This window comes from Artemia sp. Qi Xiang Cuo, chromosome 11 (assembly GCF_049724085.1).
Source record: "Artemia sp. Qi Xiang Cuo chromosome 11, ASM4972408v1, whole genome shotgun sequence".
In the NCBI taxonomy this organism is placed as follows: Eukaryota; Metazoa; Arthropoda; class Branchiopoda; order Anostraca; family Artemiidae; genus Artemia; species Artemia sp. Qi Xiang Cuo.
In genome coordinates, this window is record NC_142804.1 from 66795759 (window position 1) to 66935216 (window position 139458).

Genomic DNA, 139458 nt, shown 5'->3' on the forward strand with positions numbered 1-139458 from the left:
TTCATAGCTCTAATATAAAGCTACGACATTCATTATTTATCTAGTAGGGTTTCAGACAAGGTAGTTCTAATGATGTACTTTTGTTTTGATCTTACTCTATTTTTAGGAGTTTTGTTATATTTCTTAGCATGGGACTGATCGTCTCTTACTAGGTTGCTAGCTACTGCTGCAACCCAAATTCACATATATATTTATTTATTAGAGGCAGCCTGGCCGAGTGGTCCAAGACACTGGTGTTAGCCACCAGTCTCTTCGGAGGAGTGGGTTCAAATCTTACCGCTGGTATACGATTATGTTTGAAAGACTGCAGTGTGAAAAGACATCAAAAATGCAGTTTTTGGTGGAAAAATTTATTCTCTTTTAGAAATAATTTATTTTAGTTACAAAAGGTTTTTAACCCAATTAATTTCCTTTAAAATGAGCTATTGAACAACCCTCTACGATGTTCCAGTGCCAAGCTATCTGTGGAAAAGAAAAAGATAAAAGAAAAAAAGAAAACAATATCCCGTTTGGGGAGAATAACGTGGTTAAAGTCAATTTTCTTGATTTTCATGCCAATATATTTCCCTTGCTGTTCAAGCCAAGGGACAGAAAGTTTCTTATACAGGGGTTTCGGACAAGGCGGTTCTAATGGTGTACTTTTTAATTTGATCTGACTCCTCTGTTAGGAACTATGGGTTTTTATATTTCTTAACATTTGACGTGATCGTCTCTTACTAGGTTGCTAGCTACCGCTGCAACCCGGATTTAGTTACTATAGATTTTTAACCCAATTAATTTCCTTTAAAATGAGCTATTGAACAACCCTCTACGATGTTCCAGTGCCAAGCTATGTGGAAAAGAAAAAGAAAAAAAAAGAAAAAAATATCCCGTTTGGGGAGAATAACGTGGTTAAAGTCAATTTTCTTGATTTTCAAACCAATATATTTCCCTTGCTGTTCAAGCCAAGGGACAGAAAGTTTCCTATACAGGGGTTTCGGACAAGACGGTTCTAATGGTGTACTTTTTGTTTTGATCTGACTCCTTTTTTTAGGAGCTATGGGTTTTTATATTTCTTAACATTGGACGTGATCGTCTCTTACTAGGTTGCTAGCTACCGCTGCAACCCGGATTGCTAGCTACCGCTGCAACCCGGATCCAGTGCAAAGCTATCTCTGGATAACAAGAAAGAAAAAATATCCCGTTTAGGCAGAATGTTGTAGCAGCTGCCACTTTTCTTGATTTTCAAGCCAAGAGATTTCCCTTGCTGTTCAAGCCAAATGACAGAAATTTTCCTATACAGGTGTTTCGGACAAGGCGGTTCTAATGGTGTACTTTTGTTTTTGATCTGACTCCTTTTTTAGGAACTATGGGTTTTTACATTTTTTAACATTGGACTTGATCGTCTCTTACTAGGTTGCTAGCTACCGCTGCAACCCGGATGACATTCAATATTGATCTAGTAGGGTTTCAGACAAGGTAGTTCTAATGATGTACTTTTATTACTATATACTATATATTACCTATACTATAGTTAAATGGCCTATAAAATTTAGTATAGGCAAAAGGTCGTTCTTTATTATATCACTTAACAGGCTCGGGTTCGATTCCCGGTGTGGGAAAATTTTTAACTCTATAATCTTCGAACATTTGAACCTTTTATAATTTATAATGATGTATAATATAAATACTGTAATCTTAACTATAGTGAAGTTGCGTATGCAAGTTAGTATAGGGAAGAGTTCGATCTTTATTATACCCTTCTCGAGACCCCTGATACGTAAGATAACTCTGTTTTGCTCTGTCATATTTAATTTTCTGAAAACCTGGATCACACGACATCTTAGTAGCAATCCTTACGCGTGCTCGCGCTGTGGTGCGGTTAGTGGCATACTTATATCTTTTAAATAAACTTTTCTGATATTTCAGGATGTTAGCTTTTTTTTTGTTTATTTAAGTATTTTATTATTAGAAATTTTGATTGCTATATTTTTATATTGTTTTTTTTTATTCTTTATTTTTTTAAACTCGCGTGAGACCATATTTTTTCAAGGTTTAAATTATTAAGTACACAAAATCCCGTGTCGAGTATATAAAACCTATCATTAAACAAAACTAATTTTAAAATTTTCAGGTATTTATCTTGTTTGAATTACAAAATTAGTATTATTGGTTAGACACCATAAATATTTTTGCAGTTTACATAATAATTTTAGCGATTCTGTAATTAAAAATAAAATAATTGAAATTATGAGAATATAATATATATATTTTTAATGTACTTGTTAAAAAAAAAAACATTTTTGGTTACATTATAAAATAATCATAGTGAACTGATATGAAAGAAATTTTCTACCAGGAGACAAAAAGCATAACTCCAAAAAAGATTAAGCCAAAAAAGAAAATTTTGGTTCCAGGAGTTTCGGTTACTATTGAGACAAGTAGCTCTTATTACTATAGAGTTCATTACCATGGACTGTTTTATTGCTTCAAAATTCAAATATCTTTGAAAAGACTGAAGCATGAAATTACATCAATAATGCAATTTTTTTGACAAAATTGATTCTACTTTAAAAATTATTTTATTTTTAAGTAAAAAAGTGACTAGATTTTGCAATTTTCTTTAAAATGAGCTATTATACAGCTCTCTCTGATTTTCCAGTGCCCAGCTAGTCAAGCAGTAAAAAAAAGCGGAAAGAAAAAAATATCCTGTTTGTGGAAAATATCTTTGTAAAAGTCAATTTTCTTAATTTTAAAGCCACTATATTTTCTTTGTTATTCAAGCCAAAGGGCGGTAAGTTTCTTTTATAGAGGATTCGGACAAGGCTGTTCTAATGGTGTACTTTTTGTTATGATCTGACTCTTTTTTTAGGAGTTGTGGGGTTTTATATTTCTTAACATTGGAGGTGATCGTCTCTTACTAGTTTGCTAGCTATCGCTGCAACATGGAACAGTTCAAAACAAAGTTAGAAATGCTAGCGACTGCTGCACCACGGATTTGATTATCAAGACGATATATTACCCTTGCTGTTCATGCCAAATGACCTAAAGTTTCCTATACAGGGGTTTGGACAAGGTGGTTCTAATGGCGCACTTTCTTTTTGATCTGACTCCTTTTTTTAGGAACTATGGGTTTTTATATTTCTTAACATTGGACGTAATCGTCTCTTACTAGGTTGCTATCTAACGCTGCAACTCGGATTCAGTTAACATGTTATAGTTTTAGTTATTTATAACTGTAAAATCATATACACTAGTTAATTTGCCTATATAATTTATCAGAGGCACAAGGTCGTTCTGTATTATAAAGTATTATATTAAAAATTTCAGTTAGTATAGGCTTAACTTGATGATTTTAAAAACTTGGTGAAGATTATATATAATAAAAATCCTATTTTTTATGTATCTATTGGTATCAAAATTCCATTTTTTAGAGTTTCGGTTACTATTGAGCCGGGTCGCCTCTTACTTACAGTTCTTAACCGTAAACTGTTTTATTCCTTATAACACTTCAGTTACTATTGACTACAGTTTGTTCTTTAATGTAAAAAACTAAAATTATAATAACAATTCATTTTTCAATTTTTAAGTCACGTCACTCATTACGTCATATATGGTTATTAGTACACAATATTTGTTAGATGTTACGTCATGTCACTTATTACGGCATATATGGTTATTAGTAGACAATCGGTAGAATATTCGTTCTTTATTATAATTGCTTCAAAATTCAAATATCTTTGAAAAGACTGCAGCATGCAAATACATCAAAAATGCAGTTTTTTGTACAAAATTGATTCTACTTAAGAACTATTTTATTTTTAATTTGCAAAAGTGACTAGATGTAGTAATTTCCTTTAAAATGAGCCATTATACAGCTCTCTATAATTTTGCATTGTCCATCTAGCTGAGGAGTAAAAAAAAGCGAAAAGAAAAAAAGATGCTGTTTGTGGAGGATATCGTGGTTAAAGTCAATTTTCTTGATTTTCAATCCAATATAATTTCTTAGTTATTCAAGCCAAAGGACGGGAAGTTTTTTATATAGAAGTTTTGGTAAAGGCGGTTCTAAAAGTGTACTTTTTGTTTTGATCTGAATCTTTTTTCAGGAGTTATCGGTTACATTAGTTTCTAATATGGGGCGTGATCGTCTCTTACTAGTTTGCTAGCTACCGTTGCAACCCAGATGATGGTGCTAGCTACCGCTGCAACCTGGACTTTACTAACCTATACTACAGTTAAGTGGCCTATAAAGTTTAATATAGGCAAGAGGTCGTTCTATATTATACTAGCTACCGCTGCAACCCAGATGGTGGTGCTAGCTACCGCTGCAACCTGGACTTTAATAACCTATACTACAGTTAAGTGGCCTTTTCAAGATACTATCTCTGTTGTCTGTGTAGTACTGTTTTTTTAACTTGCGTGCAGCTTGCTTTGATCTAACCATTATGTAATACTTGTAGCTACCCCTGGCGCCACTGTATATCAGTTACTATTGGCGAGAGATCGTTCTTTACTGTAAAATTTTTCCCTTTGTCCTTATGCGTTCTTCGGTACAACCTCGCAGATAATTTAATTTTTTCATTATAGCTTTTGTCACCCCAGTAACGCTCCTTGATGTTTTGTTTGGCTGTCTCAATTTTTACTTCTCGATACACCTGGTCGGTTGAATATCTTTGCTTTTCTTTTTTCTTATATTTGATTCGGTAATCTGCATCATTGTGATAACTGCTTTGATCTAACCAGTATGTAATTCACGAATGAGACCATTTACATCTTTGTCGTTCTTAAGTAGTAATTATGACGTCACGGCGTAATGATTTTATTTCATGACGTCATGGCGCAATGATATTATTTCATGACGTCTTCAGAAACCACAAAATAATATCGTTTTTTTCTATTCACATCATAGCTCTAATATAAAACTATGACGACATTCATGATTTATCTAGTAAGGTTTCAGACAAGACAAGGCGTGGGTTCAAATCTTACCGCTGGTATAGGATTATGTTTGAAAGACTGCAGTGTGAAAAGACATCAAAAATACAGTTTTTGGTGGAAAAATTTATCCTGTTTTAAAATAATTTATTTTAGTTACTATAGATTTTTAACCCAATTAATTTCCTTTAAAATGAGCTATTGAACAACCCTCTACGATGTTCCAGTGCCAAGTTATCTGTGGAAAAGAAGAAAAAAGAAAAAATATCCTGTTTAGGCAAAATGTTGTAGTAGCTGCCACTTTTCTTGATTTTCAAGCCAATATATTTCCCTTGCTGTTCAAGCCAAGGGACTGAAAGTTTCCTATACAGGAGTTTAGGACAAGGCGGTTCTAATGGTGTACTTTTTGTTTTGATCTGAGTCCTTTGTTAGGAACTATGGGTTTTTATATTTCTTAACATTGGACGTGATCGTCTCTTACTAGGTTGCTAGCTACCGCTGCAACCCGGATTCCTTTAAAATAAGTCATTACTCAGGTCTTTATTATGACCATGAACTGTTTGATTTAATACTTCAGTTACTATTGGTTACAGTTCGTTCCTTATTGTAAATTACTATGGTCTAGAGTTCGTTCTTTATTGTAATTTCCTTTAAAATGAGATATTGAACAACCCTCTACGATGTTCCAGTGCCAAGCTATCTCTGGATACAAAAAAAAGAAAAGAGAAAAAAATATCCCGTTTGGGGAGATTAACGTGGTTAAAGTCAATTTTCTTGATTTTCAAGCCAATATATTTCCCTTGCTGTTCAAGCCAAGGGACAGAAAGTTTCCTATACAGGGGTTTCGGACAAGGCGGTTCTAATGGTGTACTTTCTGTTTTGATGTGACTCCTTTTTTAGGAACTACGGGTTTTTATATTTATTAACATTGGACGTGATCGTCTCTTACTAGGTTGCTAGCTACCGCTGCAACCCGGATATGCAAGTTAGTATAGGGAAGAGTTCGATCTTTATTGTAATGTGTAGTAAAGTTTTCTATTAGTAGAAATTTGGATTGTTCTATTTTGATATTGTTTTTGGTTATTCTTTCTCTTTTTCCACTCGCGTGAGACCATATTTTTTCAAGATTTAAAATTATTAAGCACACAAAATCCCGTGTCGAGTATCTAAAACCTAGCATAAAACAAAACTAATTTTAAAATTTTCAGGTATTTATCTTGTTTGAATTACAAAATTAGTATTATTGGTTAGACACCATAAATATTTTTGCAGTTTAAATAATAAGTTTAGTGATTCTGGACTGAAAACTAAAATAATTGCAATTATGAGACAATAATATGGAGATATGTACTTTACGGGTTACAGGATACAATAATAAATTTGAACTGAGATGAAAAAAAAATTTCTTCCAGGAGACAAAAAGCAAAACTAATTTTAGAATTTTCATGTATTTTTGTTGTTTAAATTAAAAAATTACTATTACTGATTAGGCATCATAAATATTTTTGCAGTTTACATAATAATTTTAGCGATTAAGCCAAAAAAGAAAATTTTGGTTCCAGGAGTTTCGGTTACTATTGAGACAAGTAGCTATTATTACTATAGAGTTCATTACATGGACTGTTTTATTGCTTCAAAATTCAAATATCTTTGAAAAGACTGCAGTATGAAAATACATCAAAAATGCAATTTTTTTGACAAAATTGATTCTACTTTAAAAAGTATTTTATTTTTAAATACAAAAGTGACTAGATGTTGCAATTTCCTTTAAAATGAGCTATTATACAGCTCTCTATGATTTTCCAGTGCCCAGCTAGCTGAGCAGAAAGAAAAAGCGGAAAGAAAAAAATATCCCGTTTGTGGAGAATAACGTGGTAAAAGTCAATTTTCTTGATTTTCAAGCCAATATATTTTCCTTGTTATTCAAGCCAAAGGACAGATAAGTTTCCTTTATAGGGGAGTTTCGGACAAGGTGGTTCTAATGGTGAAACTTTTTGTTTTGATCTGAGTCTTTTTTTAGGAGTTGGGGGGTTTTATATTTTTTAACATTGGAGGTGATCATCTCTTACTAGGTTGCTAGCTACCGCTGCAACCTGGATGACATTCAATATTGATCTAGTAGGGTTTCAGACAAGGTAGTTCTAATGATGTACTTTTATTACTATATACTATATATTACCTATACTATAGTTAAATGGCCTATAAAATTTAGTATAGGCAAAAGGTCGTTCTTTATTATAAATCTCTGAAAGAATGGATTTTGTTGAAAAGTCAGCTAGAGATGCTTTCGCAAAACTTCATAGTAAAAAGAAATGTTGCATGTTTAGTGAAAAGCTTCCAAGGTATGAACCGGCAACTGTGGAACAGTTTATAGATGTAATGGGAAATTTTATAGATCACTGTGAATATATGGAGGCATAATTGTTCTTTACTTAGTTTCAGCTTTAATTCGATGATCTAGACTTTATTTACTAACTACATCCAAAGACTATGACGTCATTGTTTAATATTGTATATAAAAAATAAAGTTTTTCGTAAAAAAATTAATTAAAAAAAAAAATTAAGTACAAATATCGCTAGATCTAGAGATTTCATTTAAAATGAGCCATTGAACAACTCTCTACGATGTTCCAGTGCTAAGCTATCTGCGGAAAAGAAAGAAAAAAATATCCCGTTTGTGGAGAATAACGTGGTTAAAGTCAATTTTCTTGATTATCAAGCCAATATATTTTCTTTGTTATTCAAGCCGCAGGGCGGTAAGTTTCCTTTATAGGGGTTTCGGACAAGGCGGTTCTAATGGTGTACTTTTTGTTTTGATCTGACTCTGTTTTTAGGAGTTAGGGGTTTTTATATTTCTTAACATTGGACGTGATCGTCTCTTACTAGGTTGCTAGCTACCGCTGCAACCCGGATTTACTCAGGCAGTGCTAGCGCGCTGCCTATGATAATAAACTGATTAAACACAGAAAAAAGCCCATGGCCTTTTCTTCTTTGAAATAGTAAGAGACGAGTCTCAAATAATCAAGTAGCTAGCAAATTCCAATGTATGCAATTCTTTGTTATTCCAATGATCGTCGTTTATTGTAACTAGGTTTCAGCCATCTCTACAGTAATGATACTGATGGAAATTACATAGTCCCTAGTTATGTTTCAGTTAACATGGGCGTCGTTTAACGTTAACAAGGTGTCGTTCTTTATTGTGAACATATATATTTATTTATGAGAGGCAGCCTGGCCGAGTGGTCCAAGGCACTGGTGTTAGCCACCAGTCTCTTCAGAGGCGTGGGTTCAATTCTTACCGCGGGTATACGATTATGTTTGAAAGACTGCAGTGTGAAAAGACATCAAAAATGCAGTTTTTGGTGGAAAAATTTATTCTCTTTTAGAAATAATTTATTTTAGTTACTATATATTTTTAACCCAATTAATTTCCTTTAAAATGCGCTATTGAACAACCCTTTACGATGTTCCAGTGCCAAGCTATCTGCGGAAAAGAAAAAATAAAAAAAAAAGAAAAAAAAAAGAAAAAAATTTCCCGTTTAGGCAGAATGTTGTAGTAGCTGCCACTTTTCTTGATTTTCAAGCCCATATATTTCCCTTGCTGTTCAAGCCAAGGGACAGAAATTTTACAATGCAGGGGTTTCGGACAAGGCGGTTCTAATGGTGTACTTTTTGTTTTGATCTGACTCTTTTTTTTAAGAACTATGGGTTTTTATATTTCTTAACATTGGACGTGATCGTCTCTTACTAGGTTGCTAGCTACCGCTGCAACCCGGATATGGACTAAGGTTCGTTCTTTCATGTAAAACTAGCAAAACATTTTTTAAGCCTGATGAAGATTTAACTAATGTGTCAAAAGTAAGGTTGCAAGTCGACGATTTTGTTTTGGCCTTATTATAATTGGTATGGTGAAATAATAATACGCATATGGCTCTAAAATCATACTTCTTTATGGTTCAATATGGTCTAGTGGCTAGGATAATTAACTTTCACTTAACAGGCTCGGGTTCGATTCCCGAGGTGGGAAAATTTTTAACTCTATAATCTTCGAACATTTGAACCTTTTATAATTTATAATGATGCATAATATAAATACTGTAATCTTATCTATAGTGAAGTTGCGTATGCAAGTTAATATAGGGAAGAGTTCGATCTTTATTAAGACATCAAAAATGCAGTTTTTGGTGGAAAAATTTATTCTCTTTTAGAAATAATTTATTTTAGTTACTATAGATTTTTAACCCAATTAATTTCCTTTAAAATGAGCTATTGAACAACCCTCTACGATGTTCCAGTGCCAAGCTATCTGTGGAAAAGAAAAAAAAAGAAAAAAATATCCCGTTTGGGGAGAAAAACGTGGTTAAAGTCAATTTTCTTGATTTTCAAGCCAATATATTTCCCTTGCTGTTCAAGCCAAGGGACAGAAAGTTTCCTATACAGGGGTTTCGGACAAGGCGGTTCTAATGGTGTACTTTTTGTTTTGATCTGACTCCTTTGTTAGGAACTATGGGTTTTTATATTTCTTAACATTGGACGTGATCGTCTCTTACTAGGTTGCTAGCTACCGCTGCAACCCGGATATGGGCTGGAAGTTTGTTCTTTACTGTAATTTCTTTAGGAACATAATTAAAATTTCTTAATGTAATAAAAATAATTTGTTTTAATTACAAAAGGTTTTTAACCCCATTAATTTCCTTTAAAATGAGTCATTGAACAACTCTCTACAATGTTCCAGTGCCATGCTATCTGTTGAATTACTAACCTATACTATAATAATTAGGTGGCGTATAAAATTTAGTATAGGCAAGATGTCGTTCTTTATTATAAATTTCAGTGATCGTCTTTTAATGTAAAAAAAAATATAAATACTGTAATCTTAACTATAGTAAAGTTGCGTATGCAAGTTAGTATAGGGAAGAGTTTGATCTTTATTATACTGGAAACAAAGAAAAGGGAAAAAAAATATCCCGTTTAGGCAGAATGTTGTAGCAGCTGCCACTTTTCTTGATTTTTTAGTGCTGATTTTTTAACTTGCGTGCAGCTTGCTTTGATCTAACCATTATGTATTCATGAATGAGACCATTTGCAGTTTTGACGTTTCTTATATAGTAATTATGACGTCACTGCAGCAAAAATACAGTTTTTATTGGAAAAATTTATTCTCTTTTAAAAATAATTTATTTTAGTTACTATAGATTTTTAACCCAATTAATTTCCTTTAAAATGAGCTATTGAACAACCCTCTACGATGTTCCAGTGCCAAGCTATCTGTGGAAAAGAAAAAAGAAAAAAATATCCCGTTTGGGGAGAATAACGTGGTAAAAGTCTATTTTCTTGATTTTCAAGCCAATATATTTTCTTTGTTATTCAAGCCAAAGGGCGGTAAGTTTCCTTTATGGAGGATTTGGACAAGGCGGTTCTAATGGTGTACTTTTTGTTTTGATCTGACTCTTTTTTTAGGAGCTACGGGTTTTTATATTTCTTAACATTGGAGGTGATCGTCTCTTACTAGGTTGCTAGCTACCGCTGCAACCCGGATTATGACGTCACAGCGTAATGATTTTATTGACGTCAAGGCGCAATGATATTATTTCATGACGTCATCAGAAACAACAATATAATTTCGTGTTTTTCTATTCACTTCATAGCTCTAATATAAAGCTACGAAATTCATTATTTATCTAGTAGGGTTTCAGACAAGGTAGTTCTAATGATGTACTTTTGTTTTGATCTTACTCTATTTTTAGGAGTTTTGTTATATTTCTTAGCATGGGACTGATCGTCTCTTACTAGGTTGCTAGCTACTGCTGCAACCCAAATTCACATATATATTTATTTATGAGAGGCAGCCTGGCCGAGTGGTCCAAGACACTGGTGTTAGCCACCAGTCTCTTCGGAGGAGTGGGTTCAAATCTTACCGCTGGTATACGATTATGTTTGAAAGACTGCAGTGTGAAAAGACATCAAAAATGCAGTTTTTGGTGGAAAAATTTATTCTCTTTTAGAAATAATTTATTTTAGTTACAAAAGGTTTTTAACCCAATTAATTTCCTTTAAAATGAGCTATTGAACAACCCTCTACGATGTTCCAGTGCCAAGCTATCTGTGGAAAAGAAAAAGATAAAAGAAAAAGAAAAAAATATCCCGTTTGGGGAGAATAACGTGGTTAAAGTCAATTTTCTTGATTTTCATGCCAATATATTTCCCTTGCTGTTCAAGCCAAGGGACAGAAAGTTTCTTATACAGGGGTTTCGGACAAGGCGGTTCTAATGGTGTACTTTTTAATTTGATCTGACTCCTCTGTTAGGAACTATGGGTTTTTATATTTCTTAACATTGGACGTGATCGTCTCTTACTAGGTTGCTAGCTACCGCTGCAACCCGGATTTAGTTACTATAGATTTTTAACCCAATTAATTTCCTTTAAAATGAGCTATTGAACAACCCTCTACGATGTTCCAGTGCCAAGCTATCTGTGGAAAAGAAAAAGAAAAAAAAAGAAAAAAATATCCCGTTTGGGGAGAATAACGTGGTTAAAGTCAATTTTATTGATTTTCATACCAAAATATTTCCCTTGCTGTTCAAGCCAAGGGACAGAAAATTTCCTATACAGGGGTTTCGGACAAGACGGTTCTAATGGTGTACTTTTTGTTTTGATCTGACACCTTTTTTTAGGAGCTATGGGTTTTTATATTTTTTAAAATTGGACGTGATCGTCTCTTACTAGGTTGCTAGCTACCGCTGCAACCCGGATTGCTAGCGACCGCTGCAACCCGGATCCAGTGCAAAGCTATCTCTGGATAACAAGAAAGAAAAAAATATCCCGTTTAGGCAGAATGTTGTAGCAGCTGCCACTTTTCTTGATTTTCAATCCAAGATATTTCCCTTGCTGTTCAAGCCAAATGACAGAAAGTTTTCTATACAGGAGTTTCGGACAAGGCGGTTCTAATGGTGTACTTTTGTTTTTGATCTGACTCCTTTTTTAGGAACTATGGGTTTTTACATTTTTTAACATTGGACTTGATCGTCTCTTACTAGGTTGCTAGCTACCGCTGCAACCCGGATGACATTCAATATTGATCTAGTAGGGTTTCAGACAAGGTAGTTCTAATGATGTACTTTTATTACTATATACTATATATTACCTATACTATAGTTAAATGGCCTATAAAATTTAGTATAGGCAAAAGGTCGTTCTTTATTATAAATCTCTGAAAGAATGGATTTTGTTGAAAAGTCAGCTAGAGATGCTTTCGCAAAACTTCATAGTAATATCCAAAAGAAATGTTGCATGTTTAGTGAAAAGCTTCCAAGGTATGAACCGGCAACTGTGGAACAGTTTATAGATGTAATGGGAAATTTTATAGATCACTGTGAATATATGGAGGCATAATTGTTCTTTACTTAGTTTCAGCTTTAATTCGATGATCCAGACTTTATGTACTAACTACATCCAAAGACTATGACGTCATTGTTTAATATTGTATATAAAAAATTAAGTTTTTCGTAAAAAAAATTAATTAAAAAACAAAATTAAGTAAAAAAAGCGCTAGATCTAGAGATTTCCTTCAAAATGAGCCATTGAACAACTCTCTACGATGTTCCAGTGCCAAGCTATCTGTGGAAAAGAACGAAAAAAATATCCCCTTTGTGGAGAATAACGTGGTTAAAGTCAATTTTCTTGATTATCAAGCCAATATATTTTCTTTGTTCTTCAAGACGCAGGGCGGGAAGTTTCCTTTATAGGGGTTTCTGACAAGGCGGTTCTAATGGTGTACTTTTTGTTTTGATCTGACTCTGTTTTTAGGAGTTAGGGGTTTTTATATTTCTTAACATTGGACGTGATCGTCTCTTACTAGGTTGCTAGCTACCGCTGCAACCCGGATTTACTCAGGCAGTGCTAGCGCGCTGCCTATGATAATAAACTGATTAAACACAGAAAAAAGCCCATGGCCTTTTCTTCTTTGAAATAGTAAGAGACGAGTCTCAAATAATCAAGTAGCTAGCAAATTCCAATGTATGCAATTCTTTGTTATTCCAATGATCGTCGTTTATTGTAACTAGGTTTCAGCCATCTCTACAGTAATGATACTGATGGAAATTACATAGTCCCTAGTTATGTTTCAGTTAACATGGGCGTCGTTTAACGTTAACAAGGTGTCGTTCTTTATTGTGAACATATATATTTATTTATGAGAGGCAGCCTGGCCGAGTGGTCCAAGGCACTGGTGTTAGCCACCAGTCTCTTCAGAGGCGTGGGTTCAATTCTTACCGCTGGTATACGATTATGTTTGAAAGACTGCAGTGTGAAAAGACATCAAAAATGCAGTTTTTGGTGGAAAAATTTATTCTCTTTTAGAAATAATTTATTTTAGTTACTATAGATTTTTAACCCAATTAATTTCCTTTAAAATGCGCTATTGAACAACCCTTTACGATGTTCCAGTGCCAAGCTATCTGCGGAAAAGAAAAAAGAAAAAAAAAAGAAAAAAAAAGAAAAAAATATCCCGTTTAGGCAGAATGTTGTAGTAGCTGCCACTTTTTTTGATTTTCAAGCCAATATATTTCCCTTGCTGTTCAAGCCAAGGGACAGAAATTTTACTATGCAGGGGTTTCGGACAAGGCGGTTCTAATGGTGTACTTTTTGTTTTGATCTGACTCTTTTTGTTTTGACTCTTTTTTTAGGAGCTACGGGTTTTTATATTTCTTAACATTGGAGGTGATCGTCTCTTACTAGGTTGCTAGCTACCGCTGCAACCCGGATTAACCCATTAATTTCCTTTAAAATGAGCCATTGAACAACTCTCTACGATGTTCCAGAGCCAAGCTATCTGTGGAATTACTAACCTATACTATACTTAAGTGGCGTATAAAATTTAGTATAGGCAAGAGGTCGTTCTTTATTATAAATGAAAACAAAATTTCTTCCAGGAGACAAAAAGCAAAACTAATTTTAGAATTTTCATGTATTTTTGTTGTTTAAATTAAAAAATTACTATTACTGATTAGGCATCATAAATATTTTTGCAGTTTACGTAATAATTTTAGCGATTAAGCCAAAAAAGAAAATTTTGGTTCCAGGAGTTTCGGTTACTATTGAGACAAGTAGCTATTATTACTATAGAGTTCATTACAATGAAATGTTTTATTGCTTCAAAATTCAAATATCTTTGAAAAGACTGAAGTATGAAAATACATCAAAAATGCAATTTTTTTGACAAAATTGATTCTACTTCAAAAAGTATTTTATTTTTAATTACAAAAGGCACTAGATGTAGTAATTTCCTTTAAAATGAGCTATTATACAGCTCTCTATAATTTTCCAGTGCCCAGCTAGCTGAGAAGAAAGATCAAGCGGAAAGAAAAAATATCCCGTTTGTGGAGAATAACGTGGTTAAAGTCAATTTTCTAGATTTTCAAGCCAATATATTTTCTTTGTTATTCAAGCCAAAGGGCGGTACGTTTCCTTTATAGGGGTTTCGGACAAGGCGGTTCTAATGGTGTTCTTTTTGTTTTGATCTGACTCTTTTTTTTAGGAGTTGGGGGGTTTTATATTTCTTAACATTGGAGGTGATCGTCTCTTACTAGGTTGCTAGCTACCGCTGCAACCCGGATGAAAGAAAAAAATGTGCCGTTTAGGCAGAATTTTTGCAGTAGCTGACACTTTTCTTGATTTTCAAGCCAATATATTTCCCTTGCTGTTCAACCCAAATAACAGAAAGTTTACTATACAGGGGTTTCGGACAAGGCGGTTCTAACGGTGTACTTTTTGTTTTGATCTGGCTATTTTTTTAGGAGCTATGGGTTTTTATATTTTTTAACATTGGACGTGATCGTCTCTTACTAGGTTGCTAGCTACCGCTGCAACCCAGATCTCTTGACTGACATCGATCTTTTATGTATTGTTCTTTACTAGGTTTCAGCCATCTCTACAGCCATGATACTGATGGAAATTACATAATCCCTATTTATGTTACATTTAACATGGGCTAGGTGTTGTTCTTTATTGTAAACCTAGCATAAAAAAAACTAATTTTAAAATTTTCAGGTATTTATCTTGTTTGAATTACAAAATTAGTATTATTGGTTAGACACCATAAATATTTTTGCAGTTTACATAATAAGTTTAGCGATTCTGAACTGAAAACTAAAATAATTGGAATTATAAGACAATAATATGGAGATACGTACTTTACGTTTTACAAACCACAAAAAGTTTGGTTCCAATATACAATAATAACTTTGAACTGAGATGAAAAAAAATTTTCTTCCAGGAGACAAAAAGCAAAACTAATTTTAGAATTTTCATGTATTTTTGTTGTTTAAATTAAAAAATTACTATTACTGATTAGGCATCATAAATATTTTTGCAGTTTACGTAATAATTTTAGCGATTAAGCCAAAAAAGAAAATTTTGGTTCCAGGAGTGTCGGTTACTATTGAGACAAGGATCTATTATTACTATAGATTTAATTACCATGAACTGTTTGATTACTTCAAAATTCAAATATCTTTGAAAAGACTGCAACATCAAAATACATCAAAAATAGAGTTTTTAGACAAAATTGATTCTACTTTAAGATGTGTTTTATATCTAATTACAAAAAGCACTAGATGTTGTAATGTTCTTTAAAATGAGCTATTATACAGCTCTCTATGAATTTTCAGCGCCCAGCTAGCTGAGGAGAAAGATCAAGCGGAAAGAAAAAAATATTCCGTTTGTGGAGAATAACGTGGTTAAAGTCAATTTTCTTGATTTTCAAGCCAACATATTTTTTTTGTTATTCAAGCCAAAGGGCGGTAAGTTTTCTTTATAAGGGTTTTGGAAAAGGCAGTTCTAATGGTGTACTTTTTGTTTTGATCTGACTCTTTTTTTAGGAGTTGGGGGGTTTTATATTTCTTAACATTGGAGGTGATCGTCTCTTACTAGGTTGCTAGCTACCGCTGCAACCCGGATAAGTACAAAAATCAAATATCTTTGAAAAGACTGCAGCATGAAATGACATCAAAAATGCAGTTTTTGGTGGAAAAATTTATTCTCTTTTAGAAATAATTTATTTTAGTTACTAAAGGTTTTTAACCCAATTAATTTCCTTTAAAATGAGCCATTGAACAACTCTCTACGATGTTTCAGTGCCAAGCTATCTTTGGAAACAAAAGAAAGAAAAAAAAAATATCCCGTTTGTGGAGAATAACGTGGTTAAAGTCAATTTTCTTGATTTTCAAGCCAATATATTTCCCTTGCTGTTCAAGCCAAATGACAGTAAGTTTCCTATACAGGGGTTTTGGACAAGGCGGTTCTAATGGTGTACTTTTTGTTTTGATCTGACTGCTTTTTTAGGAGCTATGAGTTTTTTTTATTTCTTAACATTGGACGTGATCGTCTCTTACTAGGTTGCTAGCTACCGCTGCAACCCGGATAATTTGAAAAGACATAGGTTACTAAGGGCAATATTTTGCTCCTTACTATATGACGTCATAATCAGAAGTTACAACCATCATGGCTGCAGGGGTAGGTGCAACCTAGTAAAGGACGAACCACAGCCCTTAGTAAGATTTCTAGTTACTATGCCATGGTTTGTTCTTTACTAGATTTCAGCTATCTCTACAGCCATTATACCTATGAAACTTATACAATTCCCAGTTTTAAAGAACTAAATCGAGCTTTTATGTAAATTATGATGAACTATAGCGGTCCTTTATGTAAATCATTGATCAATATTGTACATACAAAATGAAATTTTTCGTAGCAAATTGATTCTATTTAAAAAAAATTAATTACAAATGACACTAGATCTAGAGATTTCCTTTAAAATGAGCCATTCAACAACTCTCTACGATGCTGCAGTGCCAAGCTATTGGTGGAAAAGTAAAAAAGAAAAAAAGATGTTTTTTGGGCAGAATGCTGTAGTAGCTGTCATTTCTCTTGATTTTCAAGCCAATATGTTTCCCTTGCTGTTAAAGTGAAATGACAGAATGTTTCCAATATAGGGGTTTTGAACAAGGCAGTTCTAATGGTATAAGTTTTTTTTTGATCTGACTTTTTTTTAAGGAGTTATGTTATATTTTTATATTTGTTCTTTACTGTAATTACTATGAGGCGTGATCGTCTCTTACTAGGTTGCTAGCTACCTTCGCAACCCGGATTCCAGTAACTATGGGCTATAGTTCGTCCTTTATTGTTAAAATCAAAATGCAGTTTTTGTGGAAAAATTTATTCTCTCTTAGAAAAAATTTAATTACAGTTACAAAAGATTTTTAATCCAATATATTTACTTTAAAATGATCCATTGAAAAACTCTCTACGATGTTCCGGTGCCAAGCTATCTGTGGAAAAGAAAGAAGAAAAGAGAAAGAAAAAAGATGCCGTTTAGGCAGAATGCTGTAGTAGCTGCCCCTTTTCTTGATTTTCAAGGCAGTATATTTCCCTTGCTATTCAAGCCTAATAACAGAAATTTTCCTATACAGGGGTGCCGGACATGGCAGTTCTAATGGTGCACTTTTTGTTTTGATCGGACTTTTTTATTTAGCCGTTATGGTTTTTTATATTTCTTATCATTGGACGTCATCGTCTCTTAGTAGGATGTTTTTAATGTAATTTTTAAAAATAATTTGATTTAAATACAAAAGGTTTTTAAACCCATTAATTTCCTTTAAAATGAGCAATTGAACAACTCTCTACGATGTTCCAGTGCCAAGCTATCTGTGGAAGGGAAAAAGAGAAAAAACAGATGCCGTTTAGGTAGAATGCTGCAGTAGCTGTCACTTTTCTCTATTTTGAAGCCAAAATATTTCCCTTGCTGTTCAATCCAAGGAACATAAATTTTTCTATATAGGGGGTTCGGACAAGGCAGTTCTAATGTTGTACTTTTGTTTTGATCTGACTTTTTTTTAGGAGTTATGGGTTTTTCTATTTCTTAACATTGGACGTGATCATCTTTTACTAGGTTGCTAGCTACCGCTGCAACCCGGATAATCAACCAGACTGATTCCTTATATACTTTTTATAAGTTTAAGTGTATTAACGAATTTATTATCATGTTTTATACATAATGTATTTTTCATGAGTCTCCGATAGTACAATGGCAAGCAATCCTGCTTGTTACGCGGGTGACCGGGGTTTGAATCCAAATTAGAAGGAATTTCTAATATATTGACTCCAAATATAACTGTATAAGACTATACTATTGGTCTACACAAGTTAGTATAGGCAAGAGTTGGTTCTTTATCATAACAACCCGGAAAAAATTGAATATAAACAGGAAAAAGCCTACGGCTTTTTCTTCTTTGGAATAGTAAGAGACGAACCTCAAAGAATCTGGCAGGTAACTAAGTCAAATATATGCAATGGTGTGTTCTTGTAATGATCGTCTTTTAGTAAAACATATTCAAAGAGTTCGTTACCACGAACTATCTGATTACTATAGGCAACATATCCTTCTTTAATATAAGTTTTAACCCCATTGGTATTAAAATAGAAAAATTACAAACAGGAAAAAAGCTATGGCTTTTTCTTAATGGGAATAGTAAGAGACGACCTGGCTACATTCTACGATTATGACGTCATTGATCAATCTTTAACATGAAATATGCAGTTTTTCGTAAAAAATTGTTTCTATCTTTAAAATAATTTGATTGAAATATAAAAGGTTCTTCACCTTATTAATGTCCTTTAAAATGAGCCATTGAACAACTCTCTACAATGTTCCAGTGCCAAGCTATCTGTGGAAGAAAAAAAAGAAAAAAAGATGCCGTTTAGGCAGAATGCTTTAGTAGCTGTCACTTTTCCTTATTTTCAAGCCAAAAAATATCCCTTGCTGTTCAAGCCAAGGAACAGAAAGTTTCCTATATATGGATTTCGGACAAGGCGGTTCTAATGGTGTACTTTTTGTTTTGATCTGACTTTTTCTTAGGAGTTATGGGTTTTTATATTTCTTAACATTGGACGTGATGGTCCCTTACTAGGTTGTAGCTACCGCTGCAACCCATATAATTAACCAGACCGATTCCTTATATAATTTCTATAAGTTTTAGTGTATAAACGAACTTATTATCATGTTTACTTTACATATAAAGTATTTTTCATAAGTCTCAAATAGTACAATGGCAAGCAATCCCGCTTGTTACTTGGGTTACCTGGGTTCGAATCCCAGTTAGAAGGTATTTTTAATAGGAATAGTAAGAGACGAACCTCAAAGAATCAGCCAGTTAACTAAGTCGAATATATGCAATGGTGTATTCTTGTAATGATCGTCTTTTAGTGTAACATATTCAAACAGTTCGTTACCAGTTCGTGGTAACGAACTGTTTGATTACTATAGGCAGCAGATCGTTCTTTAATATAAATGCTGCAGACCGGATTCACATATATAGTTATGAGAGGCAGCGTGGCCGAGTGGTCCAAGTTGCTGGTTTAGCCACCAGTCTCTTCGGAGGCGTGGGTTCAAATCCAATCACTGGTATACGATTATGATTTATGTACACAAATCAAATATCTTTGAAAAGATTGCAGTATGAAAAGACATCAAAATGCAGTTTTAAAAAAATGCCATTTAGGCAGAATGCTGTAGTAGCTGCCAGTTTTCTTAATTTTCAAGCCAATATATTTTCCTCGCTGTTCAAGCCAAGGGACATAAAGTTTCTCAAACAGGGGTTTCGGACGAGGCGGTTCTAATGGTTAACTTTTTGTTTTGATATGACTCTTTTTTTTAGGAGTTATAGGTTTTTATATTTCTTAACATTGGACGTGATCGTCTCATCCTAGGCTGCTAGCTACCGCTGCAACCCAGATATGTGGAGAATATCGTAGTTAAAGTGAATTTTCTTGATTTTCAAGCCAATATATTTTCCTTGTTATTCAAGCCAAGGAACGGTAAGTTCGCAATATAGAGGTTTTGAACAAGGCGTTTCTAATAGTGTACTTCTTGTTTTGATCAGAATCATTCTTTAGGAGTTATGGGTTACTTTAGTTTCCGGGTTGCAGCGGTAGCTAGCAACCTATTAAGAGACGATCACTTCTAATGTTAAGGAATATAAAAACCCTTAACTCCTAAAAAAAAAAATGTCAGATCAAAACAAAAAGTACACCATTAGAACCGCCTTGTCCGAAACCCCTGTATAGGAAACCTTCTGTCCCTTGGCTTGAATATGAAGGGAAATATATTGGCTTGAAAATAGAAAAAAGTGTTGGATACTACAGCATTCTGCCTAAACAGCATATTTTTTTTCTTTCTTCTTTCTTTCTTTTGTTCATAAAGCTTGGCACTCGAAAACCGTAGAGAGTTGTACAATGGCTCATTTTAAAGGAAATTAATTGAACTAAAAATCTTTTTTGCTAATATAAATTATTCCTAAAAGTGAATGAATCTTTCCACTAAAAACTGTATTTGTGGCGTCTTTTCATACTGCAGTCTTTTCAAAGATATTCCATTTTTGTAGATAAATCATAATCGTATACCAGCGGTAAGATTAGAACCCACGCCTCCGAAGAGACTGGTGGTTAACACCATTGCCTTGGACCACTCAGACACGCTGTCTGTCATAACTATATATTTGAATCTGAGTTGCAGCAGTAGCTAGCAACCTAGTATGAGATAATCAGTCCAATGCTAAGAAATATAAAAACCCAGAGCTCCTAAAAATAGAGTCAGATCAAAACAAAAGTACATCATTATAACCACCTTGTCTGAAACCCTACTAGATAAATAATGAATGTCGTCATAGTTTTATTAGAGCTAAGACGTGAATAGAAAAACACGACATTATGTTGTTATTTCTGAAGACGTCATGAAACAATATCATTACGCCATGACGTCATGAAATAAAATAATTACACCATAACGTCATGATTACTATATAAAAGGCCAAAGAGAAACAATGATCTCATTCATGGTTACATAATGGTTAAATCCAAGCAAGCTACACGTAAGTTAAAAAAACAGTACTACAAAAAAAACAGAGATAGCATCTTGAAAAGAAAAAAAGCAAAGGTATTCAACCGACCAGGCGTATCGAGAAGTAAAAACTGAGAGAGGAAAACAAAACAGCAAGTAGTGTTATCACAATGATGAAGTTTATAGACATGCAAAAATTAAGAGAGCAAAACAAAACAGCAAGGAGTGTTATCACAATGATGAAGATTATAGACATGCAAAAATTGATAGTGACAAACAGCGTTATTATAATGATGACGTTTATAGACATGCAAAAATTGAGATAGCCAAACAAAAGAGCAAGGAACGGTATGATGATGATAAAGATTACCGAAACAACCATAAGACAAAAATTGCTACCAGAATAATGGGTAGATACTGGGATGACAAAAGCTATAATGAAAAAATTAAATTCTCTGCGAGGTTGTACCGAAGAACTCATAAGGACAAAGGGAAAAATTAAATTCAGAAATAGAAGAAGTTGGCAAAAATGCAGGCTGATCTTCGTAAATTGAGAAACATTTTACATATGTTTAACCAGGATCACGAAAAGAATTCAAAATTACAGATTAGATTTCTCTTTGAAAGAGTGGATGCTGTTGAAAAGTCGGCTAGAAATGCTCTGGCAAAACTTCATAGTAATATCCAAAAGAAATTTTGTCAGTTTAATGAAAAGCTTCCAAGGTATGGATTGGCAACTGCCGAACAGTTTATAGATGCAATGGAAAATATTCGACAACACAGTGAATATACGGAGGCGTACTTCTTAGAAAATTCGTATATTAATTTTGTAAGGAGCAATTGCAGTTTATGTAGCAGTAATAAAAATATATCTACAAGCATACCTATCAACAGCGAAGGAAAAACAATATTTTTCAATTATGGCGAAAATGAACCTGTTAGGTTTATTAGTATATTTCTTTTTTACAGTAAGGATCGAAGTCTATCTCATAGAAACTGATGCAACAGGGAAAAGAAAATATCCGGGTTGCAGCGGTAGTTATAATGAGGGCCAAGTTGCCCTTTTTGCTCAAATTATTGTTGAAATAAAGAGTTTTCTAGGTCTTACCGGGTTGCAGCGGAAGCTAGCAGCCTAGTAAGAGACAATCATATCCAATGTTAAGAAATTTAAAAACCCATTGTTGTACAAACGACGCATCATTTTCAACCTTTTATATAGAGCACGACGTCATTACAATACTATTATGAATTTTTCGCTATTAAAATGCCTATGATTGTGAAATCATTCACATAAAAAATATATTTCCAAAATTAAGGTTTTAAACGAATTTTCCCAAATTCGTGAAGTATCTAGATCATTTTTTTTTTCAGACCAGAGAATGTTTTTGTGCCATTTTTTTAGAAAAAACCGAGGAAATATACCCAATTATTGCTCATTTAAAGAAGTTACATTAAAGAACGAACTTTAGTCCATAGTAACTGAAGTTATATTAAAAGACGATCATTAGGATATCATACATAAGGCATTATCCAGGTTGCAGCGGTAGCTAGCAACCTAGTAAGAGACGATCACGTCCAATCTTATTACATAAAGGACCGATATAGCTCATCATAAATGGTGTTTGTCAATTATTACATTAAAACACGATCACTGGAATAAAAAATTATTGCATACATTGGACTTAGTTAGCTACTTGATCGTTTGAGGTTCGTCTCTTACTATTTCAAAGAAGAAAAAGCCCGTAGGATTTTTCTGGTTTGTAATATTTTCGTGTTTGTTATCAGGGTTGCAGCGGTATTACATAAAGGACCGATATAGCTCATCATAAATGGTGTTTTTCAATTATTATTACAGTAAAGAAAATTATAATAAAGAACGAATATATAGCTATTATAATCACATTGATAAGGTTACTGTTTACAACTTGTTGAAAATAAACAAAGGGATTAATTTTTTTATACATCAATATATGACGTAATAAGTGAATAAAATACTTATCCACGTTTATCTTTCGACAAGATCTGGGTTGCAGCAGTAGCTAGCAACCTAGTAAGAGACGATCACATCCAACGTTAAGAAATATAAAAACCCATTACTCCTAAAAAAAAGTCAGATCAAAACAAAAAGTATACCATTAGAACTGCCTTGCCAAAACCCCTATACAGGAAACTTTCTGTCATTTGACTTTAACAGCAAGGGAAATATATTGGCTTGAAAATCAGGAAAAGTGACAGCTACTACAGCATTCTGCCCAAACGGCAGCTGTTTTTCTTTCTCTTTACTTTTCCACAGATAGCTTGGCAATGGAACATCGTAGAGAGTTGTCCAACGGCTCATTTTAAAGGAAATTACTTGGGTTAAAAACTTTTGCAACTAAAACAAATTATTTGTAAAACAGAATACATTTTTCCACTAAAAACTTCATTTTTGATGTCTTTTTGTACTGCAGTCTTTTCAAAGATATTTGATTTTGAAGCAATCAAACAGTTCGTGGTAAATCTATGTTAAAGCTGGGTATTCCATTGATAACTTAGTACGGAAAAATTGTAGAGAATCTTTCAATGGCTCATTTTAAAGGAAATTAATGGGGTTAAAAACATTTCGTAATTATTTTACTATGGGGCTTGATCGTCTCTTACTAGGTTACTAGCTACCACTGCAACCCGGATTTCTCAGGCTAATAGCTTTTGATGGATATGAGTAAACATGATGAAACTTATATATTTAAAGTCAGCATAAAAATGCAATTCTTTTGATGTATCTATTGATATTAATATTCCGTTTTTTAAAGTTTCGGTTACTATTGAGACGAGTCGCTCTTACAATACAGTTTGTTACCACAAACTGTTTTATTTATGTAATTAAATTTAAAGTTTCAAAAATAAACTTAGTTCAGCTACCTCCTTGCTAATAATTACCACGAACTGTTTGATTTAAATAAATTTTGTTTTTTGTTCGATTTATTCAACGAAAGTTTCATCTCATCGCTCACTTCAAAGTTATAATTGTCTCCTGGAACCAAACTTTTTTTTTTGCTCAACTCCTAAAGTGCGTATCTCTATAACGTTGTGCTATATTTTCGTAAAAGAGAAATTCATTTTTTTTTATTTTAATTTTCAGTTCAGAATCGCTAAAGCTATTATGTAAACTACAAAAATGTTTATGGTCTCTGAGCAATAATTTTCATTTTGAATTCAAACTAGAAAAATACCTGAAAATTTTTTAATAAGTTTGGTTTTTTGTTAGATTCTTACTACTCGTCGTGTGATTTTATGGGTAAAACTTTAAATGTTGAAAAGATCCGGGTTGCAACCTACCGAGTATGTATGAGTATGTGTGTAAGTATGTGTATGCTGCAACCCGGACTAAAATTAATTATTATTTCAGTCCCTTTGAGCTAGCATTCGTTCTTTATTATAAAAAGATTAAAATTATTGCTTAGACACCAAAAATAGTTTTGTAGTTTGCCGTTAAATAAATTATTTTATTTAAAATATTCAGCAATTATTCTAGTTTCTGTTAACAAATAAATTTTTTGTTAAAACTCCCAAAAAATACTGCATTTTATATAATAGTGGATAATTATATAAAAAAAACGTATTGACAAACACCATACCATTTATGATAAACTATATCGGTGCTTTATGGAAAACCCGGATTACAAACAGGAAAAAGTCTATGGCTGTTTCTTAGTTGGAATATTAAGACGCGATCTGTTTAGATTGTTCTAAACGAAAAGATTCCCCCCCCCCCGAACCTATGTTAGGTCCATCCTGAAAACTGTAATTTTCTTTTGGTTGTTTCAAAATTATCAAACAGTTCGTGGTAACGAACTATAAGTAAGGAGCAACCCGGCTCAATAGTAACCGAAATTCTAAAAAGGAATTTTAATCGAAACGGAATTTTGATATCAATAGATACATCAAAAGAATCAGATTTTGTGCTGATTTCAAATATATAAGTTTCATCAAGTTTTATCAAGTCTTACCCATCAAAGTTACGCACCTGAAAAAAAATTGCCTTATTTTTGAAAAAGGGGGAAAAACCACCTAAAAGTCATGGAACTTTAATGAAAATCACACCCTCAGATTCAGCTTCTATAAAAGTTTTAAAACTTCTATATAAGTTTTAAGCTCCTATCTGCAAAAATGTGGAACTTTGTATTTTTTGCCAGAAGAAAGATCACGTTTGCGTGTTTATTTGATTTTTTTTCCCAAGGGTAATTGTATCGACCCAGTGGCTCTAGGAAATTGCGGTAGGGCTCATACGAACGGCAATTAAAAGTTCTAGTGACCTTTTTAAGTGACCAAGAAAAATGGAGGACAACTAGGCCCCCTCGCACGCTAATTTTTTTCCATATTCACCTGATCAAAATTTTGAGATAGCCATTTGGTTCAGCATGATTGAAAAATATAATAACTGTGTCTTTAAGGATGACTTAATCCCCCACAGTCCCCGAGGGAAGGTCTCCAAGTTATGAACTTCGCCCAATGTTTATATATTGTATTGGCCATTGGGAAGTATACAGAAGTTTCCGGGGGGGGGGGGGTTCCAGTAGTTGGGGGATAGTGGGTCGGTGGTTACGTGGGGCGACCTTTCCACGGAGGAAGGGACATTGCTATGAAGGGGCGCCGGATTTCCCAGTATTATTTAAAAAAACAATCAGAAATTAAATAAAAAAACAAATTTTTTCAACTGAAAGTAAGGAGCAACATCAAAACTTAAAACTTTTTTTTTTAATTCCAATATTCACGGCACCAGGTACTTCAAAGTTAGCGCCGCCATATACGTACATTACGTATATGATTGGGTTTTTCCCCTAGTCATTACCTCGCTCTTTACGCTAAAGTTTTTTTTGTACTTTCATCGGAGATATTTATTCTAATTAACGACCTTTGTGATTAAGGGGTCATCAAACAGTTCATGAACTGTCAGTAAGGAGCGACCCGGCTCAATAGTAAGTGAAACTCTAAAAAACGGAATTTTGATACCAATAGATACATTAAAAGAATAAGATTTTTATGCTGATTTCAAACATATAAGTTTCATCAAGTTTGGTCTTACCCATTAAAAGTAAGGCGCCTGAGAAAATTTGCCTTATTTTCGAAAAAAGGGGGAAACACCCTCTAAAAATCATAGAACCTTATGAAAATCACACCATCAGATTCAGCGTATCAGAGAACCCTACTATTAAAGTTTCAAACTCCTATCTGCAAAAATGTGGAATTTCGTGTTTTTTGTCAGATGAAAGATCACGGATGCGTGTTTATTTGTAAAAGGAAGGCGGAGGCAACCCCCTTCATATACGGAATAATTTCTGTTCATTTTAATTTTAAATGTCACTCCATACTTTCTACTAAAAAAAACTTTTTTTTTAATAAAGTATGAAAAGCAGCACTACGTTGTCGTTAGTGTTGAGAGGCTGAACCGTAAAGTAAATAAGCAAAACTAATTACTTAAAATTGAAAAAACCTGCCTTCCATAAGAAAGTAACATTGAAAACTTGATTTTCAAAGTTATATTCACCTTCAAAGGAAAGCTACATCCTCTTAAGTTGTGAGTACAATACATTTTTAGCTAAATTAGGGTGATTCTTCACCCACGTTCCTGCTTTTCTAAATTTAACAGCCTCTACTATAAAAATGATATAACCCCATAAAGTGCTCTTTTTCACCAAAAACTGGATTCCTGATTTTTCATAATTTTAAAAGATATATATGGTTGTTTCAGTTTTCTCTTAACGGATTCAGACAATCATACTTCATTTTTACTGCCTTTGGTACTTTAATGTTTTTTAATACCTGTACATCAGCTGTACAGCTGTACATGATCAGCTGAATCAGCTGTACATGTTGATTCAGTCATTGTCTGCCAGTATTCAAAGCGGTGTAATTGTTTTCTTTTTACGCTCTGAAATAATCTTAAGGTTTCTCTAGTTATTATTCCCCTCCCCCCCCCCCCCCGATATTTTTCAACAGTTTGATTTCTCACGCATTGATATTTAAATGAGGAGGAGGATTGAAAAACACAGGAAACATGTTGGAAATATAAGAAATTATCTACTGAAGATTTTAGGATGATTAAGGCTTTATGAATGAGAGAGGAGTCAAACCCAGTTTAAGAATCCTTTGAAGTACGTGATTATGCATATCGTGAAAAGACCAGGAAAAATTTTTGAAAAATTTTGAAATATTTTTGAATTTTGAAAAATTCTGGAAAATATTTGAAAAGACCAGGGAAACATTTTATTTTTATGTTTCTACATCCCTGACCTGTAAACTTTTTCGGATCAAAATTAGAATATCACTCTCCTAGAATGCTTTTATTATTTTCCAAGAAGAAATTATTCTCGATTCTAGAGATAATGGATATTGCATTTGACATCAAATGCTTTAAACATTAACAGAATGTCAGGCCTAGTTCCTGTTACTTAGAAATACATTATTTCGTACATGATGCTTTGGATATTGTCTTTGGTTATGTTATATCCTAGAAAGTACGAAATGGTCTCAAATTCACTTTAGGGCTATCTAGGTAACGTCCGCTGTCTCATATTGCTTATCAAATACTGTAGCTTTAAAAAAAAAATATTTAACAAAATAAGAAAATTCAAGAGTAACAAAAAATCAAAATACGTAGACTCTTTAGTTTTAAATCATGAACCATGAGAGTATATAATATTTTAACCATTTTCAGGTTTTACCATTTCTTACCAGAGGTAAAGAGGAACACCCTTAAGATAATTTCTTATGAGACAAAGGTTTACTATCTATCAAATAGTCAAACTTTGAATTCGATAATTACTCAGACGCATGTTCCTGTTAACTCAAATACCTATTTGATAATCTTACCTAAGTAGCTGTCGTCTCTTATCACTGCTTCGCAGCCCCCCTACATTCTGGTGCTTTAACAATGTTCCAAGCTTGTATCTATCCTCTTTCCTTTAATTAAATGAACAAATTGATTCTTCTGATTCAAAGTGCGTTTTTTCCCCTTTAATCCTTTCCATTTTCCTCGCAAAGAAAATACATCTATCTGTAAAACGCAGTACGGCACAAATCCGACATTAGTTTACTTTCTAAGATTAGCAAATACAACTATAAAGGTTGGATATAGAAAAATATATTAAACAAATGGAAGACTATTTGTAGGCTTTTATCAACATTATGGTTCGTTCAGATCAAGGGCACACGCTGGGAAGTGTTAAGGGATTTTTTTTTTTTTTTTTTTTTTTTTTTTTTTTTTTTTTTTTTTTACTATGGTTCCGATTGTTTTTTTCAAACACGCCCTTTAAAAAAAAGAGAAACGCTTCAAGAAAAAGAATAAGCACTAAATAGAAAAAATTTGTGCAAATTAACAAACCAACTGAAAATAGGCTATTAGAAGGCTATTTGACCAACACTAGTAAAAAATGCATGTACATACTCTCTGTAAACAAAAAGAAAAATAACCTAAAGAATTTCCTAATAATATTACTAATATGTATGTTAGAAATGCAACTAGCAATGCTTCTTCTTTGTCATTTTACTCTTTTGCTCGTTTTGTATAGTTGATGAATTGTATGACTTGACCACTCAGATCTTTGTCAATCGCGTTGCCCTGGACTTTTGACGGCCACAAATGTGACAGAACCTGACAAAAATAAGATTCCGGAAATTTCTAATCTAAGGGGAAGTACATTAATAACTTACAAAAGTGTAACTTGTCAGTTACAAAACTAGCGCTAGTGTCACCGAAAAATCACTATGTCATCTAACGTTTGACGTTTCATGTTATTTTTACAAGCTTTTTAATAGTGTTTTTTTTTTTTTTTAACTGAGATCAGGCACTTACTTCTAAACTAATTTTGCCAAATAAACTTATTTTGCCTTGCTAATACATTCATAAAATGCCTAGACACACCAAACGCTAGAAGGTGTTGGCCACTTTCGTTTTGTCGGCACTAGCTCCAGTTTCAACCCTTGTAAGTAACCCAACTCTTTGGTTTAAATAATAAAAAGCCGTTGAACAACACATATTTTACAAATATATCTATTATTCTGCTTGACGAGAGAAGCCACAAATTCTAAGCCTAAGTCTAAAAGTCACAAGTCACAAAGTCTAAAATCACAAATTTAGCAACATAAAAGTAGCGTACATTGTATAACTTTAGTACTTTAGTACATTGTATACAACTAAAGTGGAGCTTCCAATGTTAAAAGTCCTAGTTTTAACTAATAATCAATGAATAGATTCAGACAGTACCATTTGTGTTAATGTATTCTTAAGCTAAATTTATACGATTCTTATTTTAAACATTGTAATGTTTATGATGTCAAAACCTGTTTATTTTACTCCAAAATGCGTATGGGCTTTTGATGGTCCATTAGAAGTTATCTTATCGTGTCTCATTTATCGTACATAGTCGTGGCATATACTGAAAATATTTTTAAAAACATTTTAGACCACTTGAAGTATTCGATGACTAGTTTTGACAGAGCGAGGCAACATGGGCAGAAACCACCGTTAGCCAATAATTAATTGAAAATTAGGAAAGCCAAGATTAAAGCTGAACCAGCCACTGACCGGAGTTATGGGGCTTCAACTACTAAAGAACTATCAACAGATTATTGTAAAATCGTTCTTTATTCGGTATTATACCATGTTGGAATACTATAAACACATTAGCATGAGAAATGACATGAAATCACAGCGCTACACATATTTTGAGGAAACTAAATGGAATAGGAATCTGTTCCCGTTGACAATGCACCCTCCTTAAGCCTCTCTATAAGAAACGATACAGCATTCCTCGGAACCAGAGTGCCTAAAACAGAAAAAGAACATGGTTAACTTGTCGCCGAACTTTCTAAAATTGTTAGGCATGGCATAACTTACAGACCAAGGACATTATATCACATTAATGGGGTTCGATAGAGAGATGGGAAAGGAAAAAAGAGAGAAAAAAGGAATGAAAGAAACAAAAAAAGAGATAGAGATAGAGAGAGAAATAAAGAGAGAAGAAAAAAAAAAGATAAATAAAAAACAACAGGCAAAAATCATTAGATGAATTAACATATGTAATACAATGGGAAGGTGGAGTCAAAGTTCGAGAAGGATAAGAACACTATCTGTAGCTTAGCGAGATTATTTTGTACTAAATTTGTTCTAACCAATTAAACCAAAAACAGCAAGTGTTTTTGGGACAAATTTAAGATCTTATATTACTCGGTTCCAACTGTCGGGGAAATTAAATTTGACAAGGCGAGAAAAGTTAAGACTTCAGGGAAACGTCAAGTAAAACAAAAAGATCTGGAAAGTTTGAGAGAAAGAGAAAACGGATGAGGAGGATAATAGTCAACACAATAGCTTCATAAGACCTAATATTACCTTAACAAGATCGATATTTATCTATTTATCTAGAAAAAACGGAGCAAACCACAGCTTTGAGCTTACTACGTATTATTTTTTTCTTCCCATGAGTCATCATATAGAATGGATGGTCGTTAGAAAGCCAAAGACTGGCTCAATCCATAAAAAATTCAGAGGTCTGATTCCTCTTTCCAGGACAAAAACCAAGCAGAGGACAGCCTGACTCCCCCCCCCCATGTACCCCCTCCCGTCCTTTACATTAAAGTTTTAAGACAGCCAATTTACTAAAAACAATCAAAAGTTCCAATAATATGACCCTGAGGTAACATAATAAGTAAATCCCCAAAGAAAAGGTCCACAAATAATACAAACAATCAAACAGAAGCTTCATTGATACACTTCAGCAGAAATAGGTGAATATTTTTTACCCTGTTTAAATCAGTCCTATAACAACTTGCAACCTGTATGATCAATAAGCACCAAGCAGGTCCCCTGGGCCCGTTTCCCAGATCCCACTTCAAACCCCTCCGCTTTTTCTGCACAAGAGAACATTTTGTATGTTTTTGCAATCAGAATCATAGGAAGGTTTTCAATTTCTATGGCAGAAGGAACCAAAGATCAGCGCCTCCTCTAGCCTTCCTGCCCCATATTCGATCCACCAGATACGCTTTTTAAAAGTTTCTAAGGTAGCTGATTACACGTCTGAGGCTAATTTTGTAACGAAGATGCAAAAAATCAGAACAAGTTCATTTTACATTCCCCGAATTATTTTTTATTTCCATCAAAATTGGTTTATAAGTATTTCTGATCTTGCTAATCACAAGTCTGAGGCCAATATCGCAATAAAACTAACCAAAATCAAAACACTCCTAGTTTGCGCTGCAGAGGGAGTACATTGTTAGCACCTCTTATGTATTATAAGTGTTTTAGGAGCTAAATGTATTGTTATCTGCCATTTTTCCCACTATTGCAGTACACAATATGGTACATTTATAGAAATCAAGCACTCACTTATTAGCAACTAGGAGGTGGGAGATTTGCAAGCCTGTTATAGGCTTATTTAAAACTGGCTCTTGTCTCGAAATCCATTGTAGAAAACCATTAATTCATAACTTGACATCTTAAGTGTCACACTTACTGAGCTTGAACCAGACTACACACATAGCCAATGGGACTCTTAGCCTTAATAAACAGTCTCATCGACCCCCTCTAAGTAGAATAAAAATAAAAAAGTATGCTTTTCTTGAATGATATATTTTGAAAAAATCCAGCTTTATAATTTCTAGTCCACCCTAGCTCGGTGTCAAGATCCCCCCCCCCCCAAGAGGCTGTTTTGACATGCAACGAAATCCACAATTTCAAACTTTTGGCATATACACCTTTCTCAATTATATGTGTCATTAACATTAGACTTTGCCATTTAAGAATACCCTTCAAAAAGTTTTGACTAAAGATACCTACCAACAACTTTTTGAGTTTTTGTCTTCATTCGAACTACTTGAAGCAACTGACTCTGCTGGGTGGCTTGTGCTATAGACTCTAACTTCGGCCAAACAGCCATAATACTCCCTGTAAGCATCCAATAGTTACAACGACGCTTGCCCAAAGTGCAATCACCCGTAATAAGCTTCTTTCGACATCGACCAGTCCAATAGACATGAATGCAATTTTCCTGAGAATGCTCGTAGTGTTTCTCCCAGTGTTCTCTAGCTTCATCGGCATGAACCTGACGATATCGTCGTTTCAAATCGGCTAGTGGCACTGTTTTACTCTGAAATAAACGTCAGTGAATAGAAAAAATTACAAGAAAAATAAAATGTGCATTTCCGATACTAAATATCGGGAGTTTTGTTAACTTTATTTTTTTTTTTTTTTTCACGGACTTTCTATGTGGATGTGGGGATTGTCTGTTGAACGTAACGCGTCCGCCTGGGAGGGGGTCTTTTTATAGATAGCACTTAGATGCTACTCCTCGTAACGTTTATCTCAGTATTATTTCGCATCATCGGCACGAGCCTGTCGATACCGGTGTTGTAAATCGGTTATACTCTCAAACAAATTATATGCAAGTAAAAAAAAGCACTGTCGAGTGAAGTGAAGGTGGAAAATTTTGTTTTTGGACAACACTTTTTTTTAATTTTCCAAAGATCTTTTAGATAAAATCTTAGGCACGGTTTTACTAAAAAAAAAAGGAAGAAAATTAGCAGTCAGTCAACAAGTTTGATTGCCATTGACATAAAGAAGAAATAACCACATTCAAAACTGTCTGGACTCAAAACACATTTTTCTGATAACAACTAAATTTGGAAAAAAAAAACTTGCTTGCATTGACTATCTTACAATCACTAATTAACTACCTCAATTTGGTAGCGATAATAATGATTAGACAACAATCAAAAGTAAGTTTTTCTCTCCTAAATTTCTTTTCTTCCTACGGTCCTCTGAAAAAGACATTTGAAAGAAATACAACTTTCGTCAGTTTTGTCAGTGTTTCGTCAGTGTTGTCACACAAAACATAGTTATTGACAGATAAAACAATAGGGCAGCAAGTTTAGTGTCTTTTGGAGCACCACATTTATTTCTACCCTCTTTTGTCTAGCCATTCATTCCCTAGTCAAGGGTTGGGTCGTTACTTTAATTTCTTTGCTTTTGGAAAGTTGGCTTTGCCTCCCAAAAATTAAAAAGTAGTCATATTTTTGTAATGGACCTAGTGAACGTGTTGTAGGTACTGTTTTTCTTTTAGGAACGAAACCTTTTTCAAAGCTTAGCCCTTCACAATTGTAACATTATTTCGCAGTGAGAAATAAAAATGCTACCAATCATAGCGTTCTTCAAATCTGCATTAAAGTAACAGTCAATCCACACGATTAATGAAGAAGAAAAAGAAGAAGAGATAACTCGTATGGCTTAGAAAAAAGAATAAACCATTTTAGGTTCTAATTGTTCATGATTCCACTCAACATTTTTAAAAGTGACTATTAATTTTACAGGCTATAATAAAGAAATAAAAATATACTGATTCAAGACAAAAACATTTGTTGCCAATCAGTAAGTGGTACAACAAACAATGTGTCAGACTAACCCCAATTAAAGAAGTAACAGTACTTTTTACAACTGTTAGGTTTTCTTTTCATCAAAATAGCAAAAAAAACTATTAAGTAATAAAAAATTTGGGTTCGCCAAATAATTCCCCTCTCATCCAACTTTAAACAATAAAACAAGTGCCTTAAGCCAATTGAACATGAGAATCAAGATTTTCAAAGGAGCACACTCCTTCTCCAACCTTTAAACGAAATCCCGCGATCCCCTTGTAACTCATGGGGCAAGGACTATGAGATTTTCCCGCGTCCCCATAATCACAGTTTATCTTAATTTTAAGCCAAGCTCAAAATACCCATGGAAAATGATTTGTCTTCCAATAATAATATGTGTTATTTCCAGCCTTTCTCTCATTATTGCCCTCAATGCAAAACAACCGTATAAATACTTACGCATTCTACTGTGCAATTCCTCTTATAACCCTTAGAAAAGTTTCACCCGCATACATTCTATAACAGGTGTAGGTTTAGTCTATTTAAGTGTCAGCGAATTTTACCTTCAAATTGAAAGTCTTTTTTATTATTATTTTTTGTTCATGCCTTCCTCAGTGTGTTCGAATTGAAGTTCCTTCAAAATTATTCTAAAATATTTGCGCCTGGAATTATTTTTATCTTGCTGACGGATAAACGGCATCACCAATTGCATCACCCATTAACTTGATTCCTACTTAAATCATTTATTAGTCTACGTTTTGTTGTACATTTCCTTTTTTGATTCTTACCCTGACAAGATTAAAAAAAAACGGTGCCAATCACAAGACCAAAAAACAAGGAACTTGGCAATTTACAATGATGTTATAGGCTTTGGATTAGATGTCCGACCCTCAATTCTTCTCCAACGGGCCAACTAAGGAATTTTGCCTAAAGAAATCTTACAAATCAGAAATAGATAAACAAACCTGGTATCCAGTGCTAGGTCTTATGATAACAAACGATGCATCAACACTCTGCTTTCTTGTGGAGCTCCTGGTTGCCAGAATTGGCCCATATCGACTACCCTGACGAGGCTCTTTCAGTATATAAAATCCTTCATGATTGTCACTCATTATCTCGTACCTACAAATAAGTATTATCAAGTGAAGGCTCTGAGAAAAAATGAAGAGGTATTAACAGCGGGGTACAAATTTGAACTTGGTTGTTTCCCAAGGTTCACTAAACTATCTTGCATGGTATTCCATATGTTTTTTTTTTGCCGTGCGTTCATGCGTTAAGACGGTTTGCAACAGTCGAGCAGGCAAAAATTACATCTATTTTTAATTTCGATAGAGAAAAAATAGAACTTTAAGGAGAAACTAATTTTAAATGGGAGAAGCTACCGATGTTGTAATCTCTGTGAGAGCTATCAATAGAGCAAATAAAACAAATTGACTCCTCAGTTTACATTTGATGGAAACAATTCAGTTTATGCTGCATCGGTCACACGCGAGTTGTTTTGTGCATAAAAGACAGATCAAACGAAAGTAAGAATTAGAGAAGAAAAAAACAAACACAAAAAAATGGAAAGTTATGGGACCTATAGTTAAAATCTGAATACGTAAAATGTACCCGACAATTTAAATCACTAAGCAATACATTCAAGTTATGCTGCATCCCTCATGAGTGAGTTGTATTGTATCAGAAAGAAAAGAAAAGAAAGAAGAAGAAAGAAAGAAATAAAAATAAATAAATAGAAATGGAACGTATGGTTAAGACTCTAAAAACAAATTGATAATGTAAATTCCAAAGCAATATTTTACTTGAAACAGTGACAAAATTAAACAAAGGTACCTTCTAACTTAAAGACCCATCATCTTAGCAACTGATCAAACTTAACAGCTGTCCAACTTTAAAAGTGATTATTTAGTACATGTTGTTACTCTTCAACTCATTGAATTCCGACGAATTAAGAAAAAAAACGGAAATATATTTACAACAATATATGCACTTTCACTTTGTTGCTCATGCATTTGAATATGGAGAACGCAGTAAAATTGTACAATGCTCAATAGCTCAAGTACATGCTCAAATATATAAGCAACGATATACTGTTCATATATTTAGGCATGGATAATCAGAACGGATTTATAAATATACAGGATTTCACAAAGTTCATCAAAATTCTGCATCAGTGTTTACAATTTTATATGTTACTTATGTTTTTAAATATGGAAAATCAACTGAAATTGTACATAGATTAATAGCTTAAATACATGCTAAATATATAAGCAACGGTAGATTTTTAATATATTTGATCCTGAGCAATAAGAACAGATTGATAAACAAATCCACAGACTTGATCAAATTCTGCATCTACAACAGTTTATATACTTTCAATTTGTTGCTCATACATTTCAGCATGGAGAATGCACTAAAACTGAATATTGCTCAAAAACTAAAATAAATACTCAAATACATAAGCAAATGTGTACTTCTCATACATCCAAGTATGTAGAATAAGATAAACATAAGCAAATCCACAAACTTAATCAAAATTTTGCATCTACAACAATTTATATACTTTTAGTTTGTTGCTCATTTAATTGAGCATGGAGAATGCACTAAACTTGCTTAGTGCTCCAAAACTGAAATATGTACTCAAATACACGAGCAACTGAGTACTTTTAATACATCCAAGAATGTAGAATAAGGTAAGCAAAACAAAATCAACAAACTTAATCATAATTCTGCATTTACAACAGTTTATATACTTATAGTTTGTTGCTCATTTAATTAAGCATGGAAAATGCACTAAAATTGTTTATTGCTCAAAAACGGAAATACATACTCAAATAAATGAACAACTGTGTACTTCTCATACATCCAAGTAAGTAGAATGAGATAAACATAAGCATATCGACAAATTTAACCAAAATTCTGCGTCTAAAAAATTCTTAATCTACAACGTCTACAGCAGTTTATATGCTTTCAGTTTGTTGCTCGATTTATATAATTTCAGTTTGTTGCTCATTTAATTGAGCATTGAGAATGCACTGAAGTTGTTTATAGCTCAAAAACTAAAATACATATTCAAATACATAAGCAAATGTGTACTTCTCATACATCCAAGTATGTAGAATAAGATAAACATAAGCAAATCCACAAACTTAATCAAAATTTTGCATCTACAACAATTTATATACTTTTAGTTTGTTGCTCATTTAATTGAGCAAGGAGAATGCACTAAACTTGCTTAGTGCTCCAAAACTGAAATATGTACTCAAATACACGAGCAACTGAGTACTTTTAATACATCCAAGAATGTAGAATAAGGTAAGCAAAACAAAATCAACAAACTTAATCATAATTCTGCATTTACAACAGTTTATATACTTATAGTTTGTTGCTCATTTAACTAAGCATGGAAAATGCACTAAAATTGTTTATTGCTCAAAAACGGAAATACATACTCAAATAAATGAACAACTGTGTACTTCTCATACATCCAAGTAAGTAGAATGAGATAAACATAAGCATATCGACAAATTTAACCAAAATTCTGCGTCTAAAAAATTCTTAATCTACAACGTCTACAGCAGTTTATATGCTTTCAGTTTGTTGCTCGATTTATATAATTTCAGTTTGTTGCTCATTTAATTGAGCATTGAGAATGCACTGAAGTTGTTTATAGCTCAAAAACTAAAATACATATTCAAATACATAAGCAACTGTGTACTTTTCATACATCCAAGTATGTAGAATAAGGCAAGCATAAGCAAATCAACAAACTTAATGAAAATTGTGTATTTACAACAGTTTATATACTTTTAGTTTGTTGCTTATATATTTGAGCATGGAGAATGCACTAAAATTGTTTATTGCTCAAAAATTGAAATATATACTCAAATATATGAACAACTGTGTACTTCTCATACATCCAAGTATGTAGAATAAGATAACCAAAAGCAAATCCACACACTTGATCAAAATTCTGCATCTACAACAGTTTATATACTTTTAATTTTTTGCTAATTTATTTGAGCATGGAAAATGCACTAAAATTGTTTATTGTTCAAAATCAGAAATAGATACTCAAATACATGAGCAACTGTGTACTTCTCATACATCCAAATATGTAGAAAGATAACCAAAAGCAAATCCACACACTTAATCAAAATTCTGCATCTACAACAGTTTATATACTTTAAATTTTTTGCTAATTTATTTGAGAATGGAAAATGCACTAAAATTGTTTATGGGTCAAAATCTGAAATAGATACTCAAATACATGAGCAACTGTGTACTTCTCATACATCCAAATATGTAGAAAAAGATAACCAAAAGCAAATCCACACACTTAATCAAAATTCTGCATCTACAACAGTTTATATACTTTAAATTTTTTGCTAATTTATTTGAGAATGGAAAATGCACTAAAATTGTTTATTACTCAAAAACTGAAATACATACTCAAATACATGAGCAACTGTGCATTTTTCATACATCCAAGTATGTAGAACGAGATAAACATAAGCAAATCCACAAACTTAATCAAAATTCTGCATCTACAGCAGTTTATATACTTTTAGTTTGTTGCTTATATAATTGAGCATGGAAAATGCACTAAAATTGTTTATTGCTCAAAAATGAAATACATACTCAAATACACAAGCAATCCATATCAAACATATGCAAATCCACAAACTTAATCGAAATTTTGCATTTACAACAGTTTATATACTTTTAGTTTGTTGCTTATATATTTGAGCATGGAGAATGCACTAAAATTGTTTATGACTCAAAAACCAAAATACATGAGCAACTGTGTACTTCTCATACATCTAAGTATGTAGAATGGAATAAACATAAGCAAACCCACAAACTTATTCAAAATTTTGCGTCTACAACAATTTTTATACTTTCAGTTTTTTGCTTATATATTTGAGCATGGAGAATTCCCTAAAATTCTTTATTACTCAAAAACTGAAATACATACTCAAATACATGAGCAATTGTGTACTTCTCATACATCTAAGTATGTAGAATGAGATAAACATAAGCACATCCCCAAATTAAAAAAAAATTCTGCGTCTACAAAAGAATATATTTTCTCCGTTTCGTCCCAGACAGATGGCCAAAAAGGACAATCTAAAGCAATCCATCCCATGGGCAAGCCAAACTTTCTTTCATCATAGCCTTAGAAAATGGGATTGAACCGCATTTTTCGTACAGCTTATTGTTTGATACGGTGAGTTAGAGGATTATCTAAAACCATCCTTAGACAATTACCGTGGAAACCATTTATCATTACTTCCTCCGCCTTTAGAAGTGCCCATGTTTCAGAGCCACAAATGGACAGTATCGGAATTTTGACCTCCAATATTCAAATTTGAAATGGCAGACTATTGGAGGTGTAAGATACGGGGGGAAAGTACGGGGGTACCAGGGGCCACTTTTAAGGCCAAGGGTTACCGGTAATATTTCTAACTATCTCTCTAGACTCGAGCTAGGCTGAAAAGTCAAAGATTATATAGTGTAAAAATTCTTACTGTATTCAAGACACGCTACAAAAGGAACTCTAAACGGAACTATTTCCTCCAGCCCGCTCCGCAAGCCGCGTGTCTGCGACGGGGTAACAGGGTGGTAATGAATTTTTCCAGCCAATGCGAGGGCTTACTAAGTTACTGGTCAACCTCCCTAACTGCGTAATTTAATACCTCGTGGTCTATTAACCAACTACGCAATTAGGAGGACATAAAATGGCGCCACAAAATAAAAGGAAAATTAATAATTATTACTCGGGGAAGGAAAATAATTAAGGGGCCAAAAGAAACGAATCTGGGACGGACATTTATCTGAACAAACTGGGACCAAGGGTTCCAACACAGACTATTGCGTGACATGCGCAATTACTTAGATGCATGCTCAAATACATGAGAAAGTTATAATTCTCATATGTTGTGTACACAGGGGGGGGCTCAGGGAATTCACACTCCTTGAAATTCTAAATTTACCGAACCTCTTGTTCAAATTCTTGTTCGTCAAACAATTATTTTAAATATCTGGAAATTTGGTTCTGGAAAACTTGGCATAGTACTCCAGGTGCAGATTTAAGAGATAGAGACTAAGGTCCCTTCCTTCTTGTTGCAAATACTTCTGGATTTGAAAAACGATAGCAAAGTAAACTCCCCTTACTTAACTATTGCTTATTTCTATTCTCTCTCACTCTTCTTCTTCCTTTCCATCTCTATCGTGCTCTCTAAGCATAAGTATATTTTAATCACCTTCTTAGGAATTTTGACTGAATTTTACCAGAGTTGACAAGGCCAGCTTCACCCAAGATTATCACAATTCTATCTATTTACTTTTTGAGTACTATGCTATGTAGAAAACAAAATGGCCACTCCTACTTGTTGTAAATATCTCTGGATTTGAAAAAAAAAGTGAGTAAACTTACTTTACTTTAATATTACTTATTCTCTCTGTCTCTCTTTCTCTCTCTCACTACTCTTCTCCCTCCTCTAACTTTAAACTGCTCTATAAGCATAAGAATGCCTTAACCACCTTCTTAGAAAATTTGACTCTGAGTCTATCCAGAGTCGACAAGGCCAGGTCAACACATGGTTGTCCCAATCCCATGTATTTCCTTTTTCAGCACTATGCAATGTAGGCACAAAACGGTTGCTCCTTATTGCAAAAACTCTGGATTGGAGAAAGAATGTGACTTGAAAAAATAAAACAATGGTAGAGTAAATTTACTTTACCGTTGTTTGCTCTCTCTCTTTCCTTAACCTCCCTCCATCTCTCTCATACTCTATAAGAATAAGTAAGCTTTGATCTTTTTCTGAGGAAATTTGGCAATAAGTCTAACCAGAGATGACGAGGCCAGGTATACTGGTGGTTCTCAATTGCGCCTACTGACTATTATTTTGATAAATCAATCACTGTGAGCAAATATGGCTGAGGAAAAAGAAGCAACGGCGGTTTTTCAGACATACTCCCGAGAGCACATATCCCTGTTGAAAATGGTCCCTGTCTAAATATTATATTTAGAAGATAAAGGATATAGCAAAATTAAAAAAAATATATATTAAATTCTACCATGATTTTCACCAATAATTGTGGGGGCGGGAGGGGTATCCTATAGACCAATCAATTCCAACGTGCCGCTACGTGTAGCAATGGTTCACACGTAGCAATTTGTTTGGAAATGGGAAATATTTCGGGGTACAGAATTCAAAACAACACAAAACAGGCAAGCTTTAGGGCGAGTCTAGAAACTTTAGAGGCAATAGTGAAAAGGAGAATCTTGAGATTTTCTTATTGCCGAACCTCCCTTCCTTAAATAGCTATTACGAACCTCCCTTCTTATTGCCGAAAAATGTTTTTGATATTTATTTTAAAGCTTCATATAACTAAACGAATTTGCTTCATATTTCATAAAACTATGTACAGTGATGTTTAAGTGCTAGTCCCATACGTTTACTAGATAATCTCTTTCTGAGGAAAATTCTAAACAGAGTTGACGTTGCCAGGTAAACTGGTGGTTCTCAATTGCAGAAGAGGAGTATCCTATAGACCAATCAATTACAACGTGCTGCTATAATTGCAAAGAAACAGTAAAACAACTTTGAATAATTTAGAGTGTCTTTCGTAAAGCTTCCTGGAGGGAAATATTTTTGACAAACCCGTCTAAACACATATTTACAAGACTGAGTATAAAATTACCTAGAATACGCCGTTTGCCATGTCATTCCTCTTTCAACTTCGACTTTATATAATACAATTTTTGACAAACCCGTCTAAACACATATTTACGACAAGACTGCGTATAAAATTACCTAGAATACGCCGTTTGCCATGTCATTCCTCTTTCAACTTCGACTTTATATAATACAATTTTTGACAAACACGTCTAAACACATATTTACGACAAGACTGAGTATAAAATTACCTAGAATACGCCGTTTGCCATGTCATTCCTCTTTCAACTTCGACTTTATATAATACAATTTTTGACAAACCCGTCTAAACGCATATTTACGACAAGACTGCGTATAAAATTACCTAGAATACGCCGTTTGCCATGTCATTCCTCTTTCAACTTCGACTTTATATAATACAATTTTTGACAAACCCGTCTAAACACATATTTACGACAAGACTGAGTATAAAATTACCTAGAATACGCCGTTTGCCATGTCATTCCTCTTTCAACTTCGACTTTATATAATACAATTTTTGACAAACCAGTCTAAACACATATTTACGACAAGACTGCGTATAAAATTACCTAGAATACGCCGTTTGCCATGTCATTCCTCTTTCAACTTCGACTTTATATAATACAATTTTTGATCGACCAGTGGCATGTGTGTAAAGAAACCAAATGGATTCAAGGATCTTTACTTCTTCACCTCCTAAAAAAAATAATAGCAACGACATTATCAACAATATATTTAGAATCAAAATATTGACAACCAACGATAGAGGTCATTATTTGCAACAAGCTATTAAGTATACTTCTATGAGCTGAGGAAACATTAAATGCACAAAACAGTAAATAACGAGCTTTAACTCAGCTAATGAAACATGCATCTTTTGGTACTTGTATGATATACCCCCTGCAGCTCAAAAATTGAAGTTAGGTTAATCCTAATAAAATAAGTACGATAAAAAAATATAATTCTTCGGAAACAAATTTGGGCTTTATGCAGGTCTGCATGCAAAATGTGTTAGTTACAATTTAGGTTAGGTCCGAATGTTTTTATTAGGTCCAAATACTTTACCCCCACCCCCTAATGTGCAAATATAGATAGATAGATAGATATTTATTGCAATAAAAGCCACTTTGGGCCATGGCAAAAAAAGAAAAATCACACAAAATAATAACATGATTATAACACTCATAGCAAAATATGGTAGCCTACATAACAATAACAACGCAAAATTACAAAACATTACAAAAACATAATAAAGCACACGATATCATTAAACTAACATAAATAGATAGATGTATGTTACATCAATCAAGGGCCATGACTACAAAAATAACAAACAAGAAAACAACTTACACACATACAACAATACTTTCCAGACTCACCCCACCCCTTTTTACAAAAATCTACCTCTATGTGACATACCCAATTTTATATACTTTGCTATCATTCTTATTGTCACATAATTTTTTGATCCCATTACTGAAACCAACCACTCACTTGTCCCCACATTAACAAAAAATAAATTTTTCCTTAGATCCTGTAATTCGGGACAAAGGGCCATGAAGTGAAGCAGATTCTCCCCATTTTCTCCGCACATAGGGCATGAGTAAGGACCCTCCTTTACCCTTACCCTCCCTAAATATTTCCTCCTTTCTCCAAGTGCTAGAAAATTACCCCTCCCTGATATATACCACTTAATTTCTTCAATATTTAAACCCGCTTTAAAATAATTATTATATCCCCAGACCTCCTTCCAGTGCCGGTAAATGCCGAGGGACACCGAGGCTGCGACCTCACACTGCCATTTCTGAATCTCCTGATCTTCAAGCACTCCCTTTACTAGTTTTGCTACATTTCCTACTTCCAGCCCTATCCCCTTCCCTTCATTCCAAACACCTGATAACCCACAACTATTTAAGATTGATTTCACCTGGGAAGCCCATGAACATTTCCTTCTATCCTTCAACACCTCCAGATAAGCTGCATTTACTAACCTATTATTCTGTAAACCAATCACCTTTTCCCAGTATCCTATCATTCTAACCAATCTTTTTATTCTCAATGAAAACAATCCTAGATCACCCTTTAATACCAGATTATTAAATTTCCCGCTTAGCCCTAAAAGTCTCCTGAAATGTCCTAAATAAATTCTCTCTATTTTTTCCCCTTTTTCAAAACCCCAAACTTCCCCACCGTAACTCAATGCTGGGCCTACCTTCATCTCAAAAATTCTCTTCTGTAGCTTAATATCTGCCGGTCCTAGATGCCTAAGGGGACTCTTCAATAATGCCCATGAAGCCTTCTGACCCTTCCAATTCGCTATTTGCACCTGATCACTCCATTTCCCTGAACTTGTGAACTTACATCCCAAATAAATATAATCCTTAACTTCATTCATCTCTTTCCCTTTAAAATAAAACTTATTCTTTTCCCTTTCATCATTTCCAAAAACTAATATACCTGATTTTTCCATATTTAAAACTAATTTTTTACTCTCCAGATAACTATCCAAAATCTCTAACATCTTTTGCAAATCCGGAGCCGATTTCACAAGCAATACTATGTCATCTGCAAATAATAAACAAAACAGCTCCAGCGACATTAATTTTAACATAGGGGCATTTCTATTTCTAAAATACTGCTCAATATCATTAGTAAAAAGAGAAAACAAACGCGGTGATAGAGTGCATCCCTGTTTGAGGCCTACATTACTTAAAACTGGCCTAGAATAAGAAATGCCTACCTTCACTACTACTTTAACCACCTCATACATTTTCATTATAACTTCTACTAACCTAATTGGCAATCCTAATTTCACAAACACCACTTTCAACAAACCCCTTGAAACTTCGTCAAATGCTCCCCTAATGTCCAAAAACGCCGTATATAGCCTATTTTTCCTATGCCTCGTATATTTACTAGCTAAAGCCTGTAAACAAAATATTTGATCAATTGTACTATAATTTTCCCTAAACCCTGCCTGACATTCAATTAATATACCTTTATAATGCAACCATTTATCCATCCTACTAGAAAGGACTCTACAAAATAGCTTACTGATAGAACTTCCTAAACTTATCCCCCTATAGTTCTTGTGTAGGTTTCTTTCTCCTTTCTTAAATAATGGGATCATAATCGATATCTGCCAACTTCTTGGCCATAGAGGTGTACTTAGAATTGCCGAGAATATCAATGCAAGCACTGGCAGTATCCATGCTCTTGACCATTTCAGCAGCTTAGTTGGTACTCCGTCGATGCCCGGAGCTGCATTCCCTCTCATGCTTTTCAAGGCGTGCCATATTTCCTCCTGTCCAACCGGTTCCAGTAGTTTAGCATCCTCTGAATCCAACTCAAAATCGGCTGTTTCTTCTAAGCTATTCATCTCCTTATCAGCTCTCTCTCTTCGTCCTCTTCGGTGTATATCTCTTTATATTTTTGTTCTAAGTATTCTGGCCAGGTATCGGCGTGAGGGACTGAATCAGTCAACTTTCTATTTTCTGTTGATTTCCTAATTAACTTCCAGAACTCCGTTGTATCATTCACGCTAAATTTCTCCCGTATGTTTTGGCTCTCTTCCTCTTCAGAACGTCTCTTCTTCAACTTAAGTAGCCTTTTATATCCCCTTTGCTTGTCCCTAAAAACCTGTAAATTATTTTCCAGATCACCTGTACTACTAGCCTTAAGCAACCTAAAAGCTACTAAAACCTCCTTCTTCTTTTCCTCACAATCCTTATAAAAAAAACTCATCAAACCAATACTTCTACCATTTTTTCTCCTGCATGCCACCTTAGTTCCAATCTTATTCAAAACCCCCGACAAAAAATCCACAGAACCTGCTCTATCCCCTTCCCTTGCCATATCCTCACTCTTCTGAATAAATGAATCCAGCCCTCTATCTTCAACTAGTACCTTTTTCAACTTCTCCTCACTATCATTATCAAACCTTAAACCTTCCCTCCAATCAAGCTCATTACCCATCTTTCCCTTAGCCCCAAACTTCTTTTTCCGGCTCTCAGCCCATCCTCCCCTCCTAATTCAACCCTAATAGGCACGTGATCCGACCCAGCAAGGGCCATCACCTCAAAATCCACACAACAAGAAAGAAGCCCCAGACTAACAACCCCATAATCTATAACACTTGGAGATCTACCCGAAAAACATGTAAAATCCCCCACTCCTTTATCCTTCCCTGTCCTCCCATTCAAAATAACCAAATTCTGCTTACCACAAAAATCCAATAATTTTTTCCCCCAATTATTCTTTCTCCGATGACCGTCCTTACTCATCCTCCTCCTAACCGACGGCTCAATCATATCAACTCCCTTAGTTTTTCCTAGTTCGAGACCCACCTCCTCCTCACGGGCTCCTTCATCCTCCCCTGTATATCCGTTAAAATCCCCTAGAAAAAGAAAATAATCGGACGGAAACTGTTCTGAAAAACGATCCATATCATTTTCTAATATCTCCCAGGTATCCTCATCACTAAAAGTGCTAGTTTCCGGCGGTAAATACACTGAACAAAAGATAAACGAATTACTACCTAAAGGTACTCGCACCCATACTAGATTACATGAAACACTTTTCAACCGAGATAAATTTCGCCATCTATTCGTTATCAATAATGCCACTCCTCCATAAGTTCTACCATTCTGCGATCGCTCTCTTTGTGATCCAAAATAGGAAAAACCTTCTATTCTCTCCTCTTTTTCCAGCCACGTTTCTACTAATGATACAACTGAAAAATCACAACATTTAAGAAGACACTCTAATTTAAGATACGAAAAGCCCTGAACATTCCAATGCGCTAAATGACACTCGTAAATTGCGCCATGGCCCTGCTTATCCTATCCACTATTTGAGCCAATGGGTTGAGACGAGTTAAATAGCCGCCTAGGCTCCATTTTATTAGGGTCGTCAGCTCTAACCGACTTGCTCTTCTGTCTTAGGTGGTCATCTGGGCTAATAATTTGTTGGCTGTTACGTTTGGGAGCCCCCACAGGCCCGATAAAAGTTGATGTGGAGCCTTTTTTAATAACAGGAGTTTCACTGTTAACCCCATTTATTTCGTTATCACTACTAAGCTCCTCCACTACACTAAAGAAAGATTGAATTGAGGATGAAGATCCAGAACGCGATCTTGAATTGCAAGGTTCTTCCAGGTTCAACCAATTATTTTCAGAAACAAAACTCTTTACTAAACTTTTTTGTGGCACTGATAAAGACCCAGGTTCACGGAGAAACTTTTGCCGAAAATTTTCCTTAAAATGGGTCATGGTACTCGCTGATGGCTCTATATTAGGGGAATTCGTAACCTCAACTACAGACTGCTTATCAAAGCTATACGTAAAACACTGTTGACCAATATATAACTTTGTCCCTCTTAGTCTTGCTTCTCTATTTTCTCCTCTAGCCCGTTCAAAAAAAGGCTTTAGGTGGTTACGAATAGACAATTCACGCTTTGTATAATCGGGACTAACACCAAGACCCGCCCTTTTCAGGTGCGCACTTGAACGCAATATAGTATCACGAATGTAACCACTTGTAAACTTAACCAGCACCGGTCGCGTGCCTTGTTTAGCGTTTAGCCAAAAAATGTCTCTAATGTCCATCATTTTCAGCCCTAAATTTGGCATATGTAAGTTGAGTGCTCTCATTACATCTTCTCGTAACAAAGAACCTTTGTTTGTAGGATCGAAATTATACAGGACCAAATTACACTTTTTAGACTCATTTTCTAGTCTTTGCAATTTTACGTTAGTATCCGACAATTCAGCTTGCAAACTTAGGTAATCTTTCTTCAATTGTGACGTATCCTCTGAGAACTTGACTACTGTCGAATCAATTCGCGACGAAATAGCAGATAGGTCGTTTCTCAGTTCTTGAACCTGCGATGAAACTATTTCTATTCCGTTCAATTTTTGATTAATTTCTTGTAGAGTTTCAGAAAAATTAACAGAAGTCATAATTAATCCGGAAATATAGTTATAATAATTAGAAAGATTACTTATCTTTCTTTGAGGGCCGAGCCTCACAAATGCATCCGAGTGACTATTCCAGTGCCTCTAATTATTCACACAAAATTTCTGCTTAACATAGCAAGTCTTATAAAGTAAGATTTCCACTTAACATGACAATTCTTGTCAATGGGAACTGGTTTTTCAAGTTATTTCACAGCCTGTGTACTTAGATGTAAGCGGAATGAATGCTGATGAATTATATATTTCCCATCTATACTGTCAATTCTCTTTGTCTTTTCTCACCCTAAGTTAAAAGAAACTAGCGAAAACACCGGTTTACAGTGCGTCAATGCATGAACAACTTGAGCTGCAGGGGGGTATATCATACAAGTACCCATTTTTTTTTAATAAACTTAAGGTTTTATTTTTATTTTTTATTTATTTTTTTAAGCGAAGAACCACTCAACGATATTGCGAAATGGGTTTTACATACTCTATTTAGAAGTGAAAGGTCCATGAGAAGATTCTTCATTAAAAAAATATTGTATGTTTCCAGAAATGTTAAGTGTCAGACCTCAGATTCGAAACATCTTAAAAGATTTTTCCGATTAAAATATCTAAAAATTACCCAAAATCAGAGGCGACGCTGTAGCGTTGCCTATAGTAAAGGCCATACGGCTCCAATGTTTTATTATTTATTATTATTATTTTTTTCCAGAGGTACTTCATATGGAAGGGGTGTCGTAGAAACTTCAAAGCGGGCTCATTCGTTTATAAATCGAGAGTTCTAGTGCCCTTTTTAATAGTCAAAAGTTATTAGAGGGCACCTAGCCCCCCCCCCCCACGCCCATCCTTCCCCCAAACACATCCAATCAAAATTTTGAGATAGCCATTTTGTTCAGCGTAGTTGATTTCCTGATAGAAAATAAATATTTGAGGAGGACACTCCCCCACAACCCTCAGGGCAAGGGTTTTAAGTTATGCCCTGGGGGCATATGAGGCTTTTATAGAAGGCTTTGTCGTAGAAACTTCAAAACAGGCGCAATCGATTGAAAATTAAAGGGCTAGTGCCCTTTTTAATAGTCGAAAGTGATTGGAGTGTAACTAGCCCAAATCCCCCCACCACGCCCATCATTTCCCCAAACACATCCAATCAAAATTTTGAGATAGCCATTTTGTTCAGCGTAGTTGATTTCTGGATAGAAAATATATTTTTGAGGAGTACACTCCCCATACGTCCCCAGAACAATGATAGAAAGCTATATCCCGGGAGCGAACAAGGTTTTTACATTTGACGTGGTCATTAGCGCTGAAAATCTGGCTCTTTTAGTTGAAAAATCAAAAAGCCCGTGTCCTTGTTAACATACGAAAGTGATTGGAAGGCCCATAGACCCCCCCCCCCAGACCCATCATTCGCCCAAAAACATCCAATCAAAATTTTGAGATAGTCATTTTCTTCAGCGTAGTTGATTTCCAGATAGAAAATATCTTTTTGGGGAGGACACTCCCCCACAACCCTCAGGGCAAGGGTTTTAAGTTAAGCCCTGGGGGCATATAAGGTTTTTATAGAAGGCGTTGTCGTAGAAACTTCAAAACAGACTCAATCGATTGGAAATTAAAGGGCTAGTGCCCTTTTTTAATAGTCGAAAGTGATTGGAGTGCAACTAGCCCCCCCCCCTCCCCCACGCCCATCGTTTCCCCAAACACATCCAATCAAAACTTTGATATAGCCATTTTGTTCAGCGTAGTTGAATTCCAGATAGAAAATATGTTTTTGAGGAAGACACTCCCCCACAACCTTCAGGGCAAGGGTTTTAAGATATGCCCTGGGGGCATATAAGTTTTTTATAGAAGGCGTCGTCGTAGAAACTTCAAAAAAGGCTCATTCGACTTTAAATTCAAAGGTCTATTGCTCTTTTTAATAGTCAAATGTTTTTGGAGGGGAACTCGTCTTCTTCAATCCCACGCATAGACTTTCACACAATGCCTCCAATAAAGCTTTTGATATAGCAATTTTGCTCAACAGAGTTGGTTTTCAGATAGAAAATACGTTTTTGAGAATGACACTCCCCCAAAACCCTCAGGGCAAGGGTTTTAAGTTATGCCCGGGGGGCATATAAGGTTTTTATAGAAGGCGTTGTCTTAGAAACTTTAAAAAAGGCTCATTCAATTGGACATTCAATGGGATAGTGCCCTTTTTAATAGTCGAAAGTGATTGGAGGGCAACTACCCCCCCCCCCACCATTCCCCCAAACACATTAAATCGAAATTTTGAGATAGCCATTTTGTTCAGCGTAGTTGATTTCCAGATAGAAAATATGTTTTTCAGGATGACAATCCCCCCAAAATCCTCAGGGCAAGGGTTTTAAGTTATGCCCTGGGGGCATATATAGAGTTTTTATAGAAGGCGTTGTCATAGAAACTTCAAAAAAGGCTCATTCGATTAGAAATTCAAAGGGCTAGTGCCCTTTTTAATAGTCGAAAGTGATGTTATTTGGGCCATTTTGTTCAGCGTAGTTGATTTCCAGATAGAAAATATATTTTTGAGGAGGACACTCCCCCACAACCCTCAGGGCAAGAGTTTTAAGTTATGCCCTGGGGGCTTATACGATTTTTATAGAAGGCGTTGTCGTAGAAACTTCAAAACAGGCTCAATCAATTGGAAATTCAAAGGGCTAGTGCCCTTTTTTATAGTCGAAAGTGATTGGAGGGCAACTAGCCCCCCCCCCCCACACCCATCATTCCCCCAAACACATCCAATCAAAATTTGAGATAGCCATTTTGTTCAGCGTAGTTGATTTCCAGATAGAAAATATGTTTTTGAGGAAGACAATCCCCCACAACCCTCAGGGCAAGGGTTTTAAGTTATGCCCTGGGGCCATATAAGGTTTTTATAGAAGGCGTTGTCGTTGAAACTTCAAAACAGGCTCATTCAATTGGAAATTCAAAGGTCTAGTGCCCTTTTTAATAGTCGAAAGTGATTGGAGGGCAACTAGCCCCCCCCCCACCCCTTATTCCTCCACATACATCTAATCAAAATTTGAGATATCCATTTTGTTAAGCGTAGTTGATTTACGAATAGAAAATATGTTTGTAAGGAGGACACTCCCCCACTACCCTCGGGGCACAGGTGTTAAGTTATGCCCGAGGGGCATATAAGGTTTTTTATAGAAGGCGTTGTGGTAGAAACTTCAAAAAAGGCTCATTCGATTGGAAATTCAAAGGGATAGTGCCCTTTTTAATAGTCGAAAGTGATTGGAGGGCAACTAGCCCCCCTCCCTACGCCCATCATTCCCCCAAACACATCCAATCAAAATTTTGAGATAGCTATTTTATTAAGGGGGTTTATAGCTTATGGAAAGGGGTTTTGTATGGGAAGAACACATAGGAAATCTATTATAATTATCCAATTATAAGGTTAAAATACATACTCTGTGATAGATGCAAAATTGCTTTGGCACACAAAATCCTATTAAGGTCAATTCCAAACAGTCGTGATCCCTTTGTGTCTGCAAGTGAAATGGTCTAAACCACCTTATTGGAGCTATTTTTTCAATCCATTCATTGTTGTCATCGCTGTCCACAAGTTATGCAAGCTGTCTATTGTTCATATATAAGGTTTTTATCAAAGAAGTAATCGTATAGACTTTGAAAAAAACCTCATTCGATTTAAATTGAAAGTTCTAGATCTGTTTTTTAAAGTCAAGAACAATCGTACATTAAATACCCCCCCCCCTATGCCATAAAAACTAGAAACATTTTGCAATCAAAAACGAACAAAAATTGATTAAAAAAACTTTCCGAAAAATAAGTTTTTCAAAGAAAAGTAAAGGCCATATTAATCTTAAGCTCAGGTGATGCTGATACCTGTTAAAATTCAGACTCAAATCGACCAGAAACTACTATTAAAGAATAGATGAAACCCAAAACGAATATAAAATAAATAAACAATCATAGCAAAAAACAAACAACAATTAATAATATAAATGAATAAATAGATATTAAAGCAATTAAGGATTAGATTTAATATGAAAATCAATATTAAATAGAAAACAAGTATTTTGCTGTTCAAGTATAAATAAAACTTAAAAAGAAGTGAAATTAAATAACAATCCATGCGAACAAATATACAATATCCATTATTGTAAATGAATAAATAAATCTTAAAAGAAGTGAAACTTAAAAAGAATATGCAAATCAAGTTTGAATCAAATAATAATAACTACAAACAAGAGTTTGGGTATCGACTCACTGCAGAAGCCTAAACCTACTGCGTCATTGGCGCATTACTGAAAACGAATTATATTACAAATGTTTTCTCTTGTACTTATTATTGAAAATAAATATTAAAATTACAGTAAAATTTTAAACTGATGAGCTTTTAGCAATTAATAGCATTATGCATCAAATATTCATTTTAATTTATTAGTTCTTTTCAAGATTGGTCAAGACAAATATAGTTTCACTACAAGCAAAATTTGGATACTGCCCCCTTCTTTAACTGTAAAAACCTAAAGCCTTCTGCGTGATTGGTGCTTCACTGAAAACGAATTACTCGTATATTACAAATTTATTATTTTCCAGTTCTTACAGCATTGAAAATGAAAATAAAAATTACAGTGAAAAAAAATCTTGAAATGATGGATCTTTTAACAATTAATAGGCCAATCATTAGGCTATGCCTAATATTCAATTTGATTTTGTTTATACTTTCCAAGACTCATATGGTTTTGCCATTTTTTTTAACTGCAATTTTTTCTAACTAGTTTGTTAAGAAAGCATTCTATGGCTTCTAGGCATTTCTATTTGAGCAGAAAACTGAACCTTAAACTTTGTGGAACATGCATTTTCTTGCATGAAACACCAAAATATAATAAAATGTCAAGTTTCAGAGTGTTCCACCACTCGCAAGCAAGTGCCATTGGTATTTTTGAATCCGCATGGTCAATTTAGGGGGTGGAGGGTAGGCTAATTCTCGTAGCAGCCCCATTCCGTCGTGGTATGATTCACATTTTCAACACCTGGCGTCCGGACTATCATATAATCTACCAAGCATACAACTACCCCAAATAAGTATCAATAAATAAATGAAACCCAAAACGAACAAAATTAAAATAAATATTAGCGTCAAACTCAAAACGAGGATAAATTAATGTGATTAGGGTTCAAAACCCCTATGCTTTCTAAAAGCCAGAATATAATTTGTACTTTACTGGAAAAAAAATCAAATGAGTTTACTGAAAAAAAATGTGCATTGTTAATTTAATATACATATGCTGATATTTTTTCCCTAAAATCTTAATTAATTTTTGATTTCTTAAAGTTACAAAAGTGAAAACATTTCAAAGAATTGTTTTCAGTAAAGCGCCAATGACGCAGTAGGTTTTAGGCTTCTGCAGTGCGGCAATACCCAAACTCTTGTTTTGTAGTTATTTTTATTCGATTCAAACTTGATTTGCATATTCTTTTTAAGTTTCACTCGTTTTAAGATTTATTTATTCATTTACATTAATATATATTGTATGTTTGTTCGCATTGATTGTTTATTTAATTTCTGTTCGTTTTAAGTTTCATTTATTCCTTAATAGCAAAATATTTGTTTTCGTTTTAAGCTTGATATTCATATTCAATCTAAGCATTACTCGCTTTAAGATCTATTTATTCATTTATATTATTACTTATTGTAGTTTTTTTGCTATGATTGTTTATTTAATTACTGTTCGTTTTGGGTTTCATTTATTCTTTAATAGTAATTTCTGGTCGTTTTGAGTTGGAATTTTAACAGGTATTTGTACCTCCTGAGCTTAAGTTTAAAATGACCTTTACTTTTCTTTGAAAAAATTATTTTTCGGAAAGTTTTTTTAATTAATATTAACAAAGAACACGAGGTTGGTCATATCCTATTTCAACTACTTTGTACGAAACAATTTTTGATGGAACGATGGACTAAATCGGAATCTGATTGCGATTAAATTATCCGCAAATTGCTCAAATATTAATAAATTCGGCACCCGGCACCCGACCACCATTGACAACCTGCAATGGCGATCATTGACAGCAATAGGATATCAAAAATGCCTCTGAGAACCGAAGTATTGATAGCCATCAATAGTGGTCACGTTTGAAAGTTTTTCTTAACTTTATAATTGGGCAATAAGCATCAGGCTATCACCAACATCGACTGTACAAAACAGTTGGTGGCGAAATACAATTCAGCTGTTTTGTAGTCATGAAAAAAACAGCTTCCTTTTACTAAACCTAAGCTTGCGATTTTCAGCTTTTTAGTATAAAAATGAACGATATTACGAAATGGGTTAAATACTGAAAATACACCGCACCTTATCTAGAAATAAGAGGCCCATAAGAATCTTCTTCTTAAGAAAAAGAAAAAAAAAACGCAAGATTCCCAAAAAGTATGATAATACTTAAAAGAAAACGTCTTGACATCATTCTTGACATTAAGAGGGCCATATTTCGTACAAAAGCAATCCTTCATCATAAAATTTATGTAGACAAAACGTTATTATCGAAGATGATGAATCAACGATAAAGCGTAAATGTGTAAAGATTCACTTCAAATGGGGCTTTCGTCATGCGGTCATTTCATCATTTCTTAGGTTAATCAAAGACGAGTTGTGCGCCACTTGAAAAATGTTTATTGAACTGTCCAAGCCTCATGTTCACGCGCCTGGTCACGGAGGCATGAGTAGCCTTTAGTAATATCAGAAGCTTCAAACGATACTGCATATCTCAGGGCCTCCAACGCACTGCACAAGATCCAAAATTCGCTGATTCACTGCAGTTCAGAAGTTATGAAATATCGAATTAAATATTTGACTAAAGATTTTATGGGAGTTTCGAGTAAATTCATACCAGCAAATACTTTCGTTCAGAACACACTATTTATAAAGCTGATTTGCAAGGTACATTTCGACAATTTGCAAACACAATGTCAAAAACATATTAAAAACTCAGGCAGAGGGTTCTCTGAAGAGGGTTGTCTATTCTTGTACAAGCAGATAGAATCATTTCTTTAAACTGCTTTATAAAAATGTAGGGGGAGCTGTAGTCTTAAAATACAAAAATGAAACATTGGTGAATGTGTCCTTTTTTACTTATTGCTAAACACGTGTTACTTTTCAAATAACCCCTTAAGGATACCAGTTTTAGAAACCCACTACTCGATAAATATACAGGAATGGATGCACACAGGTTCGACTACTTTTTCGCGAACAAGCTCTTTTAAAACCATCTCAGGAGGCGAGGTCTCCTCTCGTTAGCGTAAGGTTAGAAGAAACACAATGCTTACCGCCTCCAAGATCCCGAATCCCATGATCGTATCTTCCCGTCCTCTTCGCTTGATTGATAACATGTACTAAAGTGTCCATATAAAATTTAAAAATAGCGTTTTGTAAATGCACTTTCACACCAAGTAGTCTGTTTAGAAACTTCACAATTTTATTATGGTCTTTATCAAGTTCATATCCCTTGGTTTCCGAATCACGTAACATTCCAACCGAAGCGAGAGCCGCACGGGCATCTGAAATTAAGAAAAAAAATTTTGACTAATTATTCTATTTTCCTTTTTAATAGACACAACGACTAAGGAAGATCTAGGTGATTGATTTGCGTTATTTATTTATAAACAAAAACAAAAACACTCTAGAAACAAAGTTACATATCAAAAGCGTAGACTGGGGTAAACACGAAGGAAAGGGGATGGGGAAGAGGATCAATGATAAGAAAACAAATTTCATTTGATAATCTGAATAAGAAATACCAAGAAATCCAGGGTAACTTAGGATTTAGGGGAGGTATGGCCCTAAGGCTTCCTTCTGTGTACGTCACTGCCTACGAGGATACACCATGAAAAAAAACAAGAAAAGCCACTGAAAACAAAACAAAAGAAAAACCCAACTGAAAGAGAAAGAGAAAACAAAACAAAAGAAAAAGCCACTGAAACAACCAGGCAAACAAATAAACAACAAATTTCTAAGGTTATAGTTTTGCAAAAAATAATTTGTATCTTTCTAATTTAGACATCGATTTAATGTAAGTAAGTTCTGTTTACGTTTTACTAGCACATGAGACATGTACAGACGAGAAATATACTAAAAGAATAAAACAAATTCTATCAGTAAGTACTAAGAGAAGACTATAAAAAAAATTATTGGTATAGCATATTTTGATACATCCTTAAGAAGAAAATGTTTTTGCTTCAAATTATTCACTATTATCTAATCTAGATTATGAATTAAATTTATTTATTCATAAATAAAAATAACAGAATAAAAATAAGCCGCACACCGAAAAAAGTAGCGAAATACTAACTAGCTTACCCTTCGCGGGTTGCTGCAGGCTCAAAAGAAAGGAAATTCAAACAAGATTCCACCCTGTGTAAAATTTCCCATATATTAAAAACGATCGTATCTAAAATCCAAAAGTATTTAAAATCCCCCCTACCCCACGGATAATTCTTCTTTATTGGGGAATTGAGTCCATAAATCGAAAAAAAACACAATAATGCACTGCATCTATAGACAAAAACATCAATTTTTTACGTAATGTTACCACAATAGAGCTAATCCCGGAATGAATAAAGTAATTCATTACCCTACATTTATACAAATTACCTAAATGATTAATTTTGATTACATACGCAAAGAGTCGAAAAAAGATATGCAAATCAAATTCATTTTAATTTTGAAATCCCCCCACCCACAAAAAAAATGTTCCCACGGAATGTTTTTCCGACATGTAAAATAACGATAGGATTTTAATATTTTAAAACCATTTGAAAAATTAGGCCGAATATCAAATTGACGAATTCATGAAATTTATTGAAAAATAAATCTTATAATTTCAGAAGTTTGTTAGATGACAGAATTCATAATTGACTAACCTGTAACTTGACTGTCCAGAAAGAAGTGAATAATATGACCGGAAGGGACTGTCAATTATTTGTGCTGAGGGGTATCTAATATCAGTCAGCATGAACAGTATTAAGGCAGCCTTGGGGGGATTTTACAAATGTAAGCTTTGCAAGAGCGAATTCAACAACTTCTTATATTATCCTGGCGATCGGATGAACACTAGTAGTAATGCATGCATGACAACCACCCACAGACACATACATTCGGCATTAAATATACATATATATACTATATATATATATATATATATATATATATATATATATATATATATATATATATATATATATATATATATATATATATATATATATATATATATATATATATATATATATATATATATATATATATATATATATATATATATATATATATATATATATATATATATATATATATATATATATATATATATATATATATATATATATATATATATATATATATATATCACCAGTTTTCAGTATTCCTATCTGTGTTTATTATGAAATGGGAAAATGAAGAAGATATAGAAATTACCAACGATGGTAACTTAATACCCCCCCCCCCCCCCAAGAAAATTAATCCGTAGAAAAGACCAGAAAAGAGAATAAGAAATAGAAACCAAAAACAGATAAATCATGAAGTAAAGTGCTACACAACTTCTATGAGCTTTCTTTTATAATTATTATTTTGTCATTAGTATCTTGCAGTTTACAAAACTATTTAACAATAAAACAGAACCAAAAAAAGAAAAACCTACCACTAAAAACTTTAAAGTCTTATTTTTTTTATTTAAAAGAAAAGGTAATGATTTAGTGATAGTAATAAAAGTAAGGTAAAAGGTAAAAGAAAAAAGGTAAAAGTAATAAAAGAAAAAGTAGGGAGGGTAATGATCAACTAAACAGACAGGAATAAAACGCAACCCTCCTCCCTCCGCAAAAAAAGGAACTAAAGCTTGAGGCTGTAATGAAAGATAACCATATAATATTTAAAATAAACAAGTAAACTTATGAAAGGTTACACACCTTCCATGAAGTTGCCTTTATAATCAGGTATCTTGACAACCGCTTCTTCTTGCCCAATAAAAGCTCTCATGACTAGTTCCAAAGCTGATCGCCCATATTTGTCATCAATATTAAACTGGGATAAATCACGAGCTTCTCCTGCTCTTCGGTCCCCGTGAGTGAGTGCACCCAGGGACTCCAGACGTTTGGCTACAATCGAGGCAAATCGACGCTCACCGGCAAGATCGGAGATGAGGAACATGTACTCAGGTGGATATAACTGATTTGAACGATGAGTTCGACCTAAATGACAAAATGGTCAAAACAAAACTTAGAAAAAAAAACCAGAAAAGTTTCATAATCAGAATATATCTTAAAAAACTGCCACTTAACAAATAGCAAATACCAAACATCAAACCAGGTGACTGGCAACATACGGTAAAACCCCCCATCAAGCACTAAAAACACTTCAGCTTGTCGCGGACACGTCCACTTGATGGTCAAGATACGATTGAATAAAAATAAACAGCAATTTAATATAAAGAAAAAAAATAGAGAAGTTGGGAGGGGGTAGGGGAATATATAAGTAGGAGTATCATATACTCCATTACACACAAATGACTGAACAATGAGTCCGAACTAAATGAAAAAACGGTCAAGAAAGAGAAAGAGACACAGTGGAAAATTCATAACTGGAATAAATCTTGGAAAAAAAAACCACCACTTAGAAATCAGCAAGCCCCGATAACAGAGTCAGGTGGCCTCCAATACAAGATAATACCACTCACCAAACACTAAAAACACCCCAACCGACCCCTGAGATGTCCAATCCATGGGCAAACCACAACTGAATAAAAATAATAATGAACAATAATTTAATACGTACTGAGAAAAAGAAGAAAGACGGATGTTGGGAGGTGGCGGGTGGGAACGTAACCATGAGGAGCATCTGCTGAAGCACATACAGACGATTTGAACGTTGTGTTTCAGCAAAATTGTAAAACTATGATCGTTTAAAAAAGGGAAAATAGAAAAAACAAATAAACTTAAAAACAAGAGCATGATATTCGGAAGAATTCAGACCCAGGTCAAAGACGAGATTTCCATCTTTGACAGCTCAGAAAGGATACTAAAAAACGAGTATGTCCAATTATAAAGGGGTATCTCCATTTGTTACGTCACTCTCGTTCTTGGAATGAAATTTCTGGCAAAGGGTATTAAACATCAAACCCGTCTTTTAGCTCAAAGACAAACATTTGTCGTCGGAAAAGCGGCCAGAGCAGTGAGCTGACAAGGACTACTCTTAACGCAGTAACAACTCTTGATTACATATCAAATAAATGTATATGACATTTTTTCTATTCCAATTTTTACATTCTAATTATTCCAATTGGAAAGACCAGTTCTTTCTAAAATGTCTTAGTTCAGTTTCTTCTAAGACGACAATCAATCTGTCATATATATATATATATATATATATATATATACATATATATATATATATATATACATATATACATATATATATATATATATATATATATATATATATATATATATATATATATATATATATATATATATATATATATATATATATATATATATATATATATATATATATATATATATATATATATATATATATATATATATATATATATATATATATATATATATATATATATATATATATATATATATATATATATATATATATATATATATATATATATATATATATATATATATATATATATATATATATATATATATATATATATATATATATATATATATATATATATATCCGTTTTTAATTCTTTTTATTGGGATGTTTTTTGACAATTTTGACAAAATTGTATAAGATAATTTTCAAACCTTCTTTTGATGTTGTTCTGTTTTGACTCTAAGTACAAAACCGGCTTAGCCGGGCTTGTGGCAGTTATCTTTTTTAAACAAGTCTTATCTATCCACCGTTGTATAGTGGCATTTTTATTGCCACTGCAAAAAAAACACCATATCACCAAAAAAGTGATAATCACTATTCTAATCTTACCATTATAAACAATGAAAAAGTCAAGCATCAAAGTGTTTTTTTTTGTTGTTGTTTTTTTTTGTGTTTTTTTTGCCGGTCCTATAATTTTGCTCTCAATGGCCAAATCACGTACGGTACTTGCAGTTCTTTCTCAAGCAACAAAATTGTACCGTTTATTCTTTCCGTTTATACGCTTATTGTGAAATTTTACAGGGAATTTGGCATATGTAAACTGAAAGTAAGCAGGAAATTAAGGAAAGATAGGAAGAACTATACAAAAAGGGTACAAGAAATCCCTACCAAACTGCTGAATAGCTCTGTCTGCACTCCATGGAAGTTCCAGAGTGATGTGAACTCGTCTTTTTGTATTCAAGGCCCTCTTATCAGCATGTAAGGAAATACCGCTACTTGCAGCTTCACTGATGATAGCAATGTCTTTATCACCGTTTTGAAATCTTTCTCGTTCTCGCACATTTAACATGTCCACCGGTCCTTCAGCATCGGCACGAGATTCATATGTGACGTTGCCTAGGTCATCTTGAACCATTCTGCCTTTTCTGCCAGTCATCTCAGCCACTTCATCTGGGCCTTCAAAGAAACAAAACTAAAGTCAAAATTCAAGCAAAATAAAGCTGGAAGATATGAAAGTAATAAAAGCAAGCCTTTTTCTTAGAAAGTTCTGTGTTCAAAATTGTACTTGGGAGCCAACATAACAGATCCAGACAATATAAGGAGGGGGGGGGGGTAAAAACCAAATAGCTTAAGCCAAGACAAGCAACCAAAGCAAACCAATGAAAGATGCAAAATTATGAAGCAGAGACTACGACAATTTCTAAAATAAGAGTGAAGGATAGATCACAAGATTTTAAATTGAAGGGGAGGGGTTTATTCCTCAAAACCGCACTTAATACACTAATTTTTTCCCAACAGCCGTTACTCCATCATAGTGGGAGGTGGAGGTGGTGGGGGCAATTATAAACAACCAGTTTGTGTACAAGTACACTTTGAGAGATATAAACTGACTTTTCTTAAAAAAAAACAACTATCCAAATGAACGCCTATCCAACATAGTCAATAGATAGTACTACTGCAACTATAGAATTTCATTAAATGTGGATTTATAATCACAGTATGATTTCCACTTTGTTTGAAGTCTCAACTACGATCTTTTTCAATTTTTTGGGAGACATTAATTTCTCATATTTAGCTTCACCATTGTTGAACAGTTTTATTTTTCTCTTAAAATTTATTCTTTTTGACACTAAAACATGAACATGGTAATGACTTATGGTCTGAGGACTCGAAGTTCCTGAAACTTCGTCAAGGTGGAATTCAAAAACATTTTTTCCGCAAAACGACTGAAGTTAGTGTTTTAGAAAAAAGCGTCACAAATTCATTCAATTTAAACAAAAAGTTAAAAAGGTTCAGTCCTTAGTGCAGTTAAGACTACAGAAAAAAAAGACAGCCCCCTTGGCATTGGTACAAAGGTCCCCCCAAAAATAGCAGCCTAAAAATATATTTTCTTCGTGTCTTTACCCCGTGCCTCCAGGAAACTGTGAGATGCTGTTTGAGACTTTGCTATGACCGACTTCTTAGTATTGTTGTAACTGCCTGAAGAGTGTCTGGAGCCAGAAAAGTGAATTTTTACAGTAGAAGGCCCAACCAATATCCACGGTTTGGTAATTTAGAGTCAACTGTCAGGAGCTTCACGATGGAGAGGGATACGAAGTTTTTAGGGCTCATTGATAAGCATTTAAACATTTTCAATCACACTGATTTCGCTGAGGATACAGACTTTATGTTAAAAAAACCGATGAAAAGTTCAATCTGAATAAGGTAATGGGTAAGGCCACTAGTTTAATCTCTTTGAGTATTAGTACTGGTGCAAAGTTGTCAAAGTCTTAAGCCACCTGAGCTAAAGATCGGCTCCTGAAATATTAAACGCTACTTTGGCTACCTCCCAAGATATCCAAAAAGATTTTAAGCCATTTTGTAATATCTATCTTGTCTAGAGTATTCAACATAACTCTACCCGCTTTACGAGCAGTCTAATACCCCTATTCTAGAAATACGGTTTAGTCTTGGGATTCTTTTTTTGTTTTTTTTCACATTCCATATAATTATTCCAATATATTTATATATAGTTAACTTATTCTGGACACTTTAGTCAAATCTGTTCAGTGCTTATTTATACTTCTTTTCCAACCCACTACACTGAAAGCTTCCATATTTATCACTTTTAAAAATATCCCACAGATATTGATCTCCAAAGCTTAGTGCAAGCATAAAAGGACTACTTAATTTTGATCAAGTAACGTATGGAGCTGCCAAATAAGTTTATTTTTAATTTGCTTGAATGACAGTCCTGGGTTATAGAATGTTTTACTAGTTACAAGGTTTCACACCCTAATTCTTAAAATAATTTAAAAATTCACTTACGTTAAACTTATCAATTATATTTATTAACATTTTTCCTTTTTTGTAATTGTTTCATCAGCATGCCCTAGCAGGATTAGATTTTGGTGTACTGTTTATTAGTCTTTTTGTGTTTTGGTTTATAAGAAACTATTGTGCTACTATTACCACTACTAAATGTTGGCAAAAACCAACCTAAAGTTTCTGCTAGCACCTCTTTCTTTGAGATGAATCTCAAAAACTTTCAGTATCTTTCAGGAGTAAAGGCAGCTGCTCAATTAATTTTAAATTATAAATTCAAACAATAAGGTTCTAGGAATTTAAAAATAAAAAAAAATTGGTACAGACAAAAAAAAAAAAAAAATTACTAGAAGACCAATTTTGCAATTTGGCCAAACAAAGAAACAAAACTTGACATGAGAAACAGTGGCGTCAAATCACGGAAATAAAGGAAGGAGGAGGGGGGCCAATTTTACTGTTTTTGAATTTTTTTCAATGAAAATACAAAAAGCTATTTTCAATGAAAATACCAAAAAACATGTATTTCTTTTAATCTAGAAAGAGGGTGCAGGGGGGAGGACCTGGGAAGGGGACAAATACATGGAGAGAAAACCTGGGAGAAAAAAGAGGGAAAGTGGTGGAACTATGAGAAGTTTAAGGACCTTGGCTCTATGAGAGTACAACAATTATCTTACCCCCAAGCTCATCTATTAGTTGGTCCAATGTGTTAGGAGGCAGCTTTTTTCCCAATTCTTCCAATCTTCGTATGATTTCCTTTTTCATGGCAATAACCCTGTCCGTATTGGAAGGCCCATCTTGAATCTGTTTGAGAATTGGAGTGCTAACTATTTTTTCAATGCTTGGAAAAGGTTTTGGAATGCTTTCTTCTACCTTCGGAAGTTTTTTCTTCAACTTCTTCTTGGGCTTTCTCTTTTCTGCCTTTTCTTTTTTCTTCTTCTTTAACCATGGATCTATGAGGATATCCAATTTTAATATCAAACAAATCTGTTCTGTCAAAACCTAGTATCTGCGTTTTTCAATTTTTCGACAAAATAGTAAATTAAAAAATTTTTCGTTTTTGAATGGGAGGAATAGATGAAAAAACAATTTAAGCCTTTGTAATTCCAGCATGTCCCTACTAGGTTTTGGCTGGAAAAAAACTGTAAAATCAATTTTTAGCACCATATATACTAGGTCATATCTTAGAAAGTACAGTGCACGGAAAATTTCTGACTGCGAGATTGGAATCACTGTGTCGAGATTAGGAGATGTCCATCCTTAACTAAAAACGATTTTTTTTTTTTTTTTTTTTTTTTTTTTTTTTTTTTTTTTTTTTTTTAGATGCTAGGCTTTGGTCGAGGTTAGCCAAAATATCCTCTATTTAAAAGAACAAATGACATCAGACACCCCCCCCCACATACACACACAATTTGATTTTGCCAACACTTGCATGAAAATAAATATTTTTCTGCCCTATTCTTTCCTAGCTATGGAGTCTTACATGAGAAACTATATTGAAGTTAATTTTTTCTCAGTTTTAAGCTTATTGTTATTAATTTATATTATTATACCACTCTGATGTGGAAATACAGTCTTATTTTATATAATCTTACTTGATGTATCGTTAGCCCTATTAGTTTTTACTCTAAACCCGTAGCTCCCAAACTTATTTGACGTACCACCCCTTTCCAGAAAAAAATATTGCTCAGCACCCCCAGCGCTCAGTAATTTAACAGCAATTAATCAGAATTACCTATGTATTAAAGCTTCTACCTTTTTTGGAAAATGCAGTAAAGAATTAAGATTCATTATTTGGCGTTCTTTCCATACATCATGGTAGCTTTTCTAGCAATGTACTTCATTCCCCCCCTGGTGGTCCAAGATATAGCTACTACTACTAACAACAACTCACCGCAACACCAAGCCGCCTGAGGCCGACTCATCTACACATGCTCCCCCTCCATGCCATTTTATTCAAAGCCTCCCTCTTTACACCCTCCCAGGATGTTCTTATTAGGCCCCGACCAATATATCGGCCGACCCATATTATCGGACCGATATGAGGGTCAGTGTCATTATCGGATATCAGAAAAAGAATATCAGTTATCGGCCAATATTTTTTTTACTTTTATCCGGAACTTGTCCTGAAGAGGGCAGCAGAATTCCTCAGGTAATTTTTGCTTGTCTTGCCCTTGGTGGCGGAGCCCCCAGCTAAGCTTGACCATGGTGGCAGCAGAGGTGAGTCAAATGAAGTCAAAGTAAATTCGTTGTCAATACTTGAAAATACATACCCTGTGCAGCAATGTTCTAAATGCAGGGTGACTTCAAGAACGTACACCTTCTACCAGAACAGCAAAAAAAAAATACAATGAACCATACATTTCCGTTTAATACGAAAGTTTACTTGCGTGGGTGAAAGATCCAAGACTCAGTCAATTAAAACCATGATATCCAGTCAGGGACGCAGCTAAGGAGGAGAGGGGGTGCCGTTAGGTGGGGAGGGGGCGAGATCCAAGGTGTCGCCGCCGCGTGTCAACATCTCGAAAAATTTACCTATTTACCTTGGAAATTTAGTTTGTGTGTCTGCATTTGTCGGCATACTGTACGATTTTGTCGACATATTCTTTAAATCACTCCTCCAAACTTAAAAGTCTAGCTGCACCTCTGTATCTAGAGTGTCTTCCATAGATTCATTCGAAAGAGACCATATCATATGAATGTAAAGTAAAGTTTTCACAATAATATGTGAATGATTAAAATTCAAAGTCCCGCTATCGAAATTTGGGTTTTGAATAATCAATTTCAATAAATATCTTACGCTTCATTCAATCAGATTTTCACGCATGTGCGTTTATGTAACTAAATCAGCTTCTTTGCTTTAAGTTTTCTTATCTGTCACTTGCGCAAATATTCGCCATTTCTTTTGTGTGCTCAGAAGCTGCTGATCAGAAAAAGGTAAAGAAATCATAACATTCTGGTAAATGGCCTAACTTATGGAATCCATAGTAAATTATTGAGACTGTTCTTTGGTGTGTAATAGACCAGGGAAAACATGTAAGTACGAATATGGGCAGAGATTGGGGGATTTAAAGCTTAGGTAAGGTTATTTCGTGGAGGGGAATTTATCTGCAAATTATATCGGTATCGTATCGGTACGATACTGATATATCGGTATCGGACCCCAAAAATCCATATCGGTCGGGCCCCGAGTTCTCATGTCCCTGAAATCTCTACATCCTCCCACCTCAGCCGTGGGCGACATTGCTTTCCATTTAGCCCTAGACCGTTGGCCAAAAAGGAAAATCTTTCATCCTTCATCCGTAAAACATGCCCTAGCCATCTCAACCTTCCTCTCATTATAGCCCTATAAAGCAGGATTGAACCACACTTTTCGTACAGCCTACTGTTGGAAACACGGTCAGTCAGTCGGGTACCCAAAACAATTCGTCGGCGGTTTTTCTGCAAAACACCTAGCAAATCTCCTGATGCGTCACGTCTTCTTTTTCACGTCTTCTTCTTCTTCTTCTTCCAGTTTTCCTGCATTCTCGACATGGTGAAAAACATTCCACCAACTGAATTCAATAAAACTGTTGGGTAAACATATTATAAAATAAAATTTTTGCGTTCCTTTGCTCTTCAGTCGCAGTGTGTAGACCCTGGTACCGCGTCGGCAGATGGACCTAAAGCCGCCAACGAGAGGCCCGGTTGACCACCACCGAAGTGTCGCAACGCCGCCGGCGCGCCGCACGCGCGCCACCGGCGGCGCGTTCGGTTGACTTTGAATTAATTTTGTGGCAATTCTTTATTGCGTCAACCTCAAAGTCGGAGCTTTACTTTTCTCGTGTGGTTAAGTGTTTCGATTTTCCTGATTAGAAATCAAGCAGGGTTGCACTATCCCTGAATTCGGGGATTTGCTCGAAAATCTATGTGTCACCGCTTAAAAAAATTTGGTTCCCCGAATCCCCGAAAATCACCCAATCACCCCTAGTGATTTATCCCTAGTAACTATGCCTGCCAAATATAACTTTGTATACCATAATCCTTCACTACTATTTTGTCCGTTAATTTTCGTCTCTTGTGTTACTTCGCATATAAACCAGACAGATACAATTGCAATATAAACGGTTCTTCATATGTTGACAAAAGTATCGTCTTTATGAAATTAAATAAAAAAAAAAGTTTTTTTTAACTGAAAGTAAGGAGCAACATTAAAACTTAAAACGAACAGCAATTATTCCTTATATGAAAGGGGCTGTCCCCTCCTCAACGCCTCGCTCTTTACATTAAAGTTTACTTATTGTTTTTAATATATTCTCTGAGGCCATCCATAGCTTAGGTAAGCTTATTACCATTATCATGTACTTATTGTTTTAAAAAGTAGAGGTGACGAAGAGTCAAAATAAGGTATTGAGGAGGGGGGTAACCCTTCATATAAGGCATAATTTGTTTGTTTTTCAAATAATGCCGGTAAATCTGGCTCACCCTGTATGAAATATACCCCTCCCCCTCACGGAACTCCTCCGTGGAAATTTCATACAACGTAAAGTGAACTCCCCCCCCCGTCAAATTCCCTTCAGACAGTTCCTTACTCGCTGAGAATCTCCCCCCCCCCCCTCTATAAAATTGCTTGTGGACGATTCACCCTGAAAAAATCTCCTTAGCATTTTTTGATTGGAATAAGACTTTAATCAATAATCGGTTTCTCGGATACTCCAGAAATGCCCCCTTCCGTGGAAATTATTTCCCAGAAGACAAAACTCGAGCTAAAAAGCCCCAGGAGAATCCCCCCAGAACATCTCCATATAAAAACTTGGCAAAGTGAATTTACGACAATTCAAAAGAATTTCGTTAAGTAATTCTGTCAAAACCCCCCAGGGTAACATTTCCCCTAGAATATTCACTCATCAGAAATTTCTCTCCCTAACGAAGATTCTTCCATGAGAAATCCCCCCAAGCATAACATCCCCCCCCCAAACAAAATGGCTGTATGCTTCCCAATAACAAATATTATATGTAAACCATGGGCAAAGTTCACAACTTGCAGCCCTTCCCCCGGGGACTTTGGCGGGTCTTTTCGACTATGCCGATTTTGTTTGGCTATTAGATTTTTCGATTATGCTGAACAAAATGGCTATCTCAAAATTTCAATCCGGTGCCTTTGGGAAAAAAATGAGCGTGGGAGGAGGCCTAGTTGCCCTCCAATTTTTTTGGTCACTGAAAAAGGGCACTAGAACTTTTGATTTTCGTTCGAATGAACCCTCTCGCGATATTTCAGGACCACTGGGTCGACTCGATCACCCGTGGGAAGAAAAAAAACAAACAAATAAAAACGCATCCTCGATCTTTCTTCTGGCAAAAAAAAACAACAGAATTCCACACTTTTGCATACAGGAGCTTTAAATCTCTACAATAGAGCTATATGATACGCTGAATCTGATAGTGTGATTTTTAATTAAGATTCTATGACTTTAGAGGGTGTTTCCCCCCTTTTTTCGAAAATAAGGCAAATATTCTCAGACTCGTAACTTTTGATGGGTAATACTAAGCTTGATGAAATTTATATATTTGAAATCAGCATGAATAGGCCCGAATCTTTTGTAAATTCAAGCTGGGATTTGAGAAAGACTGATGAAAACATTAATGTTTGCGGTCAACAGATCGCACCGGTGGCGCGCCGCCAACATCTCACCAGTGGCCGTGCGTCGCCGCTACCGTTTTTGGCCCTGCCGTCGCCGGTCTTCCCTTATCGGTGCGGCGCCGGGGTCCACCTGTGTTCCTGTCTCTTATTATGTGTTTTTACAATAAAAAGGACAACGTTGACTAGTGACTACAGTTTAAGTAACTACAATGGGATTGTAGATAAAATATTTACAATCGCAATAAATATATATAAAATAATATAATATATTACAAAATAAACAATAAATATACAATAAATAAAATAATAAAAACAATAAATAAAATAAAAATAAATATAAAATATTACAATCCCAATAAATAAAATATTATACAGAATAATTTGAAATATGGATAACAACGGAAGGAAGTATTATAGTCTTATAAATAGAAACATGCTGCATATTATAAAGTAAGAATTCCAATATTTGTACGTTTTCTTTTAGTTTTTAATAAGCATTTTCAATAAATTTAGTTTTTTATATATCTTAGATTAGAGGTATTTTGAATAACATATATTTTTGATTAATTTGGACGGTCAATCAAAGCTCGTTCACCTTGAACAGCCTCCATGCAGAAGAAATATTCATAAAAAAAGAGATGACAATAAGACAGTGTTTCTAATCAGAGATTCCGTCAACCTATATGGCTTTCAAATTATCTTACTCGTAAGCCCATCAACCAGTTGGTCTCACGTGTTAAGAGGTACATTTTTCTAATCTTAGCACGATTCCTTTGTCAAAATTATATGTTAATTCTTTTTAAGCTTTTGTAAGCTCATTAAAACAGTCACATATAATTAAAAAATCACAGAATAACAAGAACAGTGTATTTTTTAAAGAAATTTACTAAGTTGAATTACATGTGGCTATAATTTTTAATAAATTTCGGCGGTCAATCGAAGCTCGCTCACCTTGATATTTTTATTTTATACATTAACTTTCTTGTATTTAAAACAACCTAGGTACTCAAACCTAGATACTCAACCAACCTAGGTACTCAAAACAACCTAGGTACTCAAACCTAGATGTATTCTCCTGAAGGCTAACCAAAAGAGCCACCCTAGCTGAGTGGATGGCATGCTGGACTTGTAATCCTACGTCCTCCAGAACGAGGGTTCGAGTCTTAGTGTAGCAATTCTTTGACTTGGGGGTCATTGATGTGACTCTGCAAGCTCAGCCATATGAGTCTGGGGAGGGTTAAACAAATCTTATTGTAACATCTAAATTACACTGCCAGATGAGGCTGGAAACGTCTTGGTATATGCCATGATATATATCGCCATGATACATGGTTATACACGAGGAAGTTGGTTGGATGAATTATACAAGCTTATGGTTATTAATTAGGGTAATCATACCACAAAACCAAGGAGAAAAAAGTTTGGATTCTTACCAGTGTCTGAATCAGAGTCTGATCCAAAGAATGGATTATCGGAATCACTGGGATTTTCTGAGATACTTTCATCTTCATCTTCACTTTCTGAAAAATCAAATTCGGAATCCGAATCCTTACCATCAGAAATGGAGTCATCGAACCTCATCTTCTTAGTCTTCTCTAGTGCCGAGTTTGCTAAAAAAAAAAAAAAAAAAAGCAAAAAAAAAAAAAGAAAAGAAAAGAACAGAACTTTTACAATCAAAACAGAGCCATTTAGGTCATGGCAGACACGACAAAAAAAAAATATAATGACAGATGCTCTTTGCCCAGGACTGCCAATCCACAAAAATGTCAGGAGGAATTTTTTTTTTCATTATTCAAATATGAAGATACAAAAAAGCATTTTCCAACCTCCAGGGGGAGAGGGGGGGGGGTCTAGCTTTTTTCGGTTTTTATTTCAATGAACATATCGAAAAAGGCATTTTTGGAAATCTATGGGGGGGGGGGTATAAAACTTAGATGGCAATTGCCCCTTTCCATTACCCTCTCACGTCTTTAACATCAAATAGAGAAACTTTTAGAATAGAATATGTAGAGTAGAATATTTTTATTTATAACACATACATAAATAAATGTCACAAAACAGCGCACATACCTGGTGGCATACTTTAGCGCTGACAATATTGCCAACCAAAATACACAGCCATTTTCTAACTAAATTTCACAACAACGAAAAAGAAAACCCTAATGAACAAAATGCTTAGCATGTCATAAGATATTTCTTCACCAGTCTAAAAAAATTTCAAGTGTTGCTGCATTCTCGGACTGATGCTGGAATTGAGTTCCAGATTTTTGGCCCAGTGTGACGGATGCTGAATCCCGCTCTCGATGTCGGGCATATTTCGCACGAAAAGTCTGAACGATGCGTAGTAGGATAATTATGAAATTGAGAATTAGTTGGAAAAATGCTGGAGAAATTTACAGGTAAGTTACTATAGTGATAATCGTGACAAATACTAGAGATAGAAATTAAATGAAGTTGGTCCAAAGGAAAAATTCCTGAAGTCCCATATAGGTGTCTAACTGAAGATCTGCAGTCAACATTAAAAAGAATCCTCATTGCTTTATTCTGAAGCATTTGGAGAGATTTGAAAACAGACGAAAAAGTAGATGCCCAAACCGAAATACAATAGAGAAAATATGGGTGGACGAAAGAATAATAAATAGATTTTAAAATGAATTTAGGAAAGAAATGAAAAAGACGAGTTAGCATGCAGATATTTCGTGAAGATTTTAACGATATTATTTTTACATATTTATGAAACGACAAATTTTCATCTAAAATAATCCAAAGATATTTGAACTGATCTATCCGTTTTAATTCAAGACCATTCAAGAAAAGAGCTATCTGACACTACTGATCCAGTTCGCGAAAATAACATATATAGACATTTTTTTTTCATTAAGAGCAAGTAAATTCCTTGAATACCAATCAGATACAGTTAGTAACGTACTTTCGAGGTTATGGAAAAGAACTGAAAGGTCCCGGTGAGAAGCAAAAATTACTACATCATCAGCAAACATTATAATTTTACAAAGAGGAAAAACTTCTGGCAAATCATTTATAAAAAGAAGAAACAGAATAGACCCAAGGACAGAGCCCTGAGGCACTCCGTAATTAATCGGAAAAGTTTCGGAACGGAGATCACGAGATTTATCAACACAATCTAGTCGTCTCCTAGAAAGGTAAGATGCAAAAAATTTAACAGCTTGTGTTGAAAACCCATAAGACTTGAGTTTAAAAAGAAGCAACGAATGATTTACGGTGTCAAAACGCCTTGGCGACATCAACAAAAATCGCCAACGCGTGTTGACCATCATCTAGTGAATCATTAATATTTAGTAAGAGCTCATGAATTGCCAGTTCAGTTGACTTTCCTTTTATAAAACCATATTGAGACGTGTGTAAATCTTACTATCAAATAAATATTTTTGTAATTGACTATTTGCAAGTTTTTCCAAAATGTTGCTGAAAATCGAAAGTAGAGAAATGCCTCTATAATCTAAAGGGTCAGTTGAACTCCCAGCTTTAGGTAATGCTATAACATTTGCTGTTTATTACAAGCTCAGGAAAAAGTCCATGCATAAGTGATAGATTACGAAAAAAATAAGAATTCCAAATAGGGATAGGTCCTTTTATTAGACAGTGAAACGAAAATATAAAACAAAGACTCAAAATATTTCGATAACACAGTCGGTCATCATCATCAGTAGAGTTACTACTGATGATGATGACCAACTGTGTTATTGAAATATTTAGAGTCATTGTTTTATATTTTTGTTTCACTGTCTAATAAAAGGACCTATCCCTATTTGGAATTCTTATTGTTTTCGTCATAGAAAAGGCAGTGTGGTCATGGAGAATAATAGTAAAGTGATAGATTAAAGATATGTGCCAACAAGGGTGAAATGCCTGATGCTATTTGCTTTACGGTTTGAGCCGAAAATCCAAATTCGTCCTTAGAAAAACTCCGTCCTTAGAAAAACTGTCCAAAATTGTTTGGACAGATAATGGTCGCATTTTCGCGAAATTACCCCGCCAAAGCGCACGGAGTCGGCTCTATAGCCTAGCTGATACTTATTGATTTTGTCATAGTTGATTTAGTTAGATGTATCTTTTTTTTTTCTTTTTTTTTTTTTCTTTTTTTTTTTCGAGTGTATGTTTTAAGGATGATATGTGATATTTCTCACTTGCGATTTCTAGAGTGTAATCCTTTTAGAGTAGGAGATGTTCTTTATGTTGATTCAGTTCAAGTGCTGATTTTTCCCCTTAAAGAGATAGTTTTTATGTGGATGTAGAGCTTTATAATAATGGATTTGCAGCCATCGTAAACAAACCTTCGGGTTTTTATAGATGGCCGCTGTAAATTTGTTTGTATTTTTTTATGTTAAATAAATTAATTTGAATTTGAATTTGAATTTGTTTAAGCTTCAGAATAACTTTTTCAATCTCATGAGGCTTAATCTCAGAAAAAGAAAACAAATTTTCTGCATGTTGCTCATTAACTGGAACAGAAGGGGAATTCAGTTGCATATTCAGTCGATGCAAGTTTAGAACCAATATTACTGAAATAATCTCCAAAAGCATTTAAAATTTCATTGGGATTTGTAACATGTTCTCCATTTAAAACAAGGCAATTAACACTAGTATTTTTACGACTATGAGGACGTATCTTTTCATTTATCAATTGCCATGTTTTTCTCATATCCGATTTATACTCAAAAAATTTCTCTTTATAATATTTTCTCTTCTCATGTATTATAATTAAATTTAGCTTATTCCTATAAACTCTGAATTCTTCAAACGACTCAGGTATCTGTAATTCTAAATAATTCTTAAATTTTCTATTTTTATGTTTTAACGATGTCAAAATACCTTCAGTAATCCATGGGTCAAATTTCTGCGCAAACTTTCCATGCGAAACTCGTGTTGAAGAAGCCCGATCCCGCAGTCGAATCATTTGATCAATAAAATCTGAAAACGCAGCATTTGCGTCATCTGAGCCATAAACCGAACTCCAATCATGATCACCAATTAACTGACGTAGAATTTTACAATCAATCCATGTATATCGCTTTTTTGAATTATCCATTGTTGAATCTCGATCTTGTTTATTACTATTATTTAAATTTAAAAGAACACTCGCCGGAAAATGATCCGACATATCAGACAAAATTACTGACGATTTTTCCGCATGAAATAAAACAGGAGAGAAAAATATATTATCTATTAATGTAGCTGTGTTAGCTGTAACTCTTGTCGGCAGAGAAATACTTGAAAGAAAATTAGAACACAGCATCATACTTAAAAACTCCATATTATTTCCAACATCGAGATTCAAAAGATCAAAGTTAAAATCACCCGAAATAATAACCAGTTTTTTCAACGCTTCCAGATTTATCAACAGCGGTTCAAAAACTTCAAAAATCTTTTTGGGTTTCCCGACGGAGATCGATAAACAGACCCGAAAATAAATGGATTACAGTCCAAAGGTACAACTTCAACAAAAATAGTCTCACATAACCCTTCATCAAATACAGACAAATCACTGAGAATACTAAAAGACCAGTCATCACGAATATACAGCATCTGACCTCCTCTCACATTCTGACACCTTGTGCGCGAAATACACTTCTTCCCGGGCAGATCTAACATTGTAAGAGGTGTATTAGCAGACAAAAAAGTTCCGCAAACTCCAACAATGTCTATAGGACTAGATGCAAGCAAGAGCTTCAGTTCATTGATTGCACTTTGCAACCCCTGGGCATTTACATGTAACGATCGAATCGGAAAATCACAATATTTTGTTTTATCCGATAGAAAGTCGCCTGAAGAATACTCACATTAAGGTAGATTATTAGACACGAATGCAAGTCAAGAGGAGGAGGATATACACCTTCGAATCAGATTCAGATTCGACGGGAATGAAATTGATAATTATGTATTGCAAAATTGTTTCCTTTTCGTAATTTATTGAAGTGTTTTTGGAATTATGATTAAAAATTATGAATTTTTTTGCTTCAAGATCATGACGTTATATAGTTTTATTGTATTTGAATTATTTATGTAAATATTCATCGATTCACGTTCCACTCTCCAACTCCTAATACTGCTTATATCTTATATTTGTTGCTTTAGTGTGCTACCGATTGATTCCGTTTGTGAAGTTTGAAAGTGAGTTATTACTACCACTACTAGTGTGACGAAGTTAACTATTCTTTCCAACCCAAATTAGCTGTACCTATTGGTTCTAGAATACAGCACAAGAAGTGACTAGACGTTTTTTGTCCAACCTTCAACCATCACTTCCCCCACCCAAGGAAGCACACCAAGATCGGTAAATAAAGGATAATTTTGCCACCTAACGGCAGAATGGCCGCTGGAACTAGGAGGTTCTAAAATGAGCCTTTCAAAATATCCAAGCTGAATGCATCTCCCAATGTTTGCTCGAGAGCATTCTGTCCATAATTCTAACATGTTTGCTTTGCAGCACAAAATGGTGGAAACTGGTATTTTGATTTTGGTGCCATCTTTGTTAAACAGATACAAAAAAATAAATGGTCTCAAAAATATGAAAATATGAAATTCTAAATATGAAAATATTTCTTTATTTATTTCTAACTCGTCTTACAATACAAAAGTACGCAGAGACGGACTACACAGAGAAAACGAAAAAAAAAACAGGAATAAGAGAAAAAAAGAGACACGTCACAACTACCAGAACAATTAATAAAGGACATCTATAAAACACTGAACAACTTTTACACACATATAATTTTGAATCATCACTGCATAGGAGGGGGATACCATGGATGGAAATTGATTTTGCGATTGTGTTTCGAAATACGCTTTGATAGAGCTATTGCTGGGTCGGCTATTTTATTTTCGCGGGTTAATACTGAATTTCGGGTCCACGGGAGTAAATGAAGTAAATATTTTGCAAACTTGAACATACTGAAGGGAGTTTACGTTTATCTGTTCATGAGAAAATCTTCCAAAATGGTTCTGTGTATAAAAAATGTGGTAGTGCTGTTGAACTATATAGTTTAGCGAAGATTATTCGGTTGAAACATTTCTATTTCGGACAACTGAAGCATAAGACGCACCTCATTTTTTTTCAAAGTGGAATATCAGCAGCAAACGGGTTGGACCAATTGGTAGACCAAGATAAACAAGTTTTTCAACTGGCTTTCCTAAAGAACGTCCCAGTTGGACTGACTGTGGGAGACCCAAATTATCCCAATTAAATAGAAGAACCTCAGAAATATCAGAATTAAATTCCAGCCCCAATTTGGAATATTCACTCTCAAGTATGCTGAAGTTTTCTTCGATCCACTGTATTAACCTGCAAAGATCAAGGACATCATCCGCATAACAGAAAAATGTCACGTTTGTTGCTGCCTCAATTCATGAGGATATGCATTTTGATTGAGCGTCTAGGACACACTTGTTAAAAAGAGTAGGCGAAGTAATAGCACCTTGACGCGTACCTTTATAAACAGAAACAAAACTATTTTGATCATTCGGTGGGCTACTGGGAAAAAGAAAGTCTATTTCATGGAGCACGTGTTAGATTAGATGAATTGGAAATTGGCAAATTAAATTAATTTGTAATTTTAATGCATAACTTAAGTCGCGAATATAAATTTTTCAAGCTACGAATAACAGAGGGGTGAACACCTCTTTTTACGTATGAAGGAGCATGGCTCCGTGCACAAATGAATCAAATGCACGCTTAAAACCGTAAGCTACTAGAACGAGACTTTCCTGGGCCAGTTCAGCCTCTACTAGGACATAAGCTGAAACACTGAGGGCATTAACTCAACTCTATTTTATTCTGAAAACCAAACTGGTATGGCGGAAGGCTACAATTCTCCTTTAATTCATCTACAAAAGGCAGCTTAAACAGTTTACAAAATACAGTAGAGTTATTATAGGCCTAATGGTCGAACACCGAATGTTAAATTTGCCTTTCTTGGGGATAGGAAGGACATTAACAATGCAACAAGACGACAGGAATGTAAAAGTATAAAAAATCCCCTGCATGAGCAATCCTAGGTATAACGGGAGCAAAGGGGCTCCATAGATAACATGAAAGGCACTAATATTATCTACACCAAGTGAAGCTTTCCGTTTGAGCTTGGAGACTGCCGTTATCATGGCTTGTCTTATAACAACACAGTTACACAGTGAGACTCCGGGTATACAGATAGAAATTCATCAAGTTTTGATTCATATTTATGCTCTAAAGTAGGATCTGGTACGGCGAATTCATTCGAGAAATGTATTTTCCACTCAGACAGGGGGATATCAGAAGTTTTTGGAGTATTCGAGGATGTGGTGTTAGGGGGAACAAGGGATTTCCAAATGGAATTAGGCCACGTAGAAACTCTAAGTAAGTATGAGTCAACAATGCCTGCACAGTGACGAGCTAGCTCATTTGCAAAAATCTTTTTTTGTATAAAGCGAAATATCATTGAAAACACCCGACCTAGGACGACCATTATCTTTCCAAAAAGAAAACCAAAGCTTCACACGGGAGCACACTTCGGAGAGTTTTGTGTTGTTTGACCAATTTTTGATAAGATATCTTAAATATACAAGTGAAAATTTTTAAAGACAATTCTAAGTGCACCCCTGAAAAGTTATATTATTATTGTATCCCAAACCAAATCAATATGTCGAAATAGTACTGAAAACATAGAAAATCAAATAAATTAGTATTTTTTGAAAAAAAAGAAAGAGCAGTAGGCATCATACAACCCTTGGTCAGTCAGTGGAGAAGGAGCTACACATTCAAGTAGGTCAATGGAGGAGCTCTGGTCGTTGGCCCAGGACTGAGTGACGCGGAGGTCCGCAGTCGACCTAAGTCCTAGTAAGTAAGTTGTACGAAAAGTAACATACCAGCTTTACGTTTTCCCCCTTCACCTGGTAGCATGTTCAGCTCTTCTAAAATACTTCGTTCTTTACCAATACCGAGCATTCGTTTGATCTTGTCACCTCTATCAGGAGCTGGAAATTGTTTTTCAACAAGATTTTGGATGACACCCTTAGCTGTAGATACGAACTCTGTCATGTCTTCTTCTTGATCAATCATTTCTAGGGTTCGAGCCTCACCGGTAGACTGTAGACCAATAACAACACATTTTCCATTCTTTACAGCTTCCCTAAATAGCGAATAAGCACGACTTGAGTTTTTCTTTATCAGTTGGTTACTAAAGTTTTAGAAAAGTCAACAATATTTTTTTAATTTAGAGATCCTAATGACTCAGTTTTCACATAAATTATTTCCCACAGATTTATTTTGACCTTTTTAAAACATTTTGTGTTATTTTAAAGATCCTCCTGTTATCACAGTAGGAATGCTTTTGGATCAATCTCTGAAAGAACTAACCCTAACACCCTTCCACACCTCGCTCCCTCTGTGCAGGTAGGTTTAAAACCTTTTCAAAAGTCAATGAAAATACCAATTATTATTTATTAGTGGTAATCATAACTATACTTATGATAAAGAAATATAAAAACAAAGCTTTAGCGGAGGAAAGATTTTTCTTTGGAGTGAGGTGCTGATCCTCACAGATAATGGCAAGCTTCGACCTAAATAATAGGAACCCCAGTTCATCCTAGTAATTTTTTTTAAATCTCCCTTTGAGGGAGAGGATGTCTTGAGGGAGAGGATGCCTTGAGGGGCAAATCATCTTCTTTATCTACAAGTATGATAGTACTAACAAAAAAAATGGAGGATATTTGCGACGCTAAGGTGGATTAACAATTACTTTTTGATCAAAAAAGACTCAAATTTTACAGAAGGAGAGAAGAGAGAGAGAGTAAGAGTGAGAGAGAGAAATAGCGAGAGAGAGAGAGAGAGAGAGAGCGCGGGCGGGAGAGAGAGAGAGAGAGAGAGAGAGAGAGAGAGAGAGAGAGAGAGATTAATACAGATAAATCAAGCCACATACCTAGCTATTCTTACGGTATGACCAACTTTCGAAGCCATGCACATATATTTAAAAAACCTTTGATGGGCAGACCAAAATTGCGACCAAATGTTTTTTCGAGAGGATTTTTCTTCATCAGGAGGAATCATTATATCAATTGCTTCTTCAAACTTCTTTGTCATGTCAGTCCACTAGTGAAAATAGATTAAATAAATATACGTTGGTAGAAACTACTTTTACAACTTCTGACAATTCACAGCAGCGCCAAGAAGCTCAAGGCCAACAAAGCTGCGCAAGCTCCTCCTACTCGGTTCCGATTTTTTTTTTTTTACCCTTTGCTCCCTCCCTTGGAGTAAAAATTTCCTGTAATTTCAAAATTATCTTTAATTTTTCTGTTTTCCTTAAGTTCCTATTTCCTTTAATTCTCTTCTTATATCCTTTTCCTTTTCTATTCCAAGACATCCTACTTTTCGTTAGGCCCCAACCCGATTGCAAAAAAAAGGCACGATATTCACAACCTATCCGTAAAACACGACCGAATCATCTCAATCTTGCTATAGTTCAAAATTTCTAACCTTTCATTTGTCATTTTCCTTTTTATTTGTTTTCCTTTCCGCAAATCTTCCTTTATAAAGTTATTGGTTTCTCAGACCCAAGAAAATTACGTTTCTGCTTTGAAACTTATGAAAAAGGATAATTCTTTTTTTTTCTTTTTCCATTAGGGCCAAGTTCCCTCTCAAAAATTAAATTTTAGTCATCGGCCCAACCCCCCCCCCCCCATGCAGACTACCCTCAACTTTAGTTTGTTGGAAACTATTCAGTTTGCTTAATTAAACCTAAATTTGTTGGAACTACTTAATTGAATTTAGCTTAGCCAAAAGGTTTAAAAAATCTTGTTTCGCCCTAAAAGCGACATATGTTTCCAATCAATGCAAAATTACGCAATTGAACATTAACAACAACCAAACATTGCCAGGATATATGTAAAACATACCAAATCAACTGATTCGTCGTAAGCTTGAATGAACTTCGGTTTCATTTCGATGTCTTGAATATCAAAGGAAACACCAGCGAATGAAAGCTGTCTGGCTATGTAAACACCTCTGGCTTTCATATCCATTGCCACTAGTTCCATTGCTCCAACTCCTCTGAAAAATAACTCATAAATATCATAAATATGTATATAATAACTATGTATATAACTATAACTATGTATAATAACTAAATATGTATCATAAATAACTCATAAATATCATAAATATCATAAATATCATAAATATCATAAATATGAAAAAAAACTCATAAATATCATTTTCATAAAGCACTTTCTTGTTTAAAAAGAAAGAAAAATGTGATAGCTTTATAACATGAAGCATCTTGAGGTAAGTACCTCCCGAATATTGCGAAGTGTGCTACACATAATTATCGTTACGAATATTTTTTTTTTCTAACATCTACATCAAGAAGATGGGTACACACCAGTAGAGTACATTCAAAAGAATCATATTGAATACTGTCAAGTTTATTCGTAGAACTAATGCCATGATGTACTGTGACGTTAACTGTAGAGGCGAGTTCTAAGACTTACCGAACACCGATCTCCTTTATATTTTCCTCCACCATTTCATACTCTCACTTGTAGTTTATACCAACACACGTCCAAGAAGCTTTATCTCCTATGTGAACAAAGAACTGAAGAATGGAGTAAAAATTAGTCATCAATGATTATCAAATATCGTTGTTAATTATCATTATTAATTTGTTCATTATTTGTCATTACTAGTAAAATAAACTTTAGATAGCCAGAAAATTTACAATCACGTTGTTACAAGTTCAAAAACTTAGCCCCTTTCACTTCCCACAAGCATAGAAGGGGATTATTTTGATTTGATTCCCCTATGGTTAAGATAACAACAAAAAACATTTATCATTTTAGCACCAAGGTTATTGGAATGAAAACTTAGTCTCCTAGGCCCATGTTAGGTCTATTCACACCTGAAAAATGCGTTTTTCCAAGGCTTTTCTTTGATTTGTAGAAACTACGAAGTTTTGGGGGCAGTATTACATTTTCGTCAGTGTCACCACGTTTTGAACCTTGAAAACAAAAAAGCAAAACTAATAAGTTACAGCTGACAGTGTTTTTCGTTGATAAAATTCAGTCAACTAAAAGGACAATTACACCTTCAAACGAAACCCTACGTCTTCTTAAACTATTTAGTGCTTTGGTGCCATGAGTAAAAATTCTTCAGCAGAAAAATTCGTCCAAAAAAATTTTATTCTTTGACCGTCCATGTTTAAAAATTTTAAATGTTTGTCCGAAAAAAAATGTTGCCTTTTCTATGAAAAGCCAGCTTATCGTTACGATCTTACAGCACTGGAATTAAACACCACGTCTCTCCAGATCTTTCCTTGACCTCTAAGTCTGATCTTTTTCCTTAATCTCTTATATATTGTTCAACAACTCCAAGGGGCATTTTTCGTTATATATTAATATACAGTCATATTGAAACGTTTAACTCGTAAAATTCCTTACCTTTTAGAAACACTCATACAATAATTATTCATAATAATATTCACAAATTAAAGTTGCGAAATTGTCATTACCTTCTTTCAATGGCATCCAAGAAATCCCTAGGATCTGGAAAAGAAGTTCCATGCCCCCAAAGCCCTAAGCGACTCATGTAGAACATATTACGAGGCTCAGTGGCACCGGTGGCAGAGGCATAGACGATCCTTGCATTCGGCAAGGCTTCTTGGAGATCACGTACAGTCTTTGCAGTCTTGGTCGGTTTTCCAGATCCAGTAGGCATCAGATTTTTCGCTCGGTGACATTCGTCAAAGACAATCTAAATAATAAAATTTAAATTCTAATTAATTTAATTTCAATTTTATTTACTTAATTAATTTATTATTTAACTGAATTATGTTGTTAGTTTTCATTTAATTTAAAATTAAAAAACATCCATCCCAAAGAGTGTGGGGAACTAGTAAGGTTTCAGCGTCGAAATATATCGCCAGTACCATCCAGCGCTTGGGCTTTCTTTGGGAACGACGTAATTCTTAGGAGATTCCTCCCTGGGGTATGATTTTAGCTCTAGATCCATTCTTAAAGGTTTCATATCTTAATAACAACTTTCCATCAGTAGTTGAATTCCTAATAATTCAACATTATGTTGGAGATTTTGAAAGTCTTAGTTTGAAAACAAAGAATTAGTAATTAGGGATATTCCAATACAAAAATTTGGTATTTGAAAGATTGGTTAATAACCCTGAACTGCAGCAGACTTATACAGGCATGTCTTTATGCTAACTGTATTTTGAGTCGAAATTATTCCTGAAAACACAAGAATACTTAAAGTACAGAGAAACCTTAACTTTAGTAAAATAAAGATAATAATCTCGACTATCCATTATCGCTTTGAAATTGTCCAGCTTTTTTTTTTTTTTTCAAGTCGCCAGACACTGCAGTAAAATTGGCACGGCCTTTTTTTCTACTTTCCCATTAAATCGTCAGATCTTCATTTATTACTAGTTTCCCATACACTTTGACCCATCCTCTTAACGTGACAGTTTTTTCCGCGTGGGGGGGGGTTACTCTTTTTTAAGCCCTTTTTTGGAAGGGTTCCCTGAACTGATCTCAGAGGGACCCCCTCCTCTCTTCCCCGCAATTTACACGCTTTACCAATAATTTACTGAGATTTTCTACTGGTCCGTTTTCTTTCCGCCCCGAAAAGCAGCATAGGGAGGCGTCGAAAACAGGTCTGAACTGATTTTAAGGGTTTCACTCATAGCAGGCTGAAGGAGGATGATTATTTAAGTTTACATGTCCGTGGTATATTGCTTTACAGGCGACATATACTTTGGTAGCAATGCGTGCTCTATTCACAAGCGGATTATCCGGAGAGAGGGGGGGGGGGGAAAATTCCTTCCCCAAACATTCTAAAAAACATTACCTTTAAAAGTGAAAAAGTGTCTGTCAGCTAGTTAGCCAAAAAACTATAAAGACGTAGTGTGAGACTTTTGAGTTCAATTTAACCAGGCTGAACTTAAAGTACGAGTAGTTCAACTCTTTAAAAGTGCAGGAAAACAAATTATAGATCATCTTTCAAACTCTTCGAAATTTGGCAGTTGTTTTGTCAACTAGTGAAATTGTGTTTTGTTCAGTCTAGACTTGTGCTGCTAAACCGTGATAAAAGATACACACGACCAGGCACGTACGCAGGAATTTTTTCCCGAGGGGGGGCAAATCCTTCAAATTCATTATTCTGTGAGAAAAATCAGAAATTTATGGGGGGAAAAACTTGAGATTTCGGGGGGGGGGGGGGAACTTGAGATTTCGGGGGGGGACTTGAAATTTCGGGGGGGGGAGGAAACTTGAGATTTCGGGGGGGGGCTCCTGACCCTGGCCTGCGTACGTCCCTCCACATGACGATACAAAAATAACGAAAATATTTGTGACAATCTGGAAGTGAACGACAATTTATTTTGCAAAGAGGAGTTAGAGACAGTACTAAACGCATTAAAAAATAATAAGGCCTCAGGTGTTGATAGTGTGGTAAATGGGTTTTTAAAATATGGCTATAATGGGTTTTTACATTAAGATTATGAATAAGATTTTTGAAAAAGAGAAAATACATAGCGATTTTAGGAAAACTTTAAACAAATCCCTTTAAAAGTTGAAAAGAGTGGACGGGTAAATATAGAGGCATTGGTTTCTGCAGAACGCAAATTTCTTAGTAAGATTACACTTTTTAAACTTAGAAATGCTGTAGCTAAAGTTTTAAGAAGAGAACAGCGTGGTTTTAGAAAGGGAAGGGGATGCGTCGACCCAAACTTTCACTTTTAGATTAATAATTGAGAAGTGCATGAATCACCAGACCCCTTTAATCCTCAGTTTTGTAAGTTATGAGCAGGCGGTTGATTCAGCCGATAGAACGACTTTAGTGAAGGCCCTATCCTTGTATGGCACACCAGAGTATCCAAAAAAAAACCTTATATTCGAAGTGATTAGTGTTAAGTAAAAGAACAATATTGCAGCAGCTGAAGTAAGAAATGAGGTTAGTAGCTGGTTTGGAATCAAGGAGTTAAGCAGGGTTGTGTTCTATCCCCTATTATAGCGGTGATTTTGATGGAGTTTGTCCTAAAGAACATAGTAAAGGAGAGCATGGAATCAAATGGGAAGATAAAACTCTTCTAGACTTATTATGCAGACGATTTGAATGTCCTCGATAACAATGTTAGTAAAATGCCAGAATTTTTGGAGGTTTTTGAGAGTTAAGAGTGAACTATCAAGAATCGGTTTGAACATTAATGTTAAGAAGACTAAGTCGTTTAGACTAGATACAGATGAAGGTGAAGAGGTGATGTTGGGTAATGAGAAGATCGATCAAGTGGATAGCTGCACTTTCAAGGGTAGCATGATAAGTATGTAGAGAGCAAGATGTAAAAAGCACATTAGCCAAGATCCAGGGTGTTTTTCACAGTTGAATTTTTTTTTAAATAGGAAGATAAATCTGGAAACCAAGAATAGAATATTGGAAGCTACATGAATAACAGTGGTCAAGTATGGTTCTGAAACGTAGGTGCCTCAAAAGACGGAGGAGGATTTACCAGATGTTTACCAATAGAATTGTCTACGGATAGTTTTGGGTATCCATTTGACAACAACAGGCTGTAACAAAATAATGGTGCTATCCCGCTTTCTAGGGCTATAACGAGAAGAAGATTGAGATGGCTAGGACACATTTTACGGATGAAGAATGACAAATTATCAAAGATCTTGCTTTTGGGCCATCCATCTAGGACCCCACATTATTTTGTTTTGGTTTTTATAATTATTTTTGGTTTATTTTATGCGTCCTGTAATCTTTTGTAATTGCTTTTAGATATACAACTACAATGCTTTTGAATGATGTCAATACAATTAGGCTTAAAATTGCACTAGGCCTATCGTCAAATTTACAGGTAGCAAGTGGAAGTTTATCGAAAAACTTTCTATGAAATTTTGTATTTGTATGAAAATACAAATATTCCATCAATCCGGAGGGGCAATTGCCCCTCCAGACTCAAGTTTTCCCCCTCCCTCCCCCCCCCGACCTCAGTTTGCCCCCCAGCTTAAATTTAGTTTCTGCAAAATCTTGTCAACATAAAGATCAGTCTGTAGAATTAAATCACTAAGAGAAACAGGTCAGTTTTTCTTACTGTATCTTTGTCAGTAAGGTACCATAAGAGACATTTTTCAGCTTCTATTATCATTTTCACTTGATTTCAGAAAATTGGCTCCAACTTTGCCCCGCCCAGCAGCTTATTTAAAGTCAATAATAAAAGCTTAACTATGCTATTTACAAGTATGACACTCCTTTGAATTCAAATCATATTGCCACCAATCCATGGCTAATTGGGAAAAAAAACATGACAATTGATAGTCTGAGTGAGAAGCAGAGCTGGTCTTAAACCGAATTTACGACCCAAATTACAATTTGGGTCGACCCAAGTTACTTCCTGATTACGACCCAAATTACTTCCTGATTTCATGCTCCCAAGTCGAAAAGCTGTTGTTTATTATTTGCCATGGTTCAAACGGCAGTTTCATTACTTAGTATGGAAGAATTTGAAGGAAGATTTATGGATAATCTTTAGGAAGAATTTAAAGGAAATTAGAACTTCTCGAAAGGGGTTAAAAAGGGAATCTTTGAATACATTAGGATGGAGGAGGAGCGTGCACAGCTGTGTTGGCCTCGGGCGGCTTGTTGCTAAAACAGCTTTTTAGTAGTTAAATAAATATTCAGGAAGTTTCAGTTTTATCTGGCGCCTTAAAACATCTTCCTGATTCTATATTTCCAAAGAAGCACAATATCTAACTTAATTTATTCAGCATATTTTATATTGCGGTAATTTTAAACAATGGGAACAAGGGTTTGGCATTTCAGCGAGAGAGCAAGGGGCAGGGGAAGGGGGCTTAAATAAATGCCTCGGATTTCAGATTATTTAGCTCAAAGTTTATCTTTCTTCAATCAAAGCGATTAGAAATAACACTAATGAAAAGCTGGGTAAATCAGACAATTTGACAGGTTGGAATCATTAGAGAACTAAAAAGGAATCAAGGCAAGGACATGGCAGTTTCTATCCGGAGGGGGGGGGGAGTGTTCGAAAACAGACAAAATGGTCGGATGTTGATAACCGCGGCACCAAACTATTCAAACAAACCCAATTATATATTTTCCTTATTTTTATATTATTTTATATTATATTTTTTTTATTTATTATTTATATTTTTTCTTATTTTTGTCCTTTATAGTTCCAGCTGCTAATAGTGATTTGAAGTCAATAATAAAAGCTTAGCTCTGCTACTTACAAGTCCATCAAAATCTGGCCCAAGCCATTTTGTGATCATTTTGAAACGAGTGTTATACGTGCCACCGCCAGATGATTCACCAATCAGAGATGCATATGTACTAAATAAGACTCCTTTCTTTATACTTCCATTGGCTGGAGAACGAATATCAGCGTACTTGAGCTAAATAAATAAATAAATCAAAAAGGAAAATTGCCAAATTTAAATTAAATGAAATAGTAAATTAACAACGCTTGTAAAGGATAAAAGGATAAAGATTCTCCAGGGCAGGTGATGGCGCACACGGCATGATGTTTCAGTTGCTAGGTCTTTCAATCTCCAAGGCCTATATTGCCAAGCAGAGCATCACTCCACTATGCTAGCACAGGGTTACCAAAGCCTACACGAACCAAAAATTAGTAATGCCACAAGAATTACTGTCGTGCTCAGTTGAAGTGACACCTTTTGAGAAAAGACCAGCACCAAAGGCGGATGGGTTTAGATTGGCGCTTTGCCATTCCTTCACAATCATAAGTTTCCAAAAGAAAATAGATGGGGCTGATACAGTCTAGATAACCGAAATTTCAAATCCAATTATATAGTAAACAAGATACACTCTGCACTGTAGTGGAACAGTGGGTTGACCTTAGCGTTGTAATACGAGACCCAGAGATCGAACCTTGCCGTCACAGCCAACTGCAGGGACCTTAGTAGTCAAGAAGCGTCGTTAATCCGATTACTTACAAGATATACTCTCATGGGCATGGCCCAAACATCGTATCTTTAAGTCAATCAATTAGTTATAAAATAACAAATACCGTAATAATCAAAATATGGTCACCACAAAAAAAATAATCAACGAGCACAAAAGTTTCGAACACAGTTTTCAAAAATGCATAAGCTACGAATTGTTAGAAGCACGAACAAAACTCGGCACATAGTTTCGATAATAACGCTGGGACCAGGAGTAAACAGGTGTCAGATTTTTAGCTTTCGCAGCCGCCTCTCGGGAGACTTGGAATCTTAGAGGGACCAAGGGAAGCGGGAGCAAGTTCTTGTGATGCGAAGGAGGGTTTGACGAAATTTCATGCACAGTTTTTTTCAAGACGGACAAAAGGAGGTCAAGTCCAAATGCTCTCAGACGAAAAAGAGTAAGGCACTCGTCATTTTTATTTCAATAACATTTTTAATGTTCCCCAGTCAAGGCACGCGTCATGACTAGTGGCGTTTCGAATACCTGATCTGGCACCTAGGATTGAGCGATCGTCCACAGAAGCGTAATGTGCGACGGCTTTCAACTCGGGCTTCTTTTTTTCACCTTAATGCTTATGTTCAGCGTTTCCGACAGTGAATTATTTAAGTCTGAGTTTTAATCAACAAAAAACTGATTATTTTTACACTGGATTTTGTGGAATGCCTACTTGATACAAGGATTTAATCTGATCCCACCTTATTTAACGTGTTTAATGATGATTTAACATAATTTTTTTGTACTTTTTAAGCATCCTTGCTTTACAAATTTTAAATAGCAGCCCAGAAACACTGCCCTTTCTTCAAAAAATCCATTTTATCGTTGATACAGATACACTGTTAAAACACAGCAAGAAAACTGCTACGTCTTTCTAGCCCTTACGTAAATTTTTAGCCCTATTTCTAACGACCGGTCTTAACACATCAGAGAAATGATACCTCTCTTATTTTTCAAACCCGAGTTACCTGTTTTTATTACAAAAGGCGTATGAGGACTTTAAAGCTGCATAAATAACCCTCCTTATCATACCCGTACACGGAAAGATTAAGGGAAATTTTCCCTGCGATGTTTTTCTGAGAGACCATTTCTGGCTCAAACACTTGCTTTCAAGTTTTTTGTCCGACTCGTAAAAACTTAAAAAAAGTCATATAACAAAACTTTGATGTGTTTTTACAAGTCTTTTTGTAAAACTTGTGGAAAAGTGTTTTTACAAGTTACAAGACAGTGTGAACATGAAAGCCTGTCAAATGTGAAAGTACGTATATATTAGCTATTGTCACTTTTGGCTCATATAATATATTAAATGACAATCCGGATCAATTATATCCTCATCACATTGAATTGAGAATGTCCAAAAAAAACACTCTGTGAGCGAGCACTTAAAAAAGAAAATAAAGAAAAATTAAATGAAAAATGTCAAAACTTCGGGAAGGGGGAGGAAGAAGAAGGAGGAGGCGTGGGTCTGAAACCTACTAACGATACCCGTGTAGCTTATTTGTTTAATATTATTAACTATAAAGATTACGAATGCTCTTAAAACACAGAAGTAAGAAGTTAGCAACAACAAAAACTTACCTTATTTAGAGCGTAGACTTTTATTTTATCAGCTCCAATGTCTCTGAGATCTCTTTCTGAATCGATCTTTAAATCAGAGCTGACGGATACCCACAATATTTTCTTCCGTTTTAGAATGTAGTTTTCAAGAACCATTCCAGATATGGTTCTGCCTTTTCCTACACCAGGTCCATCACCTTCACAAAAAAAAAAATTACTTAGATATACCTTAAAAACTTCATACTTTCAAAAAGGTTGCAGTGGTAAACAATATCTAAATTGGATTTGTTAATAGTTTTTTGATAATTACCCTGAGCATTCTTGTTAATTGGATTTGGGCCTGGACTTAGTTAACTGGACTTAGGCCTGGATTTAGGCTAAAATTTTGTTAGTTAGTCGGAAAAATCCAAAAATAACCAAGTTATTTAGAAAATATGGGAAATGTAAAAAACTGGGACTTTTTTCAAATTAGATTTCAAATTAATTCTTTTAGTTGATTTTTGTTCAGGTTAATACACTGCTAAATGAGATACTTCCATATAAAAAGACCCTTTCTTAAAAATGAACGACTTAAATTATACCATGTATTGACTTTGCCCCTTTAATCGATTGAAATATTTTTCATTTTAATTCCAGTTAGGCCTAAAAAAGAAAAAGTAATCCAGGGAAGCTATATCTAGGGTGCAAGATGAGTATATAAAGTATAAAGCATATTTTTGAGCATATTAGCGCAAAGCTATGTCAGTGTTTTGACTATTTTCATAGGCTCTTTTTTTTCTTTAGACCAGGGCACTTCGTATCTAAGGAGTTGTCGTAGAAACTTCAAAAAGGTCTCATTCGATTGGAAATCAGAAGGGCTAGTGCCCTTTTTAATAGTCAAAAGTAATTCGAAGGCAACTAATATTCCTTCCACGCCCACCATTTCCCCAAACACATTTCAATCAAAATTTTGAGATAAAAAAATTACCCTATTTAAAAACATAACAATGTTGTTACTACAGAATAGACAAAAGAAATAAAAACAATACACAAAAACAAATATACAACACATAGAAAGCAAACAAAGAATGAATTTGCCCATAATTCAAACCAGATACAACACAGGACATAATGACATGAAAAAAACCGTTGATGAATCCCCTAACTATTTAAACACGGATACAATTTGGAGAACAATCAGCAATGTGTTCTCTACACTCTAGTAATCGTGTTCGTAGTTTGTCCATTTTCCGTGTAATACCAAATACTCTGTATTTCTCAGCAAAGAAAGTATTCCAGATCCTACACAGAAAGGCCAAGAAAACAGAATATGAAGAAATATTTACGGATTATAAGTAACTCAAACCACATGGTCTATACATGACAAAAAAAAAGGTATATATTTAAAGAATAAGTTAAAACATAACCAAGAAAACTAGGGTGATCTTTGTTTGTTTGAGTATTTCTTCTGCTTTGTTAATGTCCACTTCAAAAAGTTAGTTTATTTTTAGTTCTTTTATCGCTCTGTTTTGTTTTGAACACCGAGGATGCCTTGGCAGAGATCCTTACCAAAATATCTGCTTTTGTCTTTTCGATTCTTTGTTTCCACTGGCAAAGAATATCCTCGTTTTCTTGGTAGTTTTGTAATTGTTTTTTTTTTTTTTTTAAATGGGTAATAAAGTATTCTACCTTGCTAAAAACGAAACTCCCAAAACGACTATGTAGAGCGCAAATTACGCATTGCAAAATTTTCCTAAGCAACACTATCAAACTGCCCATATAATCTGGCAATTATGCCAAGAGTCTTTCAGTTTTCCCTTTGAAGCTTGAATAACCATGGTTTGCGGTAATCAACGTATCTTTATAATCGATTGAATATGACCCGACTAGAAAAAATTCGTTTGTCCTAGAATCAAAATTCAGTTTTAGTTTCAGAACTGAGGGAAATAGTACTGTTTTCCCTCCTTATTGCTAATTCCTTTTCAATTTTAGTGTCACTCACAAAAATAAAACTGTGATTATAAGGCAAGAACTACAATTGACCAATTCCAACAATCTCCAACCAAAACAGGGAGGAGAAAGTAACAGATTCTCCGAACTAAATAAGTAAAAAACTATCTAACTGGGAATATCGGGATACACCTTGCCAAAATAGGGATAGCTGATTCCCCCTTGGGCCGAAGTGTAATATGATCATGGGACCAAGTAGAATTTTGGTAGAAGAATGGCCAGCTAAGAGTAGATATTGGCTGCAGATTGTGTATGATCCCTTTTTAGGGTGGGGGAGGTATAATGGGCGTCTGAGGCCTGAGTTTCAGTCCAGAGTGTATGGGTACATCCAGCATAAAATTAAATTACTCTAAGAAGCAAAAAAAAACTGTTAACACATCATTAAGTTCTTATATACTAAAGAAGTAAGTATATAAATTAGTTTTTTCATCTTTTCCTTAATCATAAGGGAAGAAATAAGGATTAAAGGCAACTAGAGACACAACAAGGAAATACATTAACGAAAAGAACAAGGAAACTATAATGTAATGCACTAGCAAACTTGAATCAGAATTTACCAAAAGATATGAAAATTTTCCGATGAAACACCGTTTCTGGGGTAGGTTTGTCGATGATGTTATTTCTCTGTGGGAGCATGGAGGAGAGTCACTTAACTCCTTCTTAACTCATCTAAACACTTTTGACTCTAACCTTCAGTTCACTATAGAACTAGAACATAACCACAAACTTCCTTTCCTAGATGTTTTAATTTTCAATAAGTCTCCTGGCCTTGAATTTTCTATTTATAGAAAGCCTACGCATAACGATAGGTATTTGCATTTTTCCTCCAACCACTCTCCCTGCATAAAAAGAGGAGTTGTTATTTCTTTGGTTGACCGAGTAAAAAGAATATACTCAGAGCCTCACATAGACTCAGAATTGAACTATATTAAGGACATTTTATTTTGCAATGGCTACCCTATAAAATTACTTGAGACCATTATAGACAGAAGACGAAAAAAGGCAGAGGGGAGTGCATCAGGTCCACAAGCCCCAACAGATAACGTCCCATTGGTAGATGATAATAAACTTTTCACTTTTATACCCTACATTCCAAAATTGAGTGACAAATTGAAAAGAATCCTTAAAAAACATAAACTTAAAGTCGCCTTTAAAAATTCAAATATTACACAGAACTTTTTTAACAACGGCAAAGATAAAACCATCCCCATTCTGGGTAGTGGTGTTTATAGAATTCCTTGTTCTTCTGGCTGTTTTTATGTTGGTAGAACCCAACATCAATTGGGGGAGAGGTTATCTGAGCACAAGTCCTTCAATCGACAAGGCAATGAGGTTACGCCAAAGGCCTGAGGTTTTTGATTCCGCCTTGGCGCAACATGTGTACGAGAATCCACACCATTTCATTTTGTTTGACAAGGCCTCTATTGTTGCCCCCGTTAAAGGTCGCACGCAAGTTTTCAGGGAGGCAGTTGAAATAAAAAAAGCACATTCACCAAAAGATAGCTTTTAATAGAGACACCGGAGAAACTTTTCTAAGTCCCATTTATGACAAAATTATTAATTCTGATCGTTTTTACATACATCCACAAAATTATATTGTGCAATTGAATAGAGTCTCCGATAACAATCAAACTGGAAAGCGATCAGCCTTTAAAAGTGCTTTACGCAAAATGAAATTCTGAAATCCCATTTAGACTTGTGTTTTTTATTCAGTTACCCTTTCACCGTTACTAGGAAAGGGTCGTCCAATTTTAGTTTGGTGTTTTTATTTTAAGGTTTGGTTTTTATATTTTTATCAGTTTTATTCTGCACTGAGGACGGTCAAGCGGAGGTCTTGACCGAAATATTTGCATAATTTTTCAATTTTTTCACTGGCTATTAATTGTCCTCGTTTCCTTTCTTCGCGATTTTTTGTTTAACAATCTTCGGCAATCTGTCATTCTTCAGCCGCGCAACGTGCCCTAGCCACCTCAGCCTGTCTTTCATTATAGCCCTAGAGATCAGTATTGAACCACATTTTTCGTATAGCCTATTGTTTGACATACGGTCAGCCGGGTACCCAGAACAATCCTTAAGCGATTTCTCTGGAAAACATCTAGCAAATCTTCATCCACCGCACTGCCTGCTTTATCGTTAGCTTTCTTTGAAAAAAAAAAAATTCTCTTTTATAGAGAATTCTTCTCTAAGCAAGTTAAGGAAAAATTAAAATTATGCTCTCTTGAGGTAAAACTCATCTTCAAAGATAATTCGAAAAAAAAAGAAACAAAAAATTCGAGAAATAACTCCAAGAAAAACAAAAAAAAATCTCCATCCATAGACAAGGACTTGATTTTACTTTTCATTTCTTTCTTTTCACTTTTTTTAGGGTTCTCAGTCGTTTCAACACTGTTTTCATATCCTTAATCTGAATAACATTGTATTTATTATCAGGGTTCATACCTCCGATCACTCCGATCAAAGTAAATACCTCCGATCACTTTGACTCTTAAAAAGAGCACTAGAGCGTCTGACACCCAATCCAATGAGCCCCCTCCAAAGTTTATGTGACCATACTTTCTATAAAAACCGTATATGCCCCCCAGGGCATAGCTTACAACCCCTGCCCTGAGGGCTGGGGGGATTCGTTATCCTCAAAGACATAATTTCCAGACCTTTAAAATTTACCTCCAAAAGATGTGTAAAGTAAAAGATATTTTACTTTACAGTCTACAACAATCAAAAAAGAAAACATCTTTACACCCATGTCTACTAGGATAAGCTATAAGAAACTAATACTTTTTTTGTAGCATTAAGGATCTTTTCTTGAGTCCTCTGTAGGTTATAGGGACTTCAGCCTCAAATATCCTTTTACCCGTACATTTACACCGTATTACCAATAAAAAAGTAGTGTGCTAGCAGCTCACCAAGTAAAAAACCGGCTCTTTTGCCGTTGGGGAGTCGTTTTTCATGTTTCTGACAAGCGTAAGTGATTGCTTCAAGCTGAAGGGCAGACAGTTTTCGCTCCTCAATAACATCATAAGGAAGAGATAACTTGTAAGTAACATCAGGGGGTTCAACACTTGCAAGACTTGCTGTCTCAACAACAGGATCTGGGTGTCTGTGTCCAAGTTTAACTGAAATAAAAAAAAAGTTCAAAATAAGTTCAAAATTCAATATCAATGTGGTCAGTTTTTTTTTGTATTTAAAACCCCCATTTTGTTCGTTTCTTCCTTATGTTACATTTCTTATTATTTAGATTATACTGTTTAATTATTCCTGTGTATACTGAAGATAGGGGGGGAGGGGAACGATCACTCGGAAAGACCCGGTTTGCTTGATAAATGCACAAATATTGACCTAAAATACTTGTATCGTGTTTGTCCCTACCTGCTTCAATGTTGTTACGCATGTTACGTAACAGACTTGTGTTGTTGAGACAACAAAAGTCTCAACAACAGGATCTGGGTGTCTGTGTTTAAGTTTAACTGAAAAAAAAGAAAAAAAACTCTATTAAGCAGGCAAGATCACAAATTCAATATCAATGTGGTCACAAGTGTGAGGCTGAAGATACAAGGTTAGACACAGGAGGCCCAAGGCATGTAAGGCAGTCCTAGGCATAAGGCCTCATACTTACTAATAGTAGGAACACATCCAGAAGATTCCCCCCATCCCAGAAAAATACACCCTAAAACGTGCTTTTAGCTCCCTATCCCTTTAACCCCTCAAATCCAAGGGAATACCTTCATACAACAACCCAAAGAGTCGGGCATGTGTGCGCTGCTCCTAGGATAAAACTGTTACTTTTGCTCATTTGGGCTTTTTCTTTGCTTTTATGCGAAATGCTGAAAATTTTTGTTGTAAGATATCCCCCGCGCTTACAGTACCATATTTATTATTCAATAAACCGGGTCCTATTCTTAGTAACATTTTGTAACATGCGTAACAACATTGAAGCAGGTAGGGAAAAACACGAAAAAATAATTTTAGGTCAATATTTGTGCATTTATCAAACAAACGGGGTTCTTTCTGAGTGATCGTCCCCTCCCCCCTATCCCCAGTATACGCAGGAATAATTAAACAGTATAACCTAAATAATAAGAAATGTAGTATAAAAAAGAAACGATCAAAAATTGAGGTTTTTAAATACAAAAAAAAAAATCGAAAGGACAACCGTCTCATTTCTTACGTGAATAAAATCCAAAAACTCTTTAACTGCCGCAGAGACAGTTCCTAAAAAACGGACAGTTCCGAAACCAAACATACTCAAGAAGTGAAGTTCGGTTAATCTAATGAAAGATACCAAAATATGACGAAAATATAATACTTTAGTTTATATAACAATATAATTTGGGGTATATGTTTCGCATTAGGGGGGGGGGGGAGGGGATAGAGTAACGTAGCCTAACATTACCAAACTGCAACATTACCGAACTAACATAGCAAATTACATTAAATTTCTAATACACTCAACTAAGACCTGGCCAAGCAATCAATTAGCATATTAACTAAGGTGGAAAGTGACTCCACAAATATGAAATCGAAGCCATTCCAACATACTGAAAAAAAAATTAAATAAAAATTAGCCTAAAAAGATTCGCTAATTGAGGGGAAAACTAGAAAGAAATCCTAGTCCTAAAATCCTAATCCTAACCCTAAAAAAGCATACAAAACGCATCAAAATTTGTTTATATAATATAACATTAATATAATATAGATTTATTACGTGCCAAAACTGTAAGAGATACAATGGGCAGCAGAGTATAAAAAAGTGAAAAAATGAAAAAAAAGAAAAAAAAAGACAAACAACAAAGTACGGTTTAACACGAAGACATACAATGAAATGGGCCCTCAACATTGACATTGAAATAACACATTCAACTCAAGTCTGTTACCCAAGGATGACCTAGAGTCATGAACTTTTAATGAAAACTCGCTACTCTGGCAGGAACTGCCAAGGCAGGGTCTATCAATCCAAATCTACTGATCAAATACCGGTTTTTGGACCATGGTGGTAGTCCAAGCAGATACTTAGCATATTTAAAATAAATCGTGCGTAACTTTTTCTTCTCTGTCTGTGTGAAGCAATTCCAAAACGAAGAGATGTAGAGAAAATTCGGTAAAGCAAATGCATAATACAATCGGGCTAAAATTTCACGACTAAATCTCGCCTTGCTCGGGACAAGCTTTCCATATGCAGAACGAACTTTTCTAAGGGTATCAGCGATAATAAGTACGCGTGGGGCCTTGAGTGACGTACCGATCGGGACTCCAAGGTAAGTAAGTGATGGAACAGGTTTGATTTCCGTATTATCTAGCATAACGCATATGTCCTCAGTCGACACTTTATAAATGAAAAATAACAATTCAGTTTTCGATGGATTAAATGTATGGCCGACACGAGCATATTCTACCTTTAATGCACTAAAACAACTCTTTATTCCATTCAGGGTTCTACTATAAATCTGGTGAATTTACTGCTCCTTGCCTAATACCCTTTTTCACTGGTATATCAATTTCTAAAAGCATATCACAATCCCAACCAGGACACTTTATCCTAACACGAAGATTACTATACATTGAATCAAGGGGTTCGATGACCGAATTTTCTACGCCTCTCTCTGCTGCAGAAAGTAAAATATGTTCGTGGATAGACGAATCGAAAGCACAGGCAAGATCATGGGCTGCTAAAACTAAAGAATCGTTGTCATTCTCAGCGTCAGTCAGTATAGACACCAGCGAGTAAAGGGCATGATCACATCCATATACGTATTCGTTACTTTTTTACGAGTCGCACACAAATTTCAAGAGGGGGGGGGGGGCCTGTACCCCCTGGATATGGCCCTGAACCACGAAAATGGATCATCAATGTGACAGATTTGTGAGACGATCAAGGGATAATAGAATAAATACCTAACAACCATAATAGCAAGTCATTCGACAATATCTACGATTTGCACAAAATCCAAAAACTCTTTAACTGCCATCGAGGCAGTGCAGTGACTCACTTCTCTATTGGTTTTTTAGGTATTTGGTTTTAATTCTCCTAATTTTGACTTTTACTCATTTTTATTCATCTTTTAATTTTGGTTTTGATTGGTTTGCTTTTTCACATTGACTCTCTGCGTTTGTTTTTGGTTTTTTCTTTGCCCCTTTTTGGCATTTTCTTTAAATATTTTTTATTCGCACTGAAGAAGAGAAACAGTTGTCCTTCCAAGATATTCCTTTTGTATTTTTTCAATATTTTCGTTTGACCTTAAAAAACCCCATTTTCGTTTGTTTCTTTTTTATATTATTGCAGGACAATGTGGTTTAATAAGGAATGTAACGCAATGTGCCAGCATCATTTTTTAAGCACTAAATTTTTTATCAAAATAACTATATAGTTTTAAATACACAGTATGCTTTGTAATCCCAACTAAAACACTTAGTTTAAAAAAAAATCGTTTTAAGGTTACTAAACTATTAGTAAATATATAGAGCAAAAAGGAGGCATGTGTTCGAAAAACTCAAAGTGATTCAACGAGGCTGGTTATTGTAGTGACCGGTATAACTAATCAGAAAAAAAAAAAATATATAGTAGCCTAGGTCTCGTTTTTGTTGAGCTGGTCTGAAATTACTACTATACACAACAGATTAAGCCATAAGATTAACCCATACATAATATCTGAAACCCATAAGATGGTCATAATTACACACATTCAAAGATGACACTCTTGTAATTTCGTTTTTAGCTATATTTTTGACTACTTTTATTTTAGTTGTTTTTTACCTAATGTAAATTTCTGATTTAGAAAGATCAGATTAATGGCAAGATTGTCTTTCTGATAAAATTCGAAGCACAGTGCGTTTATGTCTTTATAACTTTCCTTTATCTTAACTTTCCTTTCATTATAGCCTAATGTGGGATAAAGCCATATTTTTTGTATAGCTTACTGTTTGATCTACGGTTAGTCACACCAGTACCTAAAACTGTTCTTTGGAATTTTGATTTTTTTTTTTTTTGGATTTTTGGAATTTGTGTTTGGATTTAATTCTCGTATCACACATACTTTTAGAAATCTTGTGTTTTTTTTTCAAAAAAGACAACTCACAAAAACAACCTTTCCTTCTAGTACTACTACAACTAATAAGTTAATACAGCACCAAGCCGCCTGAGACCAACACCAGCTGCGCACCCTACTTCTCTACTGCAATCTATTCAAAGCTTTACTTTTTAGTCCCGCCAATGAAGTTCAAAATTCATTTTAATCCTTTCTAGCGACTTACTCCCATCTCATTTGGGCATGACCCCAGATGGATGGCCACAACACAAGATTTTTGACAATCCATCATCCTTTATTTATAAAACACAACCTAGCCCATCTTAACTTTCCTTTCATTATAGCCTAATGTGGGATAAAGCCATATTTTTTGTATAGCTTACTGTTTGATCTACGGTTAGTCACACCAGTACCTAAAACTGTTCTTTGGAATTTGGATTTTTTTTTTTTTTTTTGGATTTTTGTAATTTGTTTTTGGGTTTAATTCTCTGGAATTTCATCAAGCATATCTTCGTTAAAGCGACCACGTTTCAGAGCAATATTTGATCACTGTCTAATCTTCATTAGAAGATTTACCCAGCTGCCTGAAAACACCCTGTGCCTTGATTATTCTACTCTTTATATCTTTATTGCATCAGCAATCTTTACTGACAAAATACTATTACTACTAACTCACTGCAGCACCAAGCTGCCTGAGGTAAACACAGCTACACACGCTCTTCTTTCATTCCAATCTATTCAAAGCCTCTCTCTTAAACCCTCCCCCAAAGAATTTCCCATTTCCCTTAAATCTTTCCTTACGACATCCTCCCACTCCATTTGGGAAAGACCTGCTTTTCGTTTAGCCTTAGACGGTTGACCGACAAGGACAATCTTTTACAATATATCATCCTTCATCCGCAGAATGTTTCCTAGGCATCTCATCCTTTCTCTCATTGTATCACTAGAAAGCGGGATTGAACCATCATTTTTGGACAATTTTAAAGTTTGATGCTAATAAGCAAACAAACTAATTTACTAATAAAATGCTACCCAAGTAAGAGGAGCTGTTCACTTGATTGGTTTTCTTGTTACCTAACACCCCTTCTTCCTAGTCTTCTTCTTTTATTTTTCTTCCTTTTTCTTCTTCTTTTATTTTTCTTCCTTTTTCTTCTTCTTTTATTTTTCTTCCTTTTTCTTCTTCTTTTAATTTTTTTCCTAGCCTTCTTTAAACTTATTTTAAAACCTATTTTTACATCCTTAACTTTCAGAGCCTCCAATTTTCATTCATTTCACTAGGATTTTCATCAAGGATACTCAAATCATCACCCTAACCTAAGTCTAGGAGAATGCACTCTCTCATCAGTTATCACGCTCTCCTACAGCAGTTGCACTGTTTCTTAGGACAATGCTCGTGAAAATAATCTGTTTTAACAAAGATAGGAAACAACCCTTACTAACACCTGATTCCACACAAAACTTACAATTACCATCATTTATTATCTTAACTGTAGAATATAATTCTCGTTAATACAGCTAATACAAAGATGGGACATTCAGCAAAACATTTCACTTAGCTGAATCAAATGCCTGTTCATGATCTATAAAATTGAGGACTAAAGGGGTTTGATGATTCAGACACTTCCCAATTTTCCCAGGACATCAGACACTCCCCAGGGCCGTATCCAGAGGGGGTACCCAGTTTGAACCACCCTTCTGACATTCATATCCGATTCGTAGGTCTACAAAATTAACTAAAATACAGATAAGACATATTTGTTGCGTTTTAAGCATTATTCCAAGTACCTCATCCTCATCAATAAGGTCCTCCTCATCTCCTTGTTCAACAATCATCTGGGGCAAATTCGGTCTCATTATCACAACACACGGTCTCACTATTTGTCCAGGTCTAATAAAATTTTTTAAATAAAACTGAGACAAAACAGAGACTCGATAAATAATCAAATTTATTGTTTCTAATCAAATTCATCAAATAAAAATTTGATGAACTCACTCCCTCCTCTTCCTTGAATTATACTGTTCGTGACATAGAACTTCATATATTTCTTAATTTAACAAATAGCATCATGCTAAGTAATTTCCTTTCTATGGAAATCAAGCTAATACCTCTGTGATCACTACACTCATACATATCAACTTTTTTATAAAGGGTATAATAATCAATCACACTGCTCACCAGAGATTCGAATCCTTCATTCTACAAAGCCCCAGGCTTTCCCTTAGTCAGATGTAAATAGATTCAAAAAGGGAAAAAAGAGAAAGGCTTACGTTTTGCAGGCATATAATCCGAAAAAGTATCTGTCACTCCAAGTTCCTCATCAGCATCAATAAGCTCCTCCTCATCTCCTTGTTCAACAATCATCTGGGGCAAATTCGGTCTCATTGTCACAACACCCGGTCTCACTATTTGTCCAGGTCTAATCACGTGACCCGACCGAATGATAACTTGACCAGGACGAAATACCTGTCCTTGTTGGAGAACATGATGAGGTCCTTGAGTTCTGATCACTTGTTGAGAGGGACCTGAAACTCTCGGCATTACTCCCCCTTTTGGTAATACTGTGATTGTAGCGATGCCTTGGCTTTTCACTAAAAGAAACATAGAAACAGATGGATTTCAAACACTTATTTTTCAATAATAATGAAGAAAATATAGTAAAAGCATAACATCACAGTTGCAGCGGTAGCTGCAACCTATTAAAGAACGAATCACAATCCATAGTAATCAGAAATTAAAAAAAAACTCGTAAAAAACACTTGCGATTTCTAACTGATTTCAGAAATCAACTAGAATATTTCTCCAGAAAAAGATGGCCCCTGAAATTCCAAATAGTTTTTTAGGAAATGACGTTAAAATTTCAAACAGTTCGTGGTAACGAACTGTAAGTAAGGAGCGACCCGGCTCAATGGTAACCGAAACTCTAGAAAACGGGTTTTTAATACCAATAGATATATCAAAAGAATCAAAAGTAAATGCTGATTTTAAATATATAAGTTTCATTAAGTTTATTGCTACCCATCAAAAGATACGCAACTGAAAAAATTTTGCCGATTTTCCAAAAAAGGTGGAAAGACCCCCTAAAAGTTATAGAACCTTCATGAAAATCACACCATGATATTCAGAGTATCAGAGAACCCTACTGTAGAGTTTTCAAGCTCCTATCTGCAAAAATGTGGAATTTTAAGTTTTTTGCCAGAAGAAAGATCACGGATGCGTGTTTATTTGTTTGTTTGTTTGTTTGTTTTTTTTTCCCCAGGGGTGATTGTATCGACCCAGTGGTCCTAGAATATCGTGGAAGGGCTCATTCGAACGGAAATTAAAAGTTCTAGTGCCCTTCTTAAGTGACCAAAAAAATGGAGGGCAACTAGGCCCCCTACCACGCTTATTTTTTTTCCCAAAGTCACCCGATCAAAATTTTGAGATAGCCATTTTGTTCAGCATGGTCGAAAATATGATAAATATGTCTTTTAGGATGACTTAATCCCCCCAAGTTCCCAGAGGGAGGGCTAAAAGTTATGAACTTTACCCAATGTTAACATATAGTATTGGTTACTGGGAAGTATACAGAAGTTTTCAGGAGGTTTTTTTTCTAGTAGTGGGAGGGAAGGGTGGGTCGGTGGTTATGTTGGAGGATCTGTTCATGAAGGAAGTTTTCATGGGGGAAGGGAAATTGCCATGAAGGGGGCGCCGGACTTGCCAGCATTATTTATTGGTTATTGGGAAGCATACAACCATTTTCAGGAAGGATTTTTTCTGGAGGAGGGGGTAGAGGAGGGGGTTACTCTGGAGAATATTTCCGTGGAGGATGTTTCTTTGGGGTAAGGGACATTTCTATGAAGGGGGCGCCGGATTTCCAAGCATTATTTAAGAAACGATCAGAATTAAATAAAAAAAAACAAGTTTTTTCAACTGAAATGTAAGAAGGAATATTAGAACTTAAAACGAACAGAAATTATAACGTATGTGAGGGGGTTTTCCCCCAAGTCAATACCTCGCTCTTTACGCTACAGTTTTTTTTAGTGCTTTCAAAAGAGCTATCTATTCTAATTAAACGGCCTTTGCGATTCAGGGGTTTGTGAATCAAAATTTTTTTTAACTTTTAACGTAAAGAGCGTGGTATTGACTAAGGGGAGAACCCCTTCATATACGTAATAACATATACGTAATAAAAAAACAATAAAAAAACAAGCAATACGGGTCAATAGTAATCGAAACTTTTAAAAACGGAATTTTGATGTCAATATATGTATCAAAAGAATGTGTTTATAATGCTGATCCTAAATATATAAAATTTATTAACTTTAGCATTACTCATCAAAGGCTACAAGCCTGAGGAAATTTTCTCGATCTTTTAAAGAGAGGGGAAACATCCCCTACAAGTGAAGAAATTTCAATGAAAATCATGCCTTCAGATTCAGAATATTAGACGACCCTAGTTCATATGTTTCAAGCTCATATCTGCAAAAACCTGCAACTTTGTATTTTTTGCCAGAAGAAAAATATACGAATATAGAAGTTAGTTACGTAAGTTAATTTGTAAAGAGATCCATTTAACAAAAGAAAAGTAAAATTTTTATACAAATAAAAGCTGCATTAAATAAAAAACGACCAGAAATTAAATAAAAAAAACAAGTTTTTTAAACTGAAAGTAAGGAGCGACATTAAAACTTAAAACGAACAGAAATTATTCCGTATATGAAAAGGGCTGTCCCCTCCTCAACGCCTCGCTCTTTTCGCTAAAGTTTGACTCTGTCTCACAACTTTATTTTTTTAAACAATAAAAAAATTTAGCTTAAATAGCCCGGCGTTGAGGAGGGGACAGCCCCTTTCATATACGGAATAATTTCTGTTCGTTTTAAGTTTTAATGTCGCTCCTTACTTTCAGTTTAAAAAACTTGTTTTTTTTATTTAATTCAGAAAGGATTGATAGGGAAAATATGGATCCAGGGAAATGCTCCCTCTCGCTGTTCCGCCTTTGAGCAAGTAAGTATTTGACATGATATTTATGACAAAAAAGCCACCACATCGGAGAAACAAACAAAATAATAAAAGAGTAATTAATAAATAAATGCCTTGTCAAAATAAACAGATTTACATAAAAACTACCCTGCAATTTTTAATGCGCTCTGTGCTTAACTCGAAAAGTCTCCCCAGTAGCTTAATAGTATTATGTAAATGTAATTTTGACTTCCTACTATAAATATTCTCATTGTAATAGTGGACCCGTCGTCCCCTTAGCATCACAATTAAATGCATAGTCCACATATATTATTCCAAATGAGAGGATACTCGAAATTCAACCCCTTCTCCACACTGATGGGAAGATGACGCTGTGTGGGGTTAAATTTTCTTATTTTCAGCACAAAAAAGCATGAATCACTATTTTCCTGGGGCATTATCTCTTTTGTCACTTAAAAAGGGCACTAGAACTAAGCACCCCTGGGAAAAAACGCAAACGCACAAATTTCTCATAAAAGAAAGCAAAATGCAGTGTTATTGCACATAGGAGATTGAAACCTGGGTAATAGGGTTTCTGGGTATGCTGAATATGATACTATGATGATTTGAGGGGTGTTTCACCTCTTTTCTTAAATTTCTCAAATTTTTAGCTCTTTGAATCCATGGTTTCAAAATACGAGTCTTATACTGGTAGCTTTTTATGGAGTGTTTTAAGTTTGTAGATTATATATTTTTGGAGTCACTATAGAAACTAGATTTCTTTAATAAATCTTGTTGGGGATCCACCCCTGTTTCTTTTCCTTTCAGATAGATGACCTATTTTCGTTTCTTTAATTATATTTGCTTATAGCATAATTTCAAAAGACAGGTTAAACTCCCGTTAATCAGCGATAGGGGTTTTGCAGTAGGTAAGCCGTGAAGCAAGGTTATTTTTACTTCCTGGTTTGGGAGTCATTGAAAGATAAATCTAAGAGGTAAAATTGGGTTTGAATGAGGAGGTAGCTGATTGGCTGGGCCAAGTGACGGTCCACCCATACAAACAGTGCTGTACAAATTATTATTATGTTGTAGTCCGCGTTCTGACCCCAGTCGGGGATATATGTATTTGTGACCCTTTTGGAAGAATACAAGTAAGGCACCTTCTAAAAACTGCGCACTATTTTCCTTAGGAATGGCAGGGTAGGAATGGAGGTACAAGGTACCGTCAGTGTTACATTAACAGAGAGGTTTGCTACCTCCCAAGAGAGAGCAGAGATTTTCTGGCCGTAACCCAAGGCGGGTACATTTGGCTTTAGAAAGTGGCCATTTGACCACTCGATCGCGTTATCATACCCTGGGACAGGGTATACTGTAAATAGGGTAGTACCAAACCCGATATTTGCAGAACCGTTGGGGTAAGAGCGGGAATCTCACTAACATTTGGGCCGACAAGGGGTTCTCCCCTTCGAGTAAGTGGCATAGCAACCTTTTTTGCCTTTAAAAGTGGTGACCCCGCACATAAACCCCAATAAATCTATTGTTACGAAACTTTCGTTTTTTAAAGTTTCGGTTACTACTGACACAAGTTGTTCTTTACTTGCAGATCGGTGCTATAAACCTTCTGATTACAGATAAAAAGTGCTGATAACAGTTTGAATGCTTTCCCTTCAATTTTATTTAATGAATTGTCTGATAGGGTTTGAGGATTTCAGACTAATTAACATATTCCAAGTAAATCCTCTCAGTAGAATAAGTTCGTGGCGTCTTTCATTGCATCAACTTCAATTTTATTTCTTTACAGTTGACTTTAATAGTAAAATGCATATATTTGGTATGAATGAGAAATATTTATGGTGTTTTTAACTAGTAAAAAATTATTTATACTGGAAGCTAACATCTACATTTAATGCTTTGAAAGCACTATGGGCCATGACCACAAAAAGGAACGAAAAAAAACACCCACACACATTCAAGATTATTTCCAGCACTAATCCTTCTCCCATCCCCTACAAGAATATTTCTCTATGTGTCATTCCCAATTAAATATGTTTTACTAGCGTTTTTATTGATTATATACATCCACAGAAGGGGCTAGAGAGGTTGTACGTGCTCCAAGTCATGCAAGCCCAAATACAAAGCAAGAGCAAGTCTACAACACAAAAAAGTGACAGTGTTCAGAACACACTTTTTTTTAAACCTATGAACTCAACACCAATCCGCAATATTATTTTTATAGGCTTCTGCCCTTTGAACAAATTCCGATGGCGTCTCTACTTAAAGATTGTAAGCAAACTTTGAAGTCTTTAAGCAAACTTAAGTGATTAAAAGAATGAAAATACAATAATTAGGCATCTAAAAATAATTTACATTGACAAATTTCTGAGGCATCTCTATCTGAAGATTTTTAGTAAACTTTAAAGTTTCTAAGTCAGCTTGAGGCAATAAGACAATGAACGAATTGCAAAATAACTAGCATTGACAAAATCTGTGACATCTCTATCTGAAAACTTTAGCAAACTTTAAAGTCTTTGCGTGAGCTTAAGTCAATAAGACAGTGAACGCAAAGCATTATTTGAGTATCTAAAATTAGCTTACACTGAGAAAGCAGGTTTGTTCCTTTTAAGCCACTATTTTGATCCACAGGGACAATAATTGGCTTCCCAATGCCGGATGGCATTGCTGGACGCGTTGGAGCCTTTGTGACAACAGAATCTGCAAAGAAAATTAAGAATAGACTAAATTTCATGTCTCTTCCTAGGGGGAGAGAATAAATCCTCAACTTTTAATGAAGCATCCAAGAACGCACTACCCCTAAGTAATATTTTGCAAAAAGACTACAAAATGCACAACAATCCAGATTTGAGGGTCTAGTAATGCATTTCAGAGGTCAAAATTGGAGAGGTGAATCTTCAGGCCCAACAATTTATTTTTGGGGGAGGGGGTTTTCTAGCCAATATCAAGAGATATTGATATTGGCTAGCTACGTCTTTTTACAGTCCAGCTACGTCTTTTTTTTTGCAAAAAAAAAACGATTGACTGCTTGAACATCACATATTAGGGTCTAAAAAGCATTTCAAAGGAAAAATTGGAATTGGAGCCTACTAATTTTTCCAGGAGGTTGAGGGTCATTTCAGCTAATGTTGAGGAAATATCCTCCCCCTGTTGACAGGTATGTTCACTTTTAAACAATTTTAAACAGCCACAATCTACAATTCAATCATAACAGAAATTAACAGTAATGGATCATAATATATGAGAAGTATGGTATATATTTACTAATAAGATTCATACTTTTTAAGTTCATTGCTTGTGCTTACAATAAGACTAATTTAAATGAAAAAATGAAATATAATGTAAACTAGAACATTCTTTAGGATAGACAGCAAAGGAGAGAGAGAGAGGGGGGCCAATATGCTATAAACTTACATTTCACACCCACTGAATAACTGACAGAGAGAAGAGATAGGGAGAGATGGATAGGGAGAGAGAGAGGGAAAGGGGGAGGAATAGAGAATGGAGAGAGAGGGAGAGAGAAATAAATAGAGAGAACGAAACAGAAACACAAAGAAAAAGAGAGAGGTGGGAGAGAGAAAGAATTACCTGATACGCAAGCCACTTTCCTTTCTGTTCCAATGCTCTGTGTCAGACTGGCTAATGCATCTAGGGTGAGGCCACCACCTATGAGAAAAGAACAAGATTAAAACTGCAAAGTCTGCATACAATTTACCTTAGGCTCACAACAGAATAACTTAACTAGATTTACAATAAGGCAGAAGAGAATCTAATTCTGAAACCCTTACAGACAAAATATAGCTCATGCTACCATATAAATAATAAACAAACAAAACACAACAAACTATAGGTCTTCAAGGCATGAAGATAAGGGAAATTAAAAGAAATGTAAAATAAGTAGGCTCAATTAAAATAAATTTAAAAATCGAAACGAAAATTTAAAAAAAAAACACGCACGAGAAAAAGAAGAAAAGGAAGTGCTAAACTGAAAATCAAAGCAGCAAAGAGCTAAACTGCTCACTTTTGTGAACAATTTAAGCATTCCTTTTTTTATTAGTTGTATATGACATCTTTTAAGAGTGTACATGACATTTGCCTGGGAAGGGTGTATCGCGACGTATGGTATTGGACAACCCCGGGTTTTCAAAAGTGAGTAAGACCCAAAAACCTCGATTGGTTGCTACAGAAAGAGGCAAAGTTGGTGAGCACTTTGATGTAGGGACTTGGGTCGAAAGCACAGGATAGGTCGATATGGCGAGCTACTGTGGCTGCCATATGTGCCATTAAACGTGGGAAGAACTAAGCTAAGTAAGAATTTTACAGATACCAGAGACAATTACCTGATTGTTGTTGAGCCTTTTTGGAAATGCATATGGAATGTATATTTTTTTTATTTTTTTTTTGTTAGACAAAAATATGCATGGTTACTAATATCCATGAAAGAAGTAATTATCAAGTTCAATGAAAATCCAACGCCAAGGATGTCACAATGACATTATTTTTGATGATTTTACATGGAACAGAAATCCTCCATCAATCTATTCAATGCAGCCTTAGAGGAAAGGTCCTAAGTTACATAAATGGTCCATTGTTCCTAGAATATTTTAGATAAGGTGGATAGGTTCCAACTCATTGAAATCAGTCATGTAAGTAATATTATCAATTTAAATGACTGTAGGGCAAAAAAAACTGGATTTTTATGCTACCATTTTTTAATCATTCGCGTTCCAGGGAAGACAAGAACTCTGGACAAGTGTTACAAGGAGGTAAAATCACCTAAAAAAATACTGACCAATGCTAAAAAGCTAAGGGAGGATTTTAGCCTCTCTATTATCATTTTATTTGGTATTGTGTTCATGCTTATATATTTTTCTCTTTTTTACTTTTGACTACAAAATAACATCAGTCTTTTTAGACAAGAGCAGTCACACATCAGTTAAGGACCAGCATGGAGCTGGCATCATATCAGGATCATCAAGATTACATTCTTCACTGAATGATTCATTTTCTTTATATTATCAGAAAATTGGCGTCATAAGGTCTGTGGTCAGTAAATGTTTTGTGAGGGACCAGGCTTGACTGACTTAGGGACTTCTTCGTATTGATAAATTATTATTGAAAAATTGATATAAGCAATTGAGGGCAGGGCCGTACCGCATGGGGGGACGCCCCCCCTCCCCCAATGTTTTGGTCAGTTGGTAAAAAAAATAAGTTGGTGAAATTCTAAAGCAAATTGCCATGATTTTTTCAATGTTGCTAAAATTCTTTGGTTGGTTAAATAAAGACCACAAAAATAATGATATGTCATCCAAAAAAATTTCAAACTTGGTCAGTAAATGCAGCAGTTTTACCAACTCCTGCAGTGAGTTTACAGATGGTGCCACACAATTTTCCATTTGGTTAAATAAAGAGCATTAAAATAGTGACATGATATGTACAGAAATCTGAATCTCAGTCAGTAAATGCAGCAGTTTTACTGACTTGTGCAGTGACTCAGACAAGAGCAGTTAAAAAGGGCTTAAAGACAAACCTGGAACTTCCATTTTATCAGGATCATCAAAATCAGATTCCTCTCCAGACGATTCACTTTCTTCATATTTGCTTTTTCGTCCCTACAAAAAACAATAATTTGCACCATCTACTTAATAAATAGACAAAAAATCAATCAGTAATATGAAAAATTCACAACTTTTCCCTAAAAATTTGCAATAGTTCTCAGATGTTTATTCATGTCCACAAACATTTCTAAAGGATCAAGACCTTCACAAAAAAAAAATCTTCTGGGCCTTATCTTTAAATGTTAGTCATTGTACACCTACCTTAGTTATTGTGCTTCTATGAAAAGTTGAGAGCAATTTTCAAATCTAAAACACACAGGAATAGTCACTTGTAATTCAAACTTACAATGAACAGAAATTATAATGAATAGAAAAATGAAACCTTATATCAACAGAAAATAGGTTTACATTGCTAGGGCAACATGATATGTTACAACAACCTTTGGCCATCTTTGCTGGAAAGTTTGCAGGTGCAATTCTTTGGTTTCATTTCTTTGCTCTCCTCCAAAATAGTGTGTCTCAAGCAAAAAATTTGTCATAACAGAAAAAATTATCAAGCTTCCCAATGCTATTTTCTCCTACTTTTTTGTTAGAAAATGGTATTTAAAGTTTCTGAGCTTACTTATTAAAGATCTGAGACTAATTGCAAAGCACAGATACCCTAAGTGAGAACAAATTAAGCAAATACTTAACTACTGGTGGACATATGATTAAATCAGTCATACAACAGTGTTCAAATGGAAGACCCTATATAGGATCCTTGGGCATATATCCCATCTGAGACACATGCCACCACTTTGCACATAGAGACATGCTATATCTTCATAAATCACTAGGTTAGGCAACTGAGCTTGCTGACAACAAACATTTGAGGCTGATATGTCAGCAAAAGAAAAAGATGGTAGCATTCAAGTTAAAAACTCTTACACATGCAAGCCAAGGGTCTGCATAGTATAGGCACCAGCCTCCTGATTCTCTGCCTTCAGCCAAAAGTACTCTGTATGGCTAGGGGAAAATCATAAAACAAAGATTGCAATTTGACTGCTGTAAACCCAAACATACTAAGTATATATTTTAGAACTTATCTTTGTCTTCAACCAGAATTGCTTTAAAAGGATTTCTGAGCTTGCTAATTACAAATTTTAGGATACCAACAATCTTATTATGCAGAGTCAGCATGGATTTAGATCAGGACAATTCATTGATACAAATCTGATAGATGTGTACAATTCTGTCACCAAGCTCCTAGATAGAGAAATCCCAGTAGATCTCATTCTCCTAGATTTTGCCAAAGCATTTGACTAAGTATGTCATCATTGACTACAGGGAAAATTAATTGCAATTGGGGTAAGCCAGGAGGTTGTTGAGTGGGTGATGGTATTCCTGAAAGATAGAAAGTAGTGTAAGGTGCATGAAGAAAGCAGTCAGGAATTTTACTCAGACAGCACTGAAGTGGAAAGTGGAGTACCACATGGAACAATCCTTGGTCGAACATTATTTTACATCTAAATCAGTGGTGCCCCACAATCTGTCAAAAATAAAATGAACCTGTATACTGTTAATTCAAAAATCATCTGCCCTGCAAAAACAGCTGAAGAGCAAGCCTTATTACAAGCTGACCTAGACAAACTCTCAGATTGGGCTAAATGCTACAGAATAGAATTCAATATTAAGAAATGTAGGACAATTCATTTTGGCAGAAAGGAAGTGAGAGGTCAGTATTGCATATGTGAAATATATGGTGTTGGGCAGATGATTGATTCCTCCCATGCTGAAAGCGACCTGGGTATACTTGTGAATGAAGAATTGAAGTTTCACCAATGTGTTCAGTCAGTTGCCTCCAAAGTGCGCTACACCCTGGGACTTGTAAAAAGAACATTCTGCAGTAGGTCACCAAAGCTGATGTCAAAGCTATATAAAGGACTTGTTCAACCAAAACTGGAATTTGGTATGTGTGTGGCAACCCAATTAAACAAAGGAAACAAGAAAGAACTAAAGTGTCCAGAAATGAGCAACTAAATCAATAGAGGGTTGTAAAAGCCTGGACTACCCATCCCATCTGGAGCAGTTGCAGATTCTTACCCTCTCCTATCAACAGAAGCATGGGACTATTATCCTGGCATACAAAATGCTTTAGATTCCGTCCTTGCAACAAAATATGCTTGAACCTGACCAGTCAACAAGAACTAGAAGACACACCATGAAGCTGTACTGCAAACAAGCCAACATCAGACTATGGAACAATTTCCCCCCCCCCAAATAGAGCTGTGGGGCTCTGGAACTCCTTAAGTGAAGAAGCAGTCCCAGCCCCTAATGGGGAGGCCTTCAAGGGAGCTGTGGACAAATATTGATCATCTAAGTCATGGCTTCAAGAGTGGGATCCAGCTGATGCAAAGGCTCAACATCTTCACTAACTAGAACCTACAGGATTAGACCCCGGCGCCGCACCGGTGGATCGACCGAACATCGTCGACGAGAGGCCCGGTCGAACGCCGCCGATGTGTCGTAACGCTGCCGGCGTGCCGTAGGCACGCCGCTGCCGGCAGAGGCAGCGGCGTTCGGTCGACTTTAAATTATTTTTACGGCAATTCTTTATTGCGTCAACCGCAAAGTTGGAGCTTTTCCTTCTCGTGTGGTTTAGTATTTCAATTTTCCTGATTAGAAATCAAGCAGAGCTTGCACTATCCCCGAATTTTCGGGTATTTCCCCGAAAATCTATGCGTCAAACCCGAAAAAAAATTTGGTTCCCCGAATCCCCGAAAATCACGCAATCACGGTACCACCCCTAGCGATTTATCACCAGTGACTTTCCCTGCCAAATATTACTTTGCATACGATAATTCTTCACTACTCACTTGTTCATTAATGTTCCTCTCTTTTATTACTTTGCATAAAAACCAGACACATGCAATATGCTATTGCAAATATTGCAATATACATAGTTCTTCATATGTTCACAAAAAAAAGTATCGTCTTTATGAAATGAGTTTAAATCATTTCGAATGCAGTTTCCCAATCGCTATTTCTTACATTATGCGTAGTCACGTATTTTATTTTCAAGTTGAATAGAATTATAGAACGCATTCACTACTATACAGCTTCAGCCTTCTGTTGGATTTTGAAATTGACAGCCGACAGATTGTTTCTGCAGCTGAATTGTAAGTTTGCAGATTTTTTTTTTCTGCTTTTATATAATATTTTCTTAATGTTTAATAATCAATTATTGAACACCTGATAGAAAATACAATCTTTTTTCTGGAGGATTTTTTTCCCCCCCCCCAAAAAAAAAAGAACAGCCTTCGGTTGAGACAAAATTTAGCTATAGACTAAGCTATGTACAAGGTTGGGGAATTAAAGATTGAACCGAAAATTACCCCAAAAATGTGATTCATAAATAAATTGTAAATAATTGCATATAGGGGAGGGGGATAGGGGGCTATCATTTTTAAATAATAATACCTCATTTTTTTTATTGAAAGCAGGGATGTCAAAAAGATAATTATTTTTTTCATTTAAAGTGTAGACAGAAGAAAATGATATCAAATTCCCTGGGAAACCATTGAAATATATTGATAGACCCAGGGCCCCCCATTAGGACTTGTTCATAGTCTTGGGTATTTTGCGATTTCTCATAGGCTACTGGCCTTATTTGGCTTTTGTGTGTGTTCCCTTTTATTTCGATTCTTTGGATATTATGGACTGCCATGGAGAATCTATCACTCAGTTTTACAATAATTTTATGTATATCTTAATAATTTCAACATTTTTGTTGCTGTCCTTGTACTCCTTTACTCATACCCTCAATTTTTTTTCAAGGAACACTAAGCTCTATAGCGTTATTTTTCGTATTGGTTTGAGCCATATAGTGACCTAGTTAATTATTCAGTAAATTATTTTTCAACTGAAAGCTGAGACGGTATCCTATCAAGGTGGTATCCAGAGGGGGGGGGTTGGGAGGTATTATATTTAAATGATAATAGCTTGAAATGTTATTTATTGAAAGCAAGGATCCCAAAAAGTTAATTTTTTTTTATTTAAAGCAGAGACGGCATCCTATCAAGGTGGTATCCAGAGGGGGGGATATTGAACTATAATATTTAAATGATAAGACCGCGATTTTTTTTTAAGCAGTGGCATCAATAAGTTAATTATTTTTTTTTTATTTAAAGCACAGACAGTATCCTATCAAAATAGTATCCAGAAGGGGGCAGATGGAGTTATTATGTTTAAGTGATGGGACCTTGATTTTTTTATTGAAAGCAGGGATGCCAAAAAGTTGAAAAGTTGACAAAATTAACAAGATTTTCGTGAGTTATACTTGATGTAGCACTTGCATGGTTTTATCGTCCAAAGGGAAAGGGACATATGCATCCAATCCAGTTTTTTTTTCCCTATTGATGAAACGGGTTTACTTTGAAAACATTCATTCATATGTACGAGGCAGATTCACACTAAAACGAATTGGTGTGACGAAAGCGATATCGACATCCCCACCTAAAGGTGTGCTCAAATAACAATTGCGCCCTTGGTCCAGTGCCTAAGTTACATTAAAAGGCCAGGTCATAATAAAAGCTTTCAATTTGGGAGGTTCAAGGAGGAGTCTTTGACAGTCTTATGACCTTAGGGTACTAGATGTTGCAACGTTCTTACGTATCTACAGTGGTTTAGAAAATTCGATAACCCCACAAATGATTACCAAAAATATGTACAAATGTAACATTTGGAATATTATAACACTTTTTTCAAAGCTTTGAAGAAAAGCAAAACAGTCTAAATACCCCTAACTACGCTTGAAAGGTATTTTAAAAAGAAACTCTTTGGAGATTTCCATGGAAATGACCATAGCAGAAGCTTTGAGCCTGGGTGGGGATCAAAGAGGAGTTTTTGAGTATTTTGACCACAGGTGACTTATTGTTGCGACTTTCTTAAATTTGGTAATTCTTGTGAGCATTTGGAAATCAAAGCGCAAGCTCAGTAACTGATACTAAGTGTCCTAACATTTTGCTTGGATTAAAAGTGACGAACTAGGATGAACATTTCAACATCTTCCTGGAGCTACTTCAGTCTGCATATTATTTCATTTAATTACACTTAAAAGGGATGAGCTTTTCATTTTTTACCTAAGAAAATAGCTGGTAGCTTCATTTTTCTTCATAGCCAATAAACTATTAAGTGTTTTTTGTGTCATTGTAATATAAGTGTTCTCATGTGAAGCGTTCATCATGTATTTTTCAATTTGATAAATTTACTCCTTTTAGATACAGTTTATAATTTGACTGATATTAGGTATTTATCAGTTTATAATTTGGAATGAATCCCCAAAAGAAAAAATGAATAATATCCAAAAGAGCAGCCAAAAGCGATAAAAAAAGCAGCAGTTCAGCCTTAGCCTACATGACATATATTCTATAAAGAAGCAAAAAAAAACTTTTAAATGCATTTTTTTTTAAATTGTAATTAAAAACCAGTTTTTAATACAAGACGGCTTTTTAGGAATCCAAAAGAGGAAAAAAAAAAATCAATATCAAAGTCGCCCATTTCAACTGTTTTAAATGTGACGAAACAGATATAGGCAAAGGGCATTATGAAAAAATTAAGCTTCTAAGTTCAAAGTTATATTCATAGTTTTTACCCAGATAACTGACGAATTTTGTGATATGCTATTTGAAGTTTTATATGCAGTAATGCTAGATGAAAAAAACTACTAATTTTGATAATTATTTATGTTAAGAATACATAGCTAATAGATACTTCAACTACTCGTATTATGCAAGGGTTCTGAAACGCCACAGCCATTTCGTTTCTACCAGATTTCTACTTCTCTTGATGAATAACAAAGAAGACCAGTTTCCAGCCAGCAACTTGTGAATTTTTGAACTCATGAATAGGCTCGAATCTGTTGTAAATTGAAGCTGTGATTTGAGAAAGACTGATGAAAACATTAATGTTTGCAGTCAACATTGATCGCGCCGGCGGCACGCCGCCGACATCTTATCGGCAGCGCGCCGCCGGCGTCTTACCGGCGGCGCGGCGTGCATTTTTTTGCCCCGCCGCCGCCGGTCTTCCCTCATCAGCGCAGCGCCGGGGTCTATACAGGATAATACCTTATTTGCTGGACAATACAATTTAAGATAGTGTTGCAATAGATTTTACCAAAATTGTTACATACTTACACCTCTACATGCATTTGTAAAAATTCATATATATATATATAGTCTAGATAAGGGTAGTGGAATGCATGGGCATATCTTGCAATAGCAAGGGAGCCAGCAGGAGGTCTGATGGCATAATGCACAATTTTGCACTTAAACAGCCAATAACTACTGAATTTGTAGGCTAAATTTTGATTAAAAATTTGGCAAACCAAAGCTTGATTATAGTTTAGCAGCATGTCAAAATCAATGGGCACTATACTTGTCTTATGACTATTGAAGGCAACAAAAAAAACATGGAAACTTGGGAAACTTACAGGAACAGTGCCTCTTACTAGGATACCATATCCTGTTGTGGCACTCTCTAATCTTGGCTCAACATAGTTTGCCTAGTGCATATCACTTTTGTATTTCATGTATTAAAAATAAACACTTCTTTCTGTAGATGCTGGTCAAGGTGTTTTTTGAAGCTGTTTAGAGTTGGTGCTGACACTACTTCTTTGGGTAACAAGTTCTAGTCTTTAACTGCTCTAACTGACCAGAAAGAAGATCTCTGTCTAGCTGATACTGTTTGTTTCTGTATTTTTGCAGAATGGCCCCTAGTAGGGGAGAAGGGGGGGGGGGCCAAATTGAACAGGGGCGAACTTGGACATCAAACCTGACATCTATCCTATTGCTTCTATCAATCCACAAAAATGGGGTAGATGATGATTATGTATGTCTACATTGGCGGTAAGTTTGAAATCTAACAGAACTGTTAGCTCCAGAATAAGAGGTAAGAAAGTTTTTTGATGCTTCAAAAAAATCTGGGAGTCACAAGATCAGCTCGTTTGCAGTAACAAAAGGTGGTAGTTTTTCTTTGCTGTTGATGTTTTACAGTTGCTAGATATGTCCTCTGTCTATGCTCAGAGTTTAATTCATCTATTCCAAGTACTTTTTTTTTCAAGGACACCATTTTTAAACTTGGTTTGATAGAGGCAAACAGCAATTCGGGGGCGACTTTGGACAATGTCCAAGGTTGCCCTGTGTGTCCAACTTCACCCTGTTCCATTTTTGTTTATAATTTTTGGTACTTTTGCACTATTTGGGCCTCTTTAAAGAAGTCATATAAGAGATGCTAGATGCTACAGTCAAACAGGCATTAAAAATCCATTTTGATACAAGATGATTCAACACACTAATGAGAGAAATACTTTTTCTAGCGTGGTTTTAATTGCATATATGATATTAAACTGTGGTTTTTGGAGTTTAGATAGGGAAAAAGGTACCTAGGTTAGGTTATGTATTTAATATATGCAATGCTTTGCCCCCACTCCCCCTAATGTGCAAATACATAGCCCAAATTTGTTTCTAAACTATTATATAGTCATCTTATTTTATTTTATTTCATTAGCATTAACCAAATTTGACTTTTTAGAGAAGCCCAGATAATGCAAAAAGTACCTAATTTTCTGTTCTGTTTTCATTATAACATAGAAATTTGGATGATTCTTCTTTGATGTTTAAAATAATTTCTAAATTAATGTTATAAGCATTAGGTACAATAAATAACTATGGTATTATGCATAGAAGGAATCATAGGATGTCTCTGACAAAACCACAGTGAGAAAGTTTATAGATTCCTGCAGTTTGATTGAGTTTACGAAAAAAAAAAAAAAATATATATATTCAATTCTCTTCTTTTTTTTCTATTGGGTTTCTATAAGGATCATGGTTTTTTAGATGGTGAATTTTTGTTTAGATTTTCGGTCTGAACTGCAAAAAGGACAATTTGTTTTTCCTGGGTTTTTCTTTTTGGGAGTGGAATATGAACGTACATTAGGCAAGTGTCTTCTACCTTATAGGGAACGGGCTATGTTTCTTGGATAGAATAGTTTTTGTGCAATAAAATGAATTTCAATATATTAAAGCATTAAAAATAAATATTTACCAGTCACAAACAAATACCCTACATACCTTTACCTTTCTGTTTTTTTTTATTAACTAATTGCTTTCTTTTTTTCTAAATTTCTTAGTTAACTTTTAGTTATACTTCAACAAAACATATTCTTTTTTGCCTACTATGAAATAAAAGGGGTCACCTTTGACACAGAACATGTCATAGCCTCTTAAAGCTATTTTCAGGTTATTTCCTGTGCATTTACTGTTTGTTCTTTCTAGTTGGACAATGGTTCGCAACTACATCAGGAAACATGATCTACCAGATGCCGAATCCATGGAAAAGGCAGTGAATGCAGTCTTAGAGCACAGACTATCTATTAGAAATGCTGCAAAAACCTGTGGATTGAAGAAATCAATCATTGGCTATGCTCTGAAAAATTGACAAGGAATTGATGAAGAACCTTGAGCAAACCCAGTTACACCCCCAGGTCACCCAAGCCCATTGCCCAACCTGAAGAAAAAAACTTTTTCTCTGACAAACAAGAAAAAGAGCTTGTAGAATATCCCCTAAAATGTCAACTGATGAATCCTGGCCTTGCAGTGAGGAAACTTGCCTTTGAATGGGGCAAATTGATTAACGTCAAAATGCCAGAGAGTGGGGTGCAAGACAATATAGCTGGGGTTGACTGGATCTCAGGCTTTGTGAAATGAAACCAAGAGCTATCTATTTGTAAGCCTGAAAATATCAGCCAGGCAAGGGCTGCTGGCTTCAATTAAGTGGTTGTGAAACTGTTCTTTGACAACCTGCAGAAACTTTATGAAAAACTCCAGTTCCTACCAAACCATATCTGGAACTGTGATGAGACTGGGGTTCCTACTGTATTGCCAGCTCCAAAAGTAATCACAAGGAAAGGATCAAAGCAAGTTTCCCAGATAATGTCAGCAGAGAGAGGGGAAAATGTTACTATGCTTGGGTTTATTTCAGCCACTGGTCAAGCTCATCCTCCTGTTTTTAAATTCCCATGGGTAAAGGTGAACAACCAGCTTTTTCAAGAAGGCCCCCCAAAGAAGGCCCAGCTTTTTCGAGAAGGTCCCTTTCTCACCCTAGTGGTTGGATGACCTCCATCAATTTTGTAGCTTCTATTGAGCACTTCATCAAGCTGGTGAAGCCATTGAAAGAAGACCCTGTGCTACTGCTACTTGACAACCATGATAGCCATGTTTTGGTGAAATTAGTGCAGCTGTGCAAAGACAATTGGGTCCACCTCCTGGCCTTTCCTCCCTGTTGTTCCCACTGCTTACAGCCATTGAACATCTGTCTATGGACCATTCAAGTTTGCAATGAGAGAATTACTGAACACCTGGCTGCAGATCCATCCAGGTCAATGAATTACAATTCATGAGACTGCCCAGCTCTGCAAAGAACCATTCCTTTGCAAATTAAACCCAGAAAATATAACAGTTGGTTTTGCAAAAGCTGGAATTTGGCCCTTCAACAGAAGTGTATTTTCCAAATTAGACTTTCTACCTGCTGAGGTGACAAATTGTCCACTCCCTGTTGATTCATTACTTGATATGGAACCAATACCCTCTCCTCCTTCACCTTCTTGTCCCAAAACCAAGCAAGGAAAACAAACTCCAGAAGTGGTAAGACCATATCTGAGAGCAGATATGACAAAACCCAGAAGGAATGCAAGACAGCAAGGTCAAACTTGTATTCTTACCAATACACCTGAAAAAGATGCTTTAGTAACTGAAGAATGAGCAAGAAAGGAAAAGCAGAGTAAAAAGCCTATGCTCAAGCAGCCCACTGTGAAGAAACGAAATCAAGTTGAATCTCCAGGGGAAAGTAGTGGTGGTGATGTTGAACTTGACAATAGTTCATCTGTTGATTCTCTACACCTCCATGAGGTTGATAAGAATGATGTAGACAAGGACATTCAAGCCAGAGACTTTTTTCTTGTCAAGTTCAAGTATGGAAAGAAGAAAGCCCATGTGTATTATGTTGGCAAATTTTTTGGTGTTGTAGAAAAGGAGTTTGTGAGGGTTAACTTTCTTTGGAAACAAGGGGTCAAATTCATGTTTCCTGAGCTTCCCAATATTGCTGACATAGACATTACTGACATAGAACTGAATCTTCATGTCCCCTCTTCAGCTGTTGAAACTGGCTGTGCAGTTCAGGGGCTTGTCTTTGGTTGTGATCTTTTGATGTATGCTTTAAAATGACAATTCTAGTTAAAACCCAGATGCCCGTGCAATGTTCTTGGCTGATTTTGAATTTTCATATGAGTTTTGAGTGATTATGTTTCATTCTACGGGAATATTCTGTATTTGAGTGAAGTTTAATTGCTTCAAACTGTCTTGTCCAAGGTCATCCTATGCCTATCCAGTTTTACCCCGTGTATTGGGTGGAACTGGACACTTGACAAGGTCCAGACTTTTACCTTTCTAACAACCCATACTAAGTTGTTTTATGTAAATCCAGAACCCAATTATGCTTGGAAAACTAAAAAGTGTCCAAGTTCGCCCTGTTCTCCCCTATAGACATTAGTCTGACTACAGAAGAATTTGTCAAACTTGGTTCTATCTAGATCCTTTCTTGAATTGAAAATCTGGATCAGGTTCTCTCTTTTTCTTCTATACTTTAGGCTTGGCAGCTTCATTTGTTTGTGCTCTTCATATGTCATTTGTTTAGTCAAGGGAGTTGTTTGGTGGCATGTCTCTGCACCTTTTTCATTTTGATAGCATCACCAATGTATGAGGGACCCCAGACTATGTTTCCATACTCAATGGTCGGTCACATAAGGGCTTAGTAGAGTCTGGTAAAGGTTTTAGTGTCAAATGCCTGAAAGACCATCTGATTAGACCAACCAGCCTGCTTGCCTTATTTCCAATGAGATCTGTGTGTTGGTAGAATTTTAGCACTGAGTCTATAAATATCCCCAAGTCTCTTTCACAATCAGTGTGTGATATGACTGAGACAGTGTTTGTTTTTGCCAATGTAAGGGTGTCATCAATGTTTTCTAGCTTGGGTCCAATCCATAATGTATTGCACTTTTTAGCATATGTGGAGGATGAAGAGTAGTGGCCCTGTTATGCTCCCCTGGATGATGTCACTTGGTATACTAGCTTTTGATGACAATGTGTCTTCCAAACACATTGTCACAAAACATGTATCTGTGATTCTTTTTTTTTTTTTTGCAAAAGCCCAATTTTTTTCAACTTCTGCAGGAGGGTTATCTAATATGCTGAACCTGATGGTGTGATTTCTATTAAAATTCCTTGGCTTTTGTGGGATGTTTCCTCTTTTTTGAAAATCAGGCAATTACTTATCTTACATATTTGGAATCAGCACAATAAGCCAATGCTTTTTATGTATCTATTGATATCAAACTTCTGTTTAAGAGTTTTGGTTACTACTGAGCCAAGTTGCTCCTTACTTACATTACCACAAATTGTTTTATTTTAAATTTTACCTTTTGACTATTTTGATAATAAAGTAAATCTTGAAATATAAATCCAATGCCAGTTGGGGCTTTTGGGGTGCCAAGGAGTAATGAAGAGTTTGCTCTCCTATTGGTTTTGACCCTTAAAAGGGAGAGTTGAATTTTAATTTGTGATTGAGTGGGTCCTTCTCTAAGCTTGTACAGCCATCTGTACTAGTTGATGTGGCAAGAGAATAAACAAAATGAAAAATAACACAATGCATAGGAGATAAATTGTTCTCTACTTAGGTTTAATTTTATAAATAGTTTCAACGTCTCATATTTTTGTGTCATTTTGGCAAGTCCAACCCAGGTTTCAAGGACACTATGGTAAATCCAGCTGTAAATAACATTCAAGAGCTGCACAGAGCAGACGAAGAAAGGGATCTTGGAGTCATTGTTGACAACCAGTATAAATTTGATTCTAACTGCAAAAAGACTGTGTCTCAGGCAAATTCTGTCCTAGCACTCTTAAAAAAAATGGTAAAATTCTATTTTAGCTACTTTTGGCTATCTTGGAATGGGTTTAGGTTATGAAAATGAAACTTTCAGCTATGGGTCTACAGGCTAAAGTATGTCCCCAGAAGGTATCTTGAAGTACCTACCTCTACTCCTTCTCCTTCTAGAGGGTCCTGAAATTTGCCTACATGACAGGTCTATACCTATTGAAATTTTGACAAAACAACATTTTACCTTAATTTTCTGTTATCAGTTTCTTTTTCTCTGGCTTTTGCTCTGAAAATGCAATTTCAGTTATTTGAGCAGAATTTTAAGCCATATCAATGTTTTATTTCCAGAATTTAGGAAATGTATTTGCATAACTTTGAAACCTTATAAATTGGGATTGAGCAAAGTTGTGAAGCTGAAAATAATTTTGTTATACTTCATTTAAGCAGAAGATCTATTTTGCAAAGTTTCACTTCCATAACTCACAGATTTTTAAAGGTCATCAAAGGTCAGGACCCTCTACAGGGAGAAGGAGTGGAGGTAGGTACTTCAAAATACCTTCTGGGGACATACTTTAGCCTGTAGACCCATCCCTGAAAGTTTCATTTTCCTAACCTAACCCCTTTCTAAGATAGTCAAAAGTAGCTAAAGTAGAATTTTACCAAAGTAGGTACTTCAAAATACCTTCCTGGGACATACTTTGGCCTGTAGACCCATCCCTGAAAGTTTCATTTTCCTAACCTAACCCCATTCCAAGATAGTCAATAGTAACTAAAGTAGAATTTGACCATGCTGATGACACATAAGCTTACTTCACAACCCACCCCTAATTTGGTATAAGTGTAGAATTGTGGCCCCTCATAAGGAGACATGTTAAGAAAACAATTCTTACTTTAAATATGTATAATGACCCTAGTTAACATATTATCCAAGGGGAGAACCTTTATCATCAAGTCTTTCCTCTAAAAATTTTTCTTTTTCCAGCTTAAAAGAAAAAAATTTAAATAAACCACCATGCTGATAAAACGCATTAAATCTTTTGAAATTGCTGCTATAAATTGCCAAATAAGTTGTTTTATAGATAGTGCTTTCCTAGCCATTGTTAATTCTGTTTTTTTTTTAATGAGCAGCAGTAAAAATACAAAATATACCTAGTAAAAATACAACCTAACCTAGGTTGTATTAATATTTTGTATTTTCACCACTGTTCATTAAAAAAAAACAGAATTAACAACAGCTGGAATGAACACTATCTGTAAAAAACAATTTATTATAGAGGCAATTTCAAATTTCATTTTAGCATAAAGTTTATTGTAAACTTTTTCTTTTAAGTTAAAAAAAGAAGGATTTTTAGAGGAAAGACTTGATGATAAAGATTCTCCCCTTGTGTAATATGTTAACTAGGATCATTATACATATTTTAAAGTAAGAATTGTTTTCTTAACATGTCTCCTTATGAGGGGCCACAATTCTAAATTTATACTCCTAATTCATTTGCCAATTTCCAAAGTATTGGCACTGATAGGAGAGAACATTCAAAGAAGCTGTTCAAACTGTCTGTCAAAACTTGACACTAAAAACAGTTTTTCTCCTGCTGTGTAGTAAACCACTGGAATAGTCTGTCAAATAAAAAAGTCAGCACCTAATAATGAAGTATTCAAGAAGTCATTGGATGTTGAATGAAATGGTGTTGCCTGGAAGTACCAGTGGGATTTAAGTGTTTATTTCAAAGTTTGTTTTTTTCTAGGACTACAATGAAGAGGTGCAGAATTTTACCCATATCTTTAATGTCAGTGATTAGGCTAGGCCTCTTACAGGCCTAGGCTACTTGAAAAGGGCATTGGTCTAGGATAATGGTATATTACCTTTTTTCCAACTGATACCACTCTTTACACCTTTTAATCAAGCAGTCCCAGAGGAAAAGAAACTGAGCAGAAGAAATACCCTGATATTATATGCTTTTAGTAGTGAATTTTCATTTAGACTATAAGTTTTCCTACCATTTTTTAGTCATGCAACATTTGCTTTGGTTTCTTCTCAAAATGTTTTGTCAGGACTAGGTAGCTACCGGACTAACAGTTATCAGCATAACAAGATTCCCTCCTATGGGAAAAAGCCAAATCCCCCGAAAATGGTTCAAATTACAAGTAACTTTCGTGCGACATACTAAATCCAAAACTTAAAAGAAACAAGATGATCTTGATTTGTGCAATGCGGGATTACAAATTTACAATGTGGGATGTCGTATGAAAAATGGCATTGCAGTGCCATTCTGATCTCGAGGTTGAATGTTTTCATGCCCCTGGATCTATTAAAACCGAGAAACTAATGGAAAATTTAAAAAAATATCAAAAATATAGGCTAGGTTAGATTAAGCTAGCCTGGATTTTGTGTGTGTGAGAGTGTTAGTGAGGGGGAGGGTGTGTCTCTTTGTTGTTGTTAGGGTGGGATTGTGTGTGTGTTTGTGAGTGTGTGTGTGTGTGTGTGTGTGTGTGTGTGTGGGTGTGTGTGTGTCGTGTGTGTGTGTGTGTGTGTGTGTGTGTGTGTGTGTGTGTGTGTGTGTGTGTGTGTGTGTGTGTGTGTGTGTGTGTGTGTGTGTGTGTGTGTGTGTGTGTGTGTGTGTGTGTGTGTGTGTGTGTGTGTGTGTGTGTGTGTGTGTGTGTGTGTGTGTGTGTGTGTGTGTGTGTGTGTGTGTGTGTGTGTGTGTGTGTGTGTGTGTGTGTGTGTGTGTGTGTGTGTGTGTGTGTGTGTGTGTGTGTGTGTGTGTGTGTGTGTGTGTGTGTGTGTGTGTGTGTGTGTGTGTGTGTGTGTGTGTGTGTGTGTGTGTGTGTGTGTGTGTGTGTGTGTGTGTGTGTGTGTGTGTGTGTGTGTGTGTGTGTGTGTGTGTGTGTGTGTGTGTGTGTGTGTGTGTGTGTGTGTGTGTGTGTGTGTGTGTGTGTGTGTGTACCGTGAGTAAAATGCGATATATCTAAAATACCAAAATAAAGTTCCTTCTTTCTAAAGATAATTCCGACTTCCTCTAAAAAAGTTTAAATCTAGTGTAAAAAAAAGAAAGAAAAGTCCTTAATCAGCAAAGAGATAAATTGCAGTTAGCCTCAGACAAAGAACGGCGCTATCCAAGCTTTGGATTTCGCTAAGACAGTGGGCAATAAAAAAAAGATGCTACGCACAATATTTCTAAGAAAGTTTAAACTATGAGAACCGTGTGAACGTTTGAATCATCAGAAATATTTAAAACAATTTATTGGACGAAGGGTTCGCATCCTTGGGCCACTTGAGCCAATTGTGAGCCAGTTCTTACAGCGCAGGACAAAAGAGCTAAGTTTGATAGTGGGGTAAAAGTCCTATTTGGAGGGATTCGTAAATGAGAGTTAGGACCATTTAGATAGAATTATTTCGGCGTACGATCTTTACAATTCTTTCATTGTTGTATATCAGTCACCCTTATTGTCATTTGAAGTGACCTACTACTGTTCACCTAAATATGTAAGTCTCAATAAATCTATTACTTTTTACCTGTGTTTATTTCATTTTATATGTCTGTATCTAGCCTAACGACAGGTAATTAGTTCTCATATCTCCAAGGCACGTTCCCAAGGAATCTGATCTCCAGATAGCTCATGGAAAAGAGGTCACGTTTATACTTCTATACATTTTATTTTCTCTCGGCTATTGAGGGTGGTGTGGTCATAAAGTTACTTAACTTCCCAGTGCTACAGCGCAAGGCTTGTTGGTATATTCTGTAGTGTTATAAACGGCACCACCAGAGAACTTATAAGGTGTAAGTTCACAACCTTTGGGCATAATATTACCTTTGACGCGGTCAATATTTATGACCACAATTAAGCCCAGTCCCTTTCTTTTATAGCCACACTTTCCTCATAGTCACATAAAAATATTCATCACTACAAATGGCACGGTCGGAAATTGGAGGAAAACTTGCGAACTAATTAGGCTATAAAACTTTGTGGTTTAAATTCAATTATTAGAGAGATACAGACATATAAGTAAAGTGATTAGGCCTATAACCGCTAAGCTACCACAGGAAACCTTTTAAAATATCTCATAGGAGATAATAGCCTCCCCCAAAATAGGTTAAGTGAAAAAATAAATTTATTTTGAGTTGATTCAAACGCAAAAAAAAAAATGTCGGACGACCTTAACGATTTATTAATGTTGCAGAAGTTGGTCGCGAAAAACATAGAAATAGCAAAGTCTATGCCGGAACACTATGGTCAATCAGATATTGACGAATTTAATATCCAATTGGCCCAGTTTGTACAACTAACAAAAACAGAGCTAGAAGCGTTAGTCGACATGCTCCTACTACGACTAAAAGGCCAGGAATTAACCTTTCTAAAACAGATTGAGAACACCATAGGCAATGACACCAACTTGCCAATAAACACGGTGGACTAATTTGTAAAAGTAGTTAAAGATACATTTATCGAAACCAGTTTAAAAAATAAATTAAAACAAAGAATAGTGAGCTTCGACTATCCACAAAATATAGGAGAATCTCTTGATAATATACGCATTTTGGTAAAGGCAAAATACGGAAGAGGTTCAGGGCAACTGTATGAAAAAGTCATACTAAATACCTTTTTGCAAGGGCTACCCCCAAAACTATATAGAGTGGTAATATCCAAAAATATTCAGATATTGGATATCACAGTTCAGGAGGTAGAGCGATTGATCGAAGTCGACACGATGGTCGCAAATCACAGTAAAGCAAAAATAAATAGCCTAGGCGATTCAAATGCGAACATAAACTTCAAGGGCGATGAAACGTCCCCCAATTTCTTTTCAAGGGATAACTCCCCAGTGCCACAAAGAAATAAAACGCAAGAACCCGCTAGGCAGAAAACAGTACGTTTTCAGCTTTTCAAACAATCCAATTATGAAAATAACCATACAATAATAAGATCCTATAATTGTATTCGACATGGGCACATCACGAGAGACTGCCATTATGTCCCCAACCGCATACGAAGAATTGCTGTCGGCAGTAGGCAAAATTATGGCAACCATTTGTCCGGAAGAACAAATTTTAGCGCCGGTGGTGCACTAGGCTGTAGCCAGGGAAGATTGCGCCAATCAGTACCTTACAACACGTACCAACCAAATTTGTATAAACCCTCCCCCCAGTAAACAAATTAATTACCGATTTGAAAACCCAAATACTCGCCAAGGCCAATATAATGCGAGAATGCTATATAGAAATCACGAAAATTAGCCGACGGGAAATGAAAACTTTGCAGGCCAACGGCATTGGCAGTCAGCGCCATTAAGCGGCACTGACGCAGGACATCCAAGTTACCATAATAATATATGGCACAGGCAGACAGACGTAAATCAATTAAATATGCCTTAGGAACCTAATATGTCTGAATATCCGTTGCAGGCACCGATGCATGAAATAAATCAGCAGGGAAACGTTCTAAGCCCCTCAAAAATATAAATTGGATCCGGAGGGTGCCCAGAATATTTAATTGGTCCAAACTGATAGTGGTTCTGTCTTGTAGTGATAGTATTAACAAGTTACCTAGATTTAATGATTTTTGTGTAGAAAACGTTTACTTTAAGGCTTTAGTTGACGGCGGAGCTACAGTTAATATCATAAGCTCATGCATATTTAATATGTTGACTCTGCATATTAGGCAACAACAAAATTTTATTAATCCAAATTTAACTAGTGTGACAGGGCATAAATTGGATGCAAGAGGTTCAATTCGCCTAAACGTAAAGAGGGATGATAGAATCTTTCCGACAAATTTTATAATATGCGATAACTTTCCGTACGAAGCCATCATAGGCGCAAATTTCTTAAGGTCTAATAAAATACTATTAGCCGTGGCTAATGAAAAGCTTGTTTACCCAGCTAAGGTAGGCGAAGAAATTTCTGCCTAAAGAAATTTTAACAGAGGTTACGAAAACAACGTAACAGTAAAGAAAATTTCTGGTGGTACAATGTCGTAATATTTTGAATCTCATGTCTCGCAAAAAGGACATGGCATAGTTAGAAATTTGTTCAATTATTCTGAGAGAGAAATTGTAGAGATGAAGTAAATTTAAAAAATAAGGGTATTGAATCTGCGAAAATAAAAATAGGAAATATGCGACAGTACAGGGCAAACGAAATCAAGAAAATAGCGGAATTATGGAAAAACATAGTAAAACCCAACGTGACGCCACAAGATGCCACCATGGCGCAGCATAGCGCCAGTAAGAATCTATTAAACAATGAAAATAAAGAGAAATATTACGGATTCACGATAAGGAAAACAAAAGTCCCTCCCAAAACGATGCAAAAAATTCAAATATCACAGATGATTGAACCAGTGAATAGCAAATCTGAAATATGGTTTGCGACCCAATCTGAAATTCCTGAAAATCTGCTATGTGAGGAACAGATTATATCTTACGACAAAGGAGAAGGTTTTATTTGGGTAACTAATAACCACGAAAATGATACAATTACAATAAAAAAAGGGGGCGTGTTTAGTTCAAATCCAAGTTTTATCAGAGAATGATTTAAATACATGTGAAAATTCTAAAAGAAACCTAGTTAACGGCATTAAAACCTCAAATAACAAATATCCTTTAACTAAATCGCAATTCTTAAATAAATTTAATATGGACCATATTACGGACTTGGAACTTAAGAAAAAATTATGCTAATTATTAAGGAATTTTAAAGATGTATTTTCCGCATCTGAAGATGACATCGGACTGATACCATTTTATGAACATCCAATTTTAACGACTGGTAATCCTGTAGCGAAACAGCCATATCGTGTGCCGTATAAGCACAAAGAGTGGTTAAAAATAAAATCCATGAATTAGAAAAATATAAAATTATACGCCCAAGTATAAGTCTGTATAGTGCACCAGTGATCTTAGTGCCAAAAAGAATGGTGATCTTAGACTTGTAGTAGATTATAGAGCCCTCAACACTCAAGTAGTTAGTGATAAATGTTCTCGACCAAGAATAAATGAAATTCTTGACTCAATTTCAAGCAAAAACTATATTTTTACTTCTTCGGACCTTGCGCAAGGCTACCACCAAGTGAAAATAGCCGAAAAGTATGTCCATAAAACTGCATTTTCAAAATGTGAATGGGGTTCATATAAATACTTAAGGGTACCTTTTGGACTTAAAACAAGTTCAAGCGCGCTATATAGACCCCTATTACACCTGTGAGGATTAAAGAATATATTTCATTTTGTTGATGATGTCATATGCGTGGGAGAAAACACTGAACAACACTTAGCAACATTAGCTAAGGCCTTCGAGAAGTTTAGACAGGGCAATTTAAAATGCCGGCCTGAGAAAGTAAATTTATTTCAACCTAAAATTAAATTTTTAGGGGTAGTAGCAACACAAGGAGAGATATCCCCAGACCCTGATAAAATTAAATGTGTTGAAAACCTCAAACCCCCCAGAACTATGAAAGAATTAAGGGGAATTTTAGGCCTCACTGGCTACTTTAGAAAATTCGTACGCAATTACGCCAAAATTGCGAAACCCCTCACGGAATTAACTAGAGGGAACTCCCATAATGTTACCTGGTCCCAGGAAGCTCAAACCTCCCTAGACCGTCTCAAAAATGCACTCACTTCTGAACCAATATTATCACTTCCTTATTTTGAAAACGGACAATTTGTGGTCACAACCGATGCTAGTTCAAAAGGCATTGGGGCTATTCTTTCGCAAATAAATCCCATAGGAAACCCTGATCCTTTACAAGGACCTTCTAATAAAAAAAAATAGAAAAAGTTATATTCTATTCGAGTAGAATCTTAACAAAAGGCGAAAGTAGTTATTCCGCCACAAACTTAGAATATACTATCTATAATCCACCACTTGGACAAATTTAGACACTATTTGATCGGTAGAAAATTTATACTACGATCAGACCATAAAATCTTGCAGTACCTGCGTACATTTAAAAACCCCACGGGAATTTTAGCTACATGGATTATGAAAATCCAAGACCTAGATTACGAATTTGAACATTTAAAACGTAAACAAAATGCAGCTTGTGACTTTTTGAGTAGATACCCAGAAAATATTCCGTCGGAAGCTGAGGAAAATGAAGTTAACGCTATCAATACTAAGAGCAAACATAAATGTAAGAAAAACAAAGTCAAAGACACAGTACAGGAAAATAAGGTTAACTATTGTCCCTTGTTTTTGGAAAATATAAAAAGAAAGCAAAAAAAGGACGAAATGTGTTCAGCGCTTATTAATTATTTTGTGAATGACGATGCGTTACTGCATAAATTCAAAACTCTTATAAAAGAGATAGATAATTTTTACTATGATCTTGATGAAGAAGTACTATGTAGAATCGTGACTGCTGAGACAAATAGAAACCAAACCTCAATAATACCTGTATTACCACAAAACTTAATAGCACCTGCATTTGAATGTTTTCATTCAGATATAGGTGGACATTTAGGAGTAATGAAAACTTTCCATAAATTAAAACAATATTTTTACGTGCCGTCGGCAATGACAAAACTTAAAGAATTTGTAAGTACAAGCGAAGCATGTAACTTAAGAAAAATCCCCCCAGCTTATCCTAATCCTCCAATGGGAAGGGTCCCGGTAGCAAACCCTTCGATATTATCTCATTTGACTTATACGGAACAAGTGGAGCCTTGCCTGTTTCCAGCAGAGGCCATACTTGTATTCTTTCGGTTATAGACCACTTGTCAGGATTTACTTTTGCAAAAGCATTAAAAAAATCAAGGTGCTTACGCCACTTGTAAGGTGTTAGCGAAATTATTTTTACAGTTTGGCGTTCCAAATAAGGTTTGGAGTGACAACGGAAGCAATTTTGTTTCAAAGGTAACAAAAGATTTCATGAGTTTTCTTAATATAGAGAAAATGGTGACAACTCCGTACCACCAACAAGCTAATGGTAAAATAGAAAATAGAAATAAAATATTTTCGAACGTATTAAGTATTTATACAAAAGACAATAGGAACGACTGGGATCAATTCTTACCTTATTTAACTAACGTAATCAACACTTCTTATTCAGAAACAACCAAGGACATTCCATTTTATTACTTTTTGGTCGTGATTTTAGAGTCCCCTATGATGAGATTATTGAATCTCGGCAGTATTATAATAACTTGGAGGATTACAAACAAGAACTCATAAATAGGATGAGGAAAACTTATAAAATAGTTAGGCAAGAGTTGGAAAAACGTAAAATAAACCAAAAGCTAAGAAACCAACCCAAAGTCAAGGGGAGCATAAATTTCAAGGAAGGAGATTGCGTCTACCTAAAGGACGAAGGAAAAATGGAAGGCAAAAAACTTTCCAACAAACATTCTGGACCGTACAGAATAGACAAAAAGTACGATAACGATTATACTTTTAAAATGGAGAACCTCGATAGTAGCAGAACTTACAAGACACATGTAAGCAGAATAAAAAGCATCAAATTTCCAGAAATACGGGTATCACGTCCCTCCTCTGCTGATTCGTAAGATGCAGAAAATGAGCCCCCTAGATCAAGATTGACCGAACTAAAACCCTTTAATTTCAAGCAAGACTATTTCGAGGATGAGAGCGATGAGAAAAATTTTGAAAAATTTTTAGCAATCAAAAATCTAGTTATTCCTAAGAAAAAATCCCTAATACCAGGATTTTTTCCTGAAATAAAAACGCCAACAGATCCAAAAAGTTATTCATCGGAGAGTTCAGGAGAACTGAATTATACAATATCTCCAAAAACGAAAATTTCGACGCGTAGAATTTCGATCCCTTGCCCCCCCCCCAAAAAATTTCTAGACGATTAAGTTTCCCTTAAAACACCAATAGAAAGGCCCCTGTCTTTACAGGAGGAATTAAACAGAGCTGTAGAAACCCACGGTATAACTGTAAAGAAAACTCCTCCCAAAGATTTAACTAAAACAAACCTGCGAGAAGCTATGGATTTAATAAATTTCCCCATAAAAACAAGTCAAAGTACATTGCCCGAGAATAAAACTCCCAAGGATGACCAGCAAGGACAATATCATGATATAACTGTGTCAAAGGTCAAGCCTAAACAGTGTACTTCATGGAGGGAAACCCTAGTGCAAAAAATGCCCCATCCCCCTGAGGACATGGCCTTCAAACAGTGGAGGAACCCCGCAAAAACTCTTGATTCCTCCCAAAGCTCTCAAGAATCTTTTAAATCTCCCGAGTTGAAAACTCAAGACGAGGACCTAGAGAATCAGTCTTGTACTTCCAAAGGAGTAGAAATTTACGAAGGAAGGGCAGGTGATACCTCAAAAATTGCCACCTCTAAAAGTTCTAATCCGGATTCGTCGGAAACCAGTTTCGAAGATTCTGAAAACGAATCAGACCATATTGTAGTTAAAGAAAAAGGGACATCAAGACCAACTTCAGCAGCCACACACGCGAAACAAACTAAATTAAAAGGTTAAGAATTTTCGAAAAAATAATAAAAGAAGTTTTATCTTATTTCAGACCCAAAAAAGAAAAAACTGGAAGAAACCGACGATATAACAACGACAGAGTCAGGAAGAACGGTTAAGAAACCTGACAGATGGAAATATCCCTAATTAATGTAAAAAGAAATTTTAAATCCCTTATGAAAATCAACTTATGATCCACCATAATAAATTTAACAGTGTGCAAGTAAAGTTAACCAAGTCAATATTAATGAAAAATAATAATAATAATAATACGAGTGACATCAAAACATTGGTGATCAGATAGAAAGGTGGGAACAGAAAATAGCCAAAGGTAGGAAGCTCGTGGTCTACTGAGGACGACAACTGACATTGTGGGAAGCCTGGGGAGGAACTCAAGGCCCACATGGGTTTTAATTTGGGGGTTTTGGATGGTACCCTCATTTTTCATATTAGAAATCGACCCAAGTCAGAAAAAAGATTTATTTCATCAAAAAAAAAACAAAAAAAAAAAACTACCAGAACAGAAGCGTCTAATTATGAGCTGAAACTATTCGTGGATGTGAACCGGATCACAAGGATCATGAATTCCGTTCCCTTGGATCCTGTTCATATTTATGAATGTTATCATGATTTTTCTGTTCTAAGAGAAACTGTTGGAACTTTGTCTTGTTATAATAATACAGAAAGAATAGACTCGAGTTACAAAACAGAATTACTATTACAAAATGTGGGTACGATAACCATACAAGAAGGGTGTCGACTCGTAACTAAAGAGTCAACTGTTCGAACTCCGTTAATTACCACGAGCACAAATATAATAAGTCCCAAAATAACCAACTTCAAGGCAATTAACCTGTCGTACACAATTCCCAATATAGAAAACGAGGAAATGAAAACTTCGATATGGTCAAAAATAGAAAAGAATAAAGGGACAATAAGGCTTACAAAAATAAGAGAAGCATTAGATTCCCAGATTCCCCTATTTACAAATGAAGACCAGAGATTAACGTATGTGGATAATAGATACGGATTGTTCTCAACCAATTTCTGGTGGAACATACTATAGGCCGTATGTTTCGTATTGGCGACTTCCCTGACCATAAGAAACCTATTGACGTTTAATTACGGAAAAATCCTGAGACTAAGAAGGCGAAAACCAAGAGAAGAACACGGGGAAATGGCTGAAATGCAGAGGTTAAACTCGGAACCCCCTGAGAACGTCTAAGCAAAGAAAAAGGGAAGACATTAGAAAACGAGTGGGTATAGAGGTCTACACTCGACCTTGCTATGTCTTTTCCCTCATTGTAGCATCGTTTACGTAAAACCGTGCGGTTACGACGGTCCAACATGCGTTCCTTAAACAGCACGGACGTGAGTGAACAATGCAGGCATGAAGTATGTTGTAAAATTAGACCTCAAAGCTAATCATGTAGTATAAATTCTGATTAAACGATTATTTTCAATCTAATGTAAAATTAGCTAAGTGTTGAAACAAATTAAAATAAAGTGTATGTAGTAGTGTATATTAGAAAGCATAATAAGAGACCACACTTAAAGTTAAAGAATTAGTATTTTATATCGTCGTTAGGCTATAACCACTTAGAAGAAACTTCTATGTATTGAATTTCCCAATGGGAACTTTGCATATATATTTCAACCAAAATGATAAAAATTTCGTTTTATGTACTAATATTAGTGTGTTTATTTAACTCTGTCTCGTAGCGTAAAATTCATGTACCCAATCGATACGTGACTTACTTGTACTATGAGTATTTACTTTAAAGAACGTGTGATTCTGCCTCATTATTTTTATTACAGGAAGTGGATTGACACATTGGATATCGAGCATTACAATGAATTGCCAAGTGCAGATACAACCTAGTAGCATCTATTTTCATCATACCTAAACCAACGAAGAGTACTCACCATACACTCCAGGCAATTTTCATCCCAGCTTCGTCTACGAAAACAACAGTTACCTTTTGATCGTTGTTTCCTCGACCATGAACCATATTAAGTATCAGGTGACATTATATTTGAATCTCAGTATCCAGTACATTATTGAACTATATAATCACATAAATTCTGAGAACCCTATTGATCACTACAAGATATAAGTACATAAATATCGCCTTTGATAATCATTACGGACCCATATACCATATGATCGTAAAGTTATGATATTTGATGACCCCAAAAACTATTTATGTGCCACAGACTCATGCGTTAAATCCCTTTCAACCATCTCTTGGAATCCATCCTATCCCCTCTGTGTCGAAAGTCATATCTCTGTTATCCCATAAATGTGACGAGATAGTTTCTGAATAATGGACCTAGAAACCAAAATTAACCCCAGTGACCAACCCCTCAGTGACAATATGCCCCCCCCCCCACAAGTTAAGGACAATATGTTGAAGGAGTCACTATAGTTTGATGTCAACCCGTTCCAAATCCAAACTTCAAGTCCCCCATAATTAACCTAGGAATCACTTCAAAGGTGAAAAGATGCAAGCCATGGTCTAACAATTCTATTAAAGATACGAAAGAACAATTTTATGAGAGAACATATTCTCTATGTGTCTCAGAATATCCTAAAAGTGATGAGTTTAGAAGAAAATAAATGCACTCCCAATGTTCAACCCTTTAAAGATATGGCACCCTATGAACTGTCAAAAATCAAGTGAGAATGAACTCTGGTAGCATATTCCCACACCTGTAATTAGAAGTATTATTTTCCATTTGACAATCAGAGAAATCTTGTTTTGTGAACACAATCGTGCTTGAACTGTCCCATGAAGAAACCATAACGTAAGTGCTTTAAAAATGTTTGCCAAGACGAAAGGAGTAAAGGACAATAATTTACAGCAGAAGGATTGAGTACACTAAAGACTCGATTGGTGATGGAATAGATGTGAATTTACCTATGTTACTTCTTAATAACTTTGATAACTCGAAAATCCCAATATCCCATCATTAACGTTGCGTAGCAAACATCCCCAGTGAAAGTGTTTTAATGTTACCAGTGAACATGGTAAACCCAATATTGTGTGTTTTAAATCGTTCTTGTTTGTTGTGTTAGATGTCCAGATAGAGTTATATGTAGCGTTGTCAAGCTATCCACTCAATGTAGGATAGATAGAAAATACTGTGCTATGTAGACAGCAAAAAAAAGCCTTGTAAAACGTGAATTCAAAAAAAATCTTATGTAAAGGGAGAATAGCCCCAACCTTGTTAAAAATGTGAAAGTAATCAGTGTTAGATGTAGAAAAACAAAGTCTTTAGTATAGTAGCTAGCCTAGAACCATGAATAATCTTAGTCCGGTAGATGAATTTTAGATAGGGACGTAGAATAAAATAAGAAAAGTAATAGAGAGAATTTTTAGCACTCCTGAGTAAGCCAAAATATAAACATGAATTATGTAGAATAAATAGTTAATAAATTGCGAACATTTCAAAAGCCCAAAGGCAAGCAAGTGCTAATGACGGGACGTCATTAATTAATGGGAAGGGTAATATGTATCGTGAGTAAAATATTTAAAATACCAAATATATTTAAAAGATATATTTAAAATACCAAAATAAAGTTCCTTCTTTCTAAAGATAATTCCGACTTCCTCTAATTAAGTTTAAATCTAGTGTCAAAAAAAGAAAGAAAAGTCCTTAATCAGCAAACATATAAATTACAGTTAGCCTCGGACAAAGAACAGCGCTATCCAAGCTTTGGATTTCGCTAAGACAGTGGGCAATAAAAAAAAGATGCTACGCACAATATTTCTAAGAAAGTTTAAACTATGAGAACCGTGTGAACGTTTGAATCATCAGAAATATTTAAAACAATTTATTGGACGAAGGGTTCGCATCCTTGGGCCACTTGAGGCAATTATGAGCCAGTTCTTACAGCGCAGGACAAAAGAACTACGTTTGATAGTGGGGTAAAAGTCCTTTTTGGAGGGATTCGTAAAGGAGAGTTAGGACCATTTAGATAGAATTATTTCGGCGTACGATCTTTACAATTCTTTCATTGCTGTATCTCAGTCAACATTATTGTCATTTGAATTGACCCACTGCAGTTCACCTAAAAATTTAAATCTCAATAAATCTATTGCTTTTTACCTGTGTTTATTTCACTTTATATGTCTGTATCTAGCCTAACGACAGGTAATTAGTTCGCATATCTCCAAGGCACGTTCCCAAGGAATCTGATCTACAGATAGCTCAAGGAAAAGAGGTCACATTTATATTTCTATACATTTTATTTTCTCTCAATAATTGAGGGCGGCGCGGTCATAAATTTACTTCACTCCCCATTGCTGTGGCGCGAGGCTTGTTGACACAATCTTTAGCGCTATAAGTGGCGCTATCGGAGAACTTATAAGGTGTAAGTTCACGACCTTTGGGCATAATATTACCTTTGACGCGGTCAATATTTATGACCACAATTAAGCCCAGTCCCTTTCTTTTATAGCCACACTTTCCTCAAAGTCAATTTTCATCGCTACATGTGTGTGTGTGTGTGTGTGTCTGTGTGTTTGTGTGTGTGTCTGTGTGTTTGTGTGTGTGTGAATTTTGGAAAAAAATAGAGCTTCATCTGAGCTATTGGTGGCGACTAGGGGGCGTTGAACCGAAGTTTTAGTTGCTGGAAGTTTCTACAGTGGCAGGTAGTGTGCAATCGTTTAATCTTGTGACAACTGGGACCGAGCTCGCGGATCCGTATTACCAATCATAGCTTCAATCCACGGTTTTATCACTCAGAGCTGTTCGAAATACTGGGAGCGAAATAAATTGCTATTTTGTATTTGGCTATTATTTTATTTTACCTTTCCTGTTTTCTGTTGGAATTCTATGTTCTCCTGTTTTCAGCAGAACTTTCAGTTCCTTTTTAGTTTGAAATTATAAAAACAGTATATTATAGAACATTAGTGCCTATCTAGGTTTCATGCGTCTAACTACATGAAATGTAGAATTTGTTGCTTTTTCGATGAAAAATATGGAAAAAAATTGAAAATTCGATCAGATAAGATTATTGAATGTGTAGTAGTAGTCAAAGAACTTCACAATTTTGTGAAGCCTCAGAGGGAAAATCATTGAAACTCAAGGTTATTCACTGTATTAGTGAATCCCACTGTATGCGGTTTCAAACTCATATCTACAAAAATGTGGTATTTTTTTGATGAAAATACAGTGTTCACTTATGAGTTCTTGCTCCTTTTTATAGGGGTATAATGCTTTGGAAGCCACATCTGTCTCGTGTGTGAGGGAAGATTGTTAGTTTGCAATGCTACAGTAGTTACTTAAAGCATGTACTTCGTCCGTCAATATGTTTTGTTCTGATGGCATATGTTATGGAAACATGGTCAATTAAGCATTGCACATCAGTGGGCCACTATTGACCGCTTATGACAGGTTAACAAGTTTAAATATAAATGCCCTGGTTTTATATGTAAGGATAATGCAGCGTGGTCAGTTAGCTTAGTTTACTTTGAAAATTAAGGTAGATAAGCACACTAATATGAATGCAGAGATGAGTGTTCAATTCGATGTAAGTTGATTGTTTTTTTTTCTTCAATTTTTACTTTTACTTACCAAGTGGTTTCCAGGTGAAAATTTTCTTCTGGGGAGTTTTCCGAGGTAACATGTTGCACCCTATGGAAAAAAAGATAAACCACGACTTACGGAGTAGATCTAGTACCTATGATCAAAATCCCATGGTTTTGAGATGATTAAGAGAAAAATCTTAGAAAATAATTGGTTATTCATTGTATCAGTGAAAAATTCCTCGATAATTTTGTTTGTAATCTAGGTTTTGTATTCTATTGAAGCAAATTTATTTTTTGAGAAATGAAGAAAGACCCCAAAAGGGTGTAACAGGTCTTGCCAAACGTTACAGCATCAAATACGTTACATCAGAGAAACCTATTGTTCCGGTTTCAAGCGTAAGCAGTTTTACGTCATTATCTATGAATTAAGTAAAAAACATAAGAATCCTTGTTTGTGATTGGATGGATTTGAAAGTAATAAATCAAATGATAAAAATGGATGTTTCACTGACGTCTTTATTATTTTTATATGTGTTTTCATAGAAATTGCTTGTTTTCCACGTCTTTATATCATGTGTGTTACCCAGCCTCTTGAACCGAAAATTTAATTTGCTCTTAAATATGTATATTTTTGTTTCTTTTATAGGAGACCCCCGACTATGTTCATGGTGGAGAGAACAAATTGGATGCGTGGAGTCTCATGGAGTCTGAAGAGGTCTTCCTTTGTATAAATTCAGCTGGGGAGGTGGATGAAGTGTGTGAGTTATATTATACCAAGGAAAGGTTTTCATGTACCTTGGAGGATTCGGTGAGGGGGGGGTCTTCAGGGAGGAAGTTCATCGAGGATGATGAGCGTGTACTTGACGGTCTCCCGCTTCTGAGAAAAACTGGAATACTCGAGGATGACGATATTTAAATAATTGTGCCTGATATTATACACTTAAAGACCATTATAAACATGGATTTGACTAGAGAATAAAAATATTTAGAAGAACGATTTTATTTTAATAGCTTAGATTTCTTAAGAAATATCAATGTATAAATTTTAACAAACAATGTCTGAAAAATATTTTAGGCAGGATGATGTGATGTCAGAAGGGTGCAAGAGAGTAGTAATAGTGTGACACAGTGTTGGGAATCGAAATAATAGCAATAGAAAATATATCCATTGATGGTGTTCAAACGTTAGAAGACACTTAAAATGCTGATCATACTTGAAATGGGCCACACAGCAGTTTTAGTGTGGTGCTGTGGTGTGAATTGCTTGGAGTATTACGCTCTAGGAAAGACATGCCGAATTTTCGCTGTTCAAAAAATACATTGTTTAATTTAGATTCAATAGCTTATTTTCGGAGCGAAACGGTTGGATATCTCTAAGGGAGATCATGAAGGCTGGTGCCACGTGGATGACGTAGGGGAAGGTGTGTAATGTCACGGTTGTGTGGGAGTGTTTTGAAGGTTATCATGAATGGCTTGGTTCGCGATAAGCTTGAATCAATGGATTGAATGTACAATTTTTAACAAGAAATATCTGAAAAATGACTTGGAGGTCATTCGGGCGATGTCAGAGGGGTGCCACAGAGAAGTAATAGTGTGGCACTGTGGCAAGAATTGCTTGGAGTATCACACTCTAGCAATGAAATGCCGAGTTCCGCTATTCAAAAATATACTGTTTAATTTGCATTCATGGGCTTATTTTCGGTGGGAAAAGCTAGAAAACGTCCTAGAGAGGGGATGAGTGGGTGATTCCACGTGGATGCTGGAGGGGCAGGCGGATAAAGCTGTTATGGTGTGGAGTGCTTTGTAGAGCATCATGAATGGCTTGGCTTGCAAAAACTTGAATAACCAGATTGAAGCATAATTTTTAACAAGGAATGTCTGGAAAATGTCTTAGGAATGATGAAGGGCGTGTCATAGGGTGCCGCTAAGCAGTAATAGTTTTATAGTGTGGCGTGAATTGCCCTGGGGGCATCTTGTTGATGGTGGATTGCTAAAACATAAGTCATTGGATTTCAAAGCATGTTTTTATTATGAAAATATCACCTTTGGAATAATGAGAGAGCCAGAGGGTACAGTATGCCATCTATAGTTTGCCAGGGTGGCATGCATTGCCATGGACTATCACTCTCTAGAGCTTAAGAATAAGGTTTTAGGTATTAAAAAATTTTTTCGGGAGAGGGGGACTAAATTCTAACATCCCAGTCAAAGTAACGGCGCAGTTTCGTTAAAAAGCTCTTAATATAGTATAAATTTAACTCCAATACCAACGCGCCCTCTGGAAATGATTGCTTCGGGGAGGGGGGGCGTATTGTCAGGATATTGTGCAATATTCATAAGTTTAGCTCCAAGAAAACGGGGTATTGCCCTTTAAAGCACTTATTATGGGTTAAATGTGCATCCAATGTCAACCTTTCCCTCTGGAAATGATTGCTAGGGGAAAGGTGGGGCGTATTGTCAAGATGGTTGGAAATCTAACATTCCACTCAAGAAACGATGCATTTTCGTTAAAAAGTTCTTAATAGGGCTTAAATTTACATTTAATATCAACCTTTCCATCTGGAAATGATTGCTAGGGGGAGGGAGGGGTGTATTGTCACGATGGTGGGAATCTAACATCTCACTCAAAGAAACGATGTATTTTCGTTATTCAGTTCTTAATAGGGCTTAAATTTGCATCTAATATCAACCATATCACCTGGTATTGAATTGTAGGACCCAACCACCTTTCTATAATACATATTTTTTTAATATATTACAATAAACTTTTTTTCACGTTTTATTTTTTGTTTGTTCATTTTTTTAACTGTTTTTTTTTCTGTGTTTTTAATATTGTTAGTAAATTTGTTTGAAATAATGCAACTTTTATTTATAAAGTCTGTGTTTTAAATATTTATTGTTTATCACAATGAAGGAGATGACATAATGTAAGCACCTCTTCCGTCTTTATTGCTAGAAATATTTTTAGCGCAATTGGCTCTGAAAATAAATATTCCCCGTCTTCGTTCCAATTGACGCGGGTGCACGGAAAAACAATGGTTACGTTCGGAATCCTGCCAGGTGTGTCATGCAATTGACAGAGGTGTGTCTTGCGACGTCATCGGAATGTGTTATTTCTTAAAGTATTGAGTAAGACAGAATATTGGGAATGGCTTGTTAGTCCTCTTGCTTGGAGCGCTGTTCCATTGGAAGGGCATTGACCTTTCGAGTCCTAGCGAGGACAAAGAACTAAAGAATGAAAAAAAGAAACACTTTGAACATTTCGGGCGAAAAAAAAGCCAAAAAGGTATTATGTTACAGTGAAGCTTGCCTTCATTGCATAAGGGTGTGTGCTGACCTTACATAAAGTGTGCACCGTCATTAAGTTAAAAGAAAGAAAAAATGTCATGAAGATTTCGCGCGAAAAAATAAAATGTCAAAAATTATGACGTGACAGTGATGGTTGCTCTGTTATTACGTGATCTCAAATATGGTGTGTGATGTCGTTAAGTTACAAGAGGGATTCCCCCATTGGTTCCTAACGCAAAGTTACATAAAATTATGTCAAGCATGTTACACCTGACCGTTTAAGAGGGGCTAAGTCATGTGATGTCATTGGTGTCCAAAGGGGTGTGTCGTGGGAGTCTTGCCAACTGTGTTCCCTTTAATAGGACCGGTGACCACTTTACACAGATGCGATGGCTTGAGGGGCAAGTTGCTCCACTTATCTGACCCTTTAAAATCCCATGTTAATTTCCTATTATTACTACTTGTGTATTATCCCAACCACACTTCACTTAACCATATGCATATACCTGGAATTCTGGCAATCTTGCCAGGGGTGGGAAGTCTGCCAGCTGGAAACGGGGCTACGTTTAAAATCCATGTTAATTTTCCTATGGCTGTCTTTAAAATCCTATGTTAATTTCCCTACGAATGTTGCAGAAATCCTATGTTAATTATCTAATTATTGCTACTTGTCTATTTTTTCAACCATACTCCGATTAAACATACTGAAACACTTGGGAATCTTGCCTAGAAACAGGGCTGTCGTGATGTCTCAGGGCATGTTGTTACGTAACAGGGATGAGTATCAATTCTTATGGGAAAAGGACTGTCGTGATGTCTCAGAGCATGTTTTACGTAACAGGGATGAGTATCAATTCCTATGGGAAAAGGGAGGGCAAGTTGTAGAAAGCAGAGTGGCATTACTACTTGTTTATACCCCAAAAGCCTTGTTATATGATATTTAGACTATTTTGATCAGAATGGCTATCTCAAAATTTTTCTTAGATGCATTCCGGGACAAAACGACGTGTGTGGGGGGGGGGAATAAGGGGGTAGCTGCCCTCCGATCACTTTGACTCTTAAAAAGAGTCATAGAGTGCCTGATTACCAGTCCAGCAAGCCCCATCCGAAGTTTGTATGACCACATTTTTTGTAAAAACCTTATATGTCACCAGGGCATAACTTACATTCCTTGCCCTCAGGAATGGGGGATTTTTTATCCACAAAAACACAATTTCCAGACCTTACGCTGAACAAAATGGCTATCTCAATATTTTGATTGAAAGTGTTTGGAGAAATGATGGGCATGGGGGGGTCATTTGCACGCTGATCACTGTCTACTAATAAAAAGGAATTAGTCTTCTCAATTTTCAATTGAATGAGCCCTTTTTGAAATTTCTAGGACAACACTCCCTATAAAAACGTAATATGCCCCCAGGGCATAACTTAGGATCCTTGTTCTGAGGGCTATGGGGGGAGGGCTGTTCTCCTCAAACACATAATTTCCAGAACTTTCAACAACATTGAACAAAATAGCCATATGAAAATGTTGATCAGAAATGTTTGGGAAATGATGGGCATGTGGCGAGGTGATTCTCCCTCCGATTAAATTCGACTATTAAAAAGGACAATATCCCTCTCAATTTCCAATCCAATGACCCCTTTATGAAGTTTTTACGACAACGCTTTCTAAAAAAACATTATATGCCCCAGGGCATAACTTACAATATTAGCCCTGAGGGCTGTGGGGGGTGTCATACTCAAAAACATAATTTCATGACCCTTCAACTATGTTCAACCAAATGGCCATATCAAAACGTTGATCAGATGTGTTTGGGGAAATGATGGGCGTGGGGGGGGGGTATTCACCCTCAGATCGCTTTTGACTATTAATAAGATCACTAGCCATTTCAATTCCCAATTGAGTTACATGAAATTATGTCAAGAATATTACACCTGACCGTTTAAGAGGGGGTAAGTCATGTGATGTCATTGGTGTCCAAAGGGGTGTGTCGTGGGAGTCTTGCCAACTGTGTTCCCTTTAATAGGACCGGTGACCACACTACACAGGTGCGATGGCTTGAGGGGCTGGTTGCTCCACTTATCTGACCCTTTAAAATCCCATGTTAATTTCCTATTATTACTACTTTTGTATTATCCCAACCACACTCCGATTAATCATATGCATACATCTGGAATTTCGGCAATCTTGTCAGGGGTGGGAAGTCTGCCAGCTGGAAACAGGGCTGTGTTTAAAATCCATGTTAATTTTCCTATGGCTGTCTTTAAATCTCATGTTAATTTCCCTACGAATGTTGCA

At 35.3% G+C, this 139458-nt stretch overlaps 1 protein-coding gene across 1 annotated transcript; it reads right to left on the reverse strand.

Annotated features, from left to right (window-relative positions):
* Window positions 1-29399: 29399 nt before the first annotated feature.
* Window positions 29400-119934, reverse strand: LOC148947261 (protein strawberry notch homolog 1-like). Its single transcript, XM_089096961.1, has 21 exons — window positions 119895-119934; window positions 105902-105983; window positions 103960-104037; window positions 102955-103071; window positions 97689-98009; window positions 91305-91514; window positions 86434-86609; window positions 84129-84290; window positions 79379-79620; window positions 77769-77922; window positions 76796-76965; window positions 75744-76006; window positions 68297-68473; window positions 61921-62196; window positions 59111-59398; window positions 56794-57075; window positions 54160-54390; window positions 41466-41592; window positions 34156-34312; window positions 31620-31929; window positions 29400-29613 (listed from the first exon to the last, which is right to left on the reverse strand). The coding sequence occupies exons 1-21, from the start codon at window positions 119895-119897 to the stop codon at window positions 29522-29524; spliced, it is 3918 nt and encodes a 1305-aa protein (XP_088953087.1). The 5' UTR covers window positions 119898-119934; the 3' UTR covers window positions 29400-29521.
* Window positions 119935-139458: the final 19524 nt, after the last annotated feature.

Coding starts and splice junctions, on each gene's coding strand:
- LOC148947261 (XM_089096961.1), bottom strand. Junction 86,610..91,304: donor AAGAGCCGGTTTTTTACTTG/GTGAGCTGCTAG, acceptor TTTTTTGTGAAG/GTGATGGACCTGGTGTAGGA. Junction 57,076..59,110: donor CAGAGCTATTCAGCAGTTTG/GTAGGGATTTCT, acceptor TTTGTCATTTAG/GTCGAACTCATCGTTCAAAT.